At 39.3% G+C, this 144179-nt stretch overlaps 1 pseudogene; it reads left to right on the top strand.

Moving 5' to 3' along the window:
* The first annotated feature begins 53014 nt into the window (after nucleotides 1-53014).
* On the top strand, nucleotides 53015-83216 carry LOC148021317 (putative AAA domain-containing protein C24B10.10c; annotated as a pseudogene).
* The last annotated feature ends 60963 nt before the right edge of the window (nucleotides 83217-144179 follow it).

The following is a 144179-nucleotide window of genomic DNA, read 5'->3' as shown; positions in this document are numbered from 1 at the left end:
GGGCTGACGTCTTTGCTTCTGCATCGGAGACCTTCTTTCCAGCGGCGGGCAAATTTGTAACAGTCTCCGTTTTTAGTGCGATTTTAGCTTCCGACTTCCTCTTCCGCCATCTATGGCTCTTTTTCCCTATCGAGGATGCATCGAGATTGCTAGGTCCTAGCAAAGAGATGCCATCCTTCTTTGTTTGGGCACAGGTCATGACTCCCAAGGGGATAGGCATGGCCTCCCAGTCGTGGTTCTCAACACCGAACAACCCCAATGGGACCGATGGTTCATTGGCTGAGCTAGATGACAGTTTTCGCCTTGGGTAGTCGATGAAGAGATGGGTGATTCCGCACTCAGCACACCTTTGGTCAGCCTTATCTCTATTTTGCTACTCCCTTTCACGGCAATGCGATGAGACATGACCTGGGTGGCCACAGGTCCAACACGTGATTGGATCTTGCGTCTGCCCTCCTACGCCTTTACCTCGTCCTCTTCCTAACGCCATCACCAGGACGGGGCGATAGTCCATGAGGACAGCGTTGCCCTCGTCGTCATGCGAAACGTAAGGGCATATGTAAGCTTCCTCCTCATTTGGTTCTTCCATATAGTGGACAGGAGCATTACTCAGTGGGTGGGTTACGTAAGGACTAGGCGGCCTAGGAATGTCTGTAGGACTTATTTCCATCCTAGGAACAGCTGGCTTAATGTCATTAGGCGCAGGGAGGGCCAATAGGGCTCCCCTTCCGAAAAATGGCTACAGCCTGTTCGCTAGGTAAGGCTGGTCGTATGGTTGTGAATATGGAAGTCTCCTTGGCAGTCTACAATGCACGACATCATGAACGAACCTACCGCAATTAGCGCAAGGTCGTGACCTAGGGTCTTGACACTTAGCTGGCAAGTGGTTTCCGCCACAGTACACGCATTGGATGTGTGGGCACGTTGGTCGTCTCAACATATTTTGCAACTTGGCTAGTTCCATTCTAACGTGAGCCAAGTCTTGATTCATTTCAGTGGTTTTCCCCTTATCCTGGGATGATGGGGGTGATCGCTCACTCGAGGCTAACGCTCTCTCTGAGCTTCGCGAGTTGGTCTCCTCTAGGTTCGCGCTTTCCGAGCTCTGCTCCTTCAGCTAATCGTTAACTCGGATGGCCTCCTAAAGACCCTGGCTAGCGCATCTCGCTGCAAGCTCGAGTTGCCTGCCAAATCCTTGTATAGTTCCTCGTTCTGAATCCCACTGATGAATACAGTTGACACCGCTCTTTCAGCCGGTCGCTCTCCAGTAGCGATTCTCTTGAAGAGACTCCATACATGGGTCATGTAATCGCGAATGTCCTCCTTCTCTTTCTGCTTGACGTTCATCAAGCATACTAGTAGATTATTGGAGTATCCGGGCTCGACAAATCTCTTAATGAAGAGATCCTTGAGGCCATCGAAGTTGGCTCGCTCTGCATTATCTAAGCTTGTATACCACGTCCTACCCTTGTCGCCCGAACGCTTGAGAGAATTGAGTTAGGTCTTTTGAGGCCGTTGGCTTGGCAGACTTGCTCGAACTTTTCAACAAAGCTGTAGGGATTGTCATGGGGCTGGTACTTATCGAGTTGCTTGGCACCAATAGGGATTTTAGCCTGGCTCTTTGAGCCCTAGTTTGCTCCTAATCCTGCGAGCAGTGATGTTGCTAGAGCCGTGGCACTTTGCTATGCATCCGTGTTATCGAGCAGTCACTTCAGGAGAAGCTCACTCAGCGTTAAGTCTCCTTCTAGTGCCCTCTCATGGTCTGTTCGATTCCTACCAGCCAAGTTCAGTACCCGCTACACCTCTCGCAACTCCATGCCTTGCCTTTGGCTCCTAGCCTGTTGATCCCTATTGTACTCAGCCATGCTTTGCAACGGTTTGCGGGCCAGCTTCCTCTCCTCTTCTAGATCTACAATGATGGCGTCCGCCATCCTACCGCGGTGCTCATACCGAGCATGAGCATCGTAACTACTGACCAACTGTTAAACTGAATCAAGAAAGGCTCATACGTCGAATTCCTCGCTATATCTGCGGTCTGGACTTTCTTCTGCCATTTTCAAGTTGTCGTGCTCCACCAAGCTATCGATCAGGTTCAGTAGGCTCGTCAGATCCACTTCGTCCGCGTCCCTTTCTTGGTCCTACTTCTGCGCATTGATGGTTTGTCTATGTATTGGGTTCTCTCCTATTGGTGGGTTCCTTGAGTGGTTTATCTGGGTGAGTTCCTTCAGTTATTTAATATAATCCTCAATTTATGGCCACTCAATGTGTCTTTCCTTATGCACTTGTGCTCAATCAGGCTTTCAGTTTCCTTAAGTGTACTTCAAGTGTGAAAATTTAGGGTGAGTGCAGCAACCACTTCCTAGTCGTCTTACACACTCTCGCGTTGTTTTGGGCCGAATAGACTTGTTGGTCAACTTCATGGCCGTCTTGTCAGGGTTTAGGGTTTCCCTAAGACGTTGCCTCGTTCGTTTTTGGTATGATCAGGCCTTACAGCTCAGCGGGTCACGTCTAAGCCTCCGAGTCTCGCGAATACAGACTGCTAGCTGCTAAGCAGTGGCGCCCTACGATTTTGCCTATTCCGCATGCCAGAATCAAGTTCTGGGGGCCCTACGGGCTTTCGACAGTTTGAGTTGCTGAGTCCTAGCCGAGTCAGGTCAAATTTCTGAAAATCTGGTAAAAATCTACACTCGGCCCAACTGGTCCGAATTGCAGGGTCCGAGTGGGTTACTCGGACGGGCCGAGGCGCATGGGCCGAGGGCGGAATCCGAGACTTGGAGAGGGTGGACTCGGATGGATTCGTTCGGATGGGGGCCGAGTGGTTGACTCGGACAAGGTTGCTCGAACGGGCCGAGGCAAGTGGGCCAAGGGCCGAATTTGACACCTGGCTGAGGGCCGAATTTGTCCATGGTCCGAATTATAGACTTGGACGGCGGGCCGATTAGGGTTTTGGTCAGATGGGCCGAATGGTGAGGGGCCGAGCGCCGATTCTGGGACTCGACCCAAGAGTGGCCACTTGGACGGGCCGAGCGTGGCGCACGTAAACAACACAAACTCGATTTTGATTGTTTCTCATGCTTCACTCAATCATACCAGGCATAACCCTCTAGATCCTACCTAAGGGAGTAAGTGAAGGGATTCATATACCTAGATGGAGTGACGGGCTCGTCGTTGGTGCGATCGAATCGAATCGGCCGGTAGCTCTCTCTCTCTCTCTCTCTCTCTCTCTTTCACACTGAAATGTTGCAAATGAGTGCTTCCTTGTCCTCTTGGCTCTTATACCCCTTCCCGGGTATGGTGTTGACTCCCCCAATCACTCACTTACCAATCTTAAGCATTGCAAGCGAGCTTTTTGCCATTTTCCCTGTTTTGCCCTATTTTGCAGCAGTAAACCCTACCCTTCTCCGGTGCGATTTCCTAATCCTATCCTGCTCTAAATGCAACACGAATCAAAAGAAAAATACTGAACTGATTTCTCCATGTTTCCTAATCATCAAACAAACAAAATAACCCAAAATACTTACTTGTTTTGAAGATCAAAAACACCCAACTTCCTACCTATCTCAAGCTTCGGTTCGGGGATGAATCCCTTACTTCGATGCTCGATATGAGGCGCAGAAATGCTCAAGCTTGAATCCATTGGTCCCGGAAACAGAACCAAAATGTGGGAGCTTTCGCTCAACCGCCAAGACCTGCTGACCGCTTATTGCTTCAAGCATTCCAAGCGAGCTCTAATGGCTATCTCTCACCTAGCCGACGCGCCGTCAATCCTACGAGTGTAGTGAGCTTACCTTAGTGCCGATATGAGTTGCCTCCTCTCTTCCACACACCGGTAGCTCCACGATCCTAGATGCTAGCTCAAGCATCCTCAAGCCTCCTCCACCTCCAAGCTCCATCCTCCATAGCCGCACGCGTAAGAAGAGAGAAGGGAAGAGAAGAAGAAGAAGAGGAGATGGTGAAGAGATTCACCCTCTTGATTCCTCACTCTCACACACACTCACTCCCTCACACTCTCACACTCCCTCTCTCAAGAGCACACACAAGCAAGAAGGTGAGAAGGAGAGAAGAAGAAGAAGACTCCTTTTGCCACACACCAAAGAATGATCTCTTATTCACTTTTTGAACTTTATATATACAAACCCTAAAATCCCATGGATACCCATCCCTTTTTTACATGACCGGCCATTGTGGCAAGGTCATTTTTCCATTTTCCTCTTTTAGCCTCGTGCCTCTAGCCTACACCCATCTAATATTTTACAATTGGCACAGGAGGGAGCCTGGCACTCTTTTACAAGAATTTTTCGAGTTTTTTGAGGTGTCTTTTCTTTTAAGATTGCGCTTTTTTCCCCGGTTCATCTTTAGAGGCCACCTACGTGTCTTTGCTCTTTTTCCATCTTCCTTTTGCTTTTCCTCCATTTTTCGCCATCTTGACTTAGGGTTAATAGCCTTGAAAGCATGTGTTGCCATAGGAGTAGCTGATAGGGGTTTAAAAACTCATAATGAGATTGTTAGACTGTGGATGTTGGAGGGCAAGATTGTGTTCAGAAATGCTCTTGTGGATAGGATTGCCAAATGTGGTGCACTTGCAAAAGCACAAGAGGTCTTGGACTAGCTTTTTGCTCAGGATGTAGTGTCTCAATGTCTTGGAGTGCTTTATTGCATAGTATTTTACAAGACTTGACATAGTATTAAAGTATTAAAGTTCCTTGCAATGGTGGAACAATCACAACAACAACCTTAGTTTTCCCCAATTGATCTGATTATGACGTATTCCACATCTACAAAGCATAAAATATTGTGAGCTCTCATATTGAGACATGGATTTTTCTTTTGCCCCACTGCAACCACAAGCCAATGCAAGGTCTCTGGATTTCAAGCACAAAGTGACAGCAAATACCTTGTGGTTGGATTATATATATGAATTGATCAAAGTAGTTCACAACATAAAGGAGTTGTCTTTCCAAAGAAGACTACTCATTCCTCATGTTGTGGGACTAATGAAGGCTTGTGCAAAGCAAAGGGATCTATTGAAGGGCACAAGGCTACATGAGGACATTTTCAAACAGGGGTTTCTTGAAAGAAGCCCCTATGTTGCAACTTGCAAGCACTTTAATAACTATGTGTGCTAAATGTGGTGCTCTTGTAAAAGCACATCAAGAGTTTGACAAACATATTATTCATGAATCATGATGGATTCTCTTGGACTACAGTGATTGCAAGAAATGCAAAAAATGGTCACGTTGACGAAGCTCTAAAATGCTTTGATAAGATGCAGCTTATTTGTGCAAGCATGTGCCAGTAGGAGCACTCATTAAAGCTAAACAAAATCATAATGAGATTGTCACATTAATGTTGTTGGAGAAATAAACATTTATGGCAATGCTTTGGTGAACATGTATGCCAAGTGTAGCGCATTGGAAAAGGGACAATGAGTGTTGGATGAGCTTCTTGTCCAAGATGTAGTCACTTGGAACTTACTAATTGTAGAGTATGCACAACATGACCAAGGCGAGCAAGCATTGAGTTGTTTCGATACGACACAACACGAGGGGCACAATCCCACTACAACAATGACCTTTATTTTTTGCTTGAAAAAATGTGCCAATATAGGTGGCAGGTGCACAATACAAGGGCTGTTCAAGTCAAGTAATTGGGGAACACAAACTTTAATGAGCTTTAATGTGAGTTTTGTTGTCATGATGGAAGAGAGCAGCCATCACTTTTACTCATGGCCCCCCCCTCTCCTTCCCTTTCTTTCATTGGGCCTTTTTTTCTACATGGCAGGTCAAGGTCAAATGGGCATTCGGATCGGGCTCTCCTCCAGGTTCCTCTCTCTCTCTCTCTCTCTCTCTCTCAGATGTTCACCATAGCGTCTTCCAATCATCCTCACCCCTCTCCCAGTTTTGCTGAGTAGCAACCTGAGCCTCTTCCATTGAAGCACTAGCCTACGCCATAGCCTACAACAGCCTACGCCTTAGCCCTCTTCTGATCGCTAGTGTTGCTTGGTGCCTTTTCCAACTCGGCCCTCTCACCAGTCAACCTCTTCCAATCATTGCAATCGCCTCGGCCCTCTTCCCCTCACTAGCTCACCACAGTAGTTGCCTCGTTGCCTCGGTCCTCTTCTAGTTTTCCAGCTCACAGCTCAAGAGTCTCTAGTCACCAATCGTCGCCAGTCGCCTCAACCATCTTCCAATTGTCGCCAGGTCACTGGTATCAACAATCTCTAGTCACTCGTCAATTGCAAAATGTTAGTACTGCCAATCGTCACCAATCGCCAGTTGTCAGTGGCAAGTGCTCCATCTAGTTGTAATATATCCGCACCCTGTCTTACATCCCGCGCCTCGACTTTGCCTCCTCAGCCTCTTCGTCCAGCCTTGATGGCGAACACATAGAGATCAATATGTGGAATTATAAACTAGGGGGCAGGCTTACTATCTTGAAGCAAGGGGTCTGCTTGTGTTTGTTAATAGAGATGAAGAAAGAGATACAAAGTTGATGTTTTGGTGACATCATGATATCTGTGGGTTGTATTTTTAGTATGTAAGACCTATTGCAACTATTATGCCTTCTTCATCCACTTCCAAAAATGCATTATTTGAGATATAAAAACTAGATGTCTTACTAGAAAGAGTAAATTCATAATGTATTAGTTTAGAAGAAGCAAGTAAAAGTAATCAAATTCAATGGTGTCAAGCTTGAGGGCATGGATGGTGATGTATGGAAAGAAATGGATGACTTGGCATGTTTCACTATGACATTGAAACTCTCAAAGTTCATGTATTTTAATGTAAAATACATGCATTGCCAAGACTTTGAACTTAGTCCACTGCTACATGCACTCACTAGACATTTGCTAGTTGCCTTACTCTTCACGATCAAGAAGATCAAATTGGACTATATTACCACTGACAGTTTAGGTTTTCTTGTGGAGTGACTAGTTGTCCAAGTGAAGTCAAGTATGTATAATGGCATGTGGCACCTCTCATGACTTTGAGATTTGTTGTTCAAAGTCATATTGTGTGGCACAACTCTATGTGCAAGGTTTGTAACTTCAAGTTGAAAGTTCAAGTGTCTTACAAGATTGGGCATTCAACAGCACCATTAATTATGCTATGCTAAACATGACCATAATCATCCCATGGTGAAGATTGTCCATTCAAGAGGACCATATGCCATATGGCATATTTATAATCATGTTATGTTAAACAAGACCATAATCATCTCATCATCCATGATGAAGGTTTATGATCATGAGGTATAATTTTGTTGATGTGGTAAGTTGTTTCAGGTTTGCTTGATGTGTTGTTCTTACTAAAAAGCAACTGGTTCACTCTGTTTAGAATGATTGAAATAAAAATGATAGCATATGTTAGGATCTTCTAAGTTCTAACTAGCAAAGCTCATGGATTAAAGGGCTATGCTCTGCTAGTGTCTGGATTGAGGTGCCAACAACCATTCAGTTTCTCATTATTGACCAGTTGTCATCTTAAACATTGTCCTAAAGGTGATGTCTAGTATTAAAACCTGGGCAATAGTGCAATTTTGTGGTTTCAATTGAGTCTTCTTTGATTTTCCACTTCGTTGCATACCTTTTTCTGTATGGTGTGGGGGGGGGGGGGGGGGAAAGCCTGGGCTCTTGCCCACTCAGACACTTGAACTTCTTAGTAGGGGTATTGAGGGGAAGGATCCCAAATTGATTAAGCTCTGCATGTTCATTTGGTTTGTGGTTATTATATCTACATATATAAACAATGCTAGCTTGGCACTTTCCTTGCCCCTTTGCCCTACCAATATGGGGATGTGTATCTTATTTCAGAAAACAGTACCACATTGTCTAATTGCCTTGAAAATTTAGGCTACCCCGGTTTGTTTAAAGGTATTCTTTCTTGAATCATATAGCATGCATCTTTGCATTTATTTGTATACTTTTTCTTTCCAATTTAGGTTATGAAGTGGCACAACAATTGATTATAGTGCTGAATGAATGTTTTGTATGTGAGCTTGTGTTTTATCTTTAGACAGGTGATTCCAGTGAAAAACTGTCATAAATATTGGACATTGTAAAGCCATGATTTGCATAGTGGGCATGTTTATGAAGTTTGTGAGAGTACTAAGAACTTTCTTGGGGATTTTTTTAGATAGAGATTAGTATGCATGCGGTAGATCTGGTTTTCCTACTTAGGGAGGTTGCTTTGAATAATATGGTGAGCATTTTGTAGCTTATTAGTTAAGTGAGATAAGTATTTCCTACTATGTATAGTACACTTGTTTGAATGTCATATATCATGAATATATTTTGCAAAGCTTCATCATCACTAAAAAGCTAAACTCTTTTATGAGCCCTTAAGAGCTAGTTGTGATCAATTCTGTGATAAAAATAGTGTTTTGTATTTATTACATAAGGATTTGCTAAATTCTTTTCTTAAAAAAATAAATTTATAGTAAGGGATTTATAAATTTTGGTAAGAAGTTACAAAAGGGTTTTAAAAAAAACACAAAAAAGGTTACATAGGGATATATAAAACATGCCATGAACACACATCATATATAGGATTCATACATAGTGAACCCCCCGAGCAAACCACATAGGGATTTGATTGGGACCTAATGCTAACGCGAGGTGGTGTTTACCATTGATAGTAGGATACTTTACCACATGCCAATTTTTTTCAAGAATACCATTCAAAAAAGATTAGAGAGTACTAGGTGGTATGGTGTGTGTGGTAGGAGAAGCCCATTGATTGGCATGTGCCATGAATTCGGCGTATGCATGCCATGAGATAGTGCTTTCTTGTCACGATGTGTGCAAGTATGTGTGTGCATGTATGTATGCACACATCCACATGTGTGACAAGAGAGGCCGTTTGACTAGCATGCACAGTGAATTCAAGATATGCATGTTAAGAGAACTGATAATGAAATCCTCTCCTATCACTCACTGTGTGAAGGTGTATACTCTTCACATGCACATGTATGGCAAAGGATCGTTGATTGGCATGTATGTGTGTCATGAGATGGGTCTCTTGCCATGCATTATTTGTATCTTTCGCTCTTTGTGTGTATGTATTTTGTAGTCACTTGTGAGATATGTGGATTGGCATGTGTTGTGTATTCGACATATACATGTCATGATACTTGTCTCGTGATGGTTGTCTGTGTGTGTAGGGCTGAAAGGTGCTTGTCAAGTAGGCACTTAGTCATGAAGTCTACAAGTGAGTGTCTTTTGATAAGTATGTCACAACTGACTTGGCATTGTGTCATGAACTCGGCATAGATGTGTCATTTTCATTGTGACACCCTCCCTTCCCCCTTGGGTATGGATGGGGACTTGGTCATGAATTTGGCTAGATATTGTCTTGATGGGCTATAAATGAATAAATAAGTGATGGTCATTTGGTCGTTTTTTCGCTACATAATGTCTTGACATGCTAGTTATTTGGTGTTGCTTGATGGGATGGGCATTTAGGTCATTGTACACTCAACCATAAAGTGTCCTCACGTGTGTAGATATTTAAAATTCTAGTAATCTTTTTGTGTATTTATGCTTTTATGAGAAAACAACTTGATGCAATCTATGTTGCATCTTCATTGTTCAATGTCTAAATGGTATCATGTAATTTTAACTCAATTGAAGTCTATATACAACACTAGTATAACCAAATATTGGTATCATGTAATTTTGTTTTTAAACAAGGATTGTATATCAAATGCTTTTATTCAAGTGATGTAGTCTAACTTACAACTGGGAGGCAAGGTCTCGGGTGCCATGCTTATATGTATTTTTTCCTTTGTCAGAGAGTGGGGGGATTGGCCTTGTTGAGATGGCTCTTAACGTTGTCAAAGCACTCCACATTTGCTTAATAGAGGCCATACCATCTAGTATAGAAGAGGAAATATCATTCATTAATAGCAACGATGTTGCATTTGTCAACTTTTGCAATCGAGCATGTATAGCTACACGTGCCTTGTTACAGCAACAAGGGCTTTCACACTTAGTTACTAATGCAACCATGGATCCTAAGAAAAACTTGCATCTTTGTCGAACATTGCTCGGAAATGCACCTAAGATGCTTGAAGATCTTAGGGAGTTAGCACCATCATTTCTATCGAATGAGAAGTTGGCCTTGTGGAACACAAAGTGGAGAGAGGAGGTGGCACGTTCAAAGTGAGCGAAAGACTTGCCTAGTGCCTCCTCTCTATCAAAGTGTTTGAAGACTGCAATAGGTGCAAGTCTTAGTCCCATTTCTATAGGGCAACAAGATGATCCATCAGGGGAAAGAACTATGTGGCAGACATTGAGGAATCACTAATGTATGCTAACAATTGGCATTCCTTTTGATGCAATCAAGCCAAGCAGAGACATCGGTGAAGGCTCCTTTGGGCAGTGTGTGGAAGGCACAATAGATAATATAAGTTATTTTCCTTCAAATTTGAAATTTTGTGCCAAAATGTACAAGGGGTCTAATAATGCCAAGTTACAACAGTTTCAAGTGGAGCATGGGATGCAAAAGGTCAATGCATCGATTGTGCGATGCATTGCCTTCACTTTTGAGCCCCCTTGGGTTACAGTCTTCCCCTTATTCAATGATGGTACATTGAATGATGTATTGATGTGGGGTCCTTTCAAGGAATGTAGATATAGAAGAACATTCATGCGCTTGCGCAATAGATCAGTGGGATTCAACCCTAATCCTCACAAGGTGCCCAATGCAGAGGAGAAAGCTAGGATTGTGGGGGTTATCAATAATATGCCGAATATTATTCATGCATTAGTGGATGGGATGAAGGCCGTGCATAGTGCCGACATCATCCATTTAGACTTGCATGCTAAGAACATGGTACTAGACTTTACCAAAGAGAACATCCCTAGGGTTGGCATCATAGACTGGGGTCTAATGCTAATTTCTGGAGGACAAGATCAGCAATCAATTGTGGTGGTCCAAATGATCCCATGCACCTCATAGATTAGCGTCAGTGGAAAGGAGAGATGGAAAGGAGAAGAGAACCTTGGATTGCACCTGAGATCTACGACCCACTGTGCAAATCTGCCTATAGCAGGGAGTCTGATGTTTATGCAATTGGCTGGCTCATCATCTCTCATGTTGAGTTTTGGTGCCTAGGCCAAAACTTGTGGTTGTGTAGAAAGCCAAGGGATGCCCCAGATGAAGTGATCATGCATTTGATAGAGTTAAAGGCAAGTGATCGCATGTTGGTAGATGATAGGGTTGCAAGTATATCCTTTGCAGACCTCGACGACTTTTTGAGGGTAGAGTGTGGGATTGATCCTGTAAAGGCACAGAGACCCCTTGTAGAGCTTGGTTCTATCTTAGCTCACCCCTTTTGAGTAGCCCGATTCCCACAATCTCTACTTGCATTTTGTAAAACAATCTATTAGTTTTTGGAGTTTCCATGACTTGTGAATCCAAACATGTCTTCAAAAGATTGGCAACTTTGTAAAACTCTATGCTCCATGGAATGGGACTCGTAATTTGTGCCTATAGATTAAGTTAGTTAAGTGCTTTTAATTTTTAGGAGTAATTATTCCAAGATTGCATGTCTATCTTATCCACGATTTGTTTTGTATGATTGATGGTTTTTTCAAGTTTTGAAATTCACTATTTGCACTGTGTCATGCTTTATATCACGGTGAATATTTTATATTTATAAATTGTTTCTAGTTAGCAAATGTGAAACACTAGTGAGTATTCTAATGAATACACCAGGTTTATGAGTGCAAATAATCATATCTTGAAATTTATATCATAGACCACAATGCTTATTATAATGCACTTAATAAAGGTAACACTTAGAAAATTTCATATTCACTAGAACCACTAAGAGATTTTTATCAACCTTTGATAGCTACTTTGTAATTAATTCCATGATAAACTTGGATATCAAATTATTAACCATATCGTATTTAATCTCCATTGAGCTAGTTTCATTATTTAGTAAGGTTTTTTAAAATGTGCAATGATGTATGTTTACGTGTGTGTGTGTGTGTGTTATTCCTTCCAAATAAGATGCTTTAATCTAAAAGCTTGAAACCAATATTTTATGGGTCATAGTTAAGTTGGTAATGGTCTATATGTTTCTTTCAATTTCAAATTATATTTGCTTTTATATGCAACTAGTACAAAATGTGCAAGGATGTGTATGTGCACACATTGAAGGGTGTTGTTCCTTGTTGCAAACAAGGCGATTTCATCTAAAGACTTGAAACCAATCTTTTATGGGCCTTGGTTAAGTTGGTAATGGTTTATATGTTTCTTTAAATTCCAAGTTATATTTGGATTTATGTTCAATTGATATAAAGTGTGATCATATGTGTGTGTGCACGAGTGTGTTGTGTGTGTTGTTTCTTACAAACAAGTTGCTTTGATCTAAAATCTTGAAGCCAATCTTTTGTGAGTCGTGGTTACGTGGTAATTGTTTGTATGTTTCTTTGATTTTAAAGTTATATTTGGATTTATGTGCAACTGGTATTCTTTAAAAGCTGATATAATTTTGTAGTAGCATTGTGATGAAACAAAATCTTAGGTATTGTTTTGTGTGTTTTTCTGCAAGCATGGGTAGATTAAAGAAACAAAACATTTGTGAGGTTTGAAAGGGAGATATTGCAGCATTTTTTGGCCATCCAATAAATACCCATGCAACCATAAACGTTATAAATGATTCGCAGATATCAACAAATCAAACAGATATATCTATTCTTGGAAATGAAGCCAATAATGAGACTGAAATGCCATATCAAATAGCAATAGATCAACAAATTTGTGCCACTACTAGTGTTGGAGTAGTTGAAACACAAGTTACACCAACTATAAAAAATGCTCCATGTCAACCTATACAAACAAATGAAGAAGAGATGTCAAGTTCCTTGAAAAGTACACAAGTTAGTGAGAAGAAAAATTAAAGAATCTGGAGCCTTCCAAAGCATACATTTTAGCTAGACTAGGTTAGTAAATTTCCATTCATTGAGCCAGTTATACCACGTGATGATTCTACTCCAAAAAAGGCTCGATGTATTAGTTGCTCATGGAAAAAGAGAGTTGATTACACACTTCAGCTCAAAATTGACACTATAGAGAAGCATGTAGGCAAGGTATAGGAAAAAGCTATTCTTGATGGACAAGAAGTAAGTCAAGTAAGATGGAAGTCTAGTGATGGGACCTAAAACGGGCCGGCACTGGCTCATGCACTAGCCGGACCTCTATCATGCACTCAACAACCCCACGGCCTCGCGGCCAAGAGTGTTGATGACAAATACATCATACACTGCCTTCCTAAACATCTTGCATTTGTATCACGTCTCGTAGTCCAACTCTAACCCAATTAACACTCCTCAGAGAGAGTCCCTAGCACATTGCCAAATGGCACAAAGCACAAACATAGGAGGTCCTCCCACAGCTGACCGCCGCTACCTCACTGCGACTCTCCTACATCTTAGGGATTGGCCCCTCGATGCGTCGCTAAACATATATTACACAATATCGCACATATTTCCACTCAAGGTACCAATTTATTGTATCCAGGAATGTACCATACCTCACTTTACTTTCCCCTTAGACTCAACGCCTAGCCTACAGCTTGGACAACCTTACTCACTCAACACGGGTCACGATCTAGAGAATACAGGTGCTATGCATCCAGGAGGTATTGTCTGATACCTTTTATCATTTTATGCTTCATGAAAATTGTGAATATCCATGTGCTCAAACAAAGAAAAATCAGTATTGTGCTCAGTGCAAAAGCATTCTTTCAATGATTTTGACTATCGCTCGTATGCGGCATTGCATGAACCTAGCACCGAGGAGACCTCGTGCTACTAGATTCTTATATTAAATTAACGATCGATCTATATGATATGCATAGAAACCAAAAAACTTTTCATCATTTCATTCAACATTTAAACACCTTTTATACACTCTACCCCCTCACCCATTTAGGTTGTGCATTATTGACCGGTTTAGGGTTCATTTTCCACATTTTTATTGTATAAAAAGCCATAAAAACTTACTAGAACATCAAGGTAGGACTGAACTGAGGCTAAACCTCATACTTCAGACCCCCCATACATCCAAAAATATGAATCTTATTTTTCCTTAATTTTCGGCACTCAAAATCCATTTTCCCCTTATTTTTACCCATTTTCCCTATTTTTCTTGTACTTTTTTGCAATATTAAATAACTAAAAATAGAAATTTATCTGTGCGATGTGGCCCTTAGGATCATTTGCATAAAAAAACACAAATTTAGTTGGTGTGTCTTACTATATTTTCCATTTATATATCAAAAACACCCAATTTCCCTCTATTTCGCGTGTTTTACGGGTCTTACACCATTAATTTCAGTCACAACAACGGATTGAAACTCTGTGCCAAGACATCAAGATTTTAGAGGAGCAAGTATGCATGGTGTCCTTTTGCTTTGCTCGCATGAAGATTGAAGATGCCTACAAATACAATCTATACTGCCTGAGAATAATGTCAGAGAAGTTCTTTAGAAAGTTTATGTGGTAGACATTCTTCAAGCTTTGTATCTAGCTAGAGTTACTTCAAAGAGGAGTTGCATAAGCTACCATGAGAAAATTTATTCTTACCCTTGATCATGATAGCTTGACTCATATTCTACAGAATTGTGTACCAGACTCACAAGTTCTAGCTTGAATTCTATATGATAGAAGCTAGGTATTCTATCGGACTGTATTGCACATCAGGTTTTATGCTAATAGAGTTGTTGGAGGGCCCAAGAGGCAAAGTTCTTCTGAAATGGAAATGTTGGGAGAGGAATCAAATTACATGCCAATTGCCTAGAGTATTTTTTATAATTATTGAGTATTTTTTATAATTATTGCAAAATCTGATAGGGTGTGAATACTTCAGTGTTTTCTCTAGCTTTCTAAGTTTTTCTCTAACTTTCTATCTTATTTTTTAGAGGTATGAACTTCCTACTTGCTATTCTTACTTCATGAGACCCAGCATCTTCCAACTATCAAACGTGCAACACCTCGACAATGTAAAGAATATTTAAAAGTAGCTTTTGATTTGCTAAAAGATAATCACTTGTATGCTAACCTTGCCAAAGGTGTATTCTTTCAAAATCAATTGGAATATCTAGGTCACATTATTTCCACCCAAGGCATCAATGTTGATCCAAAGAAAGTATATACTATAAAGGGATGGCTTGTACCTAGAAATGTGCATTAAGCTTGTTCTTTTCTTGGACTAGCTAGGTTTTACAAGAAGCTTGTGTGTAATTTTTCTTTGATTGCTTTGCCTCTAACACTTTCACTTCATAAAAACATTGTTTTCCCTTGGGGGTCTAGTCAACAAAAATCTTTGGACTCTTTAAATATTTCTTGACTCACAGTACTCATGCTCCTATCTTATGATTACTTGATTTTAATCAACCTTTCTTTATGGTTGTACTAATGCTAATGGATTAGGAATAGGTGTTGTACTCATGCAAAATGGCCATGCCATTGACTATGAGAGTTGCAAACTAAAACCATCCAAGCAAAACTATTTTAGTTGTGATAAAGATTTATTAGCTATTTCTTTGAGATTTTCTATGACAAGAAACTGCCCATTCCTATGACCACTAGGCTTTTAATATTCCTACTCTGCTGATTCTTTGGTATTTAACCATAAGAAATTTTTAGAGGATGTGATGAACATATTAAATCTCAATTTTGTGCTACACTATTTAAGCTAGTAAGAAACGTCGAGCCATTAAATTTAATGAAATGACTTGGTATGGCTACACATAGAAAAGCATTGATTAAAATCTACTAATTGATATCCAAATATTAAATTGGTTCCTAGCTATTGTGACCCATTGTACACAAGATTCATGATAATGTTTTCTGATTGAGTCTATCTTCACACTTGCAAATTCATAATTCCTTTTAGTTGATTGAAACCCTTTAGAGGTATACCACCTACTACCACTACCGTAGTTGATGATCAACCTTTGTTAGATGAGGAGACTAAAATTTTAGTTTCTGAAAAGACAATAGATGATGACTTGGCCACTACAAGAGTTGACAATCAATATTATTGATACTTAGTTAAATATAAAAACCATTCTCTTGAGAGGAATTCCAATTGATTCAAAATCCTCCTTATCTCAAGTGTGTTTTTTTAATGATCTTTCTTAGGCAAGCTTTTCAACCATGGAATTGAATAGGTGAGCTTTTACATCCATGGCTCTTCCTCATAGATTGATCAAGTGGTACACACACTTAAGTAGTGAGCATAAAAGTACCACCAGCCTCCTTGAATGTATTCTCAAAAAGCTTAGAAAAGTACTTGTCCTTAATGACAAGTGGCTAGGATGGGATTTAAGGACCTTGCAAAATCCAAGGAAGGTGACATTGAGGAGGTGGGCCTTATCATTGATGGTGTCCTTGACATTGTGCTGGACTGTCCAGCAAGGGAAAACACTCAAACAAGCCAAAGGAAAACAAAAGCTAAGAATCTTAGCGCCAGTCAATGACTTGGCTACTAGGATCTAAATCTCTTGGATATATACTCAATGCCTACAACCCTAGCCCAAAAAATGAACCATCTTGAAAGAGTCTCACTATTCTCATTTTTATGTCTCAAGGTAAGCAAGGCACACCTTAACTCACTTATGACATTTGCATTGTGTAAATGAGTAAGCCATGGTTTTGGACTTGGCTTTCACATTTCTCTCGTATAACTTAAATTGGTTCAATAGGATTTCAATACCCTATTAACCTTGGGCTAGGTTCCTCTCTCTCATTTTTAGCATTCCCACACATTGAATTCAGATACTCTAAGGAGCTCTATTGAAGATTTTCCTTTCTAATTCTAATAGATTGCTTTAGGTTGTATCTTTGAAAAACCAGTTGAATGCCGCCCTGAATCTGGCGCTAGTTCAATGTGCTTCTTGGCTAAAATATCCTTCTCCTCCTTAGCTTGAACCTTCTCTTAAACACAATTGGACCAACACCTTTAGTCATAAAAGGAGCTGCACCAACTTGCTTTAGCATGCCCTCTACCTTCTTAATCTTCTAACTTGTTGTATCTTAAAATACCTTGCGCCTATGTAGCTGCTTTCTGATAAATCAATGGCCTCTTACATAGACGCAAAGTTACATAAGCTATGTCATGCCACTGCCAACTAGAGAGTTGTCTTGTGTTGCTCTAGGAAACGATGAACGATACTACATTCTATTTCCTTTTGCTAAATATCTACAGTTGAGTGCAACGAATCTTCATTTCCACAAATCGATCAATTCACGCTATATACAATTTGAGATGATGGGTTGGCATGGTCATGTTAGCCCTTCACAATGGCAAGGCCACTAATTAAGGCAAAAGGCCCACTAAATAAAGCTCAAATATAGCAATTGATACTTCATTCTGCCTCCATCATGATTGCATCTCCATGTGGCTTAAAAATTGTGCTAGCTAGTTCTTGACTGATACACTTTGGCAGTGAGCTCAATGACTACAATCTATATGTTCTTGACTGATACACTTTGGCAGTGAGCTCAATGACTACAATCTATATCCCCTTTCACATTTTCACCAACCCCTCTAGCTTTACTCATATTTTTCTAATTGTATCGAGCCTTTCATAGCACTATCAACTATCATCTTTGTGCAACTATTTCATGTCCTACTTTAATGCTTTGTCTACCATATTCCTTCTCATAATGTGGAACAAGGATACTTGATAATCTGTTACCAAAAGGGTACTCATGGGACCTCCTCCATGACATGAGTAGGACCCATGCAAAGATCTATTGTTAAACCAGAAATTATTGTTCACATGGAATATCTTTTTCTCAAACAAACTTGTCAAAATTAAAAATTTTAAGCCAGTTGATTAACTATAAGGGAATGGGGCAATAGCGACGGCCATTTGCGACGCAAAAAAGCTGTGTCGCTAAAAGTGCCGTTATATGCGTCGCCGTCACTATATGAATGTTGCATGGCAAGCTAAATGCACTGTGATTCATAGTCAACATTGTAGTGTGCTTGTTTCTTGAAATGCGCACCCGTAGTGATTCCTTACCAACAGCCTTGGTATTAGGCATCACATAAAAGATTATAGGTAGGCTTTCAGTCTCGATGGCGATCGCTATTTTGCACTTTCCTAGCTGTTAGTAGGACTCTCCTCCAAATGGATTGAGTTTAGTGTTTGTAGGCTACAGTTGGGGTTGGCCAATGTGCATGCTCCTAAACTAATGCTAATGGGAATATTCTAAGGTAAGTGGCCAAGGTTTATGGGTGTGGCTAGGATTAGAAATAGGTGACTGGAGATTGGTCAATTATTTTGAGTTGTGGGATGGTCATAGTGTTGGACTACGTGTGGTCAAGTTCCTAGAACTTATCGAGTATGAAGGTCAGCCACTTAAACTAAGAATATGATGTGTAGCTTCTTGTAAGGATGATAGCTAAACCTAATGGGGGATTTTATTTTTGCGAGCTTTCATTTTTGTTCTTTTGTAATCGATTCTTTTTTTTCGAGCTTTTTTGTGCAATGTACTGAATCTACATATAAATATCTCTACGCAATATACCCCCACATGGAAGTATCCTAGGTCATGGATGATTTGGATGAATACATTTATAGCATGATTACTAATTCATAGTCATACAAACTATAGACATGAAGTGACATAAAAAGAAAATAGCAATTCTTCAATATTACTAAAAGAGTATGACTCTTTGCATTTACATGAACACACATCAAGAAAACAAAACTAACATGGCATATTCTCAACATAACCAACCAAAAACTAGTAAAACACACGTACCTTATAATTACAAGGTACACTCTCTTAAGCACAAATTAAATATTCTAATGCATGCAATCTCTTAGTAGGCAAAGTCTCTTTTGTGCTAGCAAACATTTTTCAACATAATAATCTCTTAGTTAGTATCCCACTTTGGTCAATAGGTTTCTCTAGAAACATTGTACACTCCTCCAGGCAATAATGTCTCTCATGGGTGGTCCAAAACAATGGGTCCATTGAGAGGAGATACTCATAGTTGATGCTCAATTGATGATGGCTTGAATACACCAAAGGTAAGGATGTAGGATACAGTGAGAGAGAGAGAGGGAGGGGGAGTGGGTGGGGTGAAAGCATGCACATTTTCAAATCACTCTATGCGTCCCATGTAGTGTAAGAGGTGGATTTGTAGATTCATGAATTTTAGTATAGACTATATAAATTAATCCTACACTAGCTCAAAACAAAAAATATTGTAGCGGTTGAACGGGGGGATTTTATTTTTTTGAGCTTTCATTTTCGTTCTTTTGTAATCGATTCTTTTTTTTTGAGATTTTTTGTGCAATGTATTGAATCTACATATAAATATCTCTATGCAATATACCCCACATGGAAGTATCCTAGGTCATGGATGATTTGGATGCATACATTTATAGCATGATGACTAATTCATAGTCATACAAACTATAGACATGAAGTGACTTAAAAATAAAATAGCAATTGTTCACTATTACTAAAAGAGTATGACTCTTTGCATTTTCATGAACACACATCAAGAAAACAAAACCAACATGGCATATTCTCAACATAACCAACCAAAAACTAGTAAAAAATATGTACCATATAATCACAAGGTACACTCTCTTAAGCACAAATTAAATATTCTAATGCATGCAATCTCTTAGGCAAAGTATCCTTTGTGCTAGCAAACATTTTTCAACATAATAATCTCTTAGTTAGTATCCCTCAATAGGACTCTCTAGAAACATTGTGCTCTCTTCCAAGCAAGAATGTCTCTCATGGGTGGTCTAAAACCATGGGTCCATTGAGAGGAGATACTCATAGTTGATGATCGATTGATGATGGCTTGAATACACCAAAGGTAAGGATGTAGGATACGGTGAGAGAGAGAGAGAGGGAGGGGGGAGTGGGTGGGGTGAAAGCATGCACATTTGCAAATCACTCTATGCATCCCATGTAGTGTAAGAGGTGGATTTGTAGATTCATGAATTTTAGTATAGACTATATAAATTAATCCTACACTAGCTCGAAAAAAAACATATTGTAGCAGTTGCAGGGGGGATTTTATTTTTGTGAGCTTTCATTTTCGTTATTTTGTAATCGATTCTTTTTCTTCGAGATATTTTGTGCAATGTATTGAATCTACATGTAAATATCTCTATGCAATATACCCCCACATGGAAGTATCCTAGGTCATGGATGATTTGGATGCATACATTTATAGCATGATTACTAATTCATAGTCATACAAACTATAGACATGAAGTTACATAAAAAGAAAATAGCAATTCTTCACTATTACTAAAAGAGTATGACTCTTTGCATTTACACGAACACACATCAAGAAAACAAAACCAACATGTCATATTCTCAACATAACTAACCAAAAACTAGTAAAACATACGTACCATATAATCACAAGATACACTCTCTTAAGCACAAATTAAATATGCTAATGCATGCAATCTCTTAGGCAGAGTCTCCTTTGTGCTAGCAAACATTTTTCAACATAATAATCTCTTAGTTAGTATCCCACTTTGATAAATAGGACTCTCTAGAAACATTGTACTCTCCTCTAGGCAAGAATGTCTCTCATGGGTGGTCCAAAATAATGGGTCCATCGAGAGGAGATACTTATAGTTGATGTTGGAGTGATGATGGCTTGAATACACCAAAGGTAAGGATGTAGGATATGGTGAGAGAGAGAGGGATGGGGGAGTGGGTAGGGTGAGTCCTCCACACGTTCCTCCTTATCTAATGTTAATAATCGAGAAAGATGATCTGCTAGAGCACGAGCTCAATTCGGAAAAGTAACTATTTGAAAATCAAACTCTTGAAATAATAATATCCAATGAATTACACATCCTAAAAGTTTTTCTTTATTAAGCAAGTACTTTAATGCTTCATGATCAACATAAGTGATAAATTTATTTCCCAATAAATAATGACAAAATTTCTCCACCACAAAAACAATTGATAAGCATTCTTTCTTAGTGGTATTATAATTTCTTTCCGCATCAGTTAGATTACGGCTTGCATAATAAATTGGATGATCCACCTTATTGTCATCGGCTTGACATAAAACAGGTCTCCCACATCATACATAGATGCATCTCCATGAATATGGAATTCCTTCATCCAATTTGAGGGTGCCAATACTGGTCATTCAATTAATTTCTGCTTAAGAAATTCAAATGCTTGCTGGCAGACATCATCCCATATGAAAGAAGTATCCTTTCGTAGCAAATTTGTTAAAGGTTATTCTACCTTAACATAATCCAAACTAGACTGTTGATAATAATTTAGATGTCATAAAATCCACGCAATTTCTTAAGATTTGTTGGTGGTGGGAGTGAAAAAAACTTGGCAATTTTAGTTGGATCCATAGAAATCCCTTCCTTAGAAACTATATGCCCCAACAATGTTCCTTTTAGAACTCCAAAAATACATTTGTTAGGATTTAACGATATGCCTACCTCATCACTACATTCAAACACTTGTGCCAATTGATCAGGCATTTCTTTTGTTGTTCCATAGACACAAAAGTCATCTAGAAAAACTTCCATCCATTGTCGAAGAAAGTCCTGGTAAGCTGCAATCATAACCCTTTGGAACATTGCAGGTGCATTGCACAAGCAAAAAAGGCATTACCTTATAAGCGAATATACCCCATTCTCTAGTGAAAGTAGTTTTAGATTGATCTTCAAGATGAATTAACACTTGATTGTAGCCACTAAACATGTCCATAAAAGAATATGGCTCATGACTTGCAACCTTATCCAGTACTTGATTTGTAAATGGCAAAGGGAAATTTGTTAAGATAGAGTTGTGGATAAGGATAAAAGTTGGATAAGGTAAGGACAAGTCAGTAAGTGGACAAAAGGATCTCATAGATATCCACTTTGTAAGTATCTCAGATATTTAGAGATAAGGCTCACCTACCTCATTCAATGTACCTTGTATATATACAACCACTGGCAATAAAATGCTCAACTGCAATCACTACCTTTTCTATATTGTCTCTATCTCTATCTCTTATTGTGCACATTATCCTCTTTTCTTCAAGTTCTTGGTTTTCACTACATGGTATCAGAGCACCAGGTCCTATCTTTCTAGCTTATCATATTCTCCTCAAATTCACAAACTACTCATCCTCCTTTACTCTCATTCTTCCAATGGCTCTCATTAATGCCACCACTTCCTACAACTGACACATCAAGATCGACAAACTCAATGGCAACAACTATCAAGCGTGGAAGCTAAGGATGGAACTTTACCTATCTCAAGAAAATCTATGGAATATTATCAATGGCGAGGAAGAGTGCCCTGAACAAGAAGGAGCAGATAAGGAAGATTGGATACAAAGAGATGCAACTGCGAGAATGGAAATACTTGTCCATTGTGGAGATCGTCAAGTACAACTAGTAAGAACAATACCCACTGCAAAAGGTATTTGGGAATTCTTCAACAATACATATGAACACAAAGATATTGTTTATCAAATGAGCATGTTTAGAAAACTATCTACTGCCACTATGCATGAAGATCAATCTGCCACTAAGTTCTTAGAACAATGGCAATCTTTGATAGATGACACTATAATATTTGGTCTAGTCATCTCAGAAGAATCACAAGCCATGTTTCTACTCTCTTCTTTGACTCTATCTTGGAGAGACTTTATTACTACTCAAACTTCCGTTGATAAACTCAAGCTTCACTCACTGATTAATAGAATCAAGTAAGAGCAAGTCATGAGAGATACCCTTTCTACTTCTTCAAATCAAGAATCCAAGGCTCTAGCTGTAACTACTTATAATCCAAAACATTTTCACAAAAGAGGTCAACACTTTCAACAAAAGCCTAAGTTTTCTTCTTGGTCTAACTTCAAAGGGATTCTTGGTAATCCACAACATAAGCCCAACTCTTACTAGTCTTCTCAATCCCTATCCTTAACAAGAAACCCTCATTATCATCTCATATGTAATGTTTGCAAAAGACAAGGTCATATTGAAAAGGATTTTCATCAAAAAAATAGATTCAACAAATATCAATCAAAAGGTCAGGCTCACTTTGTTAGCATCGGCAATTATGACATAGAAGAGGAACTAGAAACAATCATCAACCTAGCCACCAGTGTTTGGGCACCTTCATCAAACTGCAAAGAAGAATATACATGGTTTCTAGATTCTGGAGCTACTCATCATATGACTTTTCATAAGGAATGGCTAGTCGACTTCAAAGAGATCTCTACTCCACTCCGTGTTGCCATGGGGGACAATTACATTCAACAAGCTTAGGGCTATGGCACAATTCAAGTGGAGCTTCCCTCCAATCACATCATCAAGGTACATAGAGTCTTTTATGTTCCCAATCTCAAGATAAATCTATTAAGTATCAATGAGCTCACTTCTCAATCCTCTCTCACTGCTCACTTCTATAAAGACCACTGCATCTTACAGCTACTCTCACCCTCTCTCAAACTTACCTGCCCCAAAGAAGGTCGGCTTTATACACTTGGGTATTCACTACTACAGCCTTCTTCAAATGCCTCAGCTAACTCCACTTCACTCACAAGTCTACCACAAAACGCTCTCCTATGGCACTGTAGGCTTGGTCATGCCTCTTAGAATGTTTTCCAACAACTTATTCACAAAAAGCTTGTATGCGGCATTCCACCTTCTCTCTCTCAACTTCCATTTTGTCAAGCTTGTGCTCTCAGTAAGGCCACAAATCTTCCTTATCCCAAATCTTACTCCATTACGACTCAACCACTTCAATTAGTACACTCAGACATTTGTGGTCCGATAAATCTTGTATCTCTCACTAGAGCAAAATACTTTATGGTACTTATTGATGATTATTCAAGATATACTATTGTATATTTTCTCACGAGGAAGTCACAAGTCTTCTCCAAGTTTCAAGAATATAAGGAAGAAATTGAAAATAAGCACGAGTTATGACTCAAAGCTCTTCGTATTGACAACAGAGGAGAATATAATTCAAATGAATTCGAAGATTATTGCAAGGCCTTTGGCATTCAACATGAGCTTACCATTCCACATCACCCACATCAAAATGGAGTTACCGAAAGAAAGAATCGTACACTACTCACAATGCTGCGAGAGCTATGCTATCAGTAGGGAAAAGACTACTGGCAGGAAGCAATTGCTACTGCAACATATCTTTAAAATAGGTTGTATTCCAACTCCCTACAAAAGAACACTCCTTACAGGTTGTGGTTTGGTCACTCTCCTAACTTATCACATCTTAAAGTCTTTGGATGCATTGCATTTATAGTCAATCAAGATCACAAATCCAAGTTTTCTCCTAGAGCCACACAACTGATCTTTATAGGATATGGAGAGCCACATGGTCACAAGGCCCATCACTTCTATGATCCAATTGATAAAGTCTTTATTTATGGCCGCAGTGCCATCTTTTATGAAGAAAATCTTGTGACGTATAACACCAAAACATGTCCATCTCTCACACTTATTCCAGTCGCAGAATCCCCGACATTAGATATTCCCTATGCAGATCCAAACTTCACTTCTACAAACTCCTCTCCATCTAATTCTAGTCACAATCACTCTTCACCTCATTCCTTGGCTTCTACTTCTCATACAGAATGCAAACCTCTCAACATGTGTGCACACCCCTTATCTAAAAGATATTCAAACCTTAAACCTTTGAAGCTAGCAATGAATAAAGCTCAAAACGCTGTAGGTAATCAGCCGCTCCATTTTTTGCCAGCTCACGACACCACATATACCTGTGAAATCGGCACAATATAGACAACTGCAGCAACATGTTTGACGGTTGCTGCTGCTGCTCATGATAAAAGGTAGCCATTATCCATGGATTTGAAGTCCATTGCAATAGGTCGTAACTCAGAGCATTTGACGGCTGCTACAAATGACAACCACTACTTCATTTTTGCAGCCACACAGCTGGCCAATGCTGCCCCTGCAGATAATGAACAACAGCAAATACTTCATCATACATAGCTGCCCAATTATGGACCTACAAACAAGGCCACTTATGGCCTTACAAACAAGGCCACAAAGCCACAAGAGCTAAAGGATACACAGCAACTTAATGAAGGACAGCAAGTGCCATTAATCAAAAGCAAACAACCAACTATCATTGCCAATATCAGATCCAAATCTGATACTCTTAATACTCCACAATTTGAAAATTCCCAAGACCATCTCTATAAAGGTCAAGCTTCCATTCAACAATTCTCATTCCCTCATGAACACTTGCCTCTTCTCCATACCCCTACTCACAACTTAGCTCCATCCACCAATGAATAAAAACCCCGAAGGTCTGCTCAAATAGCCGCAATGTCGTCAACATCAAGCAATACTTCTCCTACGGCTCTCATTTTTACGACTCTACGGCCTCCATCTTCGGATTCTCCATCAATGCCGATTACTCTATTCAGTAAGTCCGACTCCGATAGTGAAGAGGTACAATCAGAATCAATTCCGTGCTTCAAGAACTTACATTATCTTCATCTTCAAGCCAACATTGCTCTTGGTCTAGCTCAAAACTCACCTCCAATCACTATTCCCGAAGCTCCAATTTGTCCTACTATTACTCAAGCACTTCGAAGTACTGAAGCATCTCAATGGCAAGCTGCAATGCTTGAAGAATACAAAGCTCTACTTCAAAATAACACTTGTAAATTGATACCCGTTCCTCTTGGAGAGTCTGCGATAAGCTGCAAATGGGTGCTTTGCAAAAAGCTCAAACCAGACGGCTCCATCAGCAAAAAGTACAAATCTCGACATGTGGCTTGTGGTTTTGAAGAAGTTGAAGGCCTCCATTACGAAAGTACATTCTCTCATGTACTTTGTCATCTTTATGAGTATTACTCTCCATGGCAGCTCATTTTAAATTAATTCTTCATCACATTGATGTTAAGACTGCCTTCTTGCATGGCCACTTAGAAGAAAAAATCTATATGTCTCAACCACCAAACTTTGTTGATCCCAAATATCCTACACACGTTTGTCTACTGCATAAAGCTCTCTATGGTCTAAAACGGCCACCTAGGCAATGGTACACTGGTATTCATTCTCACTTACTACACCATGGCTTTCGGAGGCTCGAAATAGATGACAACATTTACACTCTTCTTCAAGGCAACATTGTCATTATCTTAGGTCTCTATGTTGATGACATTCCTATTCTTTCATCACTCCTCATGCAATGTCCAAAGCCAAATCTATAATATCTTCACAGTTTGCTATAACAGACTATGGTCCTATGCATTACTGTCTTGGCATCGAAATTTAACAATCAACTGCATCCATCAAAATGCATTAGCATACCTACATTATGTCTATTCTCTCCCGTTATTCCATGCTAAAATGTAATCCCATGGTCACTCCACTTGCCCAAAATCTATAATTGAATCCATCCTCCTTCCATTCTCTTTCTACTGATCAGGCTCGTGAAATGGACACTATTCCTTACATGGAAGCACTTGGATATCTCCGATATCTAATTACTTGTACCCGTCCAGACTTATCTTATGCAGGACACATTCTCTCTAAGGCCATGCATCAACCCACTTATGAACATTGGAAGTAGCTCAAACAGGTCTTGCGATATCTAAAAGCAACATCACATGTGGGAATTTGTTTTACAAAAGACATGAATGATTTTCTCTTACGAGCCTATTCCGATGCAAATCGTGGTGGTGATCTTGCTACCCAAAAATCTCTCACTGGTTTTATCATTACTTTAGCACAGGAGGTCCCACCTCTTGGAGTACCAAAAAGCAACACTCCATTGCACTTTCTACTACTGAAATCGAATATGTGGCATGCAGCATGGCCACCTTGGAAATAATTTATCTAAAGAAACTCTTGGAAGACATCAGTTTTGGGTATTAGCCTCAGAAAATTCCAATCTTCACCAACAATAAAGCATCAATCTCTGTCATTCAAGGACCAAAATTAAGCATTAAACTCTGCCATATTGTTATGAGATATCATTTTGTACGTGAATTAGTTGAAAGTTCCCATATCATCCTTCAATATGTACCATCATGTGACAATGCTATTGATTTCCTCACCAAATTAGTTCCTCACTTAAAGCACAAAATTGTCATGCAAATCCTTTGCATGATCTGATTAGGAGGGGAAAGCATTTAGCTAAATTGATGAATTGAATATTATCTTTTTTTTCTTTCTCTACAAATACCTATGGAATCATTTTTAGGGGGGATGTTAATATAAAGTTGTGGGATAAGGATAAAAGTTGGATAAGATAAGGACAATTCAGTATGTGGACAAAAGGATCTCATAGATATCCACTTTGTAAATATCTCAGATATTTAGAGATAAGGCTCATCTACCTCATTTAATGTACCTTGCATATATACAACCACTAGCAATGAAATGCTCAACTGCAGTTCACTACCTTTTCTATATTGTCTCTATCTCTATCTCTTATTGTGCACATTATCCTCTTTTCTTCAAGATCATGGTTTTCACTACAAAATTATCTTTTCAGGTCTTACTATTAAGCTTCTTATAATCAACATAGATGCGGATTTTCTTACAATCCTTCTTTGGTAGTACCACAATAGGAGAAACCCATTCACTATATGCCATAGGATATATAAAGCCCGCATCAAGAAGCTTAGTAATCTCAGCTTGAACTTGTTCTGCATACATAGGATTTGTTCTTCGTTGATGTTGGCATACGAGTTTGTGCCTAGTTCTAGATCAATATAATGCTGACAAAGTTCAGCTTTCATACCTTTAAGGTTTGTATAAGACCAAGAAAATATCCCAACTTGTGCTCGTAGCACTTCTTCAAACCTCTCTTGATCCTGGGATTCCAATTGAGCCCCTAAGTTTAAGTATTTTCCTTTTGCCATTTCTATTTTAACTACCTCCACTTCAGACTCTTCAATAAACAAAGAGGCTAATTTCTAAGGCTTAACCATAGGAATATCTTCTGATATTTCCATTGATACATTTTCAAGCAGAATATGCGTAATACTAGGTTCTGGTTCTTCTTCCCTTGCATTCATAGAGTGTACCAAGGGTAAATTGCTATAAGGCGCAATAACTAAATTATCCCAAGTACCCTCAGTCATTTATATTGTATAAACATCCAATATATCTGAGAGTAGCTTATTGGTATAACTTCCTTATCTTTTTCTCAAACCATGCAAAATAGGCTTCAAATTTATATTATAGTTTACTGTGAATGTGGTATTCATAGAACCTATTATCTGAGAAATTTGCTCTTGATCACATGAAAATTCAACATGTAATGTTTGACAATAATGACATAAAATTCTATTTTTCCTTTCCAAACATTCTTGGTCATTCAAATCCTAAGACCATTGAGCACTGCTAAGCTTAAGGATTAATGAGTGTAATTCTTCATCTTCCTCACCTTTAATTGGACACCCTAAATAGTGTACAACCCATTTTAGCTTGAGAAAGTCCTTAGGTGCCAGAGGTTCAAACCCTCTAAGCTTTGGTTCAAATCTATCTCCATAAAAAATAAAATCCATTACTCTTTCTTAGGGATGAGGTAATACTACCTCACATATACTTGGCAGGGGAGATTTTCTTGATTTCAATTGCCTTCTATGATATCCCCCTAAGTAGCTGCCCTTTAAAATAATAATACGGCTTTTGTCTATTGCTCATAGAGCACTTAAGGGAATGATATAGCCAATGAGCGGTAGTAGAATTTTTATTTTGCAATCCAATTCTAGAAGTAGATAGAGATTTACTTCTTTTATAAAATTCATTTGTTTGCTCACATTCATCTGAGCATTTCCTAAGAATAGGTGATACCTACTCCATTTGTTGCACATCATTATTTAATTTAGATTCTTGCTCTTCTAAATACATCTCTAGAAGTGAAATTTCTTCTAGAGATTGCACCTCTCCCTATATTCGAAGTCTGACTTTTCTTTTTGTAACTCGATAATTTTCTTGATTGCTTCATTCAGAGTTGTCATTGCTGCCTCACGTTTTATTTCCAAAGCCTCATTTAATTGTTTGATTATCCTATCATAATTACCATGAAATTCATTAAAAGTCTGTTCAAATCTATTTAAAGATGAAGATGATTCATCTCTATCATGATTTAATATCTACAGTTGTAAAGGTTTGCACCCATCCCTATTTTTTATCTCTCTTTCTTTCTTTTCTAGCTGACGATAGTAATATCTTTTAGTGACAATTGAAAATTTTTTGAACCCAAAAGGCAGATTATCTACCTCATAAGGAAATGTTGTAACTAAACTCTCCTCTCAGGTTCGTCATGATCATTCTCAATAATATCGACTTGGATCTTATTGAAATTTCATCTAAATATCGACTTGGATCCCTCTTATGGATCTCTCCCCCTACTTGGATCTTCAGATTTTCTAGGGGCACGAGTAATAACAGATGATTAGATGACTACTGAGGAGAATCTGACTCAGGTAGCTCTATGTTAGGATCTACATCCTTAGATTTATCCTTCACGGTTTCTTTTGATTGTGGACTCTCTTCCTCTAGACCTTGTTCCTTTTGTTACTGCTTTTGTGCTTTAGTAACGACACCAATCATGGGGTCAACCTTAAAGGTCACCCTATGGTGCTAAAATTTTGACTTAACGTTACTCTCTTTCTCTTTCGTATCTACTTCAACTAAAATTGCAGCATATGTTGAAGGTTCATTGGAGATTTGTTTAATTTTGTCTTTAGTTTTGTTATCCTCTCACTTAGGACAGTTCTCTTTGTAATGCCCTTTGCCACTACACCTCCTACAAAGAGGGGTATAGTCTTGATTTTTATGGGCACTTGGATAGTATGTATCTATGTGACATTCTTGTTGATATTGATAGTAAATTAGTGGTCCTCTAGGCCTCTGTTGTCCACCTTTCCCAATTGAATTACGAAAATTACCATTGTTTCTCCTCAAATGAGAATTTCTTCCTCGGTTTCCATCACTATTGTAATTGTTTTGTGGCACTGGAGAGGTATGCCTTGGGTAGGCAATCCGTGGGACCTAAAGGGTTGAAAGGGTGGCCCGATCTCATAAGTAGTGCTGTTGCAATCCATGTAATTGTAATTTGTTTGCATTGCACTAGCCTGTTGTTGTTCTTGGCCTAGTTTATGCCAACAATTTGTGTCCACATGCCCCATTTCAGGACAAAAGGTACAAAATGGAGGATGATCGGGCTTTAATCTCGTGAAGGCATTGGGTATTCAATAGCCACATGGCCATAACTATGACACTTACCATACCAGATATTTGATCTAGGTGGATTTGAAATTGAGCTGCTCGAAGGCTATTGTGCATAAGTATCTTTTGTTGTTATTGAATACATTTCCTTCAATGGTGCTTGAAATGCACCCATGATTTCCTCTTTTAATTTTCCTAGTGACTTTGCAATAGTTTTTGATACTTTACCTTCATCTAAAGTAGATTGAGTTTGAGGCATAGAAGGTGTGCATGTCTGCATCATGTAAGCTGAGATTGAGCTATATGGATTTAGAGGTATACTTGCCACATTGGAATTTGTCATTGTAGATGGATTCAAGGGCATGGTCACATAAGACACGTTCTTAGACACCCCGCCTTGATGTACTGGCATGGTATTCCATTTGAGGTTCTTTGAATAGATCCTTTTGTCGTTGTTGATTGAGTTGCACTTCTTCCCACCATCTAGCATCTATTTTAGCATCCACAAGTGTAGTTGGCCTTTGAATGACTAACATGTTGATGGACTTCAAAATTAAGCCTATCGACAGGCTTTCAAAGAATCATTTCCATAGGCTCAATGTAGTGCTTAACACTTTCGGCTACTCATTGGGATAAATATTCCAATTGAAGAGCAATCGATCTTGAAAACCTTGCCGTCAAAACTTTTCTAAGAACGATCTTGATAAGGCATCATAGGTCCCTTTATTTTGAGCATTGAGGTTACCATACCATCTAGTTGCTTCATCTTTTGTCACTGGAAAAATGTGCAACTTTTGATCATCATCTACTATCGCATTTGCTAAACAAGTCACCTCGAACCTTTGCATGTGAGCATCAAGATCTTCATCCCACAATCCCTCAAATTGGGTAAAGTGAGCTAACCTTACGAGATTACGAGCCATTGTCTCTTTAAATAATGCCGCCAGCCCAAAATCTTGAGCAGAGTCGACCATGCATGTTCGTTCGACTCCTTGAATAGGGATCTTAACCCCAGATCATGTATGTTTTGAAAAGAATCTCCTTGGTGAGGAATCCTAAATAAGAATCGTAATCCAAAATTTGCTACTCGCTCCATCCATGAAGCCTCCACACTGGCTCTCTGAAGAATTAGCAAAATCCGAAATCCGACTCTAAGTCCCAATCAGTGGATAGTTCACTCCCTCCTAATGTAGCATTAGCCTCACTTTTTATACTTCCACTACCTTATCTACTCCTTTCTCTAATGGGACTATGAGTATTTGAATTGGCTCGGTTCCATTGATATGAATTTTCTTCACTTTCTTGTAATGGGATTCTATCAAATTGTATATTAGGACCAAACAGCTCCACGTTCAAACTTGACGCAATGTATATTCCCAAATTCAACTAAGCATTCACCCTTTCCATACTCTCTAGCAACAACCAAGCCTCCTGTCGAGCTACTCATTTCCTTGCATGTTAGTCTCAAGCTTCAATTTGTTGTCTTCGTCTCTCCTCAAAACTCATCCACCACTAATTTAATACCCACTGATGTCATTCTTTGAAAATTTCTTACAACTTATACATTTTCCCTTAAAGGTCCAAAGTTGGGGTTTTTTTGTGGTTAAATATAAGCTTAATAATTTGAGTATAGTCGGCACTTCTGGATCTTCTTCTCCATATAGTAGTTTCTCCTTTTGCTCAAGAACTAGACCTAAAATTTCAATGACCTCTCTCATGTCTTTTGTGTCTAAATAAAATTTCAAGCCTCTAGATATGCATATCCAAGGCAATACATCACTCCACTTAGTCCTTCTAAACATCCAATAAGCTATGCGATAATGCCAATCGAAGTGGTATGACACACTAATCGTATTTATTTCAATTTCGTTTATCATCCCAAAATGTGCACTAGCAAGAAAACAATGGTTTGTGGGTATTTATTATACCCCCAACTCCAAGAGGATAATTGTTCAACATCTACCATTAATCGTGGACCAAAGTATTTGCCACCCTCTACTAATTTTGTGTCTCTTACCCAATCTAACACTTGCCTTTGGAAATCCCACGGAAAATTTGGAAAATAGTCTCTTAAGAAAGAGACTTCGTAATCACTCATTAACTCCCCACCAATGTGCCTAGGATTCAAATATCATAGGGAGACACACCACCTATCTAAGTGCACTTGACCCTCGACAGTTGTGCCAAAAAATGAGCGGCCAAAGACCAAGCCACTTTTAACTGGATGCCAAGCCAACTCCTAAGAGTTGTTGCACTAGATAGGTGATGAGTGTCACTACTTTCAACAGCTCCGTCTAACTTTCCAAGTATTTATGATACTATTTTTCCGTAGTAGTCCAACTAATATCACTCAATGCCTAAGAACTAAGCAAATCTACTCAATTCTTTTGTTTCTCTTTTCAATAATCACTTCATGGGTATGTCTATTCTAGATTGGATACTAGAATGCTAAGTCTAGGATAGCTATAGTTTCCCTCTATCTTTTAGGGCCGGCTCCTCATAAATTTCTCCCACCATACTTGTGGTTAACTTTAGGAAGATTGGTTTCAAAATATAGATCCAATGGTTCTATCAATACATCTCCCTTTAAGTTCCTTTTAATTGTTTTCTTCTCCATCTTTTATACAATTAATTCCTTTTATTTACTTAATCAACAAACATTCAAAGAAAATCAACTAACGTTCCATAAACCATAAACTTGAATTCCCCTTTTTAAAGCGCAACCCCTCTCCGTATTGTGCAATCAGTTTTAATGTTTAAATAGTTACTTCATTCTCATTTTTTGATAAAAACATCATTCTCTACGCTCTATAAACTAAATATTCATCATGATAAAAGTAAGTTCTTTCCACATGCTTATGCATCCACTTACACAATTCATTTTAAACCCAATGTCTCCCCTTAATTAATAAGTTACTCTAATGGTCCTCTACTCTTTACTTTCTTAAGCATCCAAGCAACGTTAATATGAATAACACGTGAAATTCTAGTATAGATGCTAAGGCTTTCGCTCATGCTATCAAATAAACAAACTCTGAATTTTAGTGTTGCTTAAGAATTTTATATTTAATCTTTCGATAATAATTATTCTCTATTAATTATTTTTTATAAATCATAGCAAATTTACAAATAGTAATGTTGATCAAGAATACCCATACACATCCCTTGCTTCCATGTTGATAAACATCAACGTAGTGCATATATTCTTGTTTTGTATAGATTCATAATGTTTCATGTAAGTATTTCTTTAGAAATAATCATTAAACTATTTTTTCTCTAAACTTTTAGAAACTTTAGTAAAACAAAAAAAAAAATCAACTTTTGTATTAAATATCCTATTTTTTTATATAGAAATATAATTTTTTATCAATAAAAACTCTTATATTTACTTAAAATAATCACTTTAAAATTTTAAAATCTATTAAACCATCTTTGGAAATTCTCAAAAAAATTAAATAAGCTTTTCATAGTATAAAATTTATTTTAAAATAGTATATTTAATAAATCTTTACTCACAATTTTTACAATAATTTTTTTGTAGTTTTAGAGCAAGTTTTGAGCATTTTTAATATTTTTAATAAAAAAATAAATTAGAAATTCATAAATATAAAAAACCCTCCAATGTGTGAAATCAGGTTTTGATACATTGCTTAAAAATTCTAACGAGAGAAAATTGTAACATCATACTACTTATCTTTGTTAAACAAAATGAAGCCCTTACTCGGTAATATGCGGGTCGAAATCACGTCTTTAGAAGCATGTCCCGCAAGCCGCAGCTGAGAGATTCCCTCAACCTAGTCATCCCAAGTAGCAAGCTTTCTACTCGCCCTTTCCTGAGACTTCCAACTTGCCAATTGCTTTATTGCAATATGAATGGTCTTTATGAGGTTAAAGCTTAAGCTTTAATTGGAAGCTTAATTGAAACCATGGCTTCTTCTCAAAATGGAAGCGACGACTCATGAAGGGGAAGATAAATTGAAAATTTTGGCCATCAATGCATCAATTTGTGTGTGAAGTAGAGTGATTGAATGCCGCGAAATTCTTCTACAAGCCTACAGCTTCAGTTTACCCTAGTACATTGAAGCTCCCTATTAATGATTAAAGGAAGGACATATCGATGGAGGAGAAGAACAGTGATTGGCATTATTTTGGAGATTAATTAGTTGAATTGTCTTCTTCGTGCTTTTGTATACTTCCTTCTACTCCTATTGCACCAATCAAATGGGCCAAAGATTGCGCCCTCCATCTTTCTCTTGCTTTAAATTCTCTCTACTCTATTGACAAGCTAATAAGCCAATGTATGCGTGTATGGTTCTATAGGAGGCGTGTAGATCTTCAGGCTTGAGAAATACATCAAGACCTTTCCCCAGTCATCGAGGATCCTCAAGATAAGGCAAGAAAGGTATAGTGGATCGTCATAGCAAGAGCTCAAACTGCTGACTTGAGAAGATGCTCTCTCTCTCTCTCTCTCTGTCTCTCTCTTTTTGCTCTATTGACTAGTACATCAAATGATGATTTGTCTCACTATTAATCAATTCATCTCAAGAGATGTGAAGCAATAGATCCATTTCTTTGAGCTTTTGAATATTCTTGCCCTTAAATCGGATACGTGCCAACCAAGAAAGGAAAATCGACAAGAAGGAACCACAAGAGGCAAATGAGTAGAATGGATTTCCACCATCCATTGCACCCGGCAAGACAATAATGGCTTATGATGGTGCGCTCTATAATCATGGTTCTAACTTTTTTTTTCAATTTTCTTTATTTTTATTTTTTTCCAAAATCCATTACTACTCTCCAAATTTAGCTCTTTGAGGCCATCCTTAGTAGCAAGTATTACAATTTCAAGTGTGCCTTTGAACACACAAATAACTGTTCGAATTTATTTCTTGAAGAAAAATTGGTCCTAGCCCTACTGAGACTCTTTGCAGTCTAGAAGGTTTAGTGGTAACACGGAAGAATGGAGAGATTTCTTTGGCAATGTCAAAATCTTGTACATCCTTTAGAGTGGGATGCTCTTTTGGAATTGAAGTGGCAAGCATTCTAAGACATGCATAAGCTCTTCCCAACTGTACCCAACTGCATGTCTTTCTCATTGTTGAGCATTGGTAATTTTGCAGATAAGATTGCGAGCAACGAGCTTAAAAAGACTATAAGATAAAATTGCTTCCAACAAACAGCCATATCTCTCGCATTTATTTCATGCTAAGCAAGATGACAGAGTAATCTTTATATGCCAACTAATGGTCAATACTTTCCCTTGCCATCCTACTGCTTTGGACTCACATCTTGCAAACCTAGCTACATCCCTAGTTATTTGTACCAAGACCTTTGAATGCCTTAATCTTACCATCCCTAGCAGAGCATATAATCTCTCTCCACCTCTAACTTTCCTTGCAACTTATCACTTCTACGAAAATTAGCAATAACCCATTTTTCTCTAATACAAGTCCTAGAATATTACCTTTCGAATCTGATGGATCATACCTTATAGTCACCTGTAAAAAGAAGGTCATCGATATATAGAATAATCACTACATATTTTTCACCATCCCTATAAACATAAAAATTAGATTTGAAATAAATCTTTTGAAATTCAAACTTAGAAAGAATCTATCTATCCACTAGTACGATGATCTAGAAGTTTGTTTCAGCTCATACAATGCCTTCAAATTTTGTTCGAATAGTGGACATTCTAGCAATTGAGACAAATGATTATTGAAAATAAAATCCTTAAACTTGTGAAAATACCTATGTAAATAATCTAGCTTTGTACTTTTCTAAGCTACCATCAGCTTTGTACTTCACCTTCTAGACCCACTTGGTTCCAATAATCTTCCTCTTTTTTGGCAAATCCACTAGCTCCCACGTATCATTCTTCATTATGCTATCATACTCAACTTTCAAAGATGCTCTCTATGCTAGATCGGCAAATGCTTTTTCCAAGTCTGCTAGCTCCTTTACTTCTCTCATAGTCTCAACTATTGAGGCCATATTGACTATGTGAGTTGAAGCCTTTCTTTGCTCCTCTATTCCTAGAGTCCTCCTTGGTCCATCTATCTTTTTCTCAACTTTACTAGGCATAGGATTACTATGATCATAGACATGCTTCACTCATCATGGTAATGGATTTTCTGGTGGCATGATTCCATGTTGGTGAACATTTTTCTCATCATTTGAAGATGATGCTTCCTCCTCCTTGAGAGTAGGGACAGCTCTTGGGATAGGTTCATAGTGGACTACTCCTTTGCTATGGATGATAAAGTGGATGAACTTATATTCTCCTCCTCCACTATATGTGGCTACTCCTTGAACACCACATCATGGTTCGCTATGATATTATTTGTCTCTTGGTTATACAATTTGTAAGCCTTTTGCTCATCACTATAATCCAAGAATATACATTTTGTGCTTTTTGGATTGAACTTGTTTCTCTTATCCTTTGGATTATGTGCATAACATCCACATCCAAAATTTCTAAAATGTGAGAGATGTTTTCTTACCATAATAGGCCTCATGAGGAGTTTTGTCCTCAAGAGCCTTTATGTAGCTCCGATTGAGAATGTAGACTATAGTATTAATAGCTTCTGCCCAAAATTGGTTATGCAATCCTTTACCCTTAAGCATGCACCTTGCCATTTCCACAATGGTGTGGTTTTAGTGTTTAACAATGCCAATATGTTGAGGTGTATAAGGTGTTGTCAATTAACACATAATCCCTTTGCCTTTGCAAAAGTTTTCAAACTCCTTTGAGTTGAGCTCACCACCACCATCTATTCTAAAATTCTTCAGACCTTGCCCCGTTTCATTCTCAACAAGTTTTAGCCATTCTTTAAACTTACCAAAAGCTTAAGGCTTATCACAAAGGAAGTACATCCATATCTTCTTACTGTAGTTGTCGATGACGATCAACATAAAATAAGAAGATCCTTCTAAGGCTTTTGTAGACATTTTATTGCACAAGTTAGCATGCACCAACTCTAGAGGAGCTTTCACTCTATTCTTGCTTTCTTGTGAAAATGTGTTTCTATGTTACTTGCCCATCATATAAGCTTCACATGGTTCCTTTATTTCAATTACTCCAAGTAGGTGAGAAACCATACATTTCTTATACAAATCCTTTAATATTGCAAAACCAGTGTGGCCAAATTTTTCATGCCAAAGTTTACTTATGCCAAACTTTGTCAGTAGTCTCTCCTTCAGCAAACTTATGCCAAACTTTGTCAATAGTCTCTCCTTCAGCAAACTTCTTTGTTGCTAGTTGATTCTCTAAGTTTTGAATCCTTGTTTCATTTCATGTTTCGTATTGACTCCTTAGTATGTTCCAAGCCTCTAATGCTTTGGTCATATGCTGAATCAAGGTCAAAACATTGTCAAAAGAACTTCTAACTAATGCACACAATGCATCTTCATTCCTTTGTTTCCAAGCTCGTAGAAGATCTACATTTGGAGGAATCATAACACTCAAATTTGATGGGTTGGTGGTGGGTTATGGTTCTCGGTTAGTTCCCAGCACTGTCTCTAGAAGATCATAAGATTCAAGGATAGTTGTGATTTGAAATATCCAAAAAGTATAGTTTATACTATCTAACTTTTCTTCACTGAAGATTTGTGGGTGAATCCTCAGTGTTTGAATTGTCGATATAGCAACATCATGACTTGATGTGCTAGCACTACTACTTGATGTAGCATATGATATTTCTCCTCTTTGTTCTTGAAGCCCTTGCCTTCTTCACTCCGCAAAGCCCCTTGGGCTCTAATACCATGCAGAAATTACATGGCAAAGCAGAAAGAATTTGAGCAAGGAGTAGAAAGCACACAACAAATATGAGAAGAACAAAGACTGCTTTAATTTCAAATGAATTGATCCAAAGATGGCTCTGTCCACCCGTGTGCTTCCACTATGAAGCTTAGATGGCAATTCAGATAGATGATAGGCGAAGAGCTTAGGATAGTTGAAAGAAGTCTAATTGGGTGAAAGATAGATTGATGAGGGATTTAGAGGGGTCTTCCTTTTATAGCCCCTAGTTTTGTTGGCATCTCTATTATGAACCTTCCCTAGTCGATTAGGGAATATTCTAATGAATATTCTAAAAAATGTTTTCTTTATCGTGAGGTCCAAAACTTGATGCATTGTGCCTCAAGTTGCTACCAGCATAACTACTCTATCTAATCAAAAGGCTAGATCCAAAATGGTCACCTTTTTTCCATTTGGTCACATAGACCTCATTTGATATACAAGTCAAGACCCACCCAATGTCTGTGCCCACACGTGGCTTCTCCTCATAATGGGGGCCTTACAACTTTGAGAACCATGGATCATTGGTGGCACCTTATGAAGGTGGGGCATTGAGCATATCTAACATGAATGAACTCCCATGGACTATTCAATTGATTTTAGGGGGAGGGAAGTACGGGCCTTTTTGGGATGGCCATAGTATTCATTTCGGTGATAATTTTTCTTAGGACACAAAATTAAGGATATATATATATATATATATATATATATATATATATATATATATATATATATTGTCATTTCATATCACAATTTCAATTTGAGCATCTTGAACCTCTGTCTTATACTATAGGTGCATGACATGTCCTAGAGAGACACCATCGTTTTGAATCTGAGCCTTTTAATGTAGGTGCCACATACATCATAAAGAGATGGCCATGCTAGGTTTGCAAGATGTTACGGCACCCCTCACTTGGCAACATTGGTCACTGATGACTACATCAACAAAGAAGTAATATTTGTGATTAATTTTTCAAGGGTTGGGATTGTGTTTTAGTAGCTATCTAAAAATGTTTATTTTTTAGTTTTGTTGTCTCTATGTAGAAGGTAGTTGGACAACAAGACATTGATAGGTGAGGTGAAGAGTAATCCTATCAAGCACTCTATGTGGTGCTAGGAAATGTTGATCAATCATATATGTGGTGCAATGATTGAGCTTTGTTGATCTTTAAGGGTGTCCATGTCTTGAAGCATTATATAATAACAAGTCATGATTAAACTCACACCAAACATGTTCACAATCAACTGGCTTAAAATTTTTAATTTTGACAAGTTTGTTTGAGGAAAAGATATTCCATGTGAACAATAGTTTCTGGTTTAACAATAGATCTTTGCATGGGTCCTACTCGTGTCCTGCAGCAGGAGGACCCATGAATACCATTTTGGTAACACATTATCAAGTATCCTTGTTGATTTTCCTCTAGCAAGGCTCTTCGAGATGTTGCACAAGTATTTCCCCCTTGGTCAATGCAAGTGCTCCTCCCAAAGGGGTAGTCCTTCTTGCATAGCAGTGGATCTAACCTAAAGACTTCACCATTGAAGAAGATACATGGCCATGAAGAAATATTTTCAAGTATGGCACCCCCTTGCCTTGCTTTTATGGGTTGTATATTGCACCACATTCGCAAATAACATCCATTAGGAAACACACCTTGCGGCACATGTCGACAAACATCACTTTCTCGTGTAACAAAGCCTCCTAAAGTTGCATCAATAGATATCAAGTTTTTCCATGTTTGTTGTGTGATTATCAAGAAATTTGGCGATGCAAATGACGATTCTTAGATGTAAAACATGCTTTCTTCTCTTTTACTTGATGGTTAGCCTTTTTCATGATCTTTGGGGAAATTGGAGAGAGAGAGAGAGAGAGAGAGAGAGAGAGATCATGTTTGTAGCGTGAGAGAGTGTGTGTTCCAAGAAAATTGTGAGGCACTTTTACACTCAGAAAATTCATTTCGTTTTCTTAAATCTCTCCTTTTTAGATCAAAGTTTCAGCTTTTATCATGGTTTTCTACTATGTCTCTGCTTACTCTATGACGAGTCACGAATCTTTCTCTTTCCCATTTGTGCAACGTATAAAGATACAATAACCTTTGCTTAGTATAAGGCAAATATATATATTATACATCTACAAGCTCATGCTATTTACAGAGTTATTTTGACATTTAAAAAATATATACATATAATCAAACATCTAAGAGAGTTTCGAGAAGGAAAGAATAGGAAAACATTGTTATAGACGTAAAATTGGCAACAATGGTCTTCCTACTAAGGTTCAGACTTTATGAGGGGTTACTTTGGAATTGACACACTTGATTATAAGAAAGTTGAAATGTAATGTTGGCATTGTAAAATGTTAATCATAATATAATGCAATGAGATAGCAACATAAAAGCTAGAACTCAAAATCAATGAGTGGGACCAATGGTAGGCATCTTTGATTAAATATTTATTATTTGTCATGTTTACAATCCACATATACAAGAGTATTTATCCCAAAATTTATTTTTAGAAATTTTTAATAGGTCATGGAGAACGAAGGCTATGAGAAAGCTAATTTTACAGGATTTATGGGCTAATGAAACTCAAGTTAACTAGCATCATATAGAAGATTTATGGGTACATCAAATAGGTCTATTTATCATGAAGATTACATTTTACTATACAAAAAAGACTAAGTATATAGAAGATTGTATTTTCCTATTTAAAAAAGTAACTATATATTAGGAAAAGCAAGATGTTTACTAGTTATATGTACGATTCTTTTGAATTTTATGTGGTAAATTTTTTTGCCGATAGTTTTGCTAGTTATAACTAGGAAATAGGAGAAATTTTCTAGTTTTGATTCATTTTACTACATAGCTAATGGTTCAGAGTTCCTTGTGAATTTGTGAATGGAAGCTGTTGTCAGAATTGATCGACCATTCCTGAGCCTCTAGAAGGCCTCTCGTCATCAACCTTTGCTTAATGCTCCTCCACATGTTTTCACTGATCAAACTAGATTGTCAGTGAAAACATATTCTAGTGCATGCATGTTGGTGAGGGTATCCGCCTAGGTCTTATTATTGTCCTTGCCATCACATTTTAAAGCGGCCATCGGACCATGCTTACTTAGAATCCACCAACTCGTTTCCTCAGTTAGCTGCTTCTATTTCACTCTGTGCAATCTCTCCTATCATCATCCCTCACATTGATAATGTCAAAGTCATAATTCTATAATGTAGCCACCCACCTACGCTACTTGGAAGTAAGATTTGATGGGGAGGAAAATACTTAAGGACCTTGTGATCTTTCTTCACTCCAAATCATCAGCCATATAAATTATGGTATCATTTCTTGATTAGATGGAGGATAGCCAACATTTCTTAGTCATAAATATTCATTTCCATTTCCTTCTCTCTAAGCTTGTGACTCCCAAATGCAATAACTCTATGCTTGTGCAACAAAATTACACTTATTCCTCTTCCATTAGCATCACACAAGATGGTAACTTCTTAGATAAGTCTAAGAAAACTAGAATAGTAGTAGAAGTGAGTAAATCCTTCAATTGATTGAAGCTACATAACTCTTTCTCTTTGTGCTCCTTAAAAGATCTATGGGATTGGATTTTTGTGTACCTTGAGTTGTAGTAAAATCATTTGACCTAATTTTAACTTGTTTATATTCCACTCTAGGGCTATTTGTTGGCCCAAAATTGCAATGTGATCTTGACGCATTGAATGGGTTATAAGTAAGAAATCCTAAGTGTCTACAAGTTGATTGTATTTCTTCATATAGTGCCACCATGTATGTTTGAATCCCTCTAAATGTATAGTGGGATTTACTGATTGGAGTGGGACTCTCTCTATAGGTGGATGTGATTTTTTCATTTCTTTCCTTTTTGTTTGAATTTTTCTCTATTTCATTTTAATTTCTCTTTACCTTGCTTGTAATTCCATTAATTTTTCAAAACTCTTTGCAAGTCTATCAATGGAGGATCTAGTCTAATTCATAACATCCAATAATTGCTCATACCTTGAGAAGTGTCCATTTTCGTGCGCTCACACAAAGTTGCATTCAATTTCCTAAGATCCCAATATACTTGAGCATCATCCCAAGCCCTTTAGGTGTCACTATCTAAGAAGGAATCTTTTATTTGAAGTACATGGTCCTCTAGAGCCTTATTTTTTACCTTGTTCTCATTATAGTGCAGTCCTATAATACGTATCACTAAATCTAGTATAGATTTCACTAAAAAACTTTCATTGACAAAGTTTTATATTCAAATCAAAGCTTACTCTACTCTCTTTGAATAGAGTACTTAAGCCAAAAATTTGATTTAGTACCCAAAAAAAAGTTGCCCAAAGTTGTCTAATAAAATGTCCAAAATCTATCCCTTTCTAAATTGACATGTAGGTGACCTATGTACTCAATTCTAGCCTAGTCAAAACCTATGGATCACTACTTGGGCTAAAAACACACTATGGAGCAACAAGAAACTTGGATATGACTCGTGAGAGATTTAAAACAACTTGTAACACTTTTGTTTTAACCTAGAAATGCCCTATTTCTTAATATAAGTCCTATATCGACTAGCATAGCCTATAATGGACCAAGAGATGCCCTGTAAACCACAGTTTAAGCTAAAAATAGGTATGATTCTTCAATGATAATACATCTTCAATTCTCCCCAACACTCTACATATGTGAGGGATAAAACGACATTCTTCGTTTCCTACATGGGCTTGGAGACTTAAGGGATATGCAAATTTCCTCCTCAAGCTTGGTTGTGCATCCTTCAAGGTCCTAGATATATGAAGGAAGGTCACCTCTCTTTTGTCTTGTATCTTACTTAGCATCCAATTTTTCTTGATGGAAATTTGAAAATGGTAAGAGCATTCTAAGCTAATTAACTAGCATGATTTGCATGGATTAGAATCAGAGCTTTTAGCTTTCCATGGAATGTAATGAAGATTAAAATCGAGGGTAAAATGGGATGGAAAATAGGCAAAAACAGGGGATAGACAGCAATTCACTGCTACCACTCACCCTTTACAATGGATTTTCCTATTTCTCAATGATCAAACACAACCCACTGATCAAGATTAAGAGTTAGAGTGAAGAATTCAACTCTAGTGAGTTTCTGTGATCAAATCTCAATCTAATTGTAGAGATTGAAGGAAAATGCGAGCTTAGTGATTTAGAATAAGAGAGTGGTCAAGTAGTAAGATGGCATCAAATTCATGATAGAACTTAATTCTTAAGTCTCCATAATAAATGAATACAGCTTCAATAATGGAATTGAAGAAGGGAGACTAAGAATCAAGAGTTGTAATGATCTTGATATAGAATGCCTTCAAGAACCAATGTAGCTAGAAGTAGAAACTAATGTAGACTCCTCATTAAGAAGGTACAATATCTCCCCCATGATTAGTGAATGGACATTGCTCCATCAAGCATGAAAACCCCAAATTATTACTCCCATAATTCCTTCCATAGCTCAAGAGGATCCAATGTCACTCAATATCAAGCCAAGTTCACTTCAAGGTCAAAGAAGATCAATAATAGGGAGCATTGAGCTTCCTTTTATGTGAAGAAATAGAATATTGAACAATTTTTGTACAAATTATCAAATTATTTTGCATGAAGGCTTCTTGAAGTCCAACAAGCTTCAATACGCCCTATCTTGCAAGAATCTTGAAGAAACTGCTTCAAGATGCAGTTCAAGAGCTCACTAGCTTCAATGCTTAGTTTAGGTGATTCTTGTTTTGTTTACAATAGTCATGAGTTGTCCTAGAGTGTTAAAAAATTAGTGCAAATTCTAGGCGTACATGCTGTCCACATGACTATCGTAAGAATTCACCATAGCTTTGCAAATAATTGATGAAAAATAATAAAACAACTAATTGCCAAAGAGTAGAGTTGAGAGAGAAGTGTACACGCACATCAGACCAATTGGATACAATCTTCTCCCTATGCATGGGTGAGCATATCCCCCATGCATCTATCTATTTGATTTTATTGTCTTGGTGCTCAAAATACAAAAGAACTCCCAAAGATAGGCAACACATTTCACTTCCTTGTATGGTTCATCTTTCCCAATTCTTTTCTCTAGAGTGAATTATTTTTCAATATCTAGAATATTAGTTCTAATCTTTTTAAGATATATGTCAATAAAATAATAATTTTAACATTTTATAAATTAATACATAGATAATCACTAATATCTTTGCACATACAACCATCACACTAAGGAGCGTGCATTCAAAACAAAATAATTTCACACTACTTGAGTGCCCAATAAATATCCCTCGTATACCATAAGCGCTCTTTGACAAAATAACATCTTCATTTTAATAATTTGCTACACCAAGGACAAATCATGTTAGTCCCTATCATTTAACTACCAAAGGACGAGCAATCAATATCGTATGGATTCCTATGCATGACAAGCTACGATCATGTACACATTGAGAATACAAAAAATAAATTAAATTATAATCTTATTTTCTTGATTTTTTTCTTATAAGTTTGAGAACATGTCAAGGGGTTAAGAAGCAAGTGTCTTAAGTTGAATAACATAATCCATAAATAAATGAAAGGGTGGCCAACCACATGCTAGTGTTGCCTCAATGTAGTAAATTTTCACTGGAATATAACAAAGAGAATAAAAATATTTATGTATTGTCTCAATGTGAAAGATCTATATATACCCTCAAAGGAAAATAAGATAACCATGGATTTTCACAAGTCATTGTCTTAATGTGGCAAATTTGTGATCTTCACACTTTTAATGTGAGTGCAAATGGTAAGAAGCAATTAAAGAATCATATATAGGGGATAAAGATGATTGTTGAATCAATTGGGATTCCTTAAGACAATGGTTTTTATAATTGACTAAGTATTAGTGATATTAATTACTAGTATGGATAGTGTTCAAGTCATGGTCAATTTACTTTCCACGAGCTAAAATTTTAGTATCCTTATTTGACAAAGGTAAATCCTCAACTACAAGGATGGCATGAGGTGTACCTTCTTGAAAGGGTTTCAATAAACTTATGTGAAAGGAATTATGAATTTTCCAATGTGGAAATTTACCCAATGGAAAACATTATCATTGATCTTGTGTACAACTTGAAATGGGTTGTAATTAACAAGGAGTCACTTTGATTTTTGGATGCCTATCAATAGATTTTAATCGATGCTTTTCTATGTGCAAACATATTTAAATATTTTTATTAAATTTAATGGCTCGAAGTTTCTTTTTAGCTTAAATAGTGTAGCACAATTGAGATTTTTCAATATGTTTAGTGGAATCCTCTAAAAATTTCTTTGGATGAGATGCAAAAGCATCAACAATAGGAATATCAAGAGCGATAGTGGCAATAGAAATGGGCATTTACTCTCCATAGACAATCTTAAAGGATGCTTAGCCCAGTAGAGCACAATGGGGTATATTATTACAAGATAATTATAAACTAGGCAAATGTTGGTTTGAATTATTAGATTGATCAATCATATAAGATTGAAGGAGATCTAGGAGAGTATTGTTAGTTGTTAGTATCAGTTGGCGGACCATTTCTTTCAAGATGGAAAGCAAAAGTGAAGACCATTTTATAACCTAACTTCTTGAATAAAGCAATCCAAAAATGGTTACAAAAGCAATGGTAATAATCAGATTAAAAAATTTGTGAAAAAAATCAAAGAAAAATTATGCACAAAAATCCTATAAAAACTAGCTAATCCAAGAAAAGAGTGAACTTAATGTACATTTCTAGGTACGATGCCGAGGGAAGGGGGGGATTATGTGAAGCCACTAACCCTGTAGGGTTTCTTGAGAATCCATAAGATGGAAGATATGATATGAAAAATATAAATCTAATGTATTATTTTTTAGAATATATAAATCATATACAATCTTTGTATACTATGAAATACTTCTTGGAAATCACGAATCACATCTCAAATTATTAGCTTGAGCTCAACTCTTAATAGCACAAAGTCCATCCACTTTGTGAATCCCAAAACTCTACCAGCACAACAATACAAAGAGTATACAAAATAAACCCAAACAAAATAATCCAATTTTGGTCACTATCAAGCGAGTCTTTATGGGCCAAGGCACCCAACTAGTGTTTCTTCAATTCTGATTTGTAAGACCACTTCAATAGTTCAATTCCCAATTCACCTAACTCTATTGATTGCCAAATCCTTCACCTTTATTCATGATTCTACTTATACAACTCTATCCCTTGTTTATAAACTCAAAATCTTACTTTTCAAATATTAAATCATGTATTTTCTTTCCTTGCCTTTGTTTTTTGCTTTTCTTGTTTTTGTTTTTCAACAATCCCTAAGTCAAGCTACAACATATTTCAATGATAACTTTGTCATATGACTCTGAATATGGTTGTTCAAGTACTCAAAATGATTTGAATAACCATAATATATGATCCATGGTGGGAAGAATTGTAAAAATCCTCCTTAAATATTTGAAAACGACACTTTTCATAAAACACGTCACTTTTTTATATATTTTTATATTGGATGACTTATACCATTCAAGATAAGTCAATGTATGTAATTGGATCCATCCAAAGATCTCATGAAGTCATTAGAACTTAATATTAAAAAAGAAAATTTTGGTCAAGAAAATTTGCTCCTTGAAAATCTTGTAAAGATCTTGTTTAAGTACCCCCATAAGCATGTATTCAAAATACTTGTATCGATGTCTTTTCCTTGTTTTTCCTTCACTGAACTTGTAGCTTAGGACATCTACCCCCTCAAAATCTCTACATCCCCTAAATGGGCTAGAGAGTGTAGTCCACATGGATCAAAAGGCCACACATGCATTTCCTGAAGTATCATACATACAATCATCTTGCCACTAGGATCAAAAATCCAAAAACTTGTCATCCTCTCAATCATGTAGCTAATCCAACCATCTACACTCAGATCATAAGGTATCAAGGCCTCATGCATTTCAACTAGCATGTATCTCTCTACATCCAACCCTAGCAATGATAGCTCATCAAACCTCTACAACATCCTAATCCTTGTAAATCCTCATGCATTTCAACTAGCATGTATCTCTCTACATCTAGCCCTAGCAATGATAGCTCATCAAACCTCTACAACATCCCAATCCCTGTAAATCCTCCTAGATTATATATGGAATCAAAAGACCAAATAGTAGGTATCCACCTGCATCTTGCTCTACGGAATCCATAGGCCCTCCTGGATCAAATGGTAGATATAACCCATCAAACATATAGTACATTGTAGATCCCATTGGATCATAAGATAACTGTGAGGTTTCCCCTAGCAATCTGCTCAAATTCTTGTAACCCATATAATCCTTCAACACATACATAAAATCTTACTTCCCCTTGGTCCAATATCTAAGTCTATAATACAATCAGAGTAATGTCACCCCCTCTAACTCTACAATTCACACTGAAATCCATAGCATATATCTTTGTATTTGATTCAAGAAAAATACATTCAAAAGACTTTGGTAGAAGCATAAGTGGCATTAGGAGAAATATGGACTCTCTTTTTTGCCCCTTAAAAAGTGAATAAACAAATATAGGCCTAACCAATGAGAGAGCTCGGATTTCAAATTCATGTAACATGAATCTTCTAGCCATATCTTGGTCCAAATATCAACAATAAAATAAGGGGAAATGTGGGGAATACAATGCTTACACTTTCTGGAAGTTTCACTACAACGGAAGGGGGGAATAGTGACGCTGAGCTCCGATGCAAATTAGCAGCATCACTATTTGCGTCGCAAATGTGACACAAATAGAGATGGTACTCAAACAAAAAAAACACAGCCGAAACCCGAGTGCATCATTTTGTGAAAGAGTTTGTGAAAGAGGAAGGGAGAGGGAGAGAAAGAGAATGAATTAGAGCTTCTCCCCGCCGCTGTCGCCATTCGCGAAGAAGAGGAGGAAGTGTACAAAGGGCAAAGAGGAGCCGTCACAAAGAGGAGATGAAGAATCCATCTTCGAGACTTTGCGGTGAGTACATTGCTCCCCCTTGGTTTATTCTTGTTCTTTCTCCTTTTCTTTTTTTTTGTTTTTGTTGAGAATGAGGTGCCTTGAGGGAGAAAGAGAGGAAATGAGAGAGGGAGAATAAAAAAGGAAAAGGAAGAAATAACAAGAGAGAGAGAGGGAATAAACATGAAACATAATAAAGAAATAGAGAAAGAGAGAGAGGGAGGGAGGGAGGGAAGGAGAGAGGAGAATGAATGAGAAAACACGAGGGGGTAGAGAAAAACAAAGAGAGACCGTAGTCATGCAAGAGGACATTTCATGGTCTCACCGCATTGATTGATAGATTGTATGAACGCGATGTCCCAGTAAGTCACTCATCTTTTTTGTCTGTAGTCACTAATTTTAATTTAAATGCATTATTGTATGGTGGACTGATGTGTAGTTTTTTTTTTTTTGTAGAGTCCGTTTAATGCTCTCTGGCGGGACGAGCTTTCGGATGGCGAGGATCTATAGCTCATGATTGGATTCGTGGACCGCACATCCTCTTCTTTTTTTGTCTTGTGATTTATGTAGGCACTTTCTATGCACTATGTTATTATCATCCTTTGTATCTTGCCATGATGATTCTATGAGTGCTTTCATTCAGCGATCTTGTATTTATTTTATGTATCAGTCTTATTGACTCAAGTAAACTTTTCCTTATTGTATCTTGCCATGATTCTATGAGTGCTTTCATTCAGTGGTCTTGTATTTATTTTATGTATCAGTCTTATTGACTCAAGTAAACTTTTCCTTAATTTTGACAACCATTGTACACTTTATTGTAACCCTTTTGTATGGCTCAAATGCAACACATAGTGCAACATGTGGCAAAGTAGCAAGCTGCTCTACCACAAAATTTTTTTTCTTTGTAACCGTCGCTATTAGTGTCAAAAATCGCTATGTGCGTCATAGTTTACGTTGCAAACCATCGGTATTTGCATCGCAAATGCAATGCAAATAACAATGCAAATACCGGTGCCAATAGCGATGCCGATAGCGACGGTTCTATGGCATCGCTAATACTAACATGTTTAGTGATGATGGGGGAAATTTTTTGCTAAACATTTTTATCACTTTGAATGTCGGTATGAGGCCTGTATCTTATAGTATTTGTGACTCAAATTTTTATTTTCTTATTTTTTTATGTTTGACTTTTCATTCCTCCCCTTTTAAGTTTCCCTTAGGTGGAATTCAAATTTATCATATCTCTTTCCCCACTTCTTCTTTCCTGACGAAATCTTACAATCTCATTGTTTCTTGCCCTATCTCTAACCCTATGAAATTTCATTTCCTCTATAAAACCACAGAGTGAGTTTCACATGTTTTATAAGAGCAGAGCTTGTTCTACCAAAGCCCTAAGATTTTCTTCACAAAACGTTACAGGTATATTGTTCTCTTCCATGGATGTTCTATGGTAAAGTTTTATCTCGTTTGGACAAAACCTATGCAAGTTTTGTGCATTCTTTGACATGTAATATCTTTTGTTTTGGTACTCTAGGAGTCTTTTACAGTCAAGAACAGTGATCTTTTGAACACTCAACTTCTTGTTCAATATCTTATGGTTTCGTTATAAACAAAGTTATAGGTATGTTGTCTTGTTTTTTTTATGCTCCATAGTTAAATTCTATCTCGTTTTGTAACGTGTCCACTAGAACCATCCCGGACATGTCTTAGCAGTCCATCGGGAAGGATGTCTAGAAAGCTCCGCCCGGCACTCCCATGGAATGTTACGCGACTTGCGATCTAGGTCTTCCCGCGTCTGCCACGTAGCGGAAGTATCCTGGCCGTTCCCACTTAGGATCGACCTGAGTTTGGGTTTCCTTGTTTGGTCATTAGCTAGCAACAACTAGCGTCAGACCCGAGCGAACTCCTTTACGCAGAAACGCCAGGTCCGAAGCGGATTTACGCTGCACTTGGTTCAAGGAGAATGGGAAACGAGAGGGATGCAAGGCTCAACCTCTCTGCCATAAGGCATAGTCCCATTCTGTTCCCCTAAAATAGCGTGAATCGGGTAATAGTTAATTCTAAGTCATCGTTCTCGTTACTTGTTTTGGAGGTGACGATCATCCTCTGTTCGTCGAAGACTTTGAGAAAAGTTCCCGGCTAACCGGGACCACCCATCCATAGGACGGACCCATGATCCATCCTCCGCAGTTTCCTCGGTTTGTTTTAGTTATGTAATTACCTACCACATTAGTTTGACATATACAAACAGCTTCTTTGATTAACCCTGTCATGCACTGGTTCCTTCACGTAATCTTATCACAGGACATAAAGAAAACAATGTCAAACAACTTCTTTGTTATCATTTTATCCTTTTATCTTTGAAATACAAGGAGTTCCGCCCGTAGGCGTATTCATAATCCGCCCGAAGGCTATCCAGTAATCCACCAGGGATCACTAATCCAAGTTTCCGCCCGTAGACTAGTATGCGGGCCTCGAGATCCAATCCCGAGTCACGTTAGCCTCTTGTGCAGGGCCCGGAAGGCGAGGGATTTACGGCCAGAGCCCCCTCTGGCACCCAAGCGTCCTCCTGCTCCAAGTAGAACTCAACGGAGAGACCTCTCGCGGCGGGTTCGGTCCACGTTCCCGGCGCGGCTAACAACCCCCTTGGTTAGGGTCAGGCAGGCAGTCGGGGGTAACTGAAGCTGCCTCTCCCTTCAGGCTTCAACCTGAAGCTTTAGATATCTTTTCATCCTTTAGTTCCTTGAGCAAACAATGCAAACAGTGCTTTCTAAACTATTACAAGCACAATCAATTCCAGTGGTCGTTTTATTTGGCCAACTGTTAAAAAGTGAATCATTCTCTCCGAATGCATCCAGCATTCGACCTGGGATCAGATTGCGACTTGGCAAGATCCCCAAGGGTTTGTTTGTTCACCCTTTTATCCTTGGGTTAGGGCCATACCCTGTTAGCCCAACTTAATCAATACCTTAGGTAATAGTAAATCCTGGCGACCATGTCGCCTCAATTTATTGATTGGTCATTTGCTTTCAGCCAAATACCTAACTCTCCTTTTTCTTGGCAATTATTCCTCAAGAAAGGTGAAGTAACAGGATGATTACTCATCCTCTTGTAAGTTAAATTCTTTCAATAACTTGCCAACCTCATTTCAAGAAATGACAAAACTCTCTCATGGACAAATCTCAAGTCTATGCGATGTTGCGACTTTTTGTACATGTGTTGTATCTATTCCACGGGATCATTTCACCCATTGAATGGCGTATTCAGGTTACGGAATTAACTTCAGGCGAGTAGCAGGGTTTAGGGTGTCTTCTTACCCAACCCATTATATTGGGCCACGGTCCTCGGGATTCCAACATCAATCTGAGTTTCATCATTAGAACGAATGATCCTTAGGATAAAACCTTAGATCATTTTATGCATGAACATCCAATTGATTCGACATTTCGTGAACGTGTGTAAGATCTTTGGGTTTGCGGGTCTAGACTTGGCAACAAGTGTAAAACTAGGTCGAATTCTTATTGCACTTGGCACTTGGGATACCTATCATATCGACTGAGCCATGCCATAAGAATCCTTGTGGTTTAGGTGACTTAGTCAACTCAATATACTTGTCTTGCGTCACGGATGAACCTTTCCCAAAGGTAATAAACTAGATCTAAAGGAGAACAATAGATACAACTTCACCAATACATGTAAACATGCGATTCACTGCTTCTACGCATCACATGGTTCACAATAACCCTATCTTCCCTTGGCAAAGTAAAAATGCCTGATAATCTGAACACTAACTTTCCTAGGTCCTACTAGGACTTACATCAAATAATCATGCCACTTGCAAGTCCATAGATCATTTCCGTGCCTTCTATTCCTTTTCGAATAACATCTTATGGGTGTTAACTTTTCCTCATGAATCATTACAAGGAAGATTTATCTAAAAATGGGACATGCCATTAATCTTTCCATGCCTAGTAAAAAGGTGTACCTCAATAATTTCAACCTTGTAATGAGGCAACAGTTGTCCTAGGCTCGTCACTTTTGAATGCATAAAAGGAAACTTACTAATAAGGTCCTGCAAATGCATAGACACCTTATGCTCTTTTCATTAACTCCATTGAACGTACCAATGATCAATTTTCATATCTTAAGCTATTTCTAATAAATGTTCAAATAGCCAATTCATTGTCCAATTGCATTTAACTTGACTAGTTGCATTTGACATGCATGAGTGCTTCCTAATCCATGAAATTATCGTGATTAATTCAATACTTCTGTGTGGAATCCAAATAGATCAAACCTGGACTTGTGGGCTCCGGGAAATATCCTCGTAAATACCAGGAGAAGATCCTTCCGCAGGCGCGTCTTGTGACTTTTTAGGGCCCATCATGACATAATTACGGACTTCCAGGTTGCCTTTTCCCTTACGCAATCGGTGAATTTGCTCGCCCTGGTACGCAGCCTCAAGATCTTGTTCTTTTCTCCCTGGTACGCAGGAGATCCCTTTCGAATTGTGGATCCTTGGGAATACCAGCTTGCGGAATTTGGCCTTATGGAAGGCCTTGCGGGGTTGGAGCTTGGTTCTTGGAAATGGGGATTTTATGAATGGAGTTTGAACAATTGGGGCCTTACGAGGATGTTCGCGGAAAGGGCTCTTGCAAATTGGCCTTGCAAGACTGGAGGCTTTAGAGTTCTTCTTCTCCTTCCCTAAAATCCTAGGACCGGCCTTGTAGGTGATTAGTGGGAAGGGCCTTTATGGGCTTCCTCTCTTATTCTTCAAAATCCCGGCCCAGGGATGACTGGTGGGAAGGGGTCTTTGTAGCCTCCTCTTCTTCAAAGTCTCGGATGGACTTATTGGGTGATTGGTGAGAAGGCTCGTAGCTTTCTTCTCTTCAAAGTTCCGGGGGGGTGTGGATAGACCTATGGGGGGAATGTAGTGGGAAGGGGGCTTAAGGAAGCCCCCTTAGAAGCTTCCTAGGGAAGCTTCTAAGAAGCTTCTGTCAGCACGTGCATGTCGGGGGAGGGTCCAATGATCATGGGAGGAAAGGGTGTGGTCGAGGCAAGGACGGCGGCGGCCTGGTGGTTTCCAGCAAGGTGGCGGCACCCTGTCGGTGGCTCCCCCAGCGGCCAGCGACTTTCCCCCCCTCTATTACCACACCGCCTGGTCTATGGCGATGGCAGCAGCCACGTCTCCTCTCACCTCCTTCAGCACGGCGACATGGCGACCCTTCCCTCACACGGCCGGCCTCCTCCCTTCACGTCCGGCCCCTCCCTTCACGTCCGGCCTCTCCCTCTCAACAGCCTTCTGCCGCCATGTCCCCCTTTCCCCCCCCCCAAGAGGGGGTTCTTATAGGCCTTGGGAAAGAGGGCCTCCACACACGTGGAGGACTCCTCCTCATGCATATCCGTCCCACTCCTCCTTGGCCATTCCTCCCCACACTCCCTCTCCTCCAGCCATGCATCGGCTGGGGGAAGGGACAATAATTAAAAAAAATTTGCCCCTTGAGCAGGGATCACTAATCTCCAAATTGCCTAAAAATTTGCCTAAAAATCTCCAAATTGCCCCTTCAAAAAGGGTGTTCCCTCGCGGCTTTTTACGGTCTTCAACCTCAGCCTCGTATTTCTCGACGTGGAGGCCTCATTTTTTAGCATGCATGGTGTGGATGAGGTTACCAATAATTACGAAGTAGGGAATACCCTTGCACAGGGTTTACACGGCGTGCGGGAAGTCAATATTTACGGCACGCAGTGTGCGGAAATATTACACGTTTGGACAAAATCTATGCAAGCTATATGCATACTAAGCTTTCCTTTGTGTTTTTACTTCAAGAGTCTCCGAGGGTGGAGAACAATGATGTTTTAAAAACTCAACTTCAACATCTTTGGGCTTCTTTGCAAAGAGAGCCACGGCTATATTGTCACCTTTTTCTGTTGCTCCATGGTTAAGTTTCAACTCATTTGGACAAAGCCTATGTAAGATTTCTTTTGTTTTTGTCTTCTAGGAATTTGTCAGTGAAGGAACGATGGTCTTGTTATAAGTCAACTTCTTGTTCAACATCTTTGGCTTCTTTGTGAAAAGAATTACAGGTACAATGTTTTTCCTTAATTGCTCTATTTAAATTTCATTTTATTTGGAGAGAACATTTGTAAATTATACACATGCTATTTGGTTATTATAGATATTTTTACGGAGGAAAAACATTAGTAACATACTTGCAGTGGAGGTCTTCAATAGGAAAAACAGTGACGGTACTTGGATTTGTGATAATTATCATAAGTTGGATTGGATTTTGATACACCCAAGTACTTGAGGGAGTTTCAAGGTCAGGCGTAAGGATGTTGCAAAACTTAACAAACATTGGAAAGGTAGAATTTTAGAGTTTAGAAAAGTGTTTAATGGAACAAGTACAGTAACAAAAGTGTTGATCCAACACATTTATATGCAAAAATAAATCTTTGTACATGACAAGAACTACATTGCAAATTATAAAAAAAACAGTAAGTTTTTAAATTTTATCATTGTTTATTCTTTTTCATTAGATTTGTTTTTAAAAATCTTTGTAGTGTTCTAATTCAATCTTGTTTTGTTGACAGCTCTATATCCATCAACTTTGCATGAATGGAAGAATGTGGAATGTTTGAGTGGCAAGATACATGTTTGGCATGAAGACATAGGTTCTTTGATCTATGATAATAACTCTGAAAGTCAACTTAAAACTCAAAATATTTTTTTTTGTAATTCATTATATGTAATAGAAAGCCAAAGATTGCAGCATGTCCCATTGCCACTACTATCTAGTGGTGGTGAATGGTTGATTGGTAGCTTGGAGTTCAGGAGCATGTAAGTCCAATACAAAATTTGACATTGATAGTGCTATGAAACCCACCACAGGCTCCAAAGATGTGCATCTTAGTTGGTTTATTCCATTCTCATTGTTTGCACATTTGTTTGGTTCATGTGATGTTGTGAAGAAAACAAAGATTACTTATCAATGTTGAGATTCAAGCTCATAGTCCTACCTTAGTTGAATAAGGTTAAGTCATATTGACTTAACCATGGTTAGTACTAGGTTACTTGTTTTGTGTATGTGTGTGGTACACTGTTGACTTTTGGAGAGTGTTGAAGAAATGGAATGATTGGAAGCATGTCTGCTACCCTTCCTACATGTGTCTTTGTCTATCTCTCTCTCTCTATTCTAATATGGTATCAGAGTTGTATTCGAGCTGTATTTTCTTAGACTAAGAGTGGTGATCAACAATTGAAGTAACCCTCTTGCTACAGGTATCATTGGACTCGTCCATAGCCACAATTCCATGACTTGGGGAAGCAATCAATTTCGCAGTCTTGACAAGCTCATCGGCGTAGGCATTGGCAACATGGACAAACAAAGGCTAGAAAGAGTGAGCTGTGTAATAGAATAACCGTTGCAAGGATCTACATAGTTGTTACTCGTCCAAGCGGTTAATTGACTGGGATTTTTGAGACCCGTGTACAAGTTTGTGAGCGCAACAACATCAGTCTACAGAGCACAGTCGAGCTATCGTGTAGCACAATTGACGAACGATCGCAGGGAAATGCACCAGGTTGACCATGGCAACAATCAGCATCATCATCATCATCATCATCATTAATATTTTTCTGATCGACAACTCCTGAAGTTAAGAATCCTTATTAATTTAATGGACTGCTAGTCTCCTAACCTTCTTCTACAATGCGCAATATGGCAAACACTCTTGAGATCTGAGCTTATGGTGAATATTCAAACAATGGCAGACCCCAAGCTCTGGTATATTCTTTTGACTTTGATGGGACTAACTTCTAAGCATGTCCATGGGAACCATTAAGATCAAGTCCGTAAGAAGAGATGAGCATACTTGTGACCTCCCTTCGCTTGAGCTAATAAGGAATGGAGAATTAAGGGATTCCCACAGATTAATCTTAGACTGGAGAGGAAAGCTGATCATTAAACAAGCCAATCATTTCTTCAAATTAGTTCTCTGTACCAATAGGTTTCATGAAGATATCAGAAAGTTTATGTGTACAAGTTTCTGTGTACAAGAGAGATAAGGCAAGCAAGATTTCTCAAGAAGATATTCATGAGGATTACACCTTTGGAAAAGTAACAATACAAGCTTGTGTGGTATAAGACTAGAGGTCAACCAAGGCTGCAGAATAAGAAGATGGACTAAGACTACCATGAATCAGTCAAAGAAATCTCGCACCAGTTGGACGTGATTGCACAGGTCTAGTAATGGAAGTTGTTATTAGCTCAACAGAATCTCATCCGTGTGGTCAGTATCATTGCAGGTTTTCTTGGCAGCTCTAGGTAGCACTTGCACTCTAAATTTGAGTTTGGTGTTTGTTGCTTGTAAAAATTATCTCTGCAACAGTTTTCGATCAGAAGGTGTATGCATGGTGAAATAAAAAAATTGGAGTAAAGCACTCATGGTCATGTTGATAATTCTATGGCAGAATATCATGGTGTCTCAATGAGCACTTGAAGACTTTTTTTAAAGGGTCTATTTCCTGCATGTATTGGATCTTATGTAGTCATACAAACTAAAATCTGTGCAATTTTAGAATTGAATATTTTTGTGGAGTTCACAGGTGCTGATCACAGATGTCGGTAGTATGGCACTAAATGGTCAGTGATAGACATATGGATATTCAAGAGCATTGTATGCTCAAGCTTGACTTCTATGAGGCTGTTTTGACAAACTACACCTTTACAGTAAAAACTGGTTGCATTACAGGGTATTGAAGTACATTGCTTGTTGCTCGCATTTTGGAAAATTGACTAGTTTTGTAAAGGTGGAATGTTGTGAGCATTAAATGCTTAGTTTTCAACTGATTTACTACAGTTTTTGCAATGGGGCTGACTGTTAACAGTTTGTGGCAAGCATATGTGGCATTATTGCCTAAATAGCTAGACAAGCATTGGTGCTTTGCCACAAGTTTGGAAGTGTATGATATCGGTGTGAACTAAACTCTACTGGTTTTGCAAAGCTAAAGACCTTGAAATGGAAAACACAAGAGAGAAGGACACTATCACTCAAATAGTTGATGAGAAGCTAGACTACAACAATTTTCTTCTATGGTAATTTAGGATGTCTAATTTCTTAATTGGAAGAGGCTATTGGGACCTAGTCATAGGTCTTGAAGATGAGCCCAAGCTAATGAAGGATAGACCTCCAACACAGGATCAGTTAAAGGCACACAGGACTTGGTTGGAAAAGGCCACCAAGGTCTTGCGTTGGTTGTCATTATGTGTGTCAGACACAAAAGCTATGCAAATTGCAAATTGTACTTCCCCAAAAGTTTCTTAGGAATTATTGATGAAGAATTATGGGCATGTCACTCATGTGAGAAAGACACAACTAAAGAAAAAATTCAGACACATATTCAGGAATGGAAGGTCTATTGAAGACTATGTCATTGAGATCACATCCATTGCAGAACAACTAGGCTCAATTGGAGCTAAAGTTGAGGATGATGATTTGGTGGCTACTACCCTCCATGGACTTGGACAGGAGTATAAGCAGTTTGACACTTCCATATCAATACGTTAAGAGAGGCGTGACTTTGATGAACTGGTGGCACTTCTATTGCATGAAGAAGTGAAACTTGGACTCAATACAAGTTCTAGTGGGTCTAAAAATAGCAGGGACAGCGTCTTCTACTCCAATCAAAGGGATAGAGGTGGAAGAGGAAGATCAAATTTTAGAGGAATAGGTGCTGGAAATGCATATGCAGCCCGTGGGGACAGCAAGCTACTGGAATCACCTTGCTGAATGATGATGATGTTTGTCAGGACACTTATGTACATGCCGGTACAAATGAAAGTGCAAAAATTCCTGGGCCTTCTAAAGATGCTACTTCATTAGTTAGTCCTTGGACATGTCCATTGAGGACTTCAACATCTTTATCCACTGACATAGGTATGTCAATGAGGGGGAGAAATGTGGATGAAGGCAAAGGAAAACTTGATGAAGTTACAACGCCACTCACTTGTGGTTATGATTCACGTGGCACACTGACAGCTTGGATAGTGAGTTTGATATTCCATCAGTTGTGACTCTTGGTGTGAGACATAGATATGTACCACCTCATGAGAGAGGAGAGTCTCATACTGCACCTCAGTTGAGGAGATCTGAAAGAGTCAAGAAGCCTGTGGATAGGATTACACACAATGGTTATATAGTGAGGCACTATGCATATATGGAAAAAGTCCTTAGCTTCAAGGAGCCCACAAAGTTTTTCCAAGCTATTTTGGATGATCATTGGTGTAAGGCAAAGGATGAGGAATATTCAGCATTGGCTGAAAATGACACTTGGGATTTGGTTGATTTGCCTGAAGGCAAAATGTCTATTGGTTGCAAATGGGTATACAAAGTGAAGTGCAAATCATATGGCACATTGGAAAGATACAAGGCAAGACTTGTGGCAAAAGGGTATGCACACCAATATGGTCTTGATTATGAGGAGACATTCATCCTTGTTGCTAAAATGGCAACTGTGAGAATAGTGATTGCTTTGGCAGCATCTAGAGGATGGAGTATGTATCAGATGGATGTGAAGAATGATTTTCTCAATGGTGATTTGGTTGAGGAAGTATACATGGATCTGCCCGAGGGCTATGTACATCTAGATTTTGCTAAATGTGTGTAGATTGAAGAAATTATTATATGGACTAAAGCAAGCACCTAGAGCTCGGAATGCTAAGATAAGTGTATGCTTACAAAAACTTGGTTTCACTATGGGCAAAGTTGATCATAGCCTATTTACAAAGAAGATAAGGGCTGGTTATGTGATATTAGTCATCTATGTGGATGATTTGATAATTATAGGTGATGATGTCACAGGAATTGGTGGAGAGATCAAGGAAATGTTACATGCTGAATTTCAAGTCAAAGATTTGGGTGAACTGAAATATTTCCTTGGGATTGAGGTTCTCTCTACACCTCATGGTACTTGGTTGTTGCAGAAGCAGTATGCACAGGACATGTTAACCAAGTATGGTATGTTGGATTGCAAGTCTTTGAGCACTCCATTGGAAAAATATTTTAAGCTACTTTCAGATGTTGGACATGAGATTGAAAATGTCACTATGTATAGACAAATTGTGGGTATCTTGATTTACCTTACCATTACTAGATCGGATCTTAGCTAGTTAGTTGGACTGATTAGCTAATTCATGCAGAAGTCTATGAAGCCGCACTTGGATGCAGAGGAGGATCTTGAGATATGTGAAGGCTACATCAGATTATGGTCTATTCTATGAGAATGGTAAGTCCTTGGAACTTATAGGATATACAGATGCTTACTGGGCAGGAAGTGCCTATGATAGCAGATCTACTAGTGGGTATGCATTTCCCCTTGGTATTATTATGGTCAACTGGAGCAGTAAGAAGAAACCTACAGTTGCACTCTCTAGTACTGAGGCAGAGTATAGAGGTGTTGCACTAGCTGCATGTGAGGCAGCATGACTCATGAAGCTTCTTGATGATTTGGGCATGCAGGAAGTGAGGCCTGTCACACTCTATTGTGACAACATGAGTAGTGTGCTCCTAGCCAGTAATCATGTCTATCATGCTAGGACTAAGCACATTGAAGTACACTATCACTTTATTAAAGAAAAAGTGATTGTAGGTGACATTGATTTAGTCCATGTGAGGACAGAAGACCAAGTTGCAGATATCTTTATCAAGTCATTGGGTAAAGATAAGTTTGTGCATTTCAGAGAGCTACTTGGAGTGAAGTACCCCACTTGAGCTTTTCAAGCTCATAGTCCTACCTTAGTTGAATAAGGTTAAGTCATACTGACTTAACCATGGTTAGTACTAGGTTACTTGCTTTTTGTATGTGTGTGGTACACAGTTGACTTTGTGTTGAAGAAATGGAATGATAGGGAGCATGTCTGCTACCCTTCCTACATGTGTCTTTGTCCATCTCTCCCTCTTAATTCTAATAATCAATGCAAGTGTCCATCCGAGGAATGGATGAGTCAACTATTGGGTGAGTCTTGGTAAGTCAAAAGAACACATTTTGATGAGATGATTGAGTGCAAGGTCAACCAATCTGGTCTTACATTCAGGTAAATCTTATTTACTACTTTGAATGCCTTGATTTAATTGACATAGGTCTTGCTTAGATGAATCGTTGTATTAGTTGCTTTTACTTATCATTTTTTTTTAAAAAATTACAGGTATTTCATCGCTAGAAAAACTCTGTGCATTTACTTTCAATATAGAAGATAGTGACTTTTGCAAGGGGAGTGGATCAGCTTGGATCAAGATACCTAAGATGAGACACATACAGTTCTCATAGATGTGGTTATCTTGTGGAATGGTTATAATCCTTTTGTGGTCAGCAGCGCAGAGAGCCATTGGCCCATTTGTTTTCTAAGACAAGAAATCCAATTAATGTCCAATGAGCCCCTCTGCAACTTCTATTTCAAGTTAGATAATAGAAAAGTTAGGACTTGTAGTGAGCACTCCATGACATGTAAACAATGTGCTTCTCCGCATATCCTTGAGATAGTGGAATCCTTGTAAATTGTATTTATAAAGAACAAATATAAACTTTTTTTAAACTTCTAAGTACTTTCAATTTATATAATCTTAGTTCACTGTGATCCAAGTGTGGGATAATACATATTGTAATTCGTTAATCGTGCTGGTTAAAATCATGATTAAATTGCAAGCTGGAGTTCTATAATCTATGCAATATTGTCTTTGCATAATGATATATTGTAGCTCATCTCTTCTACTCGTCTTAAATTAAAATATTAAATTGGATCCAAGGGATTCTAAAGGTATTTTAGATTTCCTTTCTTAAAAAAGTTCTATTTTTTCTCTAGTTGGACTTGAATATACTCAGTGATCCAAGTATGTTCGAGGATATAATAATGTAGAACAAAGCATTTGTCTATATGAGTAATTTTAACAGTGACTTTAAAAATTTGAAATAAAAAAACTAAGGTAAGAGTTTTAATTTGAAACTTTAGGGTTAAAAAAGAACATTTATTTAAAACCCTAGATACATAAAAGCTATAACTCCAAACTAATTTTCACTTTCATTCTCTACTTCCCTACACTTGTGCTCTCCTTCATTCTCTCTTTGTGTACCATGGCTACCACTCCCACCTTTGCTGCATGGATTAGCTCCACACACTGCGCACACATAGGAGATCAACTATACCCTAGGTTTTGTATGACCTTGAGTTTAGAGAGCTCACTTTCTGCCATAGACCCTAGCTTTAGTATAGTGGCACTGTTTTGTGATGCGGCAAACCCTCTCACCTGCTCTATTCCTCCAGACTTTGCTCTCAGACGGATCCCCATAGATTTCTTATATAGTTTAGGTGTTGGATTGAGCTATGCAAAGGTGATTAATCAAGCCCTCGTGCATGTGGGGCAGCATATCCATGCATGAGCAGTGCCCGGCTCATCCCAGGACCATGCCACGATGGATCTCATTGAGTGCAATGCAACATTTTCTATATATGTTTTGTGCATCAAGGTGCAAGAGGACAGTGACGAAGAGATCGACGCACCCTCTCAGCCACAACAAGAGTATTTCAAGAGGGAGTCCAAAGAGATCGCACTTGATCCGAGCGTAGAGGCAACACAAAGCTTAGCCATTGTGTACCTACCTCATTGCCCTGATGAGTTGCCGACAAGCAATGAGCCACCCCTCGCTTCTCTCCATGCTATCATCATCGAGGGGGTGGAATATCTACTCACGTAGGATTGTACTAGAAATTTTGGAGCTAAGAGAGGAAGAACTATATTGCATCATGGTGTGTGATGCACATGATGATTTTATAGATTTTGATATACAAGTTTCCCTAGCACATGTTGATGAGGCGGCTTGATATGATGGCATGAGTGTTGATGACATCTCTGCCATTGTGAGCATCTAAGAGCAGATTGAGGATGCGATGCCATAGTATGATATCTCAGATGAGGAGTTCGAGCGGTTGCAAGAAAGGATTTTTGGACCTCGACGCAACTACATAGTACTTTCCAAGAGAGAGATGAGGGTGGCCCAGTTGTAGGAGCAAACCTTGATGCTCCATTACAGCAGAGATAGATTATGCAGAGAAGGTAATGTTAATGGATTAATGTTATCAGATTTGCGTGAAATTTTACCAATAGGGCATCTAGGACATTGAGAGCATGGAGATAAGATTTTGTTGGGATCAGGCCCCTAGAGCAAACCTGGCCAGAGGTTTCGCGTCTGGGGGCCTAGACGCAAGCCTCCGACCAGGGCTGCTCTGGGAACCCCAAACGCAAGCCTCCAGCAAGGGTTGCTGTAGGAGCCTGATCCAAGAAAATTTTTATCTCCATGCTCCCGATGTACCAGAGGCCCTACTTGTAAATTTTCACATGAATCCGATATATATATCTTTAGCACACTCCATGCATAGTGAGTGTGATATAGTGAGTCTGACATTGAACTCGTGTGATGCATGACATTGTCTATATATATGAATTTTCATCTAGACAAGGTAGCCAATCTAGTAGCCAATGAAGGATGCAAGACTCGGCATTGAAGGAGTATATCAACCAGCTTGTGAGCAACATTATTGTATATCATAAGACATACTCTCTGACTTTTGCTGAGAACTTCCTCAAGTTGGAGGCACTAATGAAGGCTGGGCCCTTCAAGGCCATCCCAACAAACTCTAGCTTGGAGAAAGTAGTGTTGCTTCAACATTCAAAGCTCCTCTACTTCTTCTCTAGTACTAGGTCTAGGCCACTATTTTCCATGGTGGCCCATGGTATCATTGCTGGTGTTCAAGACCCCAATGTCATTAGGCAAGAACTACTAGGGCAAAATGTGTTGCTGCCTATGATCAAGAATAGCTCTAACCATGGGGAGTGTAGCTCGAAGAAGCCTAGGAGAGAGTAGATGTACTTATTGCCAAATGATATCTCATCACCAATGTATTGCACTTTGTAATCTTCTCTTGAAGTAATGAAAACCATTATTTATTGGATTTGCATGCCATGTAGTTTGTCATATGCATCGTTTATTATTGTTTTTTTCTTGAATGTTACGTTTATTTATCTGATTTATATGCAACACGATTCGTACCCTAAATTCAATACGTAGTGCTTTATCAAGTTTTTGTGTAACATGTATTTGTTTGAACGCATGTAATGATAACTCAAAGACATAAATAAAACAAATAACAAGTAAATAAACAAAAATAAGACATGTAAAAAAAAATATATTCATATGCATAACATTTTACATGGCATCCATTACAACCAAGGTTTTACAAAATCTCTTTGGAAGCTACATTCCATATATGTTTTAGTAGTATACCCCTATCATTGTGGATCTCCATGAGGACTATCCTTACATCGTCAAAAGAATCTCACTATTTGCAAATCCCTATCAGTGATTGTGACTTCCTTGCATGCACTACTGCATAGACCAAGTCTCCAAACAAGTCGATGAGGTAAGCTTCGATAGCTTCCTGTAGTGCAAGGAGGGCTTGGGCAGTCCATCGATCAGGTTGTTGCAAGCGTGATCCATCTGGGAAGTGCCTCATGTTGTTCTTAATCAGTATGCCATTCATAATCTCCCACACTAGCTTCTTGAATGGAGCCTTTGGTATCAGGAGGTGTGTGGTTGTCTGGTAATGGCGAATCTCATAAAAAGCCAATGTACCTGGTCTCCATCGACGCTTGCGATGTTGGTGTGGTGGTGGTGGTGGAGCTGGGGGAGGTTGCCCCTATGCATGGGATTTCTAGGGGGTGTCTCCGGGCCGCTAGCTTGGTGCGTGCCATGTCTTCTAGGAGAGAAAACTCAAAACTCAAAAGCAAAATGTGTAAAATGAGGTAACTTTAAACTTATAGCAAAACTTTTCAAAAACCCTTAAACTTGAATTAATGTAAGCTTTGGAAAAATATGACCAGTGAATCGATTGACGTGAAATTTTACATGTGGACTCCTCTATGACACATCAACTACCCAAAAAATTTGGCCTCATTAGAAGTCTCTAGGACACCTGTCTGTAGGCTTGCATCTAGGGCCCTAAATCCCCAGATTTAGGGCCCCAGACGCGAGCCTTCGAACAAGTGTCCCAGAGGCTTCTGATGGGGCCAATTTTTTAATATCCATGAGCTTTTATGATGCTCGGCATGTGGGTGAAGTTTCACTAGATTTCGATTTATAAAATTGATAGTTCAGTCATTTTTTAAAAATGCATTAACTGGATTATACAGTTTGAAAGTTATTTTCAGTGCATATTCAACTTTTTCTAAGGGATACAAGTTGTATGATCCATCTTCCAAGAAGGTAATCATAAGTCGTGATGTTATTTTCAATAAGCATCTTATGGGTGGCACATCGTCTAAGGAGGATTTTGAGCAGATGTGGTCACTAGAGGACATCGATGATACAAATTCATTACTCACTTCTTTTCCTTTTCTATATGGTGATGAACCTCCTTCACGGGATAATATTGACTCTTCAAATTAGGATTCACAACCTGCACCTATTATTGTTGATGATGATCTTGGCGTTGATCTTTATGCTGATCTTTGAATTGATAATGAACATGGTACTTATTATGTTTATAATGCTCATATTCTTGAGAATGCTCCCAAAATTTGTGAAAACCCTATCTCTTATAGTGATGCCATTCCATGGAAGGTGAGTATGAGTCTCTTCTCTCTAAAGGTACATGCATTCTAACTGAGTTACCACCTGGACGTACTACTTTTTAATGCAAGTGGGTTTATAAGACTAAAACAAAAGCAGATAGAACATTTGACAAATTCAAAGCAAGGCTAGTTGCCAAAGGTTTCACACAAATTGTAGGAGTTAATTGTCAAGAAACTTTCTCACCTGTTATTTGTATTACCAGTATTCGGTCTTTGTTAGTTTTTGCTGTTGAGTTTGATTTGGAGGTTCACCAAATGGATGTGAGAACTGCTTTTCTTAATGGCGATTTAAAGGAAGAGATATACATGGATCAAGCAGAGGGATTTGTAGTCAAACATAAGGAAAATCTTGCTTGTAGACTTCATCAGGCACTCTATGGTCTCAAACAATCTTCACGATCCTGGTATCAAAAGATTGATCTCTTCCTTACAAAACAAGGTTTTATCTCTTGTTCTTTATATCCTAAATTATATGTCAAGCGTTGTAATGATAGTTTTGTTATTCTTGTTCTATATGTGGATGATAACGTACTTGTTTCTAACAATCTCAACTTCCTTCAACAAGTAAAGAAGGTTTTATCTTTTGTGTTTGACATGGTCGATCTTGGAGACATACACTCATGTCTTGGTATTCAAATTCAACGTTGTGGAGAAAAGGGTGTTTTATTATTGTGTCAAAGAAAGTTCATTGAAGATATTATTCAGAAGTTTGGTTTGGGTTCTGCACATCCTACTACTACTCCTTGTCTTGTGAGCTCTATCAAAAACTCTCACTTTCTAAAGAATGATGGACAGTTAGCATTGCATCAACCTTATGCTACTCTTGTTGGATGTCTTCAATTTGTTGGCTTAAATTCTCACCCTGACATTCTTTTTGCTACAAATTTTCTTAGACAACATCTTAGTTCTCCATGCCTTAAACATTTGACTATAGCTAAACGAGTTTTGAAGTATTTGAAAGGCACTAAATATTTTGGGTTGGTTTATCAGCTCTAACGAAACTATGATTCTCTACATTCACTTCAACTTTCGGGTTATATAGATGCAAATTGGGCAAGCTCTCACTTATCTATGTGTTCTACAAGTGTAAATTGTTTATTTATTAATGGTTGTCTTATTTCTTGGACTAGCAAGAAACAACATCGTGTTGCTATTTTCACTATTACCAGAGGTTGAATATGTAGCTGCATCTTTAGCGGCTCGAGAGTTAGTATGGCTTCGACAAGTTCCATTAGATATTGGCCATCCTCCTCTCTCCAACACACCACTTTGATGTGATAACCAAAGTGCTATTAGTCTTGCTAAAGACTATATTCAACATAACAAGTCTAAACATATTGCAGTGCATTATCATTATGTTTTATATGAAGTAAAGAAAGGCACGATCCTGATTGAACATTGTCCGATCATATGACTGCAGTTTTATTCACCAAAGGGCTCAATGAAGCATGCTTCACTCTACTGTGCTCAAAACTTGGAGTTATCTCAATTAATATACTATGACATTGTAGTGCCATTGTACATACTACTTGTAGGGACCATACACTTCACATATGCACACACATCTTAGACCTCTTGGTCATCTTTATATATACATTTTTAGTTTCACTTTACATGCACAGTTTCATTTTACATGCACACAATAATCCTTCCTGATCATGTTTGTATATCTGTATATAGGAGCTCGGATTTTTTCCTTGTGCTCCCTAAGGGTTTTTTTGCATCCGCAGCTAGAGACCTTTATTTGAGTGGGGTTGTTGGAGCTATATATATCTCACCCTATCTAGACTAGGTCTCCCCTATATATATCTAGATTGTGATCAATATGCTGTAGTCTTTGGGAGTGTATATAGTGTGTCTCTTCTCTCCCTCTCATGTGTCTACATATGTTCTCTCTCTATATCTCAACATTGTTTCCTATTATTTTTGCAACATAAGGATTGGTTGACTCTGAAAGTTTCTCATTATTTGCCTTTTGGGACTTAGGGATCCTTATAACATCATTCAATGGCCAAAAGGATGATTCAAACTATTTTATTCTAGTAATATTATTAGTTTATGTATTTTATTTAATTTTTTCCTTTGCAACATAAGTATTAGATCTAAGCTATTTTGTACTTTATCCACTGATGCATAAAAGACTCATTTAAAATTTACTTTTAATAATATTTATACTCAAACAAAAATCTATCACCTATCCTAGAATCCTTTCTATGCATCCAATATTATATAAATGTGTTTGTTGAGCTAATGATGTGGCCATATTTTATTGACTTGTTGCTCTTATTATAGGTTGAGTTTCCTTTTGTAATTTATACCAATTTTCTACATCCTTGTATACTGTAGATATTTGAATTAGAGGCACTTTTGAAGAAAAAATAGGATCGTGACCATATGGGACTCCAAATAGGTTTGCTTTGTATAACCTTATATTGAACATTTGTATTCATGGACAACATATGGAACAAGTTCATCCTAATTTTGTTAAAGGGGATCAATATACATCTATATAATCTACTTTACTGTTTTCTAAAATCATTTTGCAAGGCCATTTATTTGAGAGTAGTAAGATGATCCAGAATTTTATTTTATTTTCAAAAGATTAATTTCTAAAGATGCACACATAATTCTATTAATTTCTCTTGAAATTCCATCCTTGTTTTGAGAGGATCATTTCACACATGGATGCCATGTAATCACATCTTTGACAAAAAAAAGTTGATGTTGAGTTATTGCATCCATTGATAATCTAGATAGTCTAGTTAAATAATATGTTGAAATGAAGATATTATATTTTTAGTCAATGCTATGGGAATGGCTATTAATTCAACTAACTTTATGCTTAATCAATTTGAAAAGTTCTATTGGTTTCTAACTTGCATTTTTCAAGGTTGGAAAAGTAAGACAATTAGTAAGATACTCTAGAACATTAGAGCTAGGTACCTATGAGTATAATGTTACAAAATAATATTGCAAATGTTAGAATCCTTAGTATACCGTTAAAAGTTCTCCAATTACACATACACTAAATTTTCTAACATTAATTTAACATCAATAATCTTGGTGTTATGTAATGTTAATGATGTTTTTAAAATTCCATGTTCTTAAAATAACACTTAGCATTGAGAATTCTATCTTCCTTGAAAACCTCTTAGCATTGGTATTTTTTACATTTTGATAGCTTACTAATGCAACTAATTCAAGTGTGATTTCCCGCTCAAAAAAACTACCTTGGATTTGTGCTCACAATGGTAACCAATATATCATTTAGATATCGCTTGCTTTCATTGAATAGGTGTTCCCAAAACTCCTTGCATTTAAATATTCTCAAGACTTAAATATTTACCCTTTCACTTCACAAAGTTATATTCTAACATTATCTTGAAACACCACTCTTGTTAATATAACGATGCATATATTTCCTTAATATATGAATTTTAAAAGCCTTCCTAGTGAACTCATGTGCTATAATTAAATATTTGGAGGTGCGACAACCCCCCACCTCCCAAAGAAACACAGAAAGGAAATATTGTTGACTTTTCCTTAGAAAAAATAGAAAGTATATAAGTTAAATGGAGCCCAATTTTTTTACTCTTAGAGCCTAAAGAAGGCTTTATGAGTGAAGAAGTGTCATAAGTCTTACAAAAAGTGTAAAGGAGGACTGTCAGAAATAATGGTGCTAGAAGTGTATCTTTTTCACTTTTTTTAAGGAGACTTTTTAAAAGTAGACATGGTTGCATGCATGAGAGAGCTTGGACGGAAGCTTCCCATATGCTATGCCAATGCTCGCAAAATACATTTTTTCCATCCAATGGAAAAAAGGAGGAGTTTGAAATGTGATTGATTTTCTTTTTTGGTGGCCAGGGTGGGGAGGGGGGGGATCATGGCATGAGCCAATAGGAAAAATACATAAAATGAATGTTTTTTGTGAACATCAAGCCATGCTTGTTTCTACATAAGATGCATGTTGAACACTTCAAGAAAAATCTAGGTATAGTCAAAATTCAATTGACCATTTCTATTGAGAACTTGAAAAAAACAAAAAAAATAACGGTGCACATTGAACACTTCAAAAGCAATCAAGGATTGAATTGACCATTTTTGTTCATGGTGTAATTTTTTTTATTTTTCATTTACTACTCACATTAACTATCACCATCTATGACATTTAATTGATTACATATTCAATATGCCCAAAATGGTTTTGTCAAGAAACTAGTTTGTTTGAAATTTTTGTGGTATGCAAATTTGGGGCATCCTAAAAAATTAGAATGATAATTGAGATCTCTATGAAATCTAAAAAGTTACCTAAAAAATAAGAGAACGTACCAAAGGTACAATATTGTTTGAGAGTGTTACTAAGATATTATCACAAAATAAATAATCCTCTTGCCACAACCTATCCAATAGAAATACACATGCAATAGTTGTAGCAAAGATAGAATGTAATACAAAAATAATTTGAATTCTATTACCAATGACTACATATGATTATAAGTGTAAGAGAGGGGGATTTAATAATAGAGAAATTCTAGCTACACTGGCTAGCATATAAGGTCTTAATGACTTGATTTTTCACCATCATATAATAATACAAGTCTCCTTTCATCTTCACCTCTCTCTCCAAGCTTTCATGGCTTCTTCCTCTTTCTGTCTTTCTCTCTTCTTTTCTAATCTTTCTCTCTCCTTGTCACTCTCTTTCTCTCTCTTCGTGCAATCTTTCTCTCTCTTTTGCACTCTCTCCCTCCTCTTCTTCTCTCTCTCTCTCATGTCCTCTTCTTGATAAGTGGTATCAGAGCTCTAGTTCTGATCCATTTAGTTACCTTACATGCTCAGTTATCATCCTTTTCAATTAAAAATCTAAGAAGCTTTAGGTACATAGGGATAGGCACTAAAATGGAGAAGCAATGAAGGACCTAGAGGTCAAAGACCAAGAGGATAATAGTCAGGAGCATTAATGGAGTGAAATAGAGCAAGTGGAGGGGGGGAAGTGAGATCAGAAAATCCCTGAACCACGTGCATGGATTTCAATGGCTTGATCGGTGAAAGACTACAAAGGTAGTTGAAAAGAGGAGATCCCTAAACCTCCGTTGCACTGATTGTTAAGTCTTTGTCAGGAGAATCCATGACCCGCGGTTAAGAGCAAAATCGTTCATCAAGGTGGCAAGCCGAATTGATGTTACTCAGCTGATTCATTCTTGATTCGTGCGCGATCTTTGAATCCACGACTACTTGTCTTCCCCTTCACGGCAATTACACACGATGAATTGTGAAAGATGTCATGTAAATGCAGAATGGTAACCGCCAAGACAATGACATTGTTTCTCGCCAAATAATTGGCGAGGCTGCAACTCGCTTGTCGACGACGAATGCAGAAAACGGACACACTGCATAGCCATAGTTTGACAGCAGGAGAAGGGAACTTATTACAGCGGCGGAGTGAGATCTCTCAGAATGTTTGGAATGATAACTTGTCATTCACGGCCTTCTGGCCTATGATCCTCGCAACAACGAGCAGATGGCACATGAGGAGTCCCGTCTATATCAGCGTCTAAGACCTCCAAAAGAATGACTTGCCTAGCTTCTATTAAACTCTACAATGGAAGACAAGTTTGTTTTTCTATGCTGCATAATTCAACCTCCTGAAATGCTTGGCAAATGCTTTCAATCTCAGTCCTGTATTCAGTCTTCTCTCTTAGCATGACTAGCTCAGTGACAGCTAAACAAACTGCATTAGTTCTTTCAAGAACAGGCATAGCAAGAGATCCCCGCACATTGCAGCGTTCGGTATCATTGACATGCAATTCTCGTTGCACTTGTAAAGCTGTACGTTTTGGGGTTCCATTCTCGAGACTTTTTCAAGAAGACATGACCTAGAAGACATGGGAATGATCCAATCTATGTGTTGGTGTAGAAGGAAGGGTTATCCATGTGTTGTCAGAATAGCCTACCTGCCCACACTTTCAAGCCGCCAAACCTGCACTAGGACATCACTTCTCAACAACCGCAAGAAATGATTAAGAGAAAGCTTTATGCGTTCATTGAAAGTGTGTGCGGGTTTAGATGATGTAGGAGCATCCACAAGCTCTATCGTTGTTGTCTAGAAGTGAATTCCACCAAGATCTCTTGCACGTACCATATTGGAGCTAGTAAAATATGTGCTGGTACTCGTAAAGGGTTGCAATCCTTCCTGCTACATGCACAAAAGTAGCTACTGTGCATGATTGGGGGTTTGAATTTTGTGGGATTCTTCTTCTATAGCCTTCAAAGCATGCATGGAGCTACTGAAGCTCAACCCCTCCTCCCATTGAAGAATCAAGCTCGAAGACTCAATTCTTGGCTGAAGCTTTGTCACCATGAAGCTAATTGGAGCCTTGGAGAGCAACCTTGGGACATTGGCCACTGATTCTCAGCCCTTCTTTACTAATCAAAGAGGTAATTGACTCTTGAACTCTTTTTTATTTCCATCCTATTGCTGAGCTAAAAAGCCTATTATTGGGAGAGATTCAAGTAGTAAATCATGCATTTTATTGAAGGTTTCAATGCTTACATGCTGCCAAATTAATTTTAGTCCTCTCTTAGGCTTTCTTGCATTGAAAATGGTCCATTCTATGCTAAAAATTTTCACAACTATTTAGTGATTGCCTCATCCTAATCTCTTGACTTGTGATGATTGTTGGAGCATAAACTAATCTCTAAAATCCATTGTAAATGAGGTGAGATAGCAGTGAGTCACTGCTTGGTAAGCCCTACCCTTGACCCCAATTTTCCATTCCATGCATTTCATGAAAAGGTTCAATTCGTACTTCCGAATGCATCTCATGCTGGGTGTTTAATTAAGAAATGTCAACCCTGTATATTCTGGGTGAGGAAAAGCCTAATGCCAAGCAAGGTGGCAAGATAAAAGAGGGGTGACCTCCAACTTACCATCAAAGACCCTGAAAGGGTGCACAACCTAGCCCAAGGGGAACTTCGCCCACCTCTCAGTGATCTAGAGCCGGAACTTGTTTGCAGGTGCAAAGATATTTTGGGGATAGTGAGAATTGGCATGTCATGATGATGTCATTGATGTATATGGCATATTGATGTACCATTGATATACTTGCAATGATGTATGACTGAGAATCAATGCTAAAATGTAACTTTAGTCATACATGCAGTCATGTATGTAGTTATGACAGTGCATGCAACAAACAATGCATGTATGATGCTATATGTGAGTGATACGGTCATGGGAATGCTCATTTTCATGCTTAGCAATGATGTTATGGTGTAGAGCATGTGTGTGTATTCTTAAGCAATGTATGGTTCCATGGGAGAAGTGGTTGTAGACATACAATAGATGGGGAACCATATTTCAGCTTTCTTGAATTCCTACAGGGTGCTGTAGACATTTTTAGTCAGTTATAGAGGTAAAGAGTGAGTACCGGCACTGAAGAGGAGGCCCCAAAGAGTGTTGGCACACCTAAGTAACCCCTATCAGTTTGGAACTTTAGTTGGGCACTACCCATCCCTTACAGGCCAAAACAATCCCCTACTACTCTCAAATAGGATGTAGGACTGCATTAAACAGCTACAGATTTGATGTTACACAATTTTATGTACTAAATGTGTAGCAACGTACTTGTGCTTTGTTTGAAGAGGGGATCCTTAGCTTTGATTTGAACCAAAAAATTGGGTCAATCGGAGATCTCTAACTTAAGTTGCAAGCAAAACAGTGAGTGGGGTCTAATGGGACTACTCTTAGCCATGGTAGGGAACAAGGGAAAAACTAAGGCAAATGATGACCTCCAGCAACAAATAAGAGATGCATGCACCCTGAGGGATGAAAATAACCTTGAGGTGGAAGATGAAGATTACTCTCATGACATGGGGAGCCTCAGCGTGCTCACTAACACCCTCAGTTTGCATGAGACAAGGCATGCTGAGAGGCATAGAGAATTGTTGGAAGGCATTGGTTAAATGAAGATCACTATGGACACCCTTGTTACCCAGCTCACTAAGTGGATGGAATTCCAAATGAAAGGGAAGGAAGATGAGGATAGGTTGGCTATGCATGCTAAAAGAGTGATTGGCCCATCAATGAATGCATCAAATATGAACTCCTAAGTATTTTGGGGAGAGTGGGCATCCATAACAGCACTTTTAAACACAGAGCGCCTTCACGTAGGCAAGAGGAGTTTGGCAGAAATTACTCTAACAATGGATCATTTTTGGACAGCCACATGGATTAGCCTCGATTTGGATATATGGGACAGCCACCTAATCATGAAAGAGAGCTGAGAGACAAGATTGTTTTCTCAAAATTCAATGGTCAATTTTCATCTCTAGTTGAACTAGAAGAGTGGCTTTCCAAGCTTGAGGATTATTTTGACATCTTGCCCCGTAGTGATGACCAAAAGATCCATTTTGCAACCATCCATATGGAAGGATTTGCACATACATGGTGGAGGTACATTAAAAGAGAAAATCAGCAAGTAGACTCGTGGGAAGCATTTAAGGCACTCATGGTGCAAGTATTTGTCTTGCCGATGGAGAAAGAAAATTTTTCGTGCCAATGGTATGGCCTTGAAGAGCATGGTCTTGCTATTAGAGAATACACAAATTAGTTCCTCAACCTTACCATGTATATTGAGTCGATTCGTGATGATGCCAACTTACACAAGTATGTGTATGGACTGGATCCCAAACTCTCGACTGATGTTTCAGCTCAAAATCCATCGGATTTGTTAAAAGCTATTGAGTTGGCTAAGAGGTACTCTCGTAAGTATCGCTCGGATGCTTCATTTCAGCATGGATAGCAAAGAGGAGCATTTCAGCCAGTGTTTGGGTAGCAAAGAGGACCTATGCAGTCACATTTTGGGCAGCAAAGAGGTGTTGTAAGGTGGGGACAATTTGGGGCAATTTATGGTGGTGGTAACGTGCCATTCAGCACTTCTAAGATCCCCACACACCCCACTTTTAATGCCTGAAGACCACAAAGTAATTTTAGGATGAAAAACAACCCGAGAATGGATAATAGGCAAGGGAAAAACAAGAATAAAAATGCTTTAGCCTTTGGCAAAGTCCAAAGTCCATTCCCATGGATTTGTATAAAGAAAGAAAGGAAAAGGGGATTTGTTTTAAGTGTGGCAAGAAGTATACAGTTGATGATGCCTCAAAATGTGCTTTTAGAAATGTTAAGGCACGGGTTCACAGCATGTTGGTATTCGAGGACTCAGAGGAGGACCATGATGATGCACATGTTTTTATGATGACTGTTGAAACGGATGATATTGATAAAGAGTTTGGTCAAGAAGAGTTCTTTAACCCTACTTACTCTTTTCCTTTTGACCCCAGTGGTCATGTATCATGGGATATGGGTGGAAAGAATGAGTCGCATGCTGAAATACATGCTACCACTATTTATACCATATCTATGGATGCTTGGATAGGATCCAGAAGCCCTAATACATTGCGTATTAAGGGAAAAACTCAAGGGAAGGATGTATTTATACTTGTAGACAGTGGTAGCACTCATAGTTTCATTAATAGAGCAGTCATGGAAAGGCTAAAGTGTTTTCCCACTGATTTACAACAGCCATTGAAGGTGCAAGTTGCCAATGGGGATGAAGAAATTTGCACTCAAGCATACCTTGCTATTCATATTCCGCTTACTGAAAATTTTGGATAGCTCAAAATTTTGGACAGAAAATGGATTTAATTGCATTAGAAATAGGACCTATAGATGTTGTCTTGGGTTGTAATTAGCTGAAAACTTTGGGCACTATAACTATGGATTTGTCCTTGCTGTATATGGAGTTTATCAATGCGAGACATCTCGTTCACTTGCAAAGAATCCAAAATAACAGTGAATTTCAGCTCATTACGAGCGAACAACTCTAAAAAGAGGTCAAGAGACCATCCTAAATCTTTGTATTGCAGTTAAATAAAGAAAATTCAAATCAGTCCACTAAAACAGTAAAGAATTCAGCATTGAGAGCTCTTTTAGAAGAGTACAAAGACCTCTTCCAAGTACCTACAACACTACCCCCCTAATAGGGTGGTTGATCATCCCATAGATTTGGAGCCTCAGTCAAAGCCTGTGAATAAGCCACCTTACACATTGTCTAGGTGTGAAAGAGAAGAAGTTGCCAAACAAGTCAAAGAATTATTGAACGTGGGATTTATTGAGCCTAGCTCTTCACTTTATGCTTCCCCTATGTTATTGGTAAAAAAGAAGGATGGATCTTTCAGGATGTGCATAGACTATGGGGATCTTAATAAGATCATCGTGAAGAATAGGTACCCCGTTCCAAGCATAGATGACTTGCTAGCACACTATCACCAGATCCGCATGAGGGCAGGGGATGAGGTCAAAACAACATTTCAAACTCATCGAGGGCTTTATCATTTCCTGGTTATGCCTTTTGGGTTAACTAATGCACCGGCCACCTTTTAGAGCTTAATGAACAAAATACTTCATCCCTTTCATTTTAGATTTGTGTTGGTTTTCTTTGATGGCATCCTCATCTATAGTAGATCACTGAAGGATCACCTTTGGCATATGAGGCAGGTGTTTGATGTATTGAGGCAGCATAGACTCTTTGCCAAGGAGACAAAATGTTCTTTCATGTAGACAGAAGTGAAATACTTGGGGCACATTGTTAGTGAAGATGGAATTAGGGCTGATCCTAAGAAAGTGCAATGTATAAAAGACGAGCCCACAGGGGCACATTGTTAGTGAAGATGGAATTAGGGCTGATCCTAAGAAAGTGCAGTGTATAAAAGACTGGCCCACACCTGCAAATACCACTTCACTTAGAGGATTTCTTGGTCTCTCATCATTTTATCGTAGATTCATCAGGCATTATGACACTATTGTAACTCCCTTGATTGATAGGCTTAAGCAAGAGGCTTTCTTCTGGGATGCCATAGCTGATAAGAGCTTTAATCAGCTCAAGTAATTTCTTACCTTAGCTCCCATCTTGGTTTGCCCAGATTTTTTGAAAGAATTCACCATTCAATGTGATGCTAGTGGTAGAGGCATAAGGGCTGTATTGTTATAGGAGCATGGGATTATAGCATTTGAGAGCTACAAACTTGCTGAAAATGAGATGACTATGAATGTATATGACCAAGAGATGCTAGCCATCCTTCATGCCATTAAGAAATGGCACCACTACTTGTATGGCAACAGATTTAGGGTCAAGAGCGACCATAGGGTCCTCAAGTATTTCCTCTCTCGGTCTAATCTTACCCCAAACAATGAAGATGGGTAGCTACATTGTAGAACTATGACTTTGACATTACACATATGCAGGGAAAAGACAATGTAGTTGTTGATTCATTATCTAGAATGTTGGCATGTAAAGTTTTAGCCATCATGGAACTTCATAACGATTGGATAGAAGAGCTTCAGGAGGCTTATTTGTTAGATGCTAATTTCAGCCACATTTTCCAAAAATTACACCAATGACATGTGGAAGAAAACTCTCCATATCAGCTTAAGAACGGTCTCTTATGGTTCCCATACACTTCTTCATTCAAGTAAAAGATCATGCAAGAGATACATTCCTCACCTACAACTGGTCAATTGGGCATATTTAAAACCTATGACAAGATTGCTAAGAGCTTTCACTGGAAGGGTCTATGGAAGGATGTAAAAGATTTTGTCTTGAGTTGTGTGCCATGTCAGCAAAACAAGGACATCACCCTAAAACCAACTGGTTTACTTCAGCCATTGTCTATGCCCAAAGGAAAATGGACACACATTACTATGGACTTCATTATCGGCCTACCGGTGACTAAAAAAGGATGGAACATCTATGTAGTTGTGGACAAACTCACCAAGGCAACCCATTTCATTCCTTCAAAGACTCAATATAATGCTTCTCAAGTAGCCAGCCAAATCATGGAATATGTTTTAAGATTACATGGCTTACCACAGGTCATTCTACATGACCGGGATGCTAAGTTCATGAGTAACTTTTGGTAGGCAGTTTTTAGCTCTATGGGCACTCAATTAGCCCCTTCCACTACTTACCATCCATAGACCGATGGCCAAACATAGAGAGGGTTAACAAGTGGGGCTAGAAACTTACTTGACACATTTTTATCATGATGTACAACATGCTTGGGACTCATGGTTGCATTTGGCTGAGTTTTCCTATAATAACTCTACACACTCTAGCATTGGAGTTTCACCTTTTGAGGCATTGTATGGCTATAAGGTTCCCCTCCAATAGCTATCTTCAATGATAAGATAAGCCCACAAAGCAAGGAGGAGTTGGAGAGAATGCAGGCCTTACTTGAGTAGTGTAAAGTCAACTTGAAGAAAGCTTAGGATCAAATGAAGCTTTATGCTAATAACAAAAGAAGGGATGTTAAGTTCCAAGAAGGTAATTTGGTGCTTTTGAAGGTGCCCAAGTCCAAATAAGCCACCCTTAAGGATGGGTCCAACAACAAGTTAGCTCATAGGTTCTATGGGCCATACCAGATTGATAAAAGAGTGGGAGACTTGGCATAATAGTTGGCATTTCCCCCATCTACAAAGATTCATAATTTATTCCATGTGATTCAATTGAAACCCTTCATTGGATCATCAGTGGATTATGTTGAGGAGCTACCATTGATAAATGAAGAAGACATCATTCAATACATACCCGAGCAAGTCATAGGACAAAGGGAAAAGAAGCTACGCTCTCGCTCCATCATGGAATACTTGATTAAGTGGCAAGGTTTACCACTTGAGGAAGCTTCTTGGAGGCCGCCTTCAATTTTGGAAGATTTTCCATACCTACTAGAAGTAGATTTAGCTGAAATCTAGCTAATTATGGCCATGTTTTCTCTCAGATTAACTACAAATAACTCTCTGTTTCAAAGTGGATTTTATTCTGTACTATTGTGGACATCAATGAACATAATACATGGCCTGAAAGTACTCCTCAAGAGCTCCGTTTTGACATATGGCACACCCCGATGGAAGTCTCCTACAAAAAGTTCTGACAGATTTACTACAACATGGCCCTGTAGTAAACAACTTGCTGTCCACTATTTGCAACTCGCATTTACTCAAGATATTTGGATCAAATTTTCACTTTTATAATTCTCCAATAAGTCCCATGTATCGTACATACCCCAATGACCCATCATACACAATAATACCTCTTCATTCATACACAATAATACATCTTCACTCATTAGTATACCCCTGTAATAATGCAGTAGAGTAGTACTCTGATATGCTCCTACCCAGTTATCATAAGTGCCCAAAAATTTTTTTAGGGCAAAAACCTTCGGGTGGAGATGGAATGTAAGAGAGGGGGATTTAATAATGGGAAAATATTAGCTATACTGGTTGGTATATAAGGTGTTAAGGACTTGATTTTTCACCATCAGATAATAATACAAGTCTCCTTTCATCTTCACCTCTCTCTTTAAGCTTTCATGGCTTCTTCCTCTCTCTTTATGTCTTTCTCTCTCCTTTTCTAGTATTTCTCTCTCCTCATCACTCTCTTTCTCTCTCTTCTTGTAGTCTTTCTCTCTCTTTTGCACTCTCTCATGTCCTCTTCTTGACAACAAGGTTGTATTTTATATACAATAGGAAAAGAAATAATTTGTATAAAAAATTATACCATATTTACAATCTTTGCATTCTCGCTAAATCTAAACTCTCAAAACCATCAATGCTATCCTTTACCTCATTACTAAGCTCCATATCATCCAAATCTATGGTATTTGAATGGGATTCTACCCTTTTAACTTGTCTGAGAGAGTGGGCTATGTGGAAAGGTACATAGGCATGTGATATTGAGATCTATGTAGTTTGCTAAATGATCACCTTGCATAAAATTATAAAACACCACATTAGAGAATTTGCAAATCTCCCAAGTTTCACTTTCAAATACCGGGGTAAAAATTTGGCCACATTGCTAAATCTTAACCCATACTTCAAAGTGGAACTTGGAAAGAAAACTTATATACTAATTAGGGTAGACTGCACTTTCAAGTAAGAGAATAAGATTTGATCATGTGGCCAAATATTCAATATGTTGGGAATTCCTAAACTATATGAGAATTCCCAAATTCCCTGATATATTGTTATAAACTTGAGGCTAACTATAAAGTCATTAACACTAGACTAAGTTAGTTTATAAAAATTTGACTTACATCACTGGTTTGGGTCCTAAGCAGATGCTCTAGAAGGAGTTTAGCATTGTAGCAAACCCTCCATCTGTAGTTGTGGCCGTCACCTTACTCTAACACTATACAACTAACTATGTGTATATTCTCTTACACTTCATTGTCTTGGGTGATGATCTCAAATACTTTGATAAATTTTTCAATAGATATATTTTGATAAAGGAAAATAATGTTAGTACCTCTCTCTTTCTCCCCCTCTCCACTTATAGGCTTAAGGAACTTATTCTTCACATGATCATGGTACCCATATGTTAAATTAGCTCAGAAAGCATCTTTTTGTGGCAATATTGAGCAGTATTAGGCTGCAATGAGATGTATAAGGCAAGGAGGACAAAATAATTACAAAAAAATAGATTTGAGATATATTAGGAAAAAACAAACCAAATATTTCATTACCTTTCATGGTATGCTGCCACAAGGTATTGTATGATATCTAAATTGCAATCTATGTACCATGGGCATACGTAGTGGCACCAAACACTTCAACTCTGCAAGACATTAATGCATTACAACTTTCCCTTGAGCAAACAGAAGCCTGTACGATGCTGCAAACACCCAACAACACTGAAGGCCCTTCCATAGCCCCGTTGTTAAGGTCTAGTGCCAGTTCACTTCAGTACCTCTTAAAAGACATGCGCTCAGTTTTTGAAACTCCCTCACACTCTAGGCTTTCCTTTGCTATCTGAAGTAGTAGATGCATGGAGATTAATCAACTTGTCCTCTTCAAATGGTAGCTTAGGATGCCGCATATCATGATGTATTTGCATACTTTTCACGTCGGGAGTTGTTTCCCTACAGACAGGACAAGCTAGTTTTGCATACCCTCCTTTGTTTGCTCTAGTGCAATCTTCTAAGCCAGTCTTCTTAGCTGTGTTAGTCTCTCATTAACTGTAGCCACCTTGTCCACCAAATTGCCTCCTCAAATTTTGGCTTCAAACCTCCCCAGTTCAGCAGGTTGTTTAACACTCCTTGGATGAGGGACATCGAATATGTTTTGGGGAAGGCATGCACATAGACAATAGAATTCTGCAGAAGTTGATGTCAAGGAGAAAGAACTTTGTACTACCTTTGGCTTCTCACTGATCCGATCCGAATAATAGTAGGTAGACTAGACACATCAAAATCTTAGCATGACTATCAAGGAGGAAGAACTTCGTATTGGCTTTGGGCTTCTTGCTGATTCGATCCCCGCATAATAGCAGGTAGACTAGACACATCAAAATCTCAGCATGACCTAAGTCCTCACAGTTGATCAATCAACCTGACACCTTACTCTTGGATGCTAGTGGCTACAAAATTAGGACCAGCCATCACCAGCATGAGCAGTAGCAGGACATTTGGCTAGTCCACCGTATCTGCATTCATGGTTTGCTCTACTTTCATGACCTGAGTCCTGACAGTTGATCAATCAACTTAACACCTTACTTTTGGATGCAAGTGGCTGCAAAATTAGGAGCAACAATCGCCAGTAGCAGCAATAGTAGGACATCTGGCTAGTCCACCGTATTTGCATTCATGGTTTGCTCTACTTTCATGGTCACACACCTAGTGACAAACCCATTCCAGAGAATGCTTTCACAAAAATAGAAATGCTAAGGTTTAAACAGCAAAAACTTGGACAATTGCAATTGCCCAGACTGCTCTGATACCAATTGACAAACTTCAATTAGAGGAAGACCACGATGGAGCAAGTAGAGATCAGGAGCTACATGCTCTCCTCTCATTATTCTTCTCATACTATCTTCTCTACAATCTTCTCTTTCACAAGTCTCCAACACACACTTTTCAACCATGAATAAGGCTTAGGCTTTTGCCTTATTTCTCAACAGTTTGCACTTCCCTTCTCAATCGTCCTTGGGGCTAGCATTTTTGCTTCTGTATCCATCACTTTCCTTCCCACCAGAGGCAGCGTTGTGGCACTCTCTGCTAACATTTTTGCTTCTGTATCCATCACTTTCCTTCCCACCAGAGGCAGCGTTGTGGCACTCTCTGTTTTTAGCGGTGGGATCCTTGCATCCGTTTTTTTTCCTCCTTCTTCTATGGCTTCTCTTTTCCATTGAGTCTGCATCTAAGTTGCTAGGCCCTTGCAATGATATGCCAGCCTACTTTGTCTATGTGTGGGTCATGACATGCAACTAGATAGGCATGGCCTCCTCATTGAGTATCTCGACATCGAACAACCCCAATGGTGCTGATGGCTTGTTTGTCGAGTTAGAGGAGGGATTTCGTCTAGGGAAATCAACAAAGAGGTGTGCAATTCCACATTCATCACATCTCTGATCAGCCTTGTCTAGATTTTTTTACTCCCGTTCAGGGCAGTGTGAAGAGATATGTCATGGGTGACTGTAGGTCTCCAACATGTGATTGGCTCTTGGGTCTGCCCTCCTAAGCCTCTACCTCTCTCTCTACCTAATTCCATCAGTGGTATTGGTTAGTAGTCCATACGAACTACATTGCCCTCTTCGTCATACAAGATGTAAGGGTGTATGTAAGGCTCTTCGTCGTTCGGCTTCTCCACATACTGGATTGGAGCGTTATCAAGCATTTTTTTGAAAACTAAAAGCCCCTAGTCAAACTATAGTTAGGTTTGGTTTCTGTTAGCTTAGTTATTTGTGTGACTATTTGTTTTGTCATTTTGTAAATGGATTTCTTGTGTTTGTCTAGCTTAGGATTTGTTTTCATCTTTTTTTTTGAGTTTTTGAGTTGGAAAACTTGATAGCCTTGGTCGAGCTTTGTATTTTATTGGATAGGTTGAAGCTGGAATTTGCTAGTAGCTGTCGAATATCGTGGAACATGTTTGATTTTTTGTTGAGATTCTTGCACATCACACGGATTATAGGTTCACACCAGCCCTTCATGATGCACTTGTTGAGACACTGCATTCGGGGGTCGTCTCTTGATTTTCTCAAATACTTCCATGCCATGGGTTGGGTTTATACACATTTCACACCATTGTTGAGCACAAGCACAGCATGCTAGCTATATGCAGTGAATTCTAGTTGCACATGCACATGAGAGAGCACCTGCCATTGAGAACACACATTTCTTGCATGCATGATAATTGAGATGTTCATCACAAAGTTAGGAACCTCTAGATGAGTGTGTAAGGTGGTTGGGTGAGTTTCAGGGTCGTGAAGGACGCCGCCAATTCTGAGATGGGTTGTTCTTATGTGGTCAACATCTTAAGAACCATCATTTTCTTGAGTGATTGTGAGACTTTGGGTGGAGCGGAGTATGACATCTTTTCTTGCTGAGCATTGAGGGGCTGAGGTTGAGGATTTAAATAATCAAGGAACTTTGTTTGCATTATGCATGGCGCACAAGCACATGTAGATAGGCATGTGAAGCATCCCTTGAATGGTTGCATATTGGGGAATATGGGAATTTCCCATAAGTTTGGGACATGTGGTCAAATCTTTGGATTTGTCATAACTTGAACACTATAACTCCAACTCGAGTGCTCTATAGCTCAATAGATTCCATTTTTCAAGCTCTTTCCAATGATAGGTCACATCATATGGTTTTGAGAAACTTATGGGCATGTTATCCGAGTACCACCTTTTTAGTATTCAAAAAATGGGAATTGAGAGATTTCCAAACTCACTAATATGTGGAAGATTGGGCATGACGTACATTTTTTGAAGCATATTCTTTAGGGCACATTGCATGAACAAAACCAGTTACAAATAAAGGAAATATCAATCATTGAAGACTTGGGGGAGTTAGAAGACTACAAGGATATCATTGCTTGTGATGTCATCACTCTTGATGACATTGATGTAACATTTGAAAGAATTGGAGGCCTTGAAGAGGAAAAGCAATCACTACATGAGCCAGTGATTTTTCCTCTACAGAGACTAGATTTGTTTGCACATGGGAAGCTATTGGGTTTGCAAAAATGAGTTTTACTCTATGGACCTCCTGGAACAGCCAAAACACTATAATTGGCCAAGAAATTGGAGATGGTTGTCTTTACACTGGCATACAAACTTTGGCCCTCTATCATTTTCATAGAAGAAGTAGACAGTTTTCTAAGATAGTGAAGAGCTTCAGACCACGAAGCTTACACAAATATGAAGACAAGTTCATGGATTTATGGGATAGCTTTACCAACCACTAATAAAAAAACACATGTCATGGTTCTTGCAGCAACCAGTAGGCCATGGGATTTGGATTAAGCAATCTTGCGTTGACTACCTCGGGCATTTGAAGTAGGAATGTCGGATTTGAAGGAGTGGGCAAGCATATTGCAGGTTTTTCTGAAAGATGAAAATGTGAAGGATGATTTTGATTTTGAACGTGTGGCTAACTTGTGTGATGGCTACAGTGGTTCTGATTTGACATAGCTACTCAACTAGACAAACGACAATTAGAAATTCAACATCATAGAATTGACGATGAAGGATGACAACATATTGAAGTGATGACAAATTACACGGTGGTTAGCATTCGGAACGCAGGTGACTAATGAACAAAGGGAAGCCTTTGTTAATTCTAAACAAGATGACGATGTTAATTACGAGCTGAATGGCATGCTAAAATACAAAAATTCAATGTTATAATCTTAAAGCATAAATTCTAGATGGCAACCTGTGAGCAATGATGATAGTTGATGAAGACATAGGATAATGCAAGCTAAATGGCTGTAAAGGAAACACATATGGTGGAAGTATAATTCGAAGCACAAGGAGGATGGCAACAGAGTTTGACACAACATGACAACGTGAAGCTTTTTTGGCAAGAAAAAACGATTACGTTCTTTAAAAAAGTTAAAGGCAGAAAGCCTTAGCTTTTTTTGAAAAGCCAAAAGCATAAGAGAACGTGAGTGTGGATGAAAAACTATAAAAGGAGATGTGAGAGGAGTCTTAGAGACCTTCCCCTTGGAGTCTTCTTGTATCTTGTGAGAGATGTGAGAGGAGGGTCGCATGCGAGAGAGCAAACTCTTGTTGTGTTAGCTTGTAAAGTCGAAGAATTTGGATGTTGTGGTGCCAAGCATCAGCTCAAGGCTTTCAAGGTATGAGAATACAATTTATTTGGTTTTGTCTCCAAATTGTTTGTGTTTTTTGAAATTTGAGTTAAAGTGATGTTCTATGCGTATTTGGTTTTTAAGTTGTTTTGAGCTACAAGAGGCATTGTTTGTTTGGTGTGTGGTTATATGTGTGGTTCACATAGTGTTTTGTCGAAACATTAAAATTTATTGTGTTGAGTTGTGCATCAAACAAAGTCAATACCCCCAACCGGCACTCCTTAATGTCTCATTATCGGGTTTTGAGTGGGGCTTTCTCTTGATCACTGCTCGCGCAACAGTGTCACTTGGTGGATGGGTCATGTAGGGTCCACGTGGACTACGAATGCCCGTAGGGTTTATCTCCATCCTAGGAATGGTGGGCTTGGCATCATTGAGTGCTGGAAGAGCTAGTAGGGCTCCCCTTCAGACGTTTGGTAGTCTATTCACTAGGTATGGTGGATTATATGGTTGCAAGTACGAGAGTCTCCTCGACAGTCTGCAATGCATGGCATTGTGACCGAATTCGCACAAGGTCAAGACAGAGGGTCATGACACTCAGCTCGTAATAGGTGGTTCCCGCCATAATACACGCATTGGACGTGGGGGCGCATTGGTCATCTCATCATCTCTTGCAGTCTAGCTAGCTCCATCTTCATCTCTGCTAGCTCCTGGATCGAGTCAGTGCCCTTGCCTTTATCTTGAGTATTTTTAGGCCTGCTGACCTTTCGCTTGTCGTCGAAGCTCTTTAGGAATTCCTAGAGGCAGTCTTTTCTTGATTTGAGCTCCTAGAGTTTGTCTCCTTGAGCTGGTCGTCCAGTTGAATAGTCCCTTTAAAGACCCTCATCAGCGCATCTTGCTATAAGCTCGAGTTGTTGGCCAAGGCTTTGTAGAGCTCTTCACTTCATATTCCATTAATGAATATTGTGGACACTACTCTCTCGGTTGGTTGCTCACCAATTGGGATTCTCTTGAAGAGACTCCTCCTATGGGTCACGTAATCTCGGATATCTTTACTATCCCTCTACTCGACATTCATCAGCTACACTAGTAAGTTGTCAGAGTACCCAACCTCTGAGAATCTCTTAATGAAGAAGCTCTTGAGGTTGTTAAAGTCAATTTGCTCGTCGGCAGCATCTAGACTCGTGTGCCAAGTCCTACACTTATATCCTAAGCATAGATCGAAAGCTTGTGAGTGCAAAGTAAGATCAGTGAGCCCGTTGGCAACTACTCTATGAAGGTATATGGGTCATTGTTTGGCTGGTACTTGTCTAGCTGCTTCACGGCTATCGGGATTTTAGACTGGCTCTTGGAGCTCTGAGTAACCCCTAATCCTACAAGCAATGAGATTTCCATTGTAGTGGCACTTCGTTCAATTGAAGCGTTGTTTAACAATCGCTTCATGAGAAACTCACTTAGCGTAAGATCTCCCTCTAGTACTTTTTTCCTCTCGGCATCAGGACTTGTTCTATTTCTCCTTGCCAAGGCTAACACTTGCTGGATCTCTTGTATTTCTATGCTCTACTATTGCAAGCTCCTGCCTTGCTACTCCCGTTTATAGTTCGTCATACTGTGTAAAACTTCCCGTGCTAGTCTTCTCTCCTCTTCTACTAGGTATGCTATGATATCCTCAAGTGTCCTACCATGGTGGTGTGTCTGGATTTGTAAGCCATAATTTGGGACTAGCCACTGGATTTCTGTTGAAAAGCCGCATAGGTCAAGCCCTCCATCCCATCCGTGGTTAGTGCTTGACTCTACCATGTTGCATTTTTAGCCGGGTCCTATGCTTAGGGTTTCAATTATCCAGCTATATCTATGGGTCGTCTCCTATTGATGGGTTCCTTTGGGTTAATATGTCTAAGTGAGTTCCTTGTTATTTATAGACACTCCTCAACGTAACTCACTCGGTGGATGTGTGTTTATGCTCTCTTTTGTGCACTGTGTGAATTCAGGCTCTCAACTTTTCAATGTATGTTAAGTGATAAAATTGATGTGGGGTGTGAATGAAAAATGAAGAATGCAACTCATGCTATCCCCCCTTTTCATTCACAGCCTAATATGGCTCTAGGCATGTTCCTTGGTTGCCCGCTTCGAGGGCTCACTATATATATATTCTCTATATAATGTGCATTCATGGCCTATTTATAAATATCCTACCCTCTAAATTTTTCTTAAATAAAACACAACCCTTTTCTGTTCAATTTGTACGTAACCCCTTTATATGGCACCCTTCTGTATGTAAAAAATGCATAAAAATTGTGTTTTAGAAACCCCTTATTTTGAACTCACGATATATATATATATATATATATATATATATATTCATGAGTGACCCCCCCTAAGACTGCCCCTAATAATTGTCTAGGGGGTGTCTACTGCTCCACTCTACATCGGCTATGTGAGAGGTAGCCATTAGTGCTGGGCTCGAAACGCTTGAAACAATAAGCAGTCCGTGGGTCTTGATGGTGGATCCCCTCCCACATTTTGGTTCCATTGCCAGGACCAACGGATTCAATCCTTGAGCACTTGCACACTTTGAATCGAGCATTGAAGTAGGGTTTTCCCCCAGCTGGTGCTTGAGGTAGGTAGATAGGAAGCGAGGGAGTTTGAAGAGGTATTCAATCTCCTTAGCAAGTAGGTTTTTGGTTTTTGGACTTGGGAAAGCATGATGGAATAGTGTAAGTATTTCCCTTATGATTTTTTCTTGCATTTAGGAAGGATAGGAGCAAAACATTGGAGCACACAGTAGGGTTTTCTGTTGCTGTATAACAGGCTGAAATAGGGAAAGGAAGGGAAAAAAATGAAAATTTGGGTTAAATGTTAGTAAGGGAAGCAAGACTAAGGTGAGTACAGGCCTGGGCAGGTGATAAGGGGCTAGGAGTAGCAAGAAAGGCCACATTTTGCATTGCAGGGTTTCAGGAGAGCTAGAGATAGGGAGAGAGCTTCATTGTGTGGATGTCCTTTGATCTTGTCATCTAAGAGTTATTTTCCCAGCACAGGTAATTCCACACCTTCCCCTACATGAGTAGCTTGGATCTGGACGTGCTCAATAGGTAAGAAGGCATCAATCATTCGACGCGACGAATTCTTGGAAGTGCGGCGAAAAAACACATCACGCTCGGCCTGACGGCAATTATAGGCCGAGCCCTAGAATCGGCCCTCAGATCACTCAGCCATTTGGCCCTCGGACCACTCAATCCATTCAACCCTTTAGTATTCAGCCCTCAGCCAACTACACTCGGACGCCTTTCACTCGACCCGTCCGAGTGAAGCATTTGCACCAGTTGATACTCGGCCCTACCAACTCGGCCCAACCCCACTCGGACAAGTTTCCATTCATCCCAGTCGAATTCACCATTCGGTACTCAGCCAAACCTGACTCGGCCCTCAACCCACTCGGACCCTTGGCCCTCAGACATCCACACTCGGACTGGCCGAATCTGACATTTGGACCAATTACATTCGGCCCTTTCTCATTTGGGCCCTCGGCCATTGGGATGGGCCGAATCGGGCATTCCGCCCCTGCAATTCAGACCTATTGGGCTGAATTTGGATTTTTTCAAATTTTAACCTGTAGACCCTAAAACTGACCGAGAGACTATATAGAGCCGAAACCACATCATAGATCTATCATTGAGCTGAAATCAAGAGCAAGTAGTTCAAAACTTGGCTATAAACGACCCTAAAACTGACCGAGAGACTATATAGAGCCGAAACCACATCATAGATCTATCACTGGGCTGAAATCAAGAGCAAGTAGTTCAAAACTTGGCTATAAATGATCCTTCAAATCACGCATGGCATTTATCATAACGGCCATGCGGGTCGGGGGGACTGCCCCCCCGGACCCCCACAGAGGGGGCTCTGCCCCCTCTACACCTCCCCTAAGTAGGTTGGAGAGAAAACACACACCGTGATAGGTCCTCCAAATTAGATCTAGTGTAGTAAGGGCTCTGCACAAGCATAGATCCTCGCTTGCAAAATAGCAACCAAAAGCCCATACCCGAACAAAGACAAACAAAGACCCTAGAACCTCAATGGGCCAATCTAGCCAACAAGGGCACAAAGGTCATACCACAAAAGCATGTATACATTGCGTCGGACTACATCTAGTCAAAGCGGAATGGAACAACATCAAGCTACGACTATGAGGATAACTAGACATGACAGTCTTAATGATAGATGCACCTTGAGTAGCACTGCACTAATGATCCAAGACATCAGTGGAGAATCCACATCTAGTCGTGCAACTGGGGACTCAAGGGCATCAATCAGAAGGCTTGAATTTACAGGCCAAGATCCGGAAGACAAAGACATATTACCATCTACTTATCTTAGGGTCAAACTCACCAAAAAGGGAGCACTATGTCGATGCTCTCATCGACGAGGGAGCTGATTTTAATATCTTGACCTATGAAGCATGGACTCTACTAGGCCAACTACAGCTCACACCAAATAAGGCAACTCTTATTCCTTATGGGGGACACTCCCAAGCACTTATGGGGAAGTGCAAAATCCTTGTAACCATTGAAACGGAAAGCTTTCTCATCCTATTCGATGTTCCTCCAAATAGTGCTAATTGTGGGAAGGAAACCCTCCTCGGACGACCTTTCAAAAGGGCGACCAAGTGTGAGGCCGATTATGTAGCATAGAGGATACACTTAACACTATCGGGTGTGAGGATCATCGCAACCTTTAGTAAGGGTGACCTCATGGAACCTCGAGGGAAAGGCAAGGAAGGTATTGACATAACAGTCAAGCCTACTAATGAGAGCAAGGACTTGTTGAAAGAGTTGATACACGCACAGGTTGAACAACGAGAACCATTGAGCAAGGCCACGCTTGAAACAAGAAGGTCAGGAGACAATGCCAAGGATGGGCTTTGGGCTTATAAATATCGTAGAGGACCCCAAAAGAAGCCCAAGCCTTATAGACAAAGGTATCGATGGAGAGCCAGCACAACACCACCGAGATGGATATCCAAAGCATTGCTACGTGCTCAAGGATAATACGCAGGTAACCAATGGATTTGGGTGCCAAAACCCCTGGCAAAACCACCTCTATCAGTTGAAGGCAAGATCATATCAAGAGCAGAGAAGCACAGGAGGAAATCTAAATGAAAAACCAAGTCTCGAGTCAAAAAAATTGGAGTGACCGAGCCCCTCAGGATCGAAATCAAGAAACAAAACATGACTATTCGAAGGGTAGATCCTCAGCCTAGTGTGCTTGACAAGCAGATATCAAATGTAATTGCTAAGGATACGCAAAAGCCACTAGTGCCCAAGGAGCCTTTGACTTTCTAAGAGGATAATGAGCATCATAGACACAATGTTGCTCATGATAAGGCTGATTTCTCAACAAAGCAAATAGCAGAATCGCCTAATAACCTCAAGGAAATCTTCAGGCCAATACCTAGGAGTCCCAAGTCTCCTACACCCTCTTTCCCTAAATGGACACAAGAAGCATAACAGCAGTCATCAAGTGCAGCTACTCAATCCCAATCTCTGTCACCATCTAAGCTTCCAAATGTCAAAGAGGTGGGACATGACACCACCCTTAGCTCTTAGCCTAAGGATATGTCTGTGCAATCCATTGTGACTAGCTCAACTGATGCTTGATGTACACAAGTAAATGTGCAAAAGGCAATAAAAGACATGGCCACTTCTGATCTACTCAAGGACTTGGCACCGCAATCCACCACAATAGTTGCCAGTCCATTGAACTAGCCGCTACTACTTCCAATCAGGAATAGTAGTAGGTAAGGGAGGATTATACAGTTCGGGAGCTTGTCCCTTTAACCACTTAGGGGGGACAAAAAGTCATGACAAAATGTCATTTGGCAAGTAGCTTATACACATAGGGCCTATTCTATTTGTATGAGGCATGGTGAATTTGGGTGACCACACGACTGGGGCTGTGCCGGTGGTGGGCTCCTGTTAAGCTAGGTGGGGAAGATATCGACCGGGACCCGAATGGTATAGTCCTTGGACATAGCTATTTCAAGATTCTTTTAAACAATTCATCAAATTCCCACTTGTCTCTAGCTGCCTTCATTTCTTTCGAGCACTTGGTGCCCGAGCGTCTAGTGGGGGACCTGCACGACCAGTGTTGCCACACCTCAGGTGCTCACTTGAGCCTTCGTCCACTTGGCTCAGGGAGTTTTCGGTCTGCATCCTAGGCAGTTTCTCTTGGGGCCTCTTTTCGGTGCATACCTCTTTAGAGTAGGCACGTAGTGTTCTAGTGGGGGTGCTAGTGCCTTATGCTACCTTCTACAGAGGAGAGCTTCCTTGCATGCCAGCTGCATTGTGTGCTCCATGACAGCTATTGTGGGGAAATCTGCAAAATGTGAACCAAGGTTAGGCTTTGAGGCAGGATAGAATTATTTGTATGAAAGGGATTAAACAATGGATTATCAAGCGCATATGAGGAGGAGTGCGGTGAGGTGAGGCATATAGTGTTTTTTGTAGAGGGACGGCCCCCGTGATGATATTCGTCCTGCTTTGACTACGGGGCGTATTCCAGCTATAGCAGTCTTTAACAAGCACCGAGGATATATATCGCAGTCAGCACCATAGGGTTTTGATAAAGTAATATCTTTTTGTGTTGCATCTGTTCATTATAATTGATGTATGTGACTTGCATATACTCTCACGAAGTGTCAAGTGGATACAAGATGTCACACGTCTTTGTACGAAAGTGTTCAATGCCCAAGTCACCGCAAGACCACCAACCTCACAAAGAGCCATGACGAAGCCACACCGCCGAAAGCGAAAATCACCCTTGCCAATCGCTCACATCACATGGCCCAAAGCATGATTAGTGGATGACCACTTTCTCTTTCTGGATCAAACTCTACACCTGGCACTCACGAAAGTTGTTACCTCAATCGTACCAACATCGCACGTTACAAAGAGGTTTTGCAAAATCTCCAGTGTATCTCCCCATCTCAACAACTATTCCTCTAGCAACGAGACTGGGACACAATCATCACTGTGATATCCAGTTTTGTAGCCTTTGAATCTCGACATTTCCCAATCCAATTGAAAGGTTATGGCCTCAATGTATTACAATGATTGTACTCATGTTATTCTTTAAAAAAGAAAAAAAAAAAGAAAAAGAAGTGTGGGAAAGAAAAGGAAAGAAGAAAAAGAAAAAAAAAAAAAGAAAAGAAAAGAGAAAAGCACTCACAATCATAGCACGACATCAAGGGGTCCTCAAATTAGGTATGTCCAGTGACCTTGGTCGGCTGGCTATGTCCCTAGTCCCCTAACCCTCTACACATCCCCCACAATTTTTCAGGGCACATCAAGGGTAGGACATACCTAGGAAGCTTTTCTCGCCTATGGTTAGAACTGTCACCTTGACCCATTTGCACGATTCCTTTTTGCACTTCGCCTTAGTATCATTGCAATCGATCGTGGTAAGCAATGCACGAATGGCCATGAAAAGTACACCGTACTCGTCGAGCAAGCCCAGTAGCTACAGCTACCAAAAGTTTGGTGTCAATGTGTTTGATTATGCTACATCATGCTGTCACAATGCAAAGGATGTCTCATACACCTTCATGAAGAAGTGTCTATACACCTTCATGTGTACTTCTTCTCAAAATGGACAACTTTGCTTCATCCACACGTTACAAGGAACTAGCCCGTGGTCTTCTAACTACGTAATATCTAAATATGCACGAGCACTCACATAATATCTACACCAAAATATATACACAGTTTGGGTCCTCAATTGCAGGACAATACTCTCAGCTTTCTTAGAGTTCGAACTGTCCCCCAAACTAATTGAACTATGTCTTGTGCACGATAAAGAAGACTAGCACTACCCCGAGGGACAGACCACATATGAGAGGTTTTAATTTGCAGGTATTGAAGACTCTAACAAAAGTTTTGTTCACTCTTCATCGACACTCAACTCTGAATTCTTGTCCTTTAGCATCTTGCAAGCCCGCCAAGAATCGTCATGTGTAGAATCCCCAAAAACCAATACCTGTGCTAGCCCAATGCAATTCCCAATAGTGAACAGCCCTACTCCCAAATCCAACCACCCTACCACCAGCCACCCACACCAACAATGTGGCCCCAACAACCTTTATCTACCCACCACTAGAAATCCTCCAAGGCAACCACATACGTCCTTGCTACCCACGTCTTCAGTGCATGCTAAAGCCTGCTACCTATGACTGTGAGTGCCATGGGACTAGCACTCGTCTAGGAGAAGGGTAATGTTAATCCTCAAACGAACAAGGTGGAAAAGCTGGAAAATCTAAAGAGAAGACAATGCCAAGGCAAAAGTGAAACAGAAGACGAAGGCGCACCAAGAAGAATCTAAAAACACAAGAAGTGCAAAAAAGTCCTAAATCAAGGAAAAATACACATGAGAAAAAATGTGAGTCTATACTGTTGTAAAAAGCGCAAGGCACACAATGATTTATTTTAAGAGTGCTGACCTCTCACCTGTGCAATTTGTAAATGTATACGGGTAGTGGAAAGGAAGCTAGGAAGACAGGAGGATAATGGGAAAAAGGGCCTAGGCCACGACCGGCCATGTAAAAAAGGGGATAAGGGGATGACCGTCCAAAAGGGATTTAGGGTTTTGTATATAAAGTTGAAAAGTGAATGAGAAGCTCATTCTTGTGTGCGGCCAAAAGGATCTCTCTTCTTCTTCTTCTTCTTCTTCTTCTTCTTCTTCTTTGTCTTCTTCTTCTTCTCCTTCTTCTTCTTCTTCTTTGTCTTCTTCTTCTTCTTCTTGCTTGCTTGAACTTGTGCTTGAGAGAGGGAGTGTGAGATTATGAGGGAGTGAGTGTGTGAGGGTGGAGGAGAAGCTCTCCATCTTCTTCTCTTCTCATCTCTTCTCATCTCTTCTCTTCTCTTCTCTTCTCTTCTCTTCTCTTCTCTTGCTCATGGCAATGGAGCTTGGAGTGTGGAGCTTGAGGATGGAGCTTGCTTGAAGCTTGCACTTGGATCATGGAGCTACCAGAGTGCTCGGGAGAGGAGGTAACTCGATCAGGCATGGAGGTAAGATCACTACACCCATAGAGATGGAAGGTGCGTCGACTATGTGAGAGGTAGCCATTAGTGCTCAACTTGGAACACTTGAAACAGTAAGCAGTCCATGGGTCTCGATAGTTAATCGCCTCCCACAATACACCACACCACATAGATCATAGAACATACACAAAACTCACATAGATACAACACCAAGTAGTCTGAATGGCACATATTTCCAAAAATGGAGAGCACAGAAAAAGTTTCTCATTAAGAAAAGAGGATACAACAAGAAAAAGGTTTCACTTCAAAGTAGGACAAAGATATTTCTTTTTAAAATGCATGCTAAGCTTGAGATGCTCAAGAGCTTTACTCTTATCTACAAAATATTGAGGTACATTCTGTAAAAACTACAAACAACACATCCTTTCCATCAAAATAAGAAACCTGGTAGGGAAAGCCTGTGCAAAGTAATATAAGACATCCATTTGAGTAACAGTCACATCCGCATTTGGATTTATGATCAACTATGGGATACTCTTTCGAGTATTCATATGAGACTGTTGATGCATGAAAGCAAGATACCAACAAAAGTGAGCAGCAAGGCATACAAAAGTATCCTCCAATTGAACATGCACCCAAGCAAAATGAAGATAAGAAGTTGAACATGTAGCACATGTATCCTAGGACCCTGGAATAAGAGGCCAATTAAACATTGTCCTGTCAAAGAATTATGCGACGTCCATTGCCTTCTACGAAGAATATCACTATCATATCCAAGTGTATCTAGCATGGATTAGGGAGGAAGGTTAATAGAATCTGATGGAGATGGTAATGGAATGAGAGGGGAACATTGCAAAGGTGGATAAGACAAATCATAAAATGAAGGTAAGTGAAGGGATAAGGAAGATGGAAAAGATGGAGAATTCAGTAAAAACGTTTAAAGAGATTTTGTGGAGAAAATAGAAGGAATAGGAGGAACTATAGGAGGAAGTTCAGAGGAATAGGAAACGATGTAGGATCAGCAATAAAAGAACAAAGAGTAAAAACAAGAATATAAGAGAATCCAGAAGGAGTAAAGAATAAAAGAGGAATAGTGTCAGGATTAGAAGAAAGAAGGGAAACATATAAAGGAAAATGATAGGATATGAGAGAGTAGGAAAGAACATCAGTAGGATCCAACGAATAAATGGAACAACAAAAATTAAGGGCCTCGAAAAAGGAATCAGTAAACAATTGATGATCAGCAATATAGCTCAACAATTGATTTTGCAATGGCTGGATATCAGACTTATAAAAGACACTTTGTAAACGGTGAGGTTCCAAAGCATCATCCTCCAAAGGCAAATGCCAAGCATACCCTCTACACCAAGATGTTTGCTGATGATAAGTCTTTAAGCTTTCTGCTAATAAGAGCTCCATTGAATGAACATACATGACTCCTTGCAAAATGACATCCCCGACATAAACATTTAGATCCTCCTCATCAAGAATTTGTAGATGTCGTGTGAGATACATAAAATATAATAACTAGGTTTCATGTGAAACTAACTCATCCACAAATCTATCAAAGATAGCTCTCAACAAATCTACAGTCCATAGTGTTGACCATCCATCCCTTGGAGGTTCGAAATCCACATTTCTTAAAGAAATATCTAAGGCAAACCTCTGTTGACTATACTTAATCCAGAAAGAGGGGGGATGTGACACCAACTCAGCATAGTGAGAAAAATCATCCTGCACACAGTTCATTCATTGTTGCTGAAGGCGTTCTACCTTAGCAAAAAACCCATCACATAGCTTAGCCTTTTGCTGCAACTAATCAAGCTCCTTTGTAGAAGATAAGACAAAAGAAACTACTCGAGGTAGAGGAGGAATAGAGAGAATAGAAATTTTCTAGTTAAGATCTTCAATAAGCTTCTTTTGTGATTCAACAGTGTCTTGGGAATGTTGCAATTCACCCTCACAAGTACCCAAATTATGAGCTGAATCTATCATGTCCTCAATAGTTTCATTCTTTTCATTAGTTAAAGCCACATTTGTAGCTTCCAAAGTAGCTACTTTATGTTCTAACTCTTTGATTTGAGCTTGCTGGGAATCCATCAAAGCAATAGTATCAATCATATGTTTATGAATATTCCTTTGCAAGTCTTGAAACTTTCTAAAACATATGGGATCTTTTGTTGTTAGCCCTATGAATCATGTAGAAAAAACTTTCTCACCTTTTAAATTAGGTGAGAACCTTTTTCTTTATGTACCATCATACTCCCACTTTACAATGGTACATGTAGAAAACCCATCATATCTCAAGGCTCTTTGACCTCCTTGCTAATCTTTGGTAAAGAATGCTTTTGAAGGCTTTCTCGATTCCTCTCATGATCCACACATATAGTCAAGAACTAATAGCACGCTGCCCATCACGACTTCTTATTCAGGATAAGAAAAACCATCATCCATCACCTTAGTATCCATACAAACTGTAGTAATATATGGTTGTCCAAGAATCAAAGGGTTAGAAGACATGTCATATACAAAGAAATCCTACTCATCTCGAATATATCCAATAGTCACTTTCACATTAGGTCAAGCACCATACAAATCCCATGATGAGTTGTTTGCATCCCTAATTCTCCACCCATGATCCCTATTTGTCGGCCACCCTTCCTTTGGAGTAAAGACTCTATGACATAAGATTAATTTTTGAACCATGATCTATGAGTGCAGCACATGGATCATCAAGATCACCAACCTTAACTAGAGTCTTTGTTGTAATGTTGGCCCAATGATTCCTTGAATAATGGCTTCTATGAAAGACTTCGAATTCCTCATCATACTCAAATCAAACTTGATTCATTTGTCTCAAAAACTGATTATAATCCACCATGCTTCTTGCATCTTCATCTTCATGTGCATGTGTCTCGTGTACCTCCTGTGTATACATTGTATCCCTTTGGCATTTAAGGTATCTTGTAACGTGTCCACCTGTTCCCTTCAAGACATGTCTTAGCAGTCCATCGGAAAGGAGGTCTAGAAAGCTTCGCTCGGCACTCCCATGGAATGTCACGGGGTTTGCGATCTATGACTTTCCGCGTCTGCCACGTAGCGAAAGTATTCTGGCCATTCCCACTTAAGACCAACCTGAATCAGGGTTTTCCCTAATGGTCATTTCCTAAACGGCAACTAGCGTCGAACCCGAGTGAACTACTTTATGCAGAAACGCCAGGTCCGAAATGGATTCACGCTGCACTTGGTTCAAGGAGAATGGAAAACGAGAGGGATGCAAGGCTCGACCTCTCTGCCATAAGGCATAGTCCCATTCTGTTCCCCTAAAATAGCGTGATCTGGGATTATTGTAACTTAGACTCTAGGTCAACACCCTTGCTTTTCATATCCTTTGAAATGATCTTCTTGCTATCCATCATGATTGAGAAAAGTTTCCGGCCAACCGAGACCACCCATCCGTAGGATGGACCCATGGCCACATCCATCGCACTTTCCTCAGGTTGTTTTAGTTATTTAATTACCTATCACATTTAGTTGGACATGCATCAATCAGCTTCCTTAATTAACCAGTTAGGCACTGGTTCCTTCACGTAATCATAGCACTTAACATAGAAAAGCAATGTCAAACAAGTTCCTTTTCAACAAGTTATCATATTTATCTTTGAAATACATTTATAAAGTCCATCTCGTAGGCTTATCCATAATCCGCCCGAAGGCTATCCAGCAATCCACAGGGATTACTAATCTAAGATTTTGCCCGTAGACTAGTATACGAGCCTTGAGATCCAATCCCGAGTCACATTGGCCTCTTGTGCAGGGCCCGGAAGGCGAGGGATTTACGGCCAGAGCCCCCCCCTGGCACCCAAGCGTCCTCCTGCTCCAAGTAGCGCTCAACGGAGAGACCTCTCACGGCGGGTTCGGTCCACCTTCTCGGTGCAGTTAACAACCCCCTTGGTTAGGGTCAGGCAGGCAGTCGGGGGTAACTGAAGCTACCTCTCCCTTCAGGCCTTCAACCTAAAGCATTAGATATCTTTTCATCCTTTAATTCTTTGAACAAACAAAGCAAAACAGTGCTCTTTAAACTATTACAAGCACAATCATTTCCATTGGTCGTTATTTTTGGCCAACTGCTAAGGAGTGAATCCTTCCTTCCGAATGCATCCAGCACTCGATCCGAGATCAATTGCGACTTGGCAAGATCCCCAAGGGTTTGTTTGTTAACCCTTATATCCTTGGGTTAGGGTCATACCCTATTAACCCAACTTAACCAATACCTTAAGTTCTATTAGCAGAAAATATGTTATTTCAATTTACTGATTGGTATTTTGCTTCCAAGCAAATATCTAATCCCTGTATCGTGGTCACTTTACCCAAGAAAGGTACTATATCAGGACGATTATTCATCCTCTTGCAAGATAAACTTGCATGAGAATCTGCCAATCTCATTTCGAGGAATTGGCCATTCCCTTGTGATCAAATCACAAGATCATGCGACACTGCAACTTGTTGCACAAGTGTCACATCAAAAACCATGGGACTATTTTACCCATCAAATGGCGTCTTCTAATCACGAAATCATGATTAGATAAGAAACAGGGATTGGGTGTCTTTATAACAATCCGTTCCTGATTGCACTAGGCCGACGTTGTCGGTCCTAGGGTTTCAAATTCAAATCGAGTTTCTCGCAAGTATGTCCTATTGTCCCTACATTTCGTGAATGTGGACAAGTCTTTAGGGTATAAGAGTTTTAGCTTTAGCAATAAGAGCGATTGGGTCACGTCCTCGACGTGCTAAATCCTAGTTAGCACTTGGGATATGTTGCATCGATTTAACCATTCCTACAAGTCCCTCGCGGTTTAGGTGTTTAGGTTAAATCAATTTACTTATCTATTCTTGAAGATAATTACGCTACCATTCTCCTAATCACATGATTCATTGCCTACGTATGATTTGATTTACGAACCCTAACTTTTCTGGTTAAGATCAAAGCATATGTTAAGTTATAGCTGTTGAGATATCGAGCTCCACTCGTGATATGCCAGGGTGACCGTTGTGCATTTATGTCACCGACTTGTCAGTTGCAGATGCGGTTGGTACACCGCCCATGAATAATAGCTAGATGACAGCTTTCCTTATCTACTCTAGTTCGTGGCTCAGTTAGTATGCCACCTTAGTTAGTTGAGTTTGGTTTGAGACCCATATATAGGGTTCTTCTATTTCTATGTACTTGAGTTCTTTTTGGCTTACACAACTAATAAGAGGAAAACTGTTTTCAACCTCCACCTTTGTGTATATTCCCCCATTATGCAAGCAAGAAAGCTACAAGTGAGACTCCTTCCTTCTCTCCAACAATCTTGACATGGTATCAAAGCCTTGTTCATGGTAAGGAGCTCAAGAAAGAAAACCAAGTTCGCGGTGTTCTAGTAAGAGGACCAATGTTGCTTTCATTTTTATGTTTTGGGAGCAAGTCTCTGCAGGTAGCACAGTCGGAAAGTGCAAGAGTGCATTGTCTCAGATTGAGACACCCTTCTCGGTGTAGCAAGAGGGTAGTATATGCTGCGGGTAAGGGCTTTAGCCCTTGTTTGCTCTGTTTTTTTTATTTGAGGCCATTTTGGGGTCTGTTTTGAAGGTGGAAGTTTTCTGCACGCACTCAGGAAAAGGCCTTGTTTTATACTGTGCAACCACTGTTCTACAGGTCGGTGAAAAGTTACTATAGAAATTGTATCGTATGCCTATGCGCAGAGACATTGGGAGTTACAGAATCATCCTTGTTGACTATTGATGCAAAATCGTCACTAGGAAGTGACTGTGTGGTCAAATACCACTTTCATCAGTTTTGCAGATTTGCCCTTGTGAGGCTGAAGCTGTGTTTTTTTTGCAGTGACAGAATTTTTTGCAGTGTTCTGTAATGGCGTTTGATTCTCTTTCACAGATTGTCACTGAAAAGCTTGACAAGAACAACTTCCAAGCATGGAAGTTTAGAATGACGAATTTCCTTATGGGAAAAGGATATTGGAAATTTGTTGCAGGAAACGAAGAAGAACCAGTTCTTCCTGATGCTCCCAATCAACAACAAATGCAGGCATTTAAAGGATGGCATGAGAGAGCCAGAAAAGTTATGTACTAGCTGTCTATCAGTATTTCAGACTCTATGATTGTGCATATTCAGTTAGCAAGTACGCCAAAGGAGGCATGGGATACTTTGTCAAAAATATATAGCACAAATATGCAAGCCAGAAAAATGCAGCTCAAGCAAGAGTTGCACAATGTGCAAAGAGAAAGTATGAGCATCAATGACTACCACATGAAGGTGAAGAAGATTGCAAATGCACTTGCTTCCATTGGGTCACCAGTGGAAGATGATGATTTAGTTTCTATGGCCTTGAATGGTCTAGGAAATGATTATGCACAGTTCCGAACATCCATTTCCATCCATGAAAGATTTCATGATTTTGAGGAGTTGATTGCTCTTCTAATTTTTGAGGAGCAGAGAAATGGTGGTGCATCTTCTTCAGGAGGAACTTCAAAAGAAACTATCTTCTACTCAAATGTTGGAAGAGGTAGAGGCAGAGGTAGAGGAGGCCGATCTGGAGGCCGTGGTAGAAATCAGAATATGCAGCAAACTCAAGAAAACCAATCCTATGGAGGAGGACGTGGTAACTCTAGAGGCAAGGGGAGCCAAAGAGGTCGTGGTGGATGGCAAAGAGACCAAAATGCAAACTACAATGTTGAATGCTACTACTGTGGTAAAATGGGTCATATGGCTAAAGACTACTATAAAAAGCAGAATGATATCATGAATGGAAAATTGCAACAAGGGAATTATGCATCTTCTAGTAGACAAGGTGATGACAGAAATGAGCATTTGTTTATGGTGCAACACATGACCAATTCTGTGACAAATGCAGAAGAAAGCAACGATGTGTGGTATGTTGACTCATGTGCATCAAACCACATGACATGTTATGCAGAATGGATGCAAGATGCAAGGAAAATGGAAAAACCATGATTTGTGGAGACTGGTGATGATACTGCACATCCTATTGTGCAGATTGGAAAAATTCCTTTGTCTATGCAGGATGGGAAAAAGAAATACTTGTCAGATGTATTTCATGTCCCGAATATCACCAAGAACCTGGTTTCTGTTGGTCAAATGGTTGAGCAGGGCTTGCAGGTCAGATTTAATTCTCATGGATGCTTTGTTGAGGATATGAAAAATAAAGGTCGCTTGATAGCAAAAGGAAAGAAGAAGGGCAGAATGTTTACATTGGATACAGACATGCCTGAATTCAGTGCAGTAATGTTTGCACATGGGACCAGTGTAGTTGCAGATATTGATATCTGGCATAAACGCATTGGTCATGTTAATGTACAGCGACTTAAATCAATGCAAGCCCAAAATATTGTTACAAGATTGCCTAAATTCAAGGTTGCAGAAATGCATAAGGTATGTGAAGCCTATCAATTTGGAAAACAGGCAAGGAAACCATTTCCTAGACATGTTCAAGAGAGTAAGAAGCCATTGGAATTTTATCCACTCTGATGTGTGGACTACTAAAGCTGCATCTATTGGAGGTTGTCATTATTTTGTCACTTTTATTGATGACTATAGCAGAAAAGTTTGGGTGTATTTTATGAAAAAGAAAAGTGAAGTTTTTGGGCATTTCAAAACTCTTAAAGCTATGGTTGAAAAAGAAACAGGCCTACAAATAAAATGCCTAAGGTCAGATGGAGGGGGAGAGTACCTCACAAATGAGTTTGCAAGGTTCTTGCAGAAGCATGGCATAAAGCAGCAATATTCATGTAGTCATACCCCACAGCAAAATGGAATTGCAGAAAGAAAAAACAGGCATATTGGAGAGGTATCTCGTGCCATGCTCAATGAAAAAGACCTGCCAGATTTTTACTGGGGGCTGAGGCAGTTGCTACAGCAGTCTACATAATAAACAGGACTCCCACTGCAGCAATACATGGCATGACTCCAGAGGAGAGGTATACTGGTAGGAAACCATATATTTCTCATTTGAAAATTTTTTGTTGCATTGCCTATGTTCATGTGCCAGATGAGTTGATATCCAATTTGGATCCAAAAGCTGAGAAGTGCATCTTTATTGGTTACTCTCTGCAGAGCAGAAAGGGTATAGATGTTATAACCCTTCTACTCTAAGTTTACAGTGAGCAGAGATGTTGTTTTTGATGAGATGAGTAGCTGGTATAAACCAATAAATGTGATTGATAATGTAGATACACAAAATGGTAATGCTGCACATAATTCACAGCAGCAGTCATCACAAGATATTAGTGGACCTGGAGCGTCCTCTAGCAGTGGTTCACATTCTTTGCCATGGGCAGGCAGATTGAGATCAGGAGAATCTTCTCAAAGCAATGCAGATAGTGGTATGCAGGTATCACGAAAAGGAAAATAGAAGGTACATCAACCCATGTTTGATGTGAATGCAGGTCTCTCCTATATGGATGGTGAATCCAGTGGCTCAGAACAGAGCATTGATGATGAGTTGGGTATTCCTTCTATTATTACACCTGGAGTAAGGAAGACCAGGGATATTTTGAGAGCACTTGGGAGTGAACCTACTTTGCGCAGGTCTACCAGAGCTAGGTATCCTGTGGATAGACTGAAATATGATGGATTTACAGCCATTCACTATGCCTATATGGTCAAAGTGATACATGAACCAGAACCCACTTCTTTTGAGCAAGCCATGGGAAAAGAAAAATGGGAGAAAGCCATGGATGAAGAAATGGATGCCTTGGAAGCAAATGCTACATGGGAATTGGTACCTTTGACTAAAGATAAGAATGCAATTGGTTGTAAGTGGGTTTATAAGGTAAAGCACAATGTAGATGGTTCTGTGAATAGATACAAGGCAAGATTAGTAGTCAAGGGGTATGCACAAACATATGGCATTGATTATGAAGAAACATTCAGTCCAGTTGTGCAAGGATGGCAACCGTAAGAGCAGTCATTGCTATGGCTACATCAAAGGAATGGTCTTTACATCAGATGGATGTAAAGAATGCCTTCTTGCATGGTGATTTGCAAGAAGAGGTATATATGGAGCAACCACCAGGTTATGTGCATGCTGTTCATCCTGAGTTTGTTTGCAGGTTGAAGAAAGCCTTGTATGGCTTGAAGCAAGCACCTAGAGCATGGTCTGACAATATAGGACAGTATCTTATCACTATTGGCTTTCAGATTTCCAAGGCAGATTTCTCACTTTATGTGAGAAAAACAGAGAAAGGTATTATGCTACTTGTAATTTATGTTGATGATTTGATTATGACATGTGATAGTGATGAAGATATCCTTCATGTGAAAATGCTATTGAAGCAGAAGTTTGAGATGAAGGATTTGGGAGAGCTGCGTTATTTCTTGGGCATTGAGGTGATTAGATCATCAAGTGGGATACGGCTCTTGCAGAGGCAATATGGATTGGACATGCTGTCCAAATATGGGATGACAGGCTGTAAGCCTATTTGAGTTCCTTTGGAGCAGAATGTGAAGCTGAGCGGCGCAGATACAGGTGAGCTTCTCGAAGACCCTACTATGTACAGACGCATAGTAGGAAGTTTGATTTATATGACTATTACCAGGCCATATTTGAGCTATGCTATTGGATTGGTAAGTCAGTTTATGCAGGCTCCAAGGAAACCACATTTGGATGTGGCTAGACACATACTCAGGTATGTGAAGTCCACATTACAATATGGACTATTTTATGAGACTGGGGTTCAGATACAGTTGTATGGATACACTGATGCTGATTGGGCTGGTAGTATTTCTGATAGACGATCTACCAGTGGATATGTGTTATCTTTTGGGAGTGCTGCAGTCACTTGGAGTAGAAAGAAACAGCCTACAGTTGCCTTGTCGAGCACAGAGGCTGAGTACAGGGGTGCAACAATGGCTGCATGTGAGGTAGCTTGGTTGCATAAGATACTTTATGATATGCATCAACCTACAGATGGGCCAGTAGTCATTTATTATGACAACATGAGTAGTATACACTTGGAAAATAACCCAGTCTATCATGCTAGAACAAAGCACATTGAGGTGCATTATCACTATGTGCGGGAGAGGGTTTTACCAGGTCTTATTGATCTAGTTTATGTCAGCACAGAGGATCAGGTAGCTGACATATTCATGAAGGCATTGGGCGTAGAGAAGCTGCGCAAGTTCAGAGACCTCCTTGGTGTGCAAGAATTGGGATTGAGCTCAAGGGGGAGTGTTGAGATATCGAGCTCCACTCGTGATATGCCAGGGTGACCGTTGTGCATTTATGTCACCGACTTGTCAGTTGTGCAGATGCGGTTGGTACACCGCCCATGAATAATAGCTAGATGACAGCTATCCTTATCTACTCTAGTTCGTGGCTCAGCTAGTATGCCACCTTAGTTAGTTGAGTTTGGTTTGAGACCCATATATAGGGTTCTTCTATTTCTATGTACTTGAGTTCTTTTTGGCTTACACAACTAATACGAGGAAAACTGTTTTCAGCCTCCACCTTTGTGTGTATTCCCCCATTGTGCAAGCAAGAAAGCTATAAGTGAGACTCCTTCCTTCTCTCCCACAATATTGACAATAGCATAATTCCAATTGATCCTCCTATAACATGCAAACAAGATTCATGCTACTAAGCTTTAGGATTTTATGTTTAACCATGCAGCCTTTTTTCTAACTTCTTTTCTAGATGAGATATTCGTACGCTGAATGAGCATTACATAACCTCTCGTAACTTTTTACGTAGTTGTTTGAGATTTAAGGCAATTGACTAGTGTTTAATCTACTTCATGCAGCTTAAGAACCATTTCCCTGCCTTGAAAATTCCTATGGATTATTAGCAACTTCTTTTAATGCATCATTTCAAAGGAAAGATGCCTAATAATGCGACATGCGATTTATTCTTTCCATGCCTAATCGAGGTGTACAATAATAATTTCGACTTTACAAAGATGATCTTTAGTTGATCTAAATTTGTTACTTTGTAATGCATAAAAACCACTTGCTAGGAATGCATAGAGATCTTATACTCTTTTTTCAATCGTTTATTTGAAAAATACAAATGACCGATTCTTTGATCGTAAGCTATTTAGCCAAAGTATTTCAATCGAAAAATTGCATCCTAATTTCATAAATGATCCATGCACAATCGAAAAATTACGACGTTAATCAAATCTAGGAAGAAAAACCTGGAATTGTGGTGAAATGTCCACATGGATGTTAGGAGATGATCCTCCTGCGGTTGCGCCTTGTGCCTTCATAGGGGCCATTGCGAATTCGGCCTTTTCGCCTTGGACGCAGATTTATGATCTTGGCCGTCTCCTTTGCACGCGAAACTACCTTTATGATTCGGCTTCCTTGATCGATTCCACCGTCTTTCAGAATCGAGCTTTAGAAGGCCTTAAAGCGAGGACGCAAGGAAAATGCCTTAATTCCGAGGGTGTAAAGACTGATTTGTAGGGCAATGAAAAAAAAGGTTTTAATCTTGGATATTGCGGATCCACAAGAAGGGAAAAAGAGAACCCGGCTATGGTGTCTTTTGGGGAAACCAAGACCGAAAGGGTTTAATTTCCGAGGAATATAAGGGAAGAAAAAGGCCTTAAACTCCAAGGGAAAAGGGGTGTAAAATATCGCTTTGGGAAGGCAATTAAAATGGGATTTTAAAAGATCCCTGGGTAATAAGAACCCGCTTGAGAGGGCAATAGGGAAGGGCCACAGGAAGGGGTTGAGAAACTCGGGCTAATGGGAGCTTGTGGGGAACCCAAGGGGGGAAAAGGGGCTTAATGAGTTTTTAAAGGGCTTGGATGGGATCCCATGGGAATGGGGCTTAAATCTCGAGGAGTGGGGGTTATTAAACCCACTTGAAAGGGCCTTATGGAAGCCCACAAGAAGGGGAAAAGATATCTAATGCTTTTCGTTGAAGGCCTGAAGGGAGAGGCAGCTTCAATTACCCCCGACAGCCTGCCTGACCCTAACCAAGGGGGTTGTTAACCGCGCCGGGAAGGTGGACCGAACCCATCGTGAGAGGTCTCTCCGTTGAGCGCTACTTGGAGCAGGAGGATGCTTGGGTGCCAGGGGAGCTCTGGTCGTAAATCCCTCACCTTCCGAGCCTTGCACAAGAGGCCAACATGACTCGGGATTGGATCTCGAGGCCCCACATACTAGTCTACGGACGGAATCTTAGATTAGTAATCCCTGTGGATTGCTGGATAGCCTTTGGGCGGATTATGGATAAGCCTACGGGCTGGACTTTATAAATGTATTTCAAAGATAAATATGATAACTTGTTGAAAAGGAACTTGTTTGACATTGCTTTTCTATGTCAAGTGCTATGATTAAGTGAAGGAACCAGTGCCTAACGGGCTAATTAAGGAAGCTGATTGATGCATGTCCAACTAAATGTGGTAGGTAATTAAATAACTAAAACAACCTAAGGAAAGTGCAGTGGATGTGGCCATGGGTCCATCCTATGGATGGGTGGTCCCAGTTGGCCGGGAACTTTTCTCAATCATGATGGACAGCAAGAAGATCATTTCAAAGGATATGAAAAGCAAGGGCGTTGACCTAGAGTCTAAGTTACAATAATCCCGGATTATGCTGTTTTAGGGGAATGGAATGGGACTATGCCTTATGGCAAAGAGGTCGAGCCTTGCATCCCCCTTGTTTCCCATTCTCCTTGAACCAAGTGCAGCGTGAATCCGCTTCGGACCTGGTGTTTCTGCATAAAGTACTTCGCTCGGGTTCGACGCTAGTTGCCGCTTAGGAAACGACCATTAGTGAAAACCTTGAATCATGTCGGTCCTAAGTGGGAATGGCCAAAATACTTCCGCTACGTGGTAGACGTGGAAAGTCCTAGATCGCAAACCCCGTGACATTCCATGGGAGTGCTGAGTGGAGCTTTCTAGACCTCCTTTCCGATGGAGTGCTAAGACGTGTCTTGAAGGGAACAGGTGGACACGTTACTGTTGGTATCAGAGCCAACCAATGAAGGATTTGTTTTTAAGAAATCTTAATAAGAAGAAGTAAAGCAAATGTTGTTGTTCCGAACATTTCCTTACTTTCGATGCTGTCTTGCAGAATTATGAAGCATGGAACAGGTTCTTAGTGTTCCGAGTCATGTTTATGACTGCGATGCATTCCTCAGATTATCAACAAAGGATTGAGATGATGAACATCCTAGAGCGTATTTATAATCCATCGCCTTTTTACATGGAACGAAGATGGACGGGTGCCTGAGGAATCTACTACATAGCTGCCCACCGGTTCGCATACCTTCAAACCAACCTCAAGAGGATCAAGTGGTTGGAAGACCTGAAGATCGTGAAGCTGTTTATTTTTGTGGAGGCTCACGTAAACTCAACTTTACATATTCGAGGTTGAAGGGTTGAGCTAAACTCATATGTATATGAGGAAGTGACTCGTGTAATCCCCGCCAATAGGATCAAGGTGTTGGGGTGCTATGAGAAGAATGGGTTCCAAAGAAAAGGATACCCTGATCTTCCAATGACTTACCAATTCCTGAAGATGAATGACCCGAAACCATACTATTATTCAGTTCCCATATATAAATGTAATATAACATTATTCTCCCCAAACTAAATGTAAACAGTTGCCCTATCATCCCAAGAAATGTTGTATTCCGAAAGGGCTATGCCCATATAAATGCAATAAGATTTCTTTTTATCAATGTCTGTTTTGTTCATGAGAATTGATAAGAAGTTAAGTAGTTAGATTGCTTGGTTGATAGCGGAAATGGAGATGAAATATAAATCATAACGATTAATGAGTAATAATGTTAAGAAACCTTTATCTAGGCACAACCCCAGGTACAGATTCCCAGTTCGTCTCCTACATCAAGTACTGTTATAATCCAGGAGAAGAAGTTTCTTCTCAAGCAGATTAAGCCGCCCGAATTTGACGGAAAAGGTAGGGCTGTCCAAACAGATGCTGAAATTTGGATTGAGTCTATGGAGGATTACTTTGAAGTAGCCGGTACTGCATCCGCCAACCAGTCTATGCTCGCCAAGCTGAAGCTCACTGGCGAAGCCAGGCTTTGGTGGAAGCAATGGTGGAGAGATCAAGGGACTGCAGAAGGATCCGTTACCTGGGATAAACTGAAGAAAGCCATGCAAGGAAGATACTTACCACCTGCGTATCGCACACCGAAAATGAATGAGTTCTACGAGCTGAAACAACTGGGACTCACTCTTGACGCATACTACTCTAAATTCATCTCACTTCTTAAGTATGCGCCACAGATGGACATGACACATCAGGTGTCAAAATTTTGTGCTGGTTTAAACCCACTAGTGAATACCCATCTTGAATCTATGCGCCCATCAGATCTTCAGGACGCACTCATTCGAGTTGCACCTATAATTCAGGAGGTGCAAGCTAGACCAAGAGGTAACAAAACTTGGTCTTACAATGACCCGAATAGAGGAGCATATAGGCCTCAAATGAAGAGAGTTCAAGGTCAGAATCGGGGACAAAGAAAGAAAGCAAGGACTAATAATGCCAACAGCTTTGTCCCTACCCAAAGCAATGGCCGGAACTTCCGTTGTTTCCATTGCAACGAGCCAGGACATTTCAAGAGGCAATGTTCCAAGCTTCGAGGAGGACATCGCCAAGCACCTTTCTAAGGAACTGGCCATGGCCAGGGAGCCGCTACCCGAGGTAGAGGAAGAACTGCCTGTGTTGCCCACATGGAAATTGTGAAGAAGAAGATCGGACCATGGAAGCAGAGTTTGAAAGGGCGACAGTCCATGCCGCTCTACACAAGAAAGGCCTAAATCGCCAATTCTCGGTGATTCAGACACCGTCGGACTATCAAGGTAAAGGTTTCAAAACCTTGATTGATTGTGGTAGTACACATTTCTTTATCTCACTAGCTTGTGCAAAAAGATTAGGAATAGCCACAGTAGAAGCACCTACCTTGCTTGTGGAATTAGCAAATGGTCGTGAAGTCACTTGTACCAGGCAAACTACTAAGGTGGAATTCTTTCTGGGAGGAAAGGCGACTTCGGTCGAATTCAGAGTCATGGACCTAGGCATTCATGAGTGTCTACTCGGAATGGATTGGCTTAAACCTAATGACGCCCACATTCATTGTGGAAAGGGCCAAATTTCATTTCGAAACTCTGAAGGGGAATTGGTCACAACTCAAGGAGAGGCTGGGAAGCCGAAAATTCAATTGGCCAAAGCATCTCGAATTATAAAGGGAGTCAGAAAGGGACTACCTATCTACTTGATTAAGCTCAACAAGTTAGATCAGAAGCAAGAGTCTAGTGAAGGACCTTCATGGCTAAAGAAATACGTGGACGTATTTCCTGAAGAGTTAACAGAACTCCCGCCTCAAAGAGAAGTGGATCATGAGATCAAGCTAGTGCCAGGAGCTACGTCAATTGCAAAGAGACCCTATAGAATGTCCATACCAGAAGCAATTGAGCTGAAGGAACAACTCAAGCAATTGTTAGATCAGGGCTACATCCGTCCTAGCAGTTCACCATGGGGAGCTCCAGTACTGTTCCAGAAAAAGAAAGATGGAACGCTTCGACTATGTATTGATTACAGAGGGTTGAATCAATCAGCTTCCTTAATTAGCCCATTAGGCACTGGTTCCTTCACGTAATCATAGCACTTGATATAGAAAAGCAATGTCAAACAAGTTCCTTTTCAACAGGTTATCATATTTATCTTTGAAATACATTTATAAAGTCCATCCCGTAGGCTTATCCATAATCCGCCCGAAGGCTATCCAACAATCCATAGGGATTACTAATCCAAGATTCCGCCCGTAGACTAGTATGCGGGCCTCGAGATCCAATCCCGAGTAACATTGGCCTCTTGTGTAGGGCCCGGAAGGCGAGGGATTTACGGCCAGAGCCCCCCTGGCACCCAAGCATCCTCCTACTCTAAGTAGTGCTCAACGGAGAGACCTCTCGCGGCGGGTTCGGTCCACCTTCCTGGCGTGGTTAACAACCCCCTTGGTTAGGGTCAGGTAGGCAGTTGGGGGTAACTGAAGTTGCCTCTCTCTTCAGGCCTTCAACCTAAAGCATTAGATATCTTTTCATCCTTTAATTCTTTGAACAAACAAAACAAAACAGTGGTCTTTAAATTGTTACAAGCACAATCATTTCCATTGGTCGTTATTTTTGGCCAACTGCTAAGGAGTGAAACCTTCCTTCCGAATGCATCCAGCATCAATTGTGACTTGGCAAGATCCCCAAGGGTTTGTTTGTTAACCCTTATATCCTTGGGTTAGGGTCATACCCTATTAACCCAACTTAACCAATACCTTAAGTTCTATTAGCAGTAAATATGTTATTCCAATTACTGGTTGGTCTTTTGCTTCCAAGCAAATATCTAATCCCTGTATCTTGGTCACTTTACCCAAGAAAGGTACTATATCAGGACGATTATTCATCCTCTTGCAAGATAAACTTGCTTGAGAATCTGCCAATCTCATTCCGAGGAATTGTCCATTCCCTTGTGATCAAATCACAAGATCATGTGACACTGCAACTTGTTGCACAAGTGTCGCATCAAAAACCATGGGACTATTTTTGGGAAACTTCTAAAGCTTTTGGGGGTGTTGTGGAGACCCACGTGGAGGAGAGGAGACAACTATTGGCGGCAGCTAGCGTACTTAGAGCTTCAGGCGACGGCTCACCTCTCTCCCTCTCACGGTGTCGATTCTCCTCCTTCTCTCATTCTTAGTCAACGTTACGCTCTTAGCTCCCTTCCTTCCTTCCCTTCAAGCCTTCTCCCTCCCACTCGACTGGAAGCCTTACACCCTCCTTCCTTACTCCCATGGCACAGGGCTTTTATAGGTGAGGGGAGGGGACCTTCCCTCCCCCACGTGGCCATAGTGCATGGCTATGTTTCTTCCGCGAGCTCTAGCAAGGAGCTTAATCATCCTTGCTATACCCCTCTCCTCCAGCACGACTATCGGCTGGGGTAAAGAGGGGGATAATTTTAAAAAATTTACCATAATTTCAATATTATCTTTTTGGCCTCCTACTAAGAGGAAGTTCCCATGTAACTAAACGGGTTTTTTTTCCCTTTTGTCTCATTTATGCAAATGGAGATCGGGATACGTTGTGTATAATTTGAAAATTGCACCGTCAGTATTTTTGATGCTGGAATTCCCTTGCATGAGTATCACACGGGTTAGAAATATTATCACGAAAATATTACATATCTCCATCTCCTTGTGAGTGAGGATAGGTAGGACCTCCCAAAAATTGTCACTTCCTCTTGATGATATCAACGATCTCCTCATGAAACTCATGTTTAGGAATTCCAAGTACCTCTCCTAAAGTAAACTCCACCTAGCCATTGAGAAATTTTTCTTCCAACACTTTCTTCACATTTGTAGCCAATTCAATATTAGATTGTAATTTGTAAGTTGGAGTTTTAGATTTACCTTTGCTTTGATTATGCTTTTTCTCCCTTGGTGCAATATCCATAAGTACTTTGGGTGAAGAAAAATCATGTGGAGTTGCATCACAAGGTAACTCTGTCTCCTTCCCCTTGTTGCCCTCTTTGTTGTACCTTCATTGCCTTCTTCTCATTTGTGCTTTTCTTCGAGAATAGCTTTGTTGTTTTGGCTCTCCTAGCAATGTATGCATACATTGACAAAGAGTTTATAGGATCATCCCAACCTATTGTTTGTCGAATACAATCACCAACTTGGTGCAAAGCATCCCTAGCAACCTTCCCTCCTTTTGCTATCTTTATTGCATAAGGCTAAAGCTCATTAACCTGTCCAGACTTCTCATTCATTTCAGCCTCTTTCTTTGATACAGATTCCACCCACAAACTATATGTAGTAGCTTCCTTAATGGCTAAATCATGTCTAGCCAAAAAAGTTTTCTCATACCATGTTTTACAAAGTTGGTACCAAGTGGTAAACCTATCTTCCACAAATGATTTTTACCATCTTTAGAGAATATAACACCTTTACCTAGTACATCTTTTAATGAATCACGATCCTTTCAAAAATGATCAGTACTATCACACCTTATGCATCTCAAAATAGAACCTCCAAGAGTTTGAGGTCTTTGCTCAAAGGGTTTTCCTTTTTATTCAAGTCTTCAAAACTTCAATTGCAACTATGGTATACCTTTCACCAACTCATCCAAAACTAAGTCTTCTACTTTGGGACTTACAATTATTGGCTTGGTTACTTGCTCCGTTGAAGTGGAAGCTAGAACATTACTAGCCAAAACCATCTTGTCCCTTTGTTTTGTCTCTTTACAAGCAAAGAGACAACATCTTCCATCTCTTTCCAATCAATTTTCAATCCCTATTTATCATCCTTATCTTCCAAAAGTACTTCAAGACTTCTTTGAAGCGTAGGATTAGGAGCCTGCAAGAAAAGTTCAATCTCAAGAGTTTGTTGTTCCCTGTTTGATAATTGAGAGTATTTACGCTGTTGGAGCATTTGGGGTCGAAAGTCTACCACGAGGGTAAGAGACAGCAGGGTGAAGCGAGATTCAAGGAGAGGAGTAGACGAAAGAGAGGGTGCTCAAAGAAATAGAAGATGTAGAAGAATACTCACAGAGGTGAAGCCTATCAATTTATTTTTGCATTATGAGAAGATAAATCTCTTGTAGACAAAAATGTGCATAAAATAATATCTTTCTCTATGCTGCTTAAACTGCCAATCTGATGCTTCCATCGGTTCCAAAGGGGAGTAAAATACTAGAACACCTGGCCAGCCAGATCACTCCATCTCTCAGTTTGGAGTGTTGTTCATTGCCTGAAAACTGCAATCACGCATCACACGATTTCTCCAATCCTTCTTTTTACATAAAATCATCCCAAAATGGCTGAAAGCAGCATGCTTTCTTTAACATGTCATCCTATTCTAGAAGTTGCCTATAGTTTTTGGATTTTTATAAGAGATAATATCTAAAATATCAAAAATTGGCTAAACTTGTCCAAAAATCTAGTATTTTTGGACCATCCACACTACGGACACTGACATTAATGACTAATATAGCATTGGCTCTCTTGATCAATAAGAAAGCCACACTCTAGAGTTTTTCACATTGTGTCCACATAGAGGCACGACAACGCTCAACTCTCATAGAAATTTTATAGTGATAGCCCTTTATTTGGTTTCGCAATCCACTCCAAGAAAGTCCTCTTGGTTACGTGCTCTAGATCTTCCATTAAGTATTCCTCCTTGAATGAGAGCCTTCCTGAAATTGTCCCAATTGTTAGAGCAGGTGCCCATTGTATCTCTTTAATCCCTTTTTTAAATCTCCATAACAATAACCTGCTCAAAATTTGCTATCATTTGTTGCTCTGAGACCCTATTTGACTCCATATCCTTTGCATATGTCTTGAGATTCTTAGACACATCATGACCTTCAAATTGATCTACGTTGCTTACCACTTATTGAAGTACCTTTGTTACAGAATATTTCATCCTCTCCATGATTTGTTATTGTCTCATATACATTGCAAACTCCCTAAACATCTACAACATGTCTTCTTGCTGCACAATACCTTTACCCGTATAGTAGGACTCCTTATGGCTTTGAACTCCCACCCTGGATGTTTCATGTCCAGTTCATAAAGATGTCAAGATAATTTGTGCATATGTTGGGAAGACACCAAGTCTTTGGCTATGGGAGTGAATAAGAGTAGTAATGGACAAATAGATGTATATGATGTTAGAGAGATTTAGTGAGGATTAATGATAGTAAGATATTATAAAGATTCTTGTATGAGAGTAGAGATGATGATAGAGATTAAATAGAGTAGAGACCAACGAGATGTGAAACAAGATACATGCAAGAGATCAGATGCTCAAAGTATCCCAAAATCAATTCTTGATTAAGGAAACCTATTTACAATGAGTCTCCCCTTCACCATGTCTTCTTTCACCCTGTTATACCCAAAAACTCACACCAAACACTAGATTTTACTCTACTACCCAAACGACAAATGTGCTAGTTCCATTTACTTCGAAAGGGGGGTAAAACCCCAAGCCACCTATTTAGAATTTTCGTAGATCACTCCTTCTTCCCTTTTCTTTTTTGGAGTGTTGTTTGTTGCCTTCAAACTACCAGTGTGCGGAAGTGAATTTGAGAGCCCTTCTTTTTTCACGAGATCTCCAAAATTAGTTGAAAAGCAAATTTCTTTATGCATGATACCCTATTCTAGAAGTTTTCTACACCTTTTGAGGATATTTATGAGAAATAATGTCCAAAATATCAAAAATAGGCTAAAATTGTCCAAAAATCCGATAAGTTTGAACCATCCGTACTATGGATACTAACACTAATGACTAATATGACATTAAATCTCGAGATTATTAAGAAATTTGGATGATGATACACTTGAGGGTTTTTCAAAATGTGTCCATGTAGTGACATGACACCGTAAACTAGCTTGAATGGGCTTAATCCCATGGTTACTTTAAAAGCTATCCTAAAGCACCATAGAGAAGAATGCAATTTGGTATCCAAATCTTTATGGTTCTCACCTGATAATCTTCTTTAGAATACATAACAAGATGTTATTTGAAGTTTCCACTTCTCCATTATCTTGGGAATGATAGATTTATTTATTATGTAAGATCATATGCTTTTGAGTGAGTTTTCTAATGACATCATTAAGAGAATATTTACCCCTATCACTAATTTGCTCGATTGGTCAACCACCCATCATACTCACTAATCCTAATTCTATAAATATATATTGATTGTTAAGATGTAGAGAGAGAATATATGTAGAGACGAGAGAGAGAGAGAGAGAGAGAGAGAGAGAGAGAGAGAGAGAGAGAGAGAGAGAGAGGAGACACACCATATACACTCTCAAAGACTATATCATATTGATCACAATCTACATATATATAGGTAAGACCTAGTCTAGATAGGGTGAGCTATATATAGCTCCAACATTCCCACTCAAACAAAGGTCTCTAACTGTGGATGAAAAAACCCTTGGAGAGCATAAGGAATAAACCCGAGCTCCTATATAAAAATGTACAAATATAATCAAGAAGGATTATTGCGTGCATGAAAAGTGAGTATGTGCATGTGAAGTGAAAGTGAATATGTATGTACAAAGATGACCAAGAGGTCTAAGGTGTATGTACATGTGTGAAGTGTATGGTGCCTACAAGGAGTATGTATAATGGCACTACAGTGTCATAGTAGATTAATTCCCAAAGATTGAAGTTGAGATAACTCCAAGTTCGGAGTGTAGTAGAGTGAAGCGTGCTTCGTTGAGTCCTTTGCTGAATATATATGCAGCCATCAAATCACTTGGACATTGTTCAATCATGATTGCGCCTTTCTTTACTTCATATCGAACATAATGATAATGCACTACAATATGTTTAGACTTGTTATGTTGAACATAGTATTTAGCAAGACTAATAGCACTTTGGTTATCACGTCAAAGTGGTGTGCTGGAGAGAGGTGGATGGCCAATGTCTAATAGAACTTGTCGAAGCCATACTAACTCTTGAGCTGCTAAAGATACAGCTACATATTTAGCCTCTGTAGTGGAAACAACAACATAGCATTGTTTCTTGCTAGTCCAAGAAACAAGACAACCATTCATAAAGAGATAATTTCCACTTGTACAATGGATAGATAAGTGAGAGCTTGCCCAATCTGCATCTGTATAACCCAAAAGGTGAAGTGAATGTAGAGAATTCGAGTTTTATTAGTGTCAATAAACCAACCCAAAATCTTTAGTGTCTTTCAAATACTTCAAAATTGGTTTAGCTTGCAGTCCAATGTTTAAGGCATAGAGAACTAAGATGTTGTCTAAGGAAATTTGCAACAAAAAGAATGTCATGGTGAGAATTTAAGCCAACAAATTGAAGACATCCAACAAGATTAGCATAAGGTATCATGATGTAATGCTAATTGTCCATTATTCTATAGAAAGTGAGAGTTTTTGATAGAGCTCACAAGACAAGGAGTACTAGTAGAATGTGTAGAATCCAAATCAAACTTCTAAATAATATATTCAATGAACTTTGTTTGATGCAGTAATAAAACACCCTTTTCTCGATAGCATTGAATCTGAATACTAAGACATGAGTGTATGCCTCCAAGATCCACCATGTCAAATGTAGAAGATAAAACCTTCTTTACTTGTGCTGAAGGAAGTTGAGGTTGTTAGGAACAAGTATGGTATTATCCACATATAGAGCAAGAATGACAAAACTATCATTACAACACTGCTTGACATATAACTTAGGATTTGAAGAAAAATAGATAAAACCTTGTTTTTTAAGGAAAAGATCAATCTTTTGACAGCAAGCTCGTGAAGTTTGTTTGAGACCACAGAGTGCCCGATGAAGTCTAGAAGCAATATTTTCCTTATTTTTTACTACAAATCTCTCTGGTTTCTCCACGTATATCTCTTCCTTTAAATTACCATTAAGAAAAGTAATTCTCACATCCATTTGGTGAACCTCCAAATCAAACTCAACATCAAAAATTAAGAAGACCCAAATGTTGGTAATATGAACAATAGGTGGGAAAGTTTCTCGATAATCAACTCCTGCAATTTATGAGAAACCTTTGGAAACTAGCCTTGCTTTGAATTTGTCAAATGTTCCATCTACTTTTGTTTTAGTCTTATAAACCCACTTGCATTTAATAGCAGTATGTCCAGGTGGTAACTCAGTAAGAACCCCTATACCTTTAGAGGGAAGAGATTCATACTCAGCTTCCATGGCCTCCTGCCATTGTTCCTTCTGTGGGGATGACATGGCATCACTATAGGAGACAGGGTGTCTTTACAAATATTAAGAGCATTCTCAAAAATATTAGCATCATAAACATGACATGTACCATTCTCATTATCAATTAGAAGATCAATATAAAGATCTCAACGCCAAGGTCATCATCAGTAATAATAGATGCATGTTGTGGATCTTGATTTGAAGAGTCAATATTATCTCGTGAAGGAGGTTCATCATCATATAGAAAAGGAAAAGAAGCGAGTAATGACTTTTTATCATCAACATCTTGTATGACCACATTCTCCCAACATCCTCGTGAGACCATGTACTGCCCATAAGTTGCCCATTGAAAATAGCATCACGACTTATGATTACCTTCTTCAAGGATGGATCATAAAACTTGTATCCCTTAGAGAAATTAGAATATCCAATGAAAATAACTTTCAAACCAGGAGGATCAAGTTTTCTATGAGTCTCTTTGGGTACATGAATATAAGCAATACATCCAAAAGTTTGAAAATATGAAACATAAGGAGTTTCACTTGTCCAAATAGTAATTGGTATTTTACTAGAAGGAGCAGTCATAGGAATATGGTTTTGTACAAATAATGCTATTAAGACTACTTTAGCCTAGAAACATAGAGATACGTGAGAATGAATGAGCATACATCACATAACATTGAGGATAGTCATGTTTTTACATTCAGCAATACTATTGTGTTGAGGAGACTAGGGGACCATATATTCATGATGCATACCCTAATTATTATAATAATCATCAAAATCATTTGAAATATGTTCTCCACCATTATCATTGTAAAGTTTCTTGATGTGATGACTAGTATGAAGTTCTACAACTTTTTTATATTTCTTAAAAGATAATAAAGCTTCTTATTTGTGTCATACGAGAAAAATAGTGGTGTATTTTGAGAAGTCATCAATAAAAGTCGTGAAATACTGATATTGAGATTTCGATGGTGAAGGAAAAGGTCCATAGATATCAGTGTGAATAAGATCAAGAAAATCTCTAGAATGAGTTGTGGTGGAATTTGAAAAGGGTTTGTGAAAATGCTTTCCAAGTGTACAATATTCACAAATACCCATGTGAGGACGAGCTTTGAATTCCATACCTTGAATAAGGTCATGCCAATAAAGATCGATAATCTTAGGAAAATCAAAGTGAACAAAGCAATGATGCCATATTTTGTTGCTAAGATCGCGTTAAGATCGCCAAGGGCTATAACAACATTTGCAACATCTTCATTTAAAGATAACTAAAAAAGATTACCATTTTGAGGAGGAGCGACAGCTACGGGTTTAGCCTCTTTCTCAATGCGATACTTGGTATGGTAAAAATCAATAAAGAGACTAAGATCCACAAGTCTTGCAACTAAAAGAAGATTCCTTTGTAGATCTAGGACATGTAAAACTCCACGTAGAATTCGTGTTGAAGAAAGAGTATCGAGATATAAATCACACATACCTTTGACTTGACAAGTTGCGTCATCAACAAGATAAACCAATTTCTTGACAAGAATAGAATGATAATTTTGTAACCATTGGGACTAATATGTCTTGTTTCCCGTAGCACCAGAGGCAATAATAAAAAGAGATCCATCATGAACATGAAGTATCCTTTTCTGGAGAGATAGAATAACATGGAGATAGATCTAAATCCAAAAGCCTCTTGAAACATAAATGGGTTGAATGATCACTCTTTTTGCAGTAGTCATAAGGAGAATAATGACTGGATAAACATGGTTTTTTATTTGTAATACTGTGGTATTCATCATATTGTTTTGCCCAGCAATCATATGTAGTGTGATCAAACTCCAAAAAGCATACTCCAAAAGAAAGGCATTTAGTTCAAAAAACATACTCCAAAAGAAAGAAACCTAAGATAGATGAAATGTGGGTAAGAATAAAGTGACCCAAAATAGACAAAACGTGTGTGAGAACAAATCGGCCCAACATAGATGAGAAATATGAACAAAGATCAAAATGTTATCGCTTTACTTTTTGGCTAAGAATAGATAATGATCTAGCTAATTTTGGTGGCAGAAAATCAAGAGTGAGAAATCGTGATGAAACCTATACCATAGAAGTTTGCACGAAAAGCTATTCTCGTATTTATTTTCCTATTTGAAGTCTGGTTTACCTGAACTGACATAACTTTTGATATAAAACTCCAAATTGAGCATGTATTTGCTAGGAATAAAGCTTGTAAGTCCTAGCACATCAGAAAGGTTGGTTTTCTTGAGAAAGGCATTTCTTTAAGAGTTTTCCAAATAGAAACCTTTAGGGTGTCTAAGTAAGGCACAACATATCTGCAAAATCAAAATAATGATCGATGATGATCAAGTGAACTTTTTCTATGCTTAAAATTCATAACATAAGATGCTCATAACATACATAATACATGAAATTCAAGCATGAAAACAACATGAGTCAAGAATTGAAGAGACACTACAAAGATATAGTTCTTGATTGTCTTCTTCAAGGAATTGGATATGGTCGATCATGATAGCTCTGATACCATGTTGAGATGTAGAGAGAGAATATATGTAGAGACATGAGAGAGAGAGAGAGAGAGAGAGAGAGAGAGAGAGAGAGAGAGAGAGAAGATACATACCATATACACTCCCAAAATACTATATCATATTGATTACAATCTATATATACATATATATGTGAGACCTAGTCTAGATAGGGCAAACTATATATAGCTCCGACATTGATCTCTATATAATATCTATCCATCCTACATCTCCAACAATTAGTATTAGAGTAGGAGGGGGGTCTCCCACCAATGTCACTAAGATTGCAAATTATAGATCTCATAGTTTTAGAGGTTGGTGTTGGTTGCTACTATGTGTAGCAACTGTTAGAGGAATGGAAAATATCATGTCTATTCTATAGCAATCCTTGAGCTACATAGATTGTCATACTCTCTCTACATATTTGCTCATAAATTAGGAAGAACACCATTCTTTGATGAATTGCATCATTTTTTGAGAGATTATTCTTTTAATGTACTTTTGAATAGTTGGATGTTATTATGCTACAATATTTGTGAATAAGCATTGATGTTGTAATGCCATACTTTAACTAAATATATGATCTTCACAATGTTTGAATAGTGATATGTGCATTATTACTAAATAGTGGTTCATATTCTATCGTTGCTCGAGCACATGTTGCAAAAAGCCTACTAGTTTTATGATGTAGTTTGTTGATTTTTTAGTTGTTGTCACTTGACAATTAGTTGTTATTTTGCACAAATGGCATCATCATCTGTAATGATAGAGAATTGTATAACATTAGAAACTTTGATGGTACGGCCTTCACTTTGTGGAAGGAGAAAATCCAATATGTCCTTATTTAGAATAAGCTAAATCCCATAAGAGGCACAGATGGAAAACCAACATACATACATTATGGGAGCTTTGACGTCTCAAAAATGTCTTTTAGGATATTGACAAAGAGGACAAAGATGAGTAAAGTCTTTGTAATGAAACTTTAATTTTTTTTTAAATCAAAACATAATTTTTTAAAAAGATATAAATGTTTTTCATTAAAACATTTTTCTTTGAATATTTACTTTTTTCCTCGTGTATTATAACTATGGTAGCCTTTATATTAATGTCATAGGGTCTCATCCACTTTATGTTAATGACATCATTGTGATTGTATGATGATTATATTGAAGCTAAATTCAAAAATCAAAATAGTTGGTTGCTTCAAACTTCCCTCTCATCGCTCTCTCTCTCTCTCTCTCTCTCTCTCTCTCTCTCTCTCTCTCTCTCTCTCAGCCAACGATGCACATATTCAATGTTTAGTAAGGCACCCAAGCTCTCTAATCACATCCATATTAGTGTTTAATTCCTTTCAAAATGATGAAAAACACATTCATATTTGATTTAACTTGTGATATCAAAGAGGAGAAGAAGAGTATATAATGCAAAGGTATTGAAGAGAATCTCTCTTTACTTTCAATATAACTTCAAGTGGATATTCAAGCAAAACTCTTTGCTTTCATCATAATTATATACAAGATTAGTTACAAGGCAATATAGAAAAAATATTACTTTTTGTGAGGACTTTTCCTAGAAAAGACATCCTTTCTAGGAGTCATTTAGGCAACTTTATTTGTCATAGATGTTGAGGATATACCTTTTGTTTTTTGTGGTTTTGGGCAACTCTTCTTCCTTTCCACTTGCACACTCTCTATGGTGTCTTCATCTCTTTGATTAACATCTTATGAATATCTTTTTAAACTTTCTTCTTGACTTGATCATATTTCTCTTGTTGTGGTTGGATATAATTGATAACCATTTTCTTTTAAAGACAGAATAAAAAACTATAATATTTTTTATAAGTAGAAAAGTTTAAATGATGAGATAAGTCTTGAAACATTGTATATATATCTTGGAATTTCCATGGAACCCCTTCAAAGAATTAATGAAATAACATTGCTTAGCCTAAAATGTTTGGCTGGTTTTAAGGCCTAATGAACCTTCTAATATAGTTATCTAGAATCATACTTTATCTCCTAGCAATTGTTTTTGTCGTTACTATGCTAATAATCATTTATAAAATAAATAATTAAAAATATTTGTAAGGTCTTACTAGAATTATTTTCATTGATTACTTTGCAAAAAATCAAATGCTAATGATGGCAACAATAGGTTGGATCAGAGTATCCCATTATTAGATTACAAATTTGGATACATATGAAAAATACTTAAGACTTAAATTTTTGATTATTTAATCTCAAAAGGTCCAAAACCCATAAAAAATAATTTTCAAGTCAAATTGAGTTCATGGGAGTAAAAAAGGAGCAAAGTTGGAAAAAAAAAAGACTATACGAGGATAGGATACTCAATTTTTATGTATCATTTGTTTCCCTATTTATAATCTCTAACTACCCTTTTCAAAATCAAGACTCAAGATTGCAAGAGAGAATATTCACCCTCCATAGATGTCAATATCTTGCCTTCCATTGAACAATCCAAAACATCTACCTCTTAAGCCATAATATTTTAAAGGGTCCACTTTTTAATACATTTTTTCCATCTAAACTAGGTCTCACCTATATATATGTAGATTGAGATCAATATGAGATAGCCTTTGAGAGTGTATATGGTGTGTCTCCTCTCTCTCTCTCTCTCTCTATATATATATATATATATATATATATATTCTCTCTCTACATCTCAACATGATATCAAAACTATCACGATTGACTACAACCAATTCCTCGAAGAAGACAATCAAGAAGTACACCTATGTAGTATCTCTTCTATTATTAATTCTTGTTATTTTTATGCTTAAATTTGATGTATTGTGTATGTTATGAGCATCTTATATTATGAATTTTAAGCATACAAGAAGTTTACTTAATCATCATTGATCATCATTTAGATTACAGATATGTTGAATTGTAGATATGCCTTGCTTGGACACCCTAAAAGTTTCTATTTGGGAAACTCTAAAGGAAACACCTTTCTCAAGAAAACCAATGTTTTTTATATGCTAGACTCACAAGCTTTCTTCCTAGCAAATCCATACTCAATTCGGAGTTCTATGTCAAAAGTTATGTCAATTTAGGTAAACTAGACTTGAAACAGGAACACAAACTAGACTTGAAATAGGAACAAAAATAGGACAATAGCCACTAAAGGTCTGATATTGAAACAAGAACACAAACATAAATACAAACAAGACTTCTATGACACAGGTTGCGTCATGATTACTCACTCTTGCATTTCTACATTTCTGCCAAAATTAGCTAGATCATCATCTATTCTTTGCCAAAAAGTAAAGTGATAATGTTTTGAGCATTGTTCATCTTTCTCCTCTATGTCGGATTGATTTCTTCTCTCACATATTTTGTTTATTTTGGGTCACTTTATTCTTGCCCACTTTTCATCTGTCTTGGGTCTCTTTCTTTTGGAGTATGCTTTTTGAACTAAACGTCTTTCTTTACAGCATAGCTTCTACGTATGACTTGCTGTGCTACACTTTCATCATTGTTTTGTCTATGGTGTGCAGATTTTATGATCTCATATTGTACATATTCTCTCAGCTAGTTATGTCAAATTCTATAATCATCAACATATTTCCTTCTCGACAACGTTTCATCCCTCACTTTCAAGGACAATGATTCCTTGGGTGGAAGGAAAGATGCTTCTTTCTTGAAGGAAATGGCTTGTATGATATTATTCTTGGTAATTATGAATGTCCACCTCAACCAATTGATCACAGTCATGATAATATCCTTGTAACTGAAGGACCTATATTTGAAGAATAGCAAACCATTTATAATGACTAGTTCATGACAAAGCAGCTTGTCGGTATATTCTTTCTACTCTTCAAGAATCTTTTATGCATGATGTATGTAATATTTCAACTCACAAGCTATATGGGAGTGTTTGATAGCAAATTTTAATAAGAAATCTATTACAAAAATACTTTAGCTTCATAGTCAGCTCATTGAGTTACAATATAACATTGAAACTTCTATGACAACACATATCGAATCATTCAAGAATATTATCAATCAACTTGCTACTATTGGTAATGTCATTCCACAAAAGCAATGGTAACACAACTTCTTAACAATGCAAAGGATCTTGCTTATGACAATATTGTTACCATATTATCTAACAAAGATGGGATCAATTTTGATCAAGCTTGTATATCGATTGAATATTCACAATGACATGAATGATGATACACAAATCAAGCAATAGTTACAATCTCATAAGAGGACACACAATCAGAGTAAATCGACCAAGCTATACTTGCTCAAATGCATCCCTTTCCATGCTATACATGTAGGAGTCATCGTTGTGGTAACTTTCCTCATGTCAAGTTTTCTAGCAGACATTGTTCTTATTACAATAGAAATGGTCACACTACTACAGATGATTGCTAGCAAAACAATATGATGAAGAGCATGGTATTACAAGTAAACAACTACGTTTATCCAGAGATTATTCTCATTGTGACTACTACAAAAAGAGTGATCATCCAACCCATCCATGTTTCATCAAGAGGTGTTTTGATTTAGATCATAATAGGGTATATGATGCTGCCACATATGACAACACTACTAAAGAAGTAAATTGTGTGAGTTATTCTATTTCTCCAAAAAGGATCATATCCATGATGGATCTCTTTTTATTTACTACAAGGGAATGGGGGTATAGCGATGGGAATTTTTGACACAAATTAGTGGCATCACTATTTGCATCGCAAATGCGACACAAATAGTAATGCAACTCTGAGAAAGCGTGGAATTTTTCCGCAAAGACTTTGAGAGAGAGTGAAAGAGATCCTAGCTTTGGGAGGGAGAGAGAGAGGAAGAGACACTACAAGGATTTGAGCTAGTAGCGACGCCGATTAGCGACGGCGGATAGCGGCGTCGCTATTTGCATCACTATTTGCGTCGTATTTGCGACGCAAATAGCGACGCCGCAGGGAAAAAAGCGCGGCCGAAACCAGAGCGCCGTTTTCATTTTCTTTTCTTCACCTTTTGAGAGCAAGAGCGAGGGAGAGAGCGAAGGCTTTGTGAGAGAAGAAGAGGAAGAGACTTGCTGCCGCCGCCGCCGCCGCCACCGCCGTTGTTCGCGAAGGAGAGGAGGAGCCCTCGTTGCAAAGAGAAGCCGCCCACGCTCGCCATATCTCATTGGTGAGTCTCCCTCTCTCTTTCTTTTGTTTGTTGAAGGTTTAAATCGTTCTCTTTTGCTTGTTTAGGAGAGGAAATGAAAGAGAAGGAGAGGGAGAGGGAGAGGGAGAGAAAGAGAGGGAGAGTGCATTCTCTCTCTCTCTCTCCCTTTTGCTTGTTTAATGTTTAAATTACTTTCTTTTTTGCTTGTTGAAAAGAGGAAACGAGAGAGTAAGAGAGAAAGAGAGGGAGAGGGAGAGGGAGAGGGAGAGGGAGAGGGAAAGAAAGAGAAAGAGAAAGAGAAAGAGAAAGAGAAAGAGAAAGAGAAATAGAGGGAGAGGGAGAGGGAGGGGAAGGAAATAAGAGAGGGAGAGAAAGAGAAAGAGAGGGAGAAGGAGGGGGAGAGTGCAATCTCTCTCTCCCTCTCCCTTTTGCTTGTTTAATGTTTGAATCACTTTATTTTTTACTTGTTTAGGAGGGGAAATGAGAGAGAAAGAGAGCGAGAGGGAGAGGAAGGGGAAGGAAATGAGAGAGGGATAGAAAGAGAAAGAGAGGGAGAGTGCATTGTATCTCTCCCTCTCCCTTTTGCTTGGAGGATGTTTAAATCACTTTATTTTTTGCTTGTTTAGGAAATGAGAGAGAAAGAGAGATAGAGAGGGAGAGGGAGAAAAAGAGAAAGAGAGGGAGAGGGAGAGGGAGAGGGAGGGGAAGGAAATGAGAGAGGGAGAGAAAGAGAACGAGAGGGAGAGGGAGGGGAAGGAAAAGAGAGATAGAGAGGGAGAGGGAGAAAAAAAGAAAGAGAGGGAGAGGGAGAGGGAGAGGGAGGGGAAGGAAATGAGAGAGGGAGAGAAAGAGAACGAGAGGGAGAGGGAGAGGGAGAGGGTGAGAGAAAGAGAGGGAGAGGGAGAGGGAGAGGGAGAGGGAGAGGGAGGGGAAGGAAAAGAGAGATACAGAGGGAGAGGGAGAAAAAGAGAAAGAGAGGGAGAGGGAGAGGGAGAGGGAGGGGAAGGAAATGAGAGAGGGAGAGAAAGAGAACGAGAGGGAGAGGGAGAGGGTGAGAGAAAGAGAGAAAGAGAGGGAGAGGGAGAGGGAGAGGGAGGGGAAGGAAATGAGAGAGGGAGAGAAAGAGAACGAGAGGAAGAGAAGGAGAACGAGAGGGAGAGGGAGAGGGTGAGAGAAAAAGAGAAAGAGAGGGAGAGAAAGAGAAAGAGAGGGAGAGGGAGGGGAAGGAAATTTAAGATAATAGACTTATTGATAATGGTATGCAATGTGCTTTGCCATGGGCCACATACTTCATCAAAATGAACCCAAAATTATTGTTATAGAAGAAGAAACCCTTAAATTGAGTATAGGATAATTTCTCTCAGGTCTTATGACTATGAGTAGAATTGATTGAAATAAATTTTATTACTATAGTTATAAAATTTCATAGATGGCACGCATTAATTTTAAAATGGATTACTTATACTCAAAGCCGAGATATAACAAATAATTATCTACCAGGACAAACAAATCGTTGAGCATGATACAAGGCCGAGATATAACATCGGAAAATCTCTCGACTACTATATATAATGCAAGGTTTATGGTCAACTTGCAACTTGACGTACATCTCCTACATCTCCATAAAGCTATCCATTTAAGCCTCATTTGCTGTAATGTAGATAAGATGGCAAACGAAGAAGGTCTTATTGTTCAAGACCGCGAGACGTATCTTAATCAGCGTGTCCCATGTCCTTGCTCTCAATGCAAGTTGGCAATTAGACGAAAATGCCGATTGTCTATAGAACACGTACGACGATTTGGTGAGTTTCAATCTGAGATCATTGATCAGGCGATTGCGGATTATCAGCAAACAGTAATTTGAAGTTAGCATTTTTCATGCATTGTACTCTCAAGCTAATTGAAAACCATACACAAAAAGATTGGGTCTTGTTGGCAAATTTTGTATCCAGGGGGGTGATGTCTCGACCCAAGGGGGAGTGCACCCTTTGCGGCCAATTAGAAGAGTTCGTGGACGTGCGATGGATGGATTGTAGGAGCCAATCGACCATTTGCAAGGCCCATCTATACCGTCAATGCCAAAGGAGACAGACAACCTTCCCGACTTGCCTACAATCTTGGAGCCTGAGATGGAGGCAATGATCGATGCATTGATTCCCATGGATGTTGAGACATCTGACCCACTTAGAGAGGAAGCATCCATACCATTATATGATGGGTGCCGAGTATCTCGGTTGAAGACATTGCTTGCACTCTTAAGTGTGCAAGCAAAATATGGTTGGAGCGATACGAGTGTGATTGAGTTATTCAGGTACCTTGCACATAGACTTCATTGTTTTTTTTTTAAACAGTATTATTGCAAACATTTGTGTTTTTTCAAGGTGTTTTATGCTTTTTTTCAGGTTACTGAAATATCATATATTGCCACCTGCAAACACCATGCCTGAGTCTCGTGATGATGCACGACATGTTTTACGGAAGCTTGGCATGGACTACAATAACATCCATGCATGTATCAACGACTGCATATTGTTTCGAGATCGAGACTATGGAGACATGTCCAAAGTGTGGTGCTCACAGGTATCGACAGGACTTGCAAGGGCAGACCATCCCTCAAAAAGTTCTCAGACACTTTCCGCTCATCCCCCGCATAAACCACATGTTTCGCACGTCTGCCATGGCAAGCTTGACAACGTGGCATGTGCAGAATAGGTCCATGGATGGAGTTCAACGAATATCAGCAGATTTGCGCGTATGGAGCCACATTGACTCTACCTTCCCAGGCTTTGCGCGAGAGCCAAGGAATCTTTGGCTCGGTCTTGCCCCCCATGGATGGTGTGAACCCATTCGGTCTGCACTCGACTTCTTACAGTGTGTGGCCTATAGTGCTTGTCAACTACAACATTCCTCCATGGCTTTCTACGAAGAAAGGACATCTCATCCTTAGCTTGCTCGTCCCGGGCCGCTACAAAGTAAAAAATATGGACGTGTATCTTCGTCCATTAGTCAATGAGCTTAAGATTTTGTGGGAGGAGGGGGTCACGGTGCAAGATATGAGCAGGCGAGATGGTCGGTGGTCAGCCAACATTCGAGCCATTCTCATGTGGACAATGCATGACTTTCCGGGATTGGGAGAGTGCTTAGGTGAGCAGACCTTTGTTCTCGCTGGTAATATCTATATTTTATTTCATTCAATCAAGTATTCACTAGGTCGTGGATCGCCTTGCAGGTCTCGTTACCTCAGGTTATCATGCATGTCCATTGTGTGGGCCACAGTTAGACTCCCGAAGGTCATGAACCATGAAGAAGATGGTATATCAAGGACACGCCGCTTTCTTGCCGGAGGATCATGAACTCAGGGAAGGTTTTCTTGAACGACCTCCAACACGTATGAACGCTGCAAGCTGGTACAAGCTGAAAATGGTAAACTCGGAATCACATCCAAATGGAATGCGACGGTTCTTAGTTTTCTACGAGTTGCCATATTGGACCCACTTACAGGTCAACCACTTGTTGGATCCCATGCATATTTTCAAAAATGTGGGCAGCTTGCTATGGGACCACATCACAGGAAAGAGAGATACTATAGGGTCACGAATGGATTTAAAGGAGGTAGGTAAGATGGAGGCGCTTTGGCCGCAGTCGAGTGCTGAAGGGGGAGTGCAGCTTCCTCGCGCTCCCTGGGTTTTGTCTACCAAAGAAGAGCGCATTGTGAAGCAAGTAATCAAGTCTATCCGCACTGTGACGGGTATGATGTGTTCTCTCAAGTCCGCATTTTCTAAAGATGACCAAATGTCTGGGCTAAAATCCCATGATTGGCATAAGATATGTCAGGTTTGTGAACAGAATGGATTTTAATTAGCGTGGACATTTTGAAACTTGAAAAGTGACCATTATTCTTAATGCTTTCTCATTTGTGGCAGTTTGTCCTACCGATCCCGATCGCGGGATGCCTAACTCCAGAAATTCGCGGGGCCATTTACAAGTTGTCGACTTTGGTGTAATGGATCTCACAGAAAGAGATTAAGACGTCCTCTATTGAATCCGCAAGGCGGGGAGCAGTTGAGACGGTCTGTCTCTTTGAGAAATACCTGCCCACTAGCATGCTCACGATACAAGTTCACCTTCTTGTGCATCTTATGGACGAAGTGGAGATTGCTGGACCTGTCCATACACGATGGATGTTCTTCTTGGAGCGCTTCATGAAAACCCTGAAAGGCTTTGTGCGACAACGAGCTCGTCCGGAAGGTAGCATGGCGCAAGGTTCATTGGTGTCAGAGGCATTAGTGCATATCTCACAATGGCTACCAACGGTGGAACCAGACAATGAAATTTATGGACGCTGAAGGACAATGATAGGCTGATTGGAGATGTGGTGGTTGGAAATGGGGTAGAAAAAAGAATGGATGCCTCAATGGAAGAGAAGGTGAATTGCTTTTGTATGTTGCACCATGCGTCCATGGAGACGTGGCTCGCCAAGTACCAGATTGTAAGGCAAGATCGAGAGGAAGCGCGAGCTGAATTCCGACGCAGTACGCGTCACCGACCGATTCGATATCTCGAAGGCATGGAGGACATGCCGTGGTTTATGTCAACACGATGGTTGCATGGAGCCTTGACCGCAGCATCCAGCGAAGGGACAGAGGTCTCAATGGAGGAGTGGGAGTTCTCGAGGGGATGTAGTCCAAAGGTAATGAGGGGTTTAGAATATGTCGTATCTAAATTTTCTTGCTACATCTAATTTGAGTGTTTCAATGTGCAGTACAAAATATATAGTGCAGCGTGGTCGCGCGGACGGCATTTTCGGGTGGAGCGTATTGACCAAATGCGCTCCAGAATGGACTGTGGTGTCATGACAAGGTTTGAGCAAGGGAGCCGGCGACGAGCAACGGATCCGAACACGGTTGTGGATGAGATGGAGTATTTTGGAAACTTGCAAAGTATTATTACGGTGGATTACCGTAGCTTCTCCATGATACTATTCGATGTGCAGTGGTTCAAAGTGGTACTTGGAGGAGCTGGAGCAACAGTTCGATGAGGTCCATCTGGATTTCTTGAAATAGATTCCGAAAGAAAATGGATGGATTTGCGCGACACCTTTGTGTTGCCGGCCCATTGTGAACAGGTACGCATAGTCATTTGCTTGCTAATTGTAATATGACATGGTTTATGTCACAATGGTTTGAAGTCGCTTTGTAAGTGTTTGTGAACAAGTAATCTTCTATCCAAACCCCCGACAACCTCGATGGTGGTATGTTATACCTTCAACTCCTCGAGGTGCGAGAGTATATGATCAAAGCGATGTTCCAGGCATAGATGAAGAAAATATGCAAATAGAGGGATCGATATTACAAGGGGTGGAGGCCACCGCAAGCTTGGAGCCTGCATCGGCTAACAATGATGGAAATACAGAAGTCGTAGAATTTTTTGAGAACGAGACAGACTCGTTCTTTTGTGGTGACATGTCTATCGACCTTCCAGTGTATGCAGAGTTGTGTCAGGAGATTAACATGGGACCATAGAATGCTTCATTCTTGGAGAATTGTATTACTCAATTCGTTGTTTAGATCTTCCATAAAGGTAGATAAGATACGCATTTTAAGAAAGATTTTTCAAAAATGATTTATATTAATGTGCTTTGTATAGTTTAAATTGATTATTCTAACATCATTTTTTATCTGTGCAGGTATCGACATTTTCAGGATGAGTCGAGGAATGAGCGATGAGGAGTTTCAGGACATGATGGCACGCATGTCTCCAGATCAGCTCGCGAGATTTAGAGAGATGGCAGATCAGGAGCTGTCTCGTTCTTCTTCAGGGCGCTCTGCTAGATCAACTTCAGCTAGATCAGCTTCAGCGCGATCAGATGCTTCAGCTTTGAGCAGACCATCTCGACGCTCGCGACTTGGGCCAGAGGAAGGGACTGCGACTACAGGAGGATCAGGGGGGGTGCTGCTGTGGAGACACGGACGTGGTGTCTCCGTCTCGTCGTTCAGCTAGAGCTGCGTCACCTCCAGGATTTGTCACACCTGTGGGGACACTCCAGTTACTCCGGCTTTTACGCAGTCGTCGGCAGATGGCACGCCTTTTGGTGGCACCCCCTTTGGTGGCACCCCTTTGAGTGCCACTCTGGGAGAGGGTACCCCCGTTGGTACACCGGATGTGCAGGGGTCTCCTGGATATGCCCAGGAGCGTGGACGGAGATGGGAGAGGGCCCATCTTAGGCATACTCCTAGGGGTTATGGATACCTAGTGGATGGCAGGTCAGGAGCCATCATCATGAATGATGAGGGGAGGAGGGTGATGGCTCGCATGAGGGAGTTGTGCCAACAAGTTTTTCGGCACAATGTCCTCGATCATTGGAGGAACATACCGGAGGGGAGCAAGGACTACATAGTAGCATTCTTGCACGAGGAGTTCCCGGTGCCAGCCACAGTGGATAGATTCGCTACGGGCTGGATGATGGATTGCATGTATGCATACATATCACATAGACGATCCGACGCACGCAAGGCAATCAAGAGTGGGGCTCCAAAGCCCGAGTGGTTAGATGCAGACGACTGGCACCGACTGAGGGAGGAGGCTACAAATTCGCCAGGACGTTGGAGTCAGCAGCGAGAGGCGGCGAGGGCACGAATCGAGGCCGGATCGGTACATCATCTTGGGAGTGGCGGCCACAAGACATATTTGGAGGACTTTGTAAGTTTCTCTTTTGTTTTTCTTATTTGTTTTTTTAAGATATTCTTTGTACTGACAATCATGTTTCTAACAATTAGCATTTTGTTTTCTTTGCAGCACTCCGTTACAAATCGCAATCCGCAAGGCCTTGAGACTCGATATGCAGAGAGGCATGGTTTCAGGGCATTGATCGATCGATTGTATAGACGCGGCGGCCCTGTAAGTCACTCATCTTTCTTGTCCGTAGTTACCATGAGATATTTGAATGCATTCTTGTATGGTGGATTGATATGTTGTTTCTTTTTCTGCAGAATCCGTTTGATGCTCCTTTGCAGCGGGACGAGCTTTCGGGGGACGAGGATTTGTAGCTCGCCCTTGGATCCTTAGAGCTCACACACCTTTAGTTTTTAGTCGCCCGATCTATGTAGACATTTTCTATGTATTAGTGATATCGTTTCATGATTGTACCAATCGCATTTTATGCGATATCATGTATTTATTTCATGTATCAGTTTTATGATTTCAGTATACATTCTTTTTGTTTGCAAACGCTTTGTATGCAGCAGTGCAGAAACTATTTTGTATGGCTCTCATACAAAAGCTGCCCTGCCACAAATTTTTTTTTTCTCTGTTACCGTCGCTATTTGCGTCACAAATTTACTGCACGCGTCGCTATTGGCGTCGCTATGAGCATCGCAAATTCTCTGTAACCGTCGCTATATGCGACGCATATAGCGACGGATATAGCGACGATTCTATGGCGTCGTCAATAATGACGCTTTTTGCGACGACGGGGGCAAATTTTGTTGTTTGTATTTTCGTCGCTTTTAACGTCGTTATAAGGTCTATATCTTGTAGCGACGGATATAGCGACGATTCTATGGCGTCGTCAATAACGACGCTTTTTGCGACAATGGGGGCAAATTTTGTTGTTTGTATTTTCATCGCAACGTCGCTATAAGGTCTATATCTTGTAGTGAGAGAAAGAGAGAGAAGCAGAGCTTCTCGCAGCTGCCGCCGTCAACTACCATTCGTAAAGAAGAGAGAAGTGCACAAAGGAGGAAGAGAGGCCATCATAAAGAGGAGACAAATAATCCATCCTCGGGCCTTTGTGGTAAGTACATTGCCTCCTCTTGGTTTTTTCTTATTCTTTCTTCTTTTCTTTTGTTTGTTTTTCTTGAGAATGAGGTGCATTGAGGGAGAAATAAAGGAAATGAGAGAGAAAGAAGAAGAAAGAAAAAGGGAGAGAGAATGAGAGAGAATAAACATGAAAGATAACAAAGAAAGAGAGAGAGAAAGGGAGGAAGAGAGGAGAATGAGTGAGAAAACACGAGGGGGTGGAGTGAAACAAAGAGAGGGACAACAAAGAAAGAGAAGGAGGAGAGAATATGAAATGAAGAGTGCAGAGAGAGGTGGATAAATTGTGTTAGGTTAGTTAGAAAACTAAAGCTACTCCTTGAGGGAAGTGGGTGTTTAAATTTCCCATTAATTTTTTATACAACAAAGTGGTCTTGGTTAGCCAAGAGTATTCCATTAAAAATCTGAAATGCTAGATTAGGTCAAGTTAGGAATGATTGAATGTCAACTATCCTAGTGTGTCATCCTAGATCCAAATCAATGTTATTTTAGGGGGCATGAATTGAGACTATACCTTACTAATAAAGTGGTTGATGCATATCACTCCCCCTCATTTCTCACTCTCTTTAAACCAATGCAATGTTCTAGTTAAGTTTGAGAGATGATGACAAAGTAGTTATCTTAAGCTAATGTTAGATAACCATGGTAGGAGACTATAGTCACAATTTAGGCTTGCTTTAGGTTGATCCTTGCGGGGTTGAGGTGAAACTTTTCCTATGAGGTAGACTTAAGTAGTTTGAGGCAATGGAGTTTGATTATTATAAGGGAGTTTTGAGCAGAAGTTACATTGATTACTTCTTGATACATTTGTGCCATTAGGATTTGGTGGATAGACATATTACAAATATAGATATGCACCTAGATATGACTATAGTCTCTAGATTTGCAAGGCCATGTACTCTCTAGAATTTGGATGAAAAGGGATGAATTTGTGCACACCTTAGATCACTTTATGATCTTTCTCCATCATGAAAGGTGTTGGATATGGAATGGCTTTTATTGCTTTATCAATGCGAATCCTCTTTCCTATATTAGAACCAACCTTAAGTAGATATAGTGGATGGAAAATCTAAAAGTTGTTAAATGTTTATTTTGAAGGAATCTAGGGTTAATCCTATTATTTTTATAGAAGGACAAAAAATTCATCTAAATCGCTATATTTATTACGAAGTAACTAAAGTGATTCAGATTGATAGAGTTGCCATTCTAGGTTTCTCTCACTGGCAAAATTATTGTAAAGAAGTTTATCTCAAGACCTTTCTTCCAAATACAAAATCCTAGAGGTTTTTACCAAACCTCAATTATACTATACTATTGATGTATCTAATTTCCATGGGTAAATCTTTATAATAGGATTTTTATCATGATAGAATGTCTCTTAGCTATTGGAAAAACTTAAATAAAAGATAATTCTTTGCCTTCTACTTGTACAACCTCAATAGCTCCTAAAAATTTATGTTAAAATGTAAGAAGGTTTATATGAAATCTTAATCATGTATATTAAACTAGTTTGTTATGTATTGTAAACCAAGATATTTCAGTTGACATTAATTCTATTGAGTTACAAGAGAAGAAATCCCTTCTCAAACAAATAAAAAAGGAAAAAGAGAATGAGAACAAAAACCAGTTGTTTGTCTTAACGTAGACAAAATGCAAAATGATGATGGTCGTGATGTCCAAGATTACGAGGCATATCTTAATCAACATGTCCCATGTCGTTGCTCTCAATGTAAGCTTGCAATCAGATGAAAGTGTTGCTTGTCTATAGAACACGTATGATGCTTCGGCAAGTTCCAAGTGGAGATCATTGATCAAGTGATCTTAGACTTTAAGTGAACAATAAGAAAAGTGTGTGTCAATCATGCCTTACATTCGCAAACTAATTGAATATCATATACAAAAACATTAGATGTGGCCGTAAAATTTATATAGGAGGTGACGTCTCATCCCAAGGAGGAATGCACCTATTGAGGCCAGTTATAAGAGTTTGTAGGTGTGCGATGGATGGAGTGCCTAAGCCAATCCACCATTTGGAAGGCACGACTCAGTCTATATAGTTAATACAATAGGTGACAGGCAACCTTTTGGACCTTCCTCCAATCTTGAAGCATGAGATGGAGGCAATGATCGATACATTGATGCCCATGGATGCCGAGACATTTGATCCACTAAGAGAGGAAGCATCCATACCATTTTATGATGGGTGTCAAGTATCTCACTTGAAGATGTTGCTTACACTTCTAAGTGTACATGCAAAATATGGGTGGAGCGATATGAGTGTGACTAAGTTATTCAGATACATTCTACATACACTTTGTTGATTTTTTTTGACACCATTATAAAAAACACTTGTGCTTTTTCAAGGTGTTTTATGAAAATTTTTAGGTTGCTAAAGTATCATATATTACCACTTGGAAATACCATACCTAGGTCTCATGATGATACGCGATATATTTTATAAAAGCTTGGCATGGACTACAATAGCATCCATGCATGTATCAACGATTGCATGTTGTTTTAAGGAGAGTATGGGACTATGGAGACATGTCCAAAGTGTGGTGCTCACAGGTATCGACAGGACTTACAAGGGCAAACCATCCCTTAGAAAGTTCTCAGACACTTTCCACTTATCCCGCCTATACATCACATATTTCATATGTCACGCCTGGCGAGCTTGACAATGTGGCATGCGCAGAATAGATCCACAGATGGAGTCCAACGAATATCGACAAATTCACATGCATGGGGCCACATTGACTCTACCTTTTTAAGCTTTGCACGAGAGCCAAGGAATCTTCAGCTCGTTCTTGCTATGGATGGTGTGAACCCATTTAGTCTCTGCTCAACTTCTTACATTGTGTGGCTTGTAGTCCTTATTAACTATAGCATCCCGCCATGGCTTTCTATGAAGAAAGGACACCTGATCCTTAGCTTCCTCACTCCTAGGCACTACAAAGTCAAGAATATGGACGTCTATCTTCATCTATTAGTTGATGAGCTTAAGATTTTGTGGGAGGAGGGGGGTCGCCATGGAAGATATGGTGCGCAGATCGGACGCAAGTAGCTCACGTAGTGAATTCCCAAAGGTCCCCAAGAACAAAGCACTCTACTTTTTATCACAAAAACCAATGTAAAAACAAGCACGACATGAGACAAGAGACAAATTGGGTTGAATCTCCCCCATGCCTTGTGTGAGCCCTTCACAAAGCATGTATTTAATATATATTTTCAATCTTTTTGCTCAAAAATAGCCCAATTACAAAAATATGACAAGCTTTTAGCTTTTGAGTTTGCTTTCTACCAAAAATAGGAAAATAAAGCTAATGGACGGTGCCCAAAGAGTCTGGCACGCCCAATCTCAATGTCCAAATAAAAATAACATATCCAGGCGCATAAGCGCATACAAAATAATAATAAATAGTCGATGTCTCTATAGACATAACAAAATATAGGCGTGGCACCTATCAAAATATAGTCCAAAGATCGAAAACCCGCTAGACTCCAATGCTTTCCTCCGCCACTGCTGCTATCTCTACACATCAACTGAAGCATTCACAATCGTTAGTAAAATAACACAATTAAACCGACAAAAGTGAATACCTAGCAGTCTTCAGCTACATAAATAAATCAACTGGTTAGAAATAAATCCTAACCTTAATTTATTACGAGTGCGCACTCTAAACTCATAAACGTTTATTAATTTAATATGCATTTTGCGGAATCACCCGCTATGGAATCACCCATGTACACACTAAATTAATGAAACGCCCGAAAAGGACAGGCGTCCCCATCAACTTCTCGCACAAAGAATCCTCTTTGCGTATGAGCCCCGGTCATCTAAGTTTACGGAATCCACCGTAAAACCTCACGGAATCCACCGTGGAATATGCCTCCTGGCATCATACCCCCGGGGTGGGATAGCAATTGACCTCAATTGCTATTAGCTCAATGTGGAGCTAACAGAGTGGGGAAAGCATTTAAGTCTCTAGCGTGCATCCATTGTGCTTCTTCTACAGGATGGTTCTTAAATTTCACGAGATATCTAGAGTACCTTCGGCCAGTTCTAGTGGTCATGTAATCAGTGTCTATGATGGCTTCTGGTTCAAGGATTTCAGTCTCTTCTTCTAGTAAAGGTGGGTTTTCATAGACAGGGTGGATAGGTAATTGTCCTCTAAATGGTCTCAATAAACTAATATGAAAGGTATTATGAATTTTCCAATGAGATGGCAGTTCTAATTTGAATGCATTGTCATTAATCTTATGAATGATTCTAAATGGTCCGTAGAATCTAGGGGCTAATTTGACAACTGGATGTCTATCTACACTTTGCAGTCTACGCTTTTCTATTCTAAGCCAAACATAATCATCAACTTTGAAATTCATGGCTTGTCTTTTCTTGTTGGCTTGTTTGGTATATGATTGTTGGGCTTTAGCAATCATATCCTTTACCTCATCAAAAATAGTGTTATGCATAACAGCAATATCATCGGCACTTTGTATTCTATTAGACAAAGATGCAACAGGTGTAGATAATCTATGTCCATAAATAACTTCAAAAGGTGCTTTCTTTGTAGATGTGTGCGGTGTATTATTGTAAGCAAACTGTAATAAATGTAAGTGAGTATCCCATGTTTGAGCTTTAGAGATAGTGTATGCACGTAAAAGATCTAAAATAGTGCTATTTGTGGCTTCTGTTTGTCCATTTGTTTCTGGATGAAATGCAGATGAAAAATCAATCTTTGTGCCTAGATTTGCAAACAGCGTAATCCAGAAATTATTACAAAATCTAGAATCTCTATCTGAAATAATCACTTTCGGCAATCCATGGTTAGTAAAAACAGTTTTCAAAAATAATTGTGCTGCTTGTGATGCTGTTAAAGTTTTCTTACATGCAATGAAATATGCTTGCTTACTAAATCTATCTACAATTGTCCAAATCATGTCATGGTTAGATTTAGTATTTGGTAAGCCAGTAATGAAATCCATAGATATATGTTCCCAAGGTTTAGATGGAATGGATAAAGGCATTAATAACCCATACTGTTTACCATGATGTCTTTTTATTCTTTGACAAATCAGACATTCAGAAACAAAATTAGACACATCTGCATCCATATGCGGCCAATAAAAATCTTCAGTTAACATGCGTAATGTAGAAATGATACCTCTATGACCTTGATATGGGGGACAATGAATTTCATTCAAAACAAAAGATCGGAATGGAATAGTAACACACAGTCTCTTTTCAAAGAACATGAATCCATCATTATATGATAATGAATCAACAGGAATGAAATTATTTTGAACTAATTTTTGCCAATCAGAATGAAAAGTAATATCCTGGTGATATGTGTCTTTCATAGCAATCAAAGAATCAAAAGATATGATAGAAATGTTATGAATTGCAGGTCTTCTACTTAATGCATCAGCAACTACATTTTCTTTTCCAGGTTGATATTGAATGATAGGATGGAAAGTTTGAATGAATGAAGCCCATTTGATATGGCGGTCAGAAATTTGGGGTTGGCTAAGTAGATGTCTAATGCTTTGCTGATCGGTCTTTATCATGAATTCTGAACCCATTAAATAATGCTTCCATTGTTTTAATGCTTGAACAACTGCTAAGAGTTCCTTGTCATAAGTGGAATATTTAAGCTCAGAGGGTTTCAGCTTAGAACTAGAATATGCTATTGGATGGTTGTCTTGCATTAACACGGCTCCTATTCCTGATCCGCTAGCATCAATCACAACTAAAAAGAATGGTCTGTTAAAGTCAGGCAATTGTAGGACAGGGGCATTGGTCAATGCACGTTTAAGTAAATCAAAGGATTTCTGCTGGTTTTCAGTCCATTGATAAACAATACCTTTCTTAAGAAGTTTGGTCAGTGGTAAAGCAAGTAATGAGAAATTACGTACAAACTTCCTATAGAAACTAGCAAGACCAAGGAATGAGCGTAATTCATGTACATTTTTAGGAATAGGCCAATGCAATATTGCGTCAATTTTCTTAGGATCAACTTTTATTCCTTCTTTTGATACAATATGACCTAGATATTCTATTTCTATCTTAAAGAATTCACTCTTGTCAGGATTTGCAAACAATTGATTTTCTTTCAGTAATTGAAAAACTAATGATAAATGCTCATAATGCTCTTTTTCACTTTGACTGAACACTAAAATATCATCAAAGAAAACAATCACACAATATTGATATTTTAGAAAGATACGATTCATCATTCTACTGAAAGTAGCAGGTGCATTAGTTAATCCGAATGGCATAACTAAGAATTCGTAATGGCCAAACTGTGTCCTGAATGCAGTCTTAAATATATCGGATCTATCTAACCTCACCTGATGATATCCAGATTTAAGGTCAATTTTACTAAATATAGAAGATCCTTGCAGTTTGTCCATAAGGTCGTCAACTCTAGGTATAGGATACCTATTCTTTACAGTGATCTTGTTTAATGCTCGGTAGTCAATACACATCCGATAAGTATTATTCTTTTTCTTGACTAGGAGCACAGGTGCACCGAATGGAGAACTGCTAGGTCGAATTAAACCTCTATTTAGTAATTCTTCTACTTGAGTCTGGATTTCTTTTTGCTCTATTTGATTGTGCCTATATGGGGCTTTGCAAGGTGGTTGTGTGCCAGGTATTAGGTCAATCTTATGGTCTTCTCGACGTGATGGAGGTAAACCTGGTGGTAGGTCTTCTGCAAAACAATCCTTAAAATATGCAAGAAATTCCTTATGCCTAGGGTGCATATGAGTTTCTTTTGCGTGTAATTCATTCACCCAAATGAGATATGATTTAGTATTCCTGCGTAGTGCACGTTTTGCTTGAGTATGCGAAAGCAGTGGAAACATATGAGATGCATGCATACCAAATAAGGTAATAGATTTTCCTTGAAAATTAAGATTCATTGTGTGCGTAGAATAATCTATATTGGGATTATGTTGGTGTCTCCATGGCATTCCTAGAATAATGTCGCTAGATTGTAATGGGACAACTAAGAAATTTCTTCTTTCAATATATGGACCAATTTGAATTTCTAAATCTTGAACTTCTTGTGTGCCATTGTACCTAGTGCCTAAAAATGCAGCCTTTATGCGATAGTGCGTAGGTACAGTATGCAATTTCAATTCCTTTACCAATTTTGCTGAAATAAAGTCATGCGTACTACCGTCATCATGCAATACAGTTCTTTCTTTTCCATGCACCATACATTTCATAGTCAACAATGAATGTAAAGTAGGCATACCTGGTAGAGTGTCGGAAGTAGTAGTAGGATCATCTTCTTCTTCAGTGAAGTCCGGCATATCCTCATGCTCGTCTTCGTCCATAGCTCCAAGGTAGTTGATATGTGCTGATGGCTTCTTTGAATGACAATTTGCTGCGAGATGCCCTGGCTGGTGACACTTGTAGCATACGATGGGCTTGGCTTTGGTCACATTATTTGCAATGGCTGGGAGTCTGGGTATATTTGGATTTGCTTGTTGGATAGGCTTAGGATTTGGATTGACAGTGGATGGTAATGCAGGTGGTTTAGGCCAATTCTTGCGGAAAGATGGTGATGAGAAACGACCTGGATTAAACCTTCTAAAATTTGAATTGAATTGTTTAGATCCATAATTACCGGTTGCTTGGAATGGCTGTGGTCGTCGATCTCTTCCACGTAACTTATCTTCAGTGTCGTGAGCTAAGGAGATAGCATCTTCAAGGGTAGCAGGCTTGAACATATTCACCTCAGCGTAGTAATGTCCAAGAAGTCCAGACATGTACTTCCGCTTATGGGTCGTCTCTGGTACATCTTCAAGCATGCGTAGCTGTAAAAGTGCATTCCAAAAACGCTCTGTATACTGTGGTATAGGCTCACGGTCGCGTTGTTGAAGTAAATCCCATTGCTTGATAGCCTTCTCATGAAATTGCGGTGGAAGGAAATTTTGCATGAACTTCTTCTTGAAATCTTCCCATGTAGCAGGACATTCTATGCTCTTGCGGACGACAGTCCACCAAAGTGATGCTCTATCTATCAGATGGTTAGTAACACACTTGATTTTATCTTTCTCAGGATAAGTTTCCTCATGGAAATAGTCATCAAACTGGCTAATGAATGATAAAACAGTCTTTCCTTCTCTTATGCCATTGAAAGTGCGAAACTTGAAACTTCGTTTACTTATCTTGGATTCCTTGCGAATGGTTTGTGCTTCAAGAGTGGCGTCGATGGTACGGCGAATCAGATCTTCAGCTTGAGATTCTTCTTTATCAGTGGACGCTCCTTGTAGCTTTGTCAATTGCGCTTGCAAGACTTGCCTAGCTCTTCGCTCTTCGTCCAATTGCAACATGATAAGATCCAGCTTTTGTTCCATGGTAGGCTCGGGTAGGTCGTCTTCAGCCATAGGATCATCCATATGTGGGGTAGTCATCCTGTAAAACTCAACAAACCTTTCTCACTCAAAATCAGTTAGCGGGATGAGCGTAGCTCAAATTTGGGGTTACAAGGCTATGTATTTTTGGGTATTTTCTTCTTCAATTTTCAGAAATTCTAAAATATTTCTGTCTCCGTTTGCTGAAAGTACTTCAACGAACTTGCAGATAGGTAAAACAGCTTGCTGCGAACAACTTTCCAGTTCTGAGTTTTTGCAAACGAACAAGTCTTCTATGAGTTTTAAGCATTAGTCAGTTCTGATTTAGTCTGACTTGCAGAGTTGCAGACTTAACAGACTTGCAGGGTTGTTGACTTGCTGGACTTAGCCGATTTGCAGGACTTGCAGGGCTTGATTAGTGTCGACTTGCGAAACTTGTCTTCTGGAGTGCGTGACCCGGAGTTTGCAGACTTGTCTGCCCAGTAGAACTTGCAGAGTATAGTATGGCTTAAGCTTAATAAATTAAGCTTAAGCTTAATAGGCTTAAGGAAGAGCTACAGTCCGCCGTTTTTTTTTGTAAAGAGGGGGGGGGCCGTTTTTTTTTTCCGCGTGATTTTCGGACCTCCCAGGATGCATCGATTTGTTGATTTGAAGCTAATCAAGCTTCTCTAATACCCTTAAGCTTTATGATTAAGCTTTTGATTAATAGGATTAAGAGCTTTTCTCACAGTTTCATCACGACTTGTTCATGGAGTTGAGGGAGTGGTCCTCCGCCGACAGAGAGTGGTCCTTCGCGATCTGAGAGTGGAAACAGGGGTTCTTGATCGCCAGAAGTCTGCCTGTATCGACGGTTCGCGACGAGATTGACTGTAGAGGCCGTTTGTTCCAGGAGCTCCGCCTTCGCCCGAGATTGGTAGCGATTGGAAGCCCTTGATCTCTGCTCCGCTCTGATACCATTGGTGCGCAGATCGGACGCAAGTAGCTCACGTAGTGAATTCCCAAAGGTCCCCAAGAACAAAGCACTCTACTTTTTATCACAAAAACCAATGTAAAAACAAGCACGACATGAGACAAGAGACAAATTGGGTTGATCTAACCAGTTGATTTATTACGAGTGCGCACTCTAAACTCATAAACGTTTATTAATTTAATATGCATTTTGCGGAATCACCCGCTATGGAATCACCCATGTACACACTAAATTAATGAAACGCCCGAAAAGGACAGGCGTCCCCATCAACTTCTCGCACAAAGAATCCTCTTTGCGTATGAGCCCCGGTCATCTAAGTTTACGGAATCCACCGTAAAACCTCACGGAATCCACCGTGGAATATGCCTCCTGGCATCAAGATATGAGCAAGCGTGATGGTTGATGGTCTGCCAATATATGACCGAGCCATTCTCATGTGGAACATGCATGACTTCTTGGGATTCGGAGAGTGCTCAGGTAAGTAGGCTTTCATTCTCGTTAGTGATATCTAACATAGCTTGTTTGAGTTTGTGTTGACTAAATAGGGCCACAGTTAGATTCCCGAAGGTCATGAACCATAAAGAAGATGGTATATCAAGGATACACTGCTTTCTTACCGGAGGGTCATGAATTGAGTGAAGGTTTTCTTGGATGACCTCTAGCATGAATGAAGGCCCAAAGCTGGCATGAGTTGAAAATGGTCTACACGGAGTCACATCCAAATGGAATGTGACCATTCTCAGTTTTCTATGAGTTGTTGTATTGGACCCGCTTACAAATCAACCACTTATTGGATCCCATGCATATTTTAAAAAATGTGGGTAGCTTACTATGGGACCACATCACAGGAAAGAGAGACACTGTAGGGGCACGAATGGATTTGAAGGAGGTAGGCAAGATGGAGACGCTTTGCAAGCATTGATGGTCGCTTGCAACTACCTTGTGCTCCTTGGGTTCTGTCCACTAAAGAAGAGTACATTGTGAAGCAAATTATTAGGTATATCCGCACCCTGACGCGTATGATGCGTTCTCTTAGATTCACTTTTTCTAAAGACGACCAACTATTAGGGCTAAAATCCCATGATTGACATAAGATATGTTAGGCCTTGATTGTAAGTGGCTTGCATATTTTTCTATTTTGTGTCTAGTCTCGCGATGTTCTTAATGCTTCTTCATTTATGACAATTTTGCTCTACCGATTGCGATCGTGGAATGCCTCACTCCAAAAATACATGGGAGGACTTACAAGTTGTCGAATTTAGTGCAATTGATCTCACAAAAGGAGATCAAGACATCCTCTATTGAATCCGAAAGCCACAGAGCAGTGGAGACGATCTGTCTCTTTGAGAAGTACTCGCCCACCAGCATGCTCACTATCACAACTCTATAGAAACAGAATTTGTATCCTTTTTCATGAATTTGTCTATATAATGATTTATTAAATTTATTTCCTTTGCACTAATTAGATATAAAGAAAAGTGCATTGGAGCTGGCCACTGATGAGTGGTCACAGGTTATGGTGGACCCACGTGGTGGGTTAGAGAAAAGATAGTTCACACTTCCACCTATATGGCCCGATTGGGCGCCTGTGACTAGAACTCACGCATATCGGGGTTAGACTCGCACACAGAAAGGATTGATACCTTGAAGTGTGGGCTAGATCCACCAAAACAGACAGTTACAATCAACAAGATGGCATGATCATGAAATGCTTGTATAATATACATGTGTGGGCTGAAAGCTTGAAATGCACATTTCTTTGCATAAGAAAGTCACATGAAGATTCAGATACCATTTTTGCAATATACACGGAAAAAGATTTCATATGACACCCATATTGGGGGTCCCTAAATTTTAGGAGATCCCTAAATTTTAGGAGGTCCCTAAATTTTAGGAGCCTCGAATTAGCCTAAAAATACTAGTCCTAAAAAATAGGGATGTCATTCTAAAAATAGTAAGTTCTGTACTCTGACTGTGCTTACTAAATTTGATTGTTTCTATTCTTGACAGTATTCAACCCAAAAAGGAAGGCCATAGAGAAGAGACAAGTGTCAAGACACTTGTCACACAAGTTTTCAAGTGTCCCACCACTTGTCACATCTCATGACATGTGGCTGGACACTTGTCTTGTGCTACTCCACTTTCCCCTTTTGTACTAGCTCTCCCCTCTCCTATAAATAAGAGCTCGTTTTTCTTCATTCAATATCGTTTTTCTTTGCTGTAAACTCATGTACAGCACCCCCACAGATAGCCAGAAACTGGCCCCATCCATCCCCATCATCATCCCCTACTTCTCCATTATCAAATTCCTCCATATTCCCTCTTCTATTACTGCTGTTTTACAGGACATCAAGCCTGTAAATTCATTACAACACCTCCTTCTTGAGCTCTTTCTTCCATTTTAGCAACAAGAAGCAAGCCCTATCCATGTACTGCTGATCAACGATGGAGAAAGGCTGATTTCCCCTTTTTCTTCTCTCATACTGTAAAGAAATCAGTTCTTATCATTGCGTAATAGATAATGCATGTGTGTTTGTACATCTTTGCATGATCTTGTGAGAGTGAGAATTACTTCTTCTGACTCTCAGGTTGATTGTAACTAAGCTCTTCCCTAAGGGACTTGGGTTGAGCAGAAATACATTCCTTCAGGGGGGGTTGCCCATCTTCAACCCTCAATCTTGTCTCCATTACTTTTACATTTTCATGGCTGTAATTTTGTGAGTAATTCTCATTTTCAGCTTTAAGTGTTCATTCTCTTTTATATTAAATCTTGAAAACAAGCGAATATCATAATTGTTAAGCATACTACGTTGTTCGGGGCATTTACACTCATGATACAAACCCACCTCCTGGTGCATCTTGCAAATGAAGTGGAGATTGTGGGACCCATCCATATGCAATGGATGTTCTTCTTGGAGCTTGGCCAGAAGGTAGCATGGCTGAAGGTTGGCTAGTATTGAAGGCGTTAGTGCATATTTCATAGTGGGCCACCAATGGTAGATTCAGACAACAGTATGCTATGGTCACTAAAGGATGATGATAGACTGACCAAAGATGTGGTGGTTGGAAATGGGATAAAAAAAAGGATGGATGTTGCAATGAAGGAGAAAGTGAATCGTTTTTGTATATTGCACCATGCATCCATGGAGATGTGGCTCGCTAGGTACGAGCAAGCTAGGAAAGATCGGAAAGAAGCACGATCAAAATTTTGATGTAGTACACACCATTGATCGATTCGATATCCTAAGGGCATGGAGGAGATGCTACAATTTATGCCTATGCGATGGTTACATGGAGCTTTGATCGCAACTTCTTGCTAAGGGATGAAGGTCTCTATTGAGGAGTGTGAATTCTCGAGGGAATGTAATCCGAAGTGACCACATGTTTCATAAGTTGTCACATCTAGATTTTATATGTGACAACTAATCTAACCGTTTCAATGTACAATACAAAATATACAATGCGGTGTGGTCCTGCAAGTGACATTTCTACATTGAGCGCATCGACAAAATGTACTCCACAACGGATTGTGGTATCATGGCAAAGTTTGAGCAAGAGAGCTAATGGTGAGCCACGGATCCAAACACCATTATAGATGAGATGGAGTATTTTGGAAACTTGCAAAGTGTTATCTCAGTGGATTACTGTAGCTTCTCCATGATCATATTCGATGTGCAATGGTTCAAAGTTGTCATGAAGATGGCGAGAGAGAGAAGAAGAGAGAGTGAGAGTG

Source organism: Lygodium microphyllum, chromosome 18 (genome assembly GCF_053477565.2).
Source record: "Lygodium microphyllum isolate KBCC chromosome 18, Lygodium_microphyllum_v1.1.10, whole genome shotgun sequence".
Lineage (NCBI taxonomy): Eukaryota > Viridiplantae > Streptophyta > Polypodiopsida > Schizaeales > Lygodiaceae > Lygodium > Lygodium microphyllum.
This window is presented reverse-complemented; position numbering and strand designations above follow the sequence as displayed.